This window comes from Microchirus variegatus, assembly GCF_963457635.1.
Source record: "Microchirus variegatus genome assembly, chromosome: 14".
Taxonomy (NCBI): Eukaryota; Metazoa; Chordata; class Actinopteri; order Pleuronectiformes; family Soleidae; genus Microchirus; species Microchirus variegatus.
The window spans coordinates 6,782,131-6,910,031 of NC_139815.1; the positions used below are offsets into that span (position 1 = coordinate 6,782,131).

The 127,901-nt window shown below is 40.5% G+C and overlaps 1 protein-coding gene across 3 annotated transcripts; it reads left to right on the forward strand.

Annotated features, from left to right (window-relative positions):
* The first annotated feature begins 44,554 nt into the window (after positions 1-44,554).
* mpped2a (metallophosphoesterase domain containing 2a) lies at positions 44,555-121,639 on the forward strand. Of its 3 annotated transcripts, XM_083901132.1 has the most exons (9): positions 44,555-44,906; positions 45,226-45,261; positions 46,257-46,366; positions 47,242-47,514; positions 67,531-67,712; positions 78,459-78,684; positions 110,588-110,703; positions 111,904-112,017; positions 120,193-121,639. In XM_083901132.1, the coding sequence occupies exons 4-9, from the start codon at positions 47,402-47,404 to the stop codon at positions 120,309-120,311; spliced, it is 870 nt and encodes a 289-aa protein (XP_083757258.1). In that variant the 5' UTR covers positions 44,555-44,906; positions 45,226-45,261; positions 46,257-46,366; positions 47,242-47,401; the 3' UTR covers positions 120,312-121,639. The 3 variants fall into 3 exon arrangements, with proteins under 3 accessions (XP_083757258.1, XP_083757259.1, XP_083757260.1); XM_083901133.1 differs by lacking the exon at positions 45,226-45,261; XM_083901134.1 differs by lacking the exons at positions 44,555-44,906; positions 45,226-45,261; positions 46,257-46,366 and having other exon boundaries at positions 47,217-47,514.
* The last annotated feature ends 6,262 nt before the right edge of the window (positions 121,640-127,901 follow it).

The window sequence follows — 127,901 nt, forward strand, 5'->3', positions numbered from 1 at the left end:
GTCGCCGATTTTTCTATTTTATTTCGCATCCACGCCGCTGAGAGCGGCTGGAATGATTAGGCTCTTCGAGCTATGTTCATTAAGAACCTTAGGGGGGAGATTTGGGACGAACTAGCTACTCGTAACGACTCTTATGATCTCGACTCGCTTATCACCTTATCCATACAGCTTGATAACCGTATCCGGGAGAGACGTCGGGAGAGAGCGTCGAATGTTCGTCGTGTAGCTAGTCCGTCACAGTCAAACCCAAATAGGTCTCTTACCTCGGCACACGCTCCTCTTCACTTTCCTCTTCCTCCTCCTATCTCTGGGTCTCCTGAACCCATGCAGCTGGGTCGGACTCGGCTCACCTCCGCTGAACGCACGGTGAGGCTTAGGAGCGGAGCATGTATCTACTGTGGGGAACTGGACCATCGTCGTAACACCTGTCCAGTTCGCCCAAAAGACTGAGCCCGCCAACACACGCAGGAGTGTTGGCGGGTGGTGCTGTTTCCTGCGCAGCCCACAAACGGGTTGTTCTCCCTGGTCAGCTTCGGTGGGCACAGCAGTCGGTCGCCCTTTCCTGTCTGGTCGATTCCGGGTCCGACGACTGTTTCATTGACTTAGACTGCCAACCAAGCCGGGATCCCCACGGTTCCCCTCGAGGAACCAAAGGAGATCCTCGACCTAGACTGCAGAATCCTTGCTTCTGTCACCCACCGAACTCAACCCATCACTCTGGTCCTCTCCAGCAACCACAACGAACTGCTGCAGGTTTTCCTGTACGTTAACCAGTCGTTGGCCGCCGGACTCATTCGTCCCTCTTTCTCCCCAGTCGGTGCAGGGTTCTTCTTCGTGCAGAAGAAGGACGGAACTCTTAGGCCCTGCATAGACTACCGCGGACTCAACGACATCACCGTCCACAACAAGTACGCTCTCCCCCTGATGGACGCTGCTTTCAGCCCTCTCTGCAAGGCCAAGATTTTCTCCAAGCTTGACCTTCGCAACGCCTACCACCTGGTGCGTATTCGGGAGGGTGATGAGTGGAAGACTGCTTTCAACACTCCGGTTGGTCACTTCGAGTACTTGGTGATGCCCTTCGGCCTGACCAACGCTCCAGCAGTGTTTCAGCACCTGGTTAACGACGTCCTACGCGATATGTTGGACAAGTTCCTGTTCGTTTACCTGGATGACATTCTCATCTTCTCCATGACCGAAGAGGAACACATCCAACATGTCCGTATGGTGCTGCAAAGACTGCTGGAGAACAAGCTGTACGCCAAGGCCGAGAAGTGCACCTTTCACGCTTCATCTGTTCCTTTTTTGGGGTTCATCGTGGACCAGGGGAAGCTGTCGCCGGATCCAGCGAAGATCAGCGCGGTGAAGGACTGGCCCACTCCCACCACACAGAAGCAGTTGCAACGTTTCCTGGGTTTCGCCAATTTCTACAGGCGATTCATCAGGGACTATAGCAAAGTGGCTGGACCCCTCACTCGACTGACGTCCCCACAACAACCCTTCTCCTGGTCCGACTACGCTGACTCCGCCTTCAAACACCTAAAGGTACTATTCACCTCTGCACCCATTCTCTCCCACCCTGATCCCTCCCTACAGTTCATCGTGGAGGTCGACGCCTCCGACACTGGGGTTGGTGCGGTGCTGTCTCAACGCTCATCTGCTGACCAGAAGCTGCATCCCTGCGCCTTTTTTAGTCGCCGCCTATCTCCTGCCGAGGCCAACTATGACGTGGGGAACAGAGAGCTGCTGGCGGTCATCTTGGCACTACAAGAGTGGAGACACTGGCTCGAAGGTGCGTCAATTCCGTTTATTGTATGGACTGATCACAAAAACCTCTCTTACCTACGAGATGCCAAAAGACTCAATTCCAGGCAAGCACGTTGGGCCCTCTTCCTGGGTCGCTTCGCCTTCACCCTCACCTTCAGACCTGGCTCTCGTAATGTTAAACCCGATGCCTTATCTAGACAGTTCTCACCTGATCCACCTTCCTCATCTCCCGAACCGATCGTGGCTCCTTCCTGCATCGTGGGGGCTGCTTCCTGGCCGGTGGAGGAGACAGTTTGGCGGGCCCAGCTGGAGGAACCGGATCCAGGGAACGGTCCACCCAACCGGCTCTTCGTGCCCGTCGTGCACGTTCAGAGGTTCTTCAGTGGGCTCACGGTTTCAAGCTCACCTGTCATCCTGGCAACAACCGTACCTTCCGCTTCCTTCGCAAACGGTTCTGGTGGCCTTCCATTACAGAGGACACGTCAGCTTTCATCCGGGCCTGTCCCATCTGCGCCTCCTCTCTGTGGTCTCCTGAAGCCTCTCTCCATCCCTCACTGCCCTTGGTCCCACATAGCGGTGGACTTCGTCACCGGTCTTCCGCCGTCGCGCCTGAACACCACGGTCCTGCTACCCAAACTACCTACTGCCACTGAGACTGGGGATCTATTGGTCGATCACGTGTTCCAGCTCCATGGGTTCCCCCAGGACATCGTCTCTGACAGGGGTCCTCAATTCACGTCACTAGTATGGAAGGCATTCTGCTCTGCCTTGGGCGCTTCCGTCAGCTTTACCTCCGGCCAGACCGAGAGAGCCAACCAGAGCATGGAGAGCGCCCTCCGCTGCGTGGCAGCACGTCATCCTGCTTCCTGGAGCTCCATGCTCTCCTGGGTGGAATACGTCCATAATTCCCTCATCTCCTCTTCAACTGGCATGTCACCCTTCATGGCTTCTCTGGGTTACCAACCTCCCCTATTCGACTTCCAGGAGGAGGAGATCGCCGTTCCGTCTGTCCAGGCCAACCTACGCCGGTGCCATACGGTTTGGAGACAGGTGCGGTCCTCCCTTGAACGATCTTCCCTACAGAGCCAGAAGCAAGCAAACCGTCATCGCACCCCAGCTCCAGACTACCAACCCGGCCAGAAGGTATGGCTGTCTTCCAAGGACCTTCCCCTGCGGGTCGAATCCCAAAAGTTGGCTCCCAACATTGGTCCCTTCGTCGTCGACCGGAGGATCAACCGGTCCGCCGTCCGCCTGAAGCTCCCCAGGTCGCTTAAAATTTATCCCACCTTCCACGTATCCCTGCTGAAACCTGTGGTGGAATGGGACCTGGTCCCTCCCTCCAACCCTCCTCCTCCACCCAGGTTCATCGACGGGGGGGAGGCCTACACTGCCAGGAAGATCCTGGACAGTCTACGCAGGGGTCACCAGTACCTGGTCGACTGGGAGGGGTACGGTCCTGAGGAGAGGTCGTGGGTTCCGCGCCACTTCATCCTGGACAAGACCTTGCTGAGGGACTTCCACCGGGACCACCCAGACAAGCCCGGCCGAGCGACAGGAGGCGCTCCTTGAGGGGGAGGTACTGTCACGATCTCACCTGCACCTTCCTCACTATTTTTATTATTATTGTTATTGTGTATTGCTGCTGCTGCCGCTTCCTTCCTCTGACTCTGCAGGGGGCGTGGCTGACCTACTTCTCCCAGACGCCGGTGATTCTCTACACCTGCGCGGCTCCGCCTCACCTGCTCCTAATGAGCAATCAGCAGGACTTATAAGCGGAGCCTTTCCTCTTCACCGGCGTCAGATCGTTTTACATGCTACACGGTACAGACATGCTTGTCTACTCGCTGAACTTACCTGCTCTGGATACTCACCCGCTTTTCCTCGCTCCAGGTTGCCACGTCTCCTGCTCCATTCGTGAACTCACTGGTCTTTTCCCGTTTCCCTACGCTCCTGGGATTCTCGTCTCCAAGACTGTGAGTTGGTTCCAAGCTGGAACACTTCCACCCTGCCGAGCCGTCCCTGTGGTAGCTGCAAAGACACTTTTCCTTCTTTCAATCTCTAACCTGTCTACTATCACTTCCCTAGTTTTTGGAAGTCGTTTTATGTTTACATTTTGTAAATAAATACTTTTGTTTTGTAACATCACCACCGTCTCCGTCTGCTTCCGGGTCCAACCTTAAACAAACCCTGACATATTCCTTATATTTGGGACTCTGGAGGTCCTATCAGTTGGCAATGTGTGAAGAAGGATGACTCACTCGTGTTTTTGTGGTCCTCTTCAGTCTAAGTACAGGAGATGAAACATGCGATGTTGACTTTCGCACTCATTGAGACGTCACAATGAGACACTCCTTGAATTATTGTCTCGCGAAGCTCCACTTTGTCCCTAAAAAACGCAAGAGTGCAGGTGAGGGCAATAGTATCCGGAAGAGCGGAAGTCAAAAAATTAAAATTACGTGCCAATCTATTTCTCTGAATATAATCAAACACTACTCCCAAATAAACGATGAGATTATTAATTATTACTCTTACTTAAAGTCATACAAGTTTGAATACTCAACAGTTGTCTGACTGTAGAGTTTTGTTATGTGTATACAGTGTATACCATAAATAACATACTTGATATGTAATGGCAAATGTAATTACTAAGTCTCAGAGCTACAGCTGCCCAACAGCCCTTTCCTAATAAGATACCAGGGGCCTCATTTACAAACACTTGCATGGATTTCCTACTAAATCTTGGCGTACTCCAAAACCCAGAAACTGTCGTACGCACAAATAAATTCAGATGTATCAAAGTGTGCGTACGCATTAGTGTTGTGTCGGTCAGGAGTGATTCGTTCAAACGTACGAATCATTTGAGTGAACGAACTGACTCGGATCACTTCATGAACTGATTCGTTCCTTTCTTAGTTCAGTTGAGCTCAGCAGTGAGCGTGGTGGCCGGGAGAGGAACTGCCGCGTGCTGTGAATCACTCGTCAATCTTCGGCAAAAGACGCCAGCCAACGTGCGCCGAGTGAGGAGGGAGTGACTCGTAAGAAGAACTGTGTCTGCCGTGCTGCTGTGATTCGTTCACACTGTCAGTTCACTGCCTCACTCATGATTCGCGCGTACAAACGAACTTAGACAGAGAGACAGAGAGCTGTCACGGAGGAGGAGGACATGAATCACGTTCAGCTTGCGCTGTCACAGAACACAGAACACAGAACTGTCACGGATTCAGTCCACGGCGAAACAGTAGCGGTGGGGCGCTGTATTATAGAAGACTTTTACAGACAATTTAGCGTCCTTTTCTCCAAGCTAACGGCTAATGTTGAGTCAAACTACACCACTTGAAAACAAGCACACACACACAGACACACACACGCACACACAGGAGGTGAACTGACGCTGAGAGACGAACTGACACACATGGAGGAGGTAAACTGACGCTGAGAGACGAACTGACACACATGGAGGAGGTGAACTGACGCTGAGAGACGAACTGACACACATGGAGGAGGTGAACTGACGCTGAGAGACGAACTGACACACAGAGGAGGTGAACTGACGCTGAGAGACGAACTGACACACATTGAGGAGGTGAACTGACGCTGAGAGACGAACTGACACACAGAGAGGAGTTGAGTCACGTAGCGGGGCACTGGGCTCCTGCTTAGAACTGAACGAATCTTTTGAACAAATCATTTTAATGAACTGATTCAAGTGATTCAGTACACTCAATTGAACTGCCGATCCCATCACTAGTACGCATGGATCCAAGCACGTTCCCTTTGTACATCCCAAATCAACATGGAATTGAGCGCACATGCAGAGGTGCCAAACTCCTCCGTCCACGCTCCATTTACATATGCAAATCAATTTAAATAGGCCCTGAGATTCACCTCTTTGATCAAGTAACGCACTGAACAAAGGAAAGTAAAGGAATTTCACACAGTCTGAGCAAGAGATTCTAGTGAATGAATGAAAATGCGCAGGGAGATGTTGTTTGGTACTCTGTCAACAGGGATAAATATGACAAAAAGATGTGAGTGGGAGCGTGTGTGTGAGTCTGTAAATGTCGTGGGATCCGAGCAGCGCACACACACTCAAGGTGTAGGTGAAGCGGAGGGTTTCTGCTCACCGCCGAAGCAAAGTGACCGCAACAGATCATACAATGCTCACACATCGCTCGTGCGTAAAGATGGCAGGATATTTAACACTTTGACTCCATCCATTATCTACCGCTTTATCCTCCACCAGAGGGTCGCAGGGGGTGCTGTGCCTATCTCGGCAGACATTGGGCGATAGGCGGGGTACACCCTGGACAGTTCGCCAGTCCATCACAGGGCCACATATAGAGACAAACAACCATTCACTCACACACTCACACCTATGGTTAATTTAGAGTGACCAATTCACTTAATTCCCATATTGCATGTTTTTGGACTGTGGGAGGAAGCCGGAGAACCCGGAGGAAACCCACGCACAAACTCCTTGCAGAAAGGCCCTTGTTCCGAAGATGTTCCAAACGGGGCTCGAACCCAGGAACCCGGGTCTTCTTGCTGCAAAGGCAAGAGTGCTAACCACTACACCAACCGTGGGCCCACACTTTGACTCATGTTTCATTTTTTTTATTTATTTCTCACAATTATGAATGCAGAAGTGCGCCGCGGCCGACATTTCTAACTTTATGCCCGCTTTTACTGACATGAATACTGAACACAGGGAGACATTCAGGGGCTTGTTAGAAAGCTCTGTAGCTGTAATTTCACCAGCAGAAAATAAAGAAATCCAAAAACATGATATTTGAATGTGCACATGCCCAAATGTGCATTGCGCTGGTTTACATGCGGGACAATTAAAATAAACTATCATAAACTATTTACTAACTATTTACGCGCACTGTGCCAGCCTCCTGCCTATTCCCACCATGCTGTTAGTCACAATGAATGAGTCATGCGTTGAACCAGACAACCTTACATGATGTTAGCTGCATTTGCGCATCACATCACGGACGTGTATTATGATTTGAACATTGATGGAATGAAAATGTTTCCTATTAACGTAAACACATTCTGTGACGGCACTTTTATAGCAATTTGTGTGCAGTCATTAGCTCCGATTACATGAGGGAAACCGGCTCTCGCTGAAAAATGCGCTTTAATGTTGGCCTGTTTAACAGCATTGTATGGGAGTTTGATGTAATAATAATCTGCTTATGAGCCGATTATTATTATAAAAGGACATACGCCACGTTTTTGTGCGTACGCAACTTTTGTATATGAGGCCCCAGGTCCTTTTGTGTATTCAAATTAGAATGTCTAGACTCAACTTGCACCTAACTACAACCTCTGTGGGGGGCAGCCTACTTGCCGTAGACAAAGGGGTGGGAAAGCACGACCTGGAGGGGCAGACCCCTTCCCAGACAAAGAGATCTGAAAGGTATAAATGTTTAGGTCTGACTATGCTCTGGGTCTTTCTTCAGCTACGACCACTCGTGTGTGGATTGACCTTTTCTTGGCAAAGAAAATAAAACCTTGTCGGCCACCAGAACACAACGTGTCTTTAGCGATTTCACACAGATCGATGAAAAAAGTGTAGACTCGTAAAATAAACATGAGAAAACAAAACCTACTTTTACATCCTCTGTGAGTCTGTGTATGTGTGTGTGTGGCTGACTCTACGCCTGCAGTAAATACAGTTCGATGAATGTCACTTGTGCGGCAGAATTTTACATGTCCTTCTCGGAAAGTATTTGGGTTTTTGACAGAAATTCACTAGATTTGTGGCAAATTTCTGTGTTTATAGCTGCAATTTGTACAATGTATTTGGTGTAGCATTACAGCAACAGTCCTGGCATATCAAATACAGCGTTTTAAATCATTTTGTGATGTTTCTGTGTGGATTTTGCCTCCTCTAATCTGATAATATGTAACATGTTTTGTTTTTTCATTGAGAGGCTGTTGGGTGAGTTACAAATAGGATTATGATCAGGGGCCCTCTGACCCCTCAGACCCTCTGGGCAAAGGGTTTGGTATCCATCAATATAGGAGCACAAAATATTTATTTTCTAGCCCATTTTTCTGTTAAAGGTACAATATGTAGTATTTATGGGTTTATATAACCCAAAATCCACTTTTTTTATACATATTATGTGCTCCTGCATTGTCTAGTCGCTGTATAATAGTTTTTGTTTCATTTTCGTAGTGTTTCAAAAAGTCATGTTAAATAACATGACCGCGGACCGCGGTTGCATAGCCACTGTTAGCAGCGAGACGCCATGTTTCTACCGGAGCCTGTAAGGACAAACGCGAGAGAACATAACAACAGGACTTCCGCTCTTTACTTGTAGCGGAAGTCCCGCCTCCTCTCTCTCCGCTTCGTCTGCTACGGCCGCGGTAGCTCGCCCTCTCCCTCGCCTCACGAACCTCATCTGCTGACACGGAGAAAGACAACGAGGACGACATTTGACCAGCTGCTATACCGTAGCGCTCAGGGAAGGGAGGGGGTGAGCAGAGCAGCAGGTCTTTGTTGTAAATTTCAGCCTTTCCTCTAGATGGCACTATAAACTACTTATTTCCCCTTTAAATTAAGGTTAACTATAACAAATACAAATCCATCAAAAAGTATCTTGAACCTAAAACTCCTTTCCTGGCAATTCCTGGCATATTGGAAAACAAAGACTAAACGACGATCTTCCACAAAATAAAGCTTTGTCTTGTCGCCTTGTTAGGCCTCTTTTCCGTCCCAAGATGGATCACTGCTTATTCCTCTGTCCCATCAGTGATGACCTTCAGCAAGTCTTTGATATAGTGGGACAGCAGTGGACGGGCCACCACTAAGGCAAGGACACACCCGCTGTGGATCTATCACCCAAACAAACGTCCACTTATTTGTGGCTGCATGCAGGGATACATCAAAGTGACACAACAGCAGGTCACTGCTGCAGTTGTTCTGTCCACTTCTTTCCTGAAACAAGAACTCTGGTTCTGTAAAACCTTTTGAAATGTCTTGCTTTATCCAACAGGTAATTATTTGTAATTAATTGCATGTGATGGGGCAGGGGCCCGCAGTTGGTTTAGTTGTTAACGCTCTGGCCTTTGCAGCTTTGCTGTTGGAACAAGGGCCTTTCTGCAAGGAGTTTGCATGTTCTCCCCATGTGTGTGTGGGTTTTCTCCTGATTCTTCAACTTCCTCCCACAGTCCAAAAAACATGCAATATGGGGATTAGGTGAATTGGTCACTCTAAATTGACCGTAGGTGAGAGTATGAGTGAGTGGTTGTTTGTCTCTATATGTGTCCCTCTGTTGGACTGGCAAACTGTCCAGGGGGAACCCTGCCTATTGCCCTATGTCAACTGAGATTGGCACAGCACCCCTGTGACCCTCCTGTGGATGATTAAGTGGTAATGGATAGATGGATGGTATAAAAACGCAAAATCTTGAATCTTCGATTATCTTACTAGGGAAGTGACTCCTAAACCGGTAAGCATTAAATACCCAAGTATGTACTTGGGTATTGAGAAAGGGCCACACACTAATCTCACGTTCAGTCAGAAATGGCTATAAGAGAGGCTGTGTATCACTCTGCAGTGCTGTGAATAAAGTGCCGTTTTTCAAGGCAGATGAAGTCCAGTGGTGTAATGTGTTGTTGCCGTAACGAGCTAATCCGAGCCAAAGAAGCTGGCAGTCTTCGGAGTTCTCCTTACTACGGTCATGGGGGTCTGTCAGCTTGGTTGGTAACACAGTGCTCTCCATCACCATGAACAGCAGCTAATATATTATTAACGCCATCGAGAGGCACCTGCAGGCCACCAGTGTCCCATGTATGGCCCAATGGACAGAACGTATAACAACCACATGATAATAAGTAAAAAAAAATAATAATTGTATATTAAAAATAATAAGGAATGGAATTCAAATGGAATTATAGAGGAACATTGACAGCCCTAATGACAAGCCAGGAAGATGAAATGCATTGTGTGTTGAATGTGGCAGACACAGAGCAGAGTAGACAGGCAAATAAAAGTTCACACTCAACCAAAGATGACTAACAAACAATGAATTAGTCAAAATAGCCTATACCATCTGACTGGATTTAGCTTGTTCTGCCCTTGTGTGTGTGGGTCTTCACTGGGAACTCCACGTTCCTCCCACAGTCCAAAACATACAGATTGTGTACTGGTTTAACTTGACACTCTAAATTGATTCAGGGGTGAGTTTTAAAGTGAATGGTTGTTCATCTCTCCCGGTTTGCCCTGTGATGTCCTGTAATGGATTGGCCACCTGTCCAGGGTGAACTCCGCCTTTCTCCCTTTGTCAGCTGGGTTGACCCTCAAGTGGAGGATAAAGCATTTGAAAATGGATGGATGGACCTGCATTTAAGATAAGATAAGATAGTCCTTTTTCAAGAAATAGTCGTGTCTGCCCATATGATGGACAAAATCTCACTCAACTTTTTTTCCTCTCAGCTTTGTGTTTTTTCTTGCCCTTGTAATATAAACCTCCGTATTGTACTGCTGATTGAACAGCTCATTAAAAAATCAAGAGACTTTAGCATGCACACTATATTTTTAAGAGCACCTCATTTTGAAAATGTGTGCATCCACTAATATGCTAATATGCTCACACACACACAGTCATAAACAGCATGGGATGCCTGACATTATACAGTCGTTCTGTTCTCTCAGAGAGCCTCGCGGCCTCAGCCACTGTTTATTATTATTATTAATAATAATAATAATAATAATAATAATAATAATAATAATAATAATAATAATAAACTTCCCTCGACGCCTTGTATGATTAATGATGTTTAACAGAATTGAGGTTAAGAAAGACATGGCTGAGGAAGAGGTGGTGGTCAAAGGGGAGAGAGACGGCAGTGCTGGGTTGAAGGTAGCAAGTGCGGTAAATAACTTCTTTAGAGGAAATATACAGCGGCCCCTCCTCTGCGCCCTCTCTGCCATGCCAAGTAATTACTCGCCCCGGCCTCCTGTAATAATTCCTATTACAAGCAGAACGGAAGAGTCGGTAACTCAGCGAGCAGGACAAGGTGAAGGCAAGGCCACGGAGCAATGGATCAATATTTCATTTACTCACCCTGCTTCGCCATCCCAGGCCTGGATCAAATTCACCAGCAGAGGTGGATGGAGGGAGGGACAGGGTAAGAAAAGAGGAGAAAGAGGGATGCAGGAAGAAGAAGAAAAGAAGCAAGGTCCATGGAAAACAACGACACAAGGCCTCTAATTTCCTCTGGGTTTTAGGTGGAGGAGGGAGCGATTGGGGAGGTCAGTTGTGTGTGTTTGTCCGTGTGTGTGTGTGTGTGTGTGTGTGTGTGTGTGTGTGTGTGTGTGTGTGTGTGTGTGTGTGTGTGTGTGTGTGTGTGTGTGTGTGTGTGTGTGTGTGAGTGTGTGTGCGCGTGTGCTTGTGTAAAAATGTAAAAATGTATAGAGATGTTTCCACAAGGTCGTCGATCACACAATCATCAGAGAAAAGACTCAGTTCTGAGAGAGCCACTCGGCAATGGTTTTTATCCTTGTGACTGAATTCCTGTCGTTTTACTTAATAAACATTTAAAATGAAAAATGTTAGACAGCTCTTTTACATGAGAGAATCTAAAGTATTTCAAATCTGAAAAGTTCTGAACAAAGTTTCCACATCTAATGTTATACCGTTTAAAACATATTGTGTTTGAACTTTACAACCAATTCAGCATGCTGTGTTGGTGAGATTTAGCTCTCGCCAATTTAGAAAATGAGAAGAAACAGTGAAATGAAGAAGCAAGCAAACAACAATGATGCACACAGTGCTTCTCAATTTCATGTATATCTGTCTCACATGTCACAGACTCTATATATCCTGTTCCTGTTTCAAATTAAAAAATACTCCAGTCTTTCAGTTCCCTTAATCCATTTTTTTTTGTTAACAAAGTTGAATTATTTGAAATATTTGCAGGATCAGTGGAACTCAGTTAAAAACAGAGCAGAAGATTAACAGCAGCTTTGAGGCAGTTTAGCAGGGACACACACGGTTGAGATGTCTGTTCATAATAAACCTGGTTTGCATAATTCATAAAGTACAACATTCAGAGCAAGTCACATTAATTTAGTGTCAGTGAGTTCAGCTTGATGCATTTTTCAATGAGATATAGTGACTTAAAGTGTGGTCGACCAAATGGTTGAGTATTACTTTAAAGGGTTAAAGCGCTCATAGACCGGAAGTCTATTGACATTGCTTTTTTGGTGTGTATCTGCACCATTACCTCGTTTATGAAGACCAAAAGTTTGGAAACAAACAGTTCAGCCACTGCTGAGAACACTGGGTTTTATTGTATTCTCGGGCTCTGCAAGAGCTCTGACTCTGGGTCAATGGTCGTAAAAGAGACTGTGGCGGGAAGTCGTGACAAACTAATTTTAAACATTGTTAAAACAATGTTTTTATTAATGAGTAGCAGTGCATCCACTGTTCCAGAGGGGGATCTGCACCTATGAGAGCTGGTGTGTTAATTATGTCACTTCTGGGTATTGGCCAATCACAAGACAGTTGGGAAGACTCTACGCTGGCTGGCCAATCACAACACACTCTGTCTTCTGGGGGTGAGATTTCAGTCTGAAACAGCGCGGCTGACGAGAGCTTCAGTAAGGAGAGATTTCTATCGGCTCGTTTACAGCAATTAGGAGGTTTTTGACCATAAAAACAAGTTAATGTATGTAAGTAGACCACTCTATGTGAGCTTTAAAGGTGAGGTTAGATTTTAATAATAAAGCAACGTGTAGTAATAACATGCAAAACTAAAGGGAAGGTTTTACCTTTTAAAGAGAAGAGACTCTAAATTGAAAAATACTACTTGCCTAGCACCACATGGCCGACAGGCAAAGTTAGTAACCAGCAAGTGAACAAAATGGTACATGTAGACACCAGATATCTGTCTCTGTTTGTTGGTGAACTGAAGTCAGAGTGAATATTGGACTTATATTTTACCATGTGGGCACACATTTACCAAGTTCAATTGGTTGTGCTGATGGTCAAAAAACAGTTTAAAGCGCCATATGTAAGAATGTGGCCAAAAACGGTTACTACATTCAAATTCAAAATACCGAGGTCTTCTAGGTTTCGTTTTGTGACATAACTGGCAACCCGTGGTTGCTTGGCAGCTGAGACTCTACTGACTGCAATGATTGATAGACGGCGGTAGGTGGCGCCACATGCCAAAACATGATTTCAAAACATAAACATGATTTGCAGTCTGCAAAAGATTATTTTTAATGTGAATATTTTGTCTGTACTGTTGTTGTTGGTGAGTTCAGTTTGTTATATGAACATTATTCATGAGTCTCTGTGACATATTAGGAGGATTTTATGGCCAGTTGCTTTAGATTTATTACATAATGCACCTTTAAGGCTGGTTAACTTGAGAAACTTATCATGTATAATCAAATATACTGTATATTTTCTCTATATATTTTTTGCAAACAAATACTTAATAATTAATTATGATGTGTAAATGGAGATGTAATCATTTCCTTACAAACACAAGACCTGTTGTATTTTGAAATATGGAAACATTCATTACATTCTATTTATATTCTTTTGAACAATTTCATTGAACTTTGCTGAAGATAAAATATTATATCTAAATCTACGCCTCACCTGAGCATACAAATCACATTTGTATCCAGCGAGACCACAGAGGTGTAAAAATATTCCAGACATGTTCCAGACTCTCCAAAACCAAAGCTGCTCCTCTTCTGCCGCAACGCTGACCGAGGCTCGGATCAATAAGCGAGAACACTCCTGACTTCCCCAGGTCTCCACTCACAATCGCTTCAGTCCTGTCCAAACCACAAAGGTCAGATTACCTGGAGAGAGAGAGAGATAGAGGGAGAGAACTCATGCATTAAAGACTGCAGCGAGTTATGGGGTTTACAGACGAAGGAGGTGGAGGAGTGAATTTAATAAATAACAAATTCTTCTCAGCTCCACAGAGCCATGCTTTGTGTTTAATTGCACCGTATTGATTTTTCCCTCTCTTATTCTTTTCATTCTTGGGCCAAGCGTTGCTCTCATTTTGGAACAATCAGGTGGCCAAGGTGGACCTCGTAGTTGAATGTCATTTATTCTTCTCCTGTTCCCACTCCTATCTACTTCTTCTCCTCCTTTCTTCTCTCGTCCTCTCACTGTCTTCATGACGCCTTTTGTGTTTTTCACTTTTAAACTGTGATTCTGTTTCTGTCAAGGTTGTCTTGAATTGCTTACAAATACTTTGTTTGTTTGTGCATTACTGATTTCTGTTCCCATTTTTTTGTGTGTTTCAAAAGACCACACATATAAAGGTTTTTGTTCCACCCACCAGTGTATTGTATTCTTTATATTTGTCATGAATGAGAAAATAAAAGAAATAAGACACAGAGCACAGGATTATAAGGTCCAAGTCAAGTGTTTACTCTGTGCTGTATGCAGTAGAAAGTGAATGCCCTATATGCTCTTTAACAAACTATGCAATCACATTAAACTGCAGCAGCTTGAACCTTATTCAGAACAGTCTTTAATTACACCTTACAGAATAACTTAGCTCAAGTTCTCCAAGTGTTTATTACCATAATTTCTTTGTCCTTTCAGTCTTCAGCAGCATTCGTGATATTATTCAGTGTCAAAAAGTTTGGACTTCAAAGGTGACGAAAAGCTCAAAATAACATGGCAATCCATCATGAAAAATAATGAAACTGTGTTGATTTAACTGGCTGGGTCAGCAGCCCTCACCTTTAAATAAGAGCGTATGGTAAATTACGTGTTTTGAGCCGACAGGGGTTCAAGTTAAATGCCATGAATAAAGCTACAGTAGCTCAACCTCTGGTCTGGGGAATCAGGGAGAAGATTGTGCGTTTCAACAACGCCGTCACACTGCTCCCAGCCTCGCATGCGAACGCAGGTGTATATTTTCATCTAAAAGGAAAGCAATTTGCAAAGGATCCTCCCCTTTAAAAGCTGACTTGACATTTCCTGCCATTATGAGCACAATGTGCTCTATTTTCGAATGAATGGCAATTAAGTATATGGGAAAATGTCAGGTGAATTACAACTCAACGAGGTGAACCTTTTGACAACGCAGCCGCCATGACCTACTTTGATCCTCCCTTACCAAACCACATCATCCCCTCATCTAGATCTGAAATAAAAACATTTTTAAAGTTAAGTTTTTGAAGCGTGACAATCAGATAGGCTCACTGACTTCAACTTATTAGAAGATTCTAGGTGCATTGTGCAAGAACACAATTTTGCAAAGTAACTTATAAGAGTAAAGTTATTTTAATGACCAAATGTAACTGTCTACTAACTTTCTTGGGAGGACCGGGCCGGACAGGAGGGTGGGGGTGAGGGTGGGTAGACAGACAAGGGAGGTGTGAGAGAGATGGGGGGAAAGAGAGAGAGAGACACTAGATAGAAGTTAGTAGCATAACACACTAAGGCAATAATGATAACATTACAACATTAACAACACTGATATGCATTTGTATAAGTACAGTACCATTAGAATTGGTTAACAACCACATATAGAAAAGGGGATCTTGTTTATAACGGCTGTATCTGATTATATTGGTTCTATCATGAACCAGAGTTTGTCTGTGTGTGTATCTGTATGTCTATGTATTCGCGCATCCATGTATATGTATGTGCGGAGGTTGTCACTTGGTGTGGTCGGGAATCCGTGGTGAAAACCGCGTCTCCGCCCCCCAGCCCCCGGGAGAAGACCGGCAGTAACCCAGGCACATGGTGCGTCCACCGCCCCCCCCCGGGCCAGGAGAGACCTGCAGCCGCCCGACCCAGGGCCAGCTGCAAGTCCCCCCCCCCCGCCCAGAGCCCGCCCCAAGGAGCGACAGCACCACGGGCACAGACCAGTCCACCACACGCCGAGGCAGGCCCTGAGGCCCCAGGTCCCCGCACCCGGGGCCCACCCAGGCCCCCAGGGCAGCCCAGTCCACCACCACTGGCTACTAACTTTCAAAGAATAAGCATATCTATCTGTAAAGCAAGTTGTGTGACTGTGACAGGCATATCTCGCTGACCGCTAGTCAGATCGCCCTAAGATTTTGGGTGGGTTGAGCATGCCCCGATGGTGTGCATCCTTGATTTTCAAATTTTTTTGAGGAATTTTAATTTTCGTTAATTTATCACGCTACACCAGGGAGGCAGCGGCTCATCAGCAGCAGCTGCGCTGTCTGGAACGGGGAGGTGGGAGAGAAGAGGCTGTGCTCACAGTGGGTGAGACATTTTCACACGGTTCACCTCATAACATGGTGTTATACTGAAACGAAGAAGTCGGTGTCAATTCACCAATACGCGAGCGCATATTTATCTAGCATTAGCATGCTTCTACTTTGCGGCTAACTTGGCAAACCTGTTTCCAAAGGTAAGCTAGCGAGGCTACAATTAGCATTAGTGTAGGGCTAACATAATCCAAACACTGTGCAACCGCGAGCCAATGGCGGCCCGCAGAAACATTTCTGGTGGCCCAAAATGAATTACAGTTGATAGTTTTAATCCAGGAGCTACTAAGCTTGTTAAATGTTTATTGGACATTACTGGATACAGACAAATAAGTGTAAACTGTAGAACTGCAATGTGGTCATTAAAATAATAAAAAATGGGATTTCTCTCTGTTTTTTTCCCTTTTTTTTCATTTGGCGGCCCTCCAATGTTGGGTTCCTAAATTGGCCCTCATGTGTCAAAACTTTGAGAACCCCTGCACTATAGGAGTACATACTCCCTACGGTCACTGCACTCGTTTCCCAAAATTTCAAATAATCCTTAAATCCCATTGTGTAGGATTTGGAGCCATCTAGGGAATAAGTTGAGAATTGCAACAAACAGAATAGCTTAATATAAACAATCATGGCTGTACAACAAAGACGATTCCATAAGAGAACATGCTGTATCATATATAATGGTTCTATCCATATATGTATATATATATATATATATATATATATATATATATATATATATATATAAAATACATAATAATATAATGTTTTTATTCTTAGCTAGTGTGTGAAATGTGGTTCTTATTTATCAAGTTAAATTATTTAAAAACTGAATTTGTATTCTGTTGATCAACTTCCCTAAACTTTACACACTGGACCTTAGCACACACTCCTGCCTTTATTTGTCACATCTTATTAGTTAATGTTGTGAATTCCCCATTTGTTTCAGTCTGCATCATTAATTCTTACACAGTGGATCTTCAATTGAATTTGAAGTCTTGAAAAGACTTGCAATGTACTTTGGGCTGTACTTTTATATTAAACGGCCACAAATACAGTTTGAAAAACACCTCGGATGGCTAATTAGCAAGCAAAACATATGTATGAATGTTGGTGAGCTTGAGTAACTTCAACTAACCCGCAAATGTATGTCCCGAGCTCATTCCTCATTTGGGCTCTGAAATCTATTTAGAATTTTGGTTTATCACTGACGGTCTTTGGCAGTCTCAAAGAAACGCCACATGTCACTTCTCTTCCATTCTCTTCTCCTCCAGCATCTTCCCTCAGGCTGGCTCTCTTGCTGCTGATGTAGCGCTGGATAAAGTTTTTCAGCCTTAGCAACAGTTACCAAGTGGACGGGAGGAGAATGGAATGCCAATTCATTCTGCTGGAGAGACTTGCTGCTGGTTATCTGTTAGGATTTGATCTCGACTCTGTGTTTGCTGCAGTGTCCTTTGTTCAGAAATTATACAGAGTCACTCTTGTCTGTGTGAAACAAAAACAGCCTCCAGAAAGTTAAAAAAAATCTAATTTAATACATGTAATTGTTACATTACAGGCGTCATATGTAAGAGTGTGGCCAAAAACGGTTACTACATTCAAATTCAAAATACTGAGGTCTTTTAAGTTTTGTTTACTGACGTAACTGGCAACCCGTTGTTGCTCGGCAGCAGAGACTTTACTGACTGCTATGATTGGTAGATGGCGGTAGGTGGCGCCACATGCCAAAACATGATTTCAAAACATAGAGACAAAAATTCCCAGGGGGCCCTTCCAACAGTGTTCATCATTATTATGTTATATATAATCTGACACCGACAAAAAATGTATGAAGTCAAAAGGTTTTTTGTTTTTTTTTTAATTCCAAATGACTGAAATAACAAGGAAAAACCCTGTAATTTTGAAAATAAATAAGGTATGTGAAAATATATATGTAAAGATAAAATACTATAAATAACCCACATTATAATACAATATAAATATATAGAACAATAAAATACTGTAAATAACTGTAAATATTTTTTTGTATATAAACTTAGTAAAAAAAATACTGTAAATAACTTGCAGAACGATAACTTCACACAGGTTAACGTGAGGTGGGATCATGGGCTTGACGTGGAGCCCCTTTAGGGAGGTTTCCTACTGAGATGTCATTGCAAATCAACCACTGTTGTTTAAGGGGGACTGTACATTTTTGATAAATTTCAGTAAAAACAGCCCTCTGGCTCCGAGTGTTGGGGGCCCCCCCTTATCGGCTTGGGGCCCCAAGCAGTTGCCCGCCTTGCCTGTTCACAAGCTGCACATCTGCCACTAACACAGTACATCAATACACTGTGAGTGTGTGCACCGCATGTGTGTGTGGGCTCTTGGGAGCGGCCGCTTTCTAATTAATTAAATAAAATCATGAAACAAGGATAATAGAGCAAATACAAAGGTTTCAGATGCACATGGGTCCTACTCTGTTTATAAATCATTTGTTGGAGGCTAAGGCCAACTGAAACAAGATAGTATGAATAAATTAAAATACACACACACGCACACACACACACACATGAAGACATCGCATGAAAATAGCGATGCCTTCATCCGTGCCCATTTACCTCATGCTCTAAGCCACTAATCATCAACAGCAGATTTTCAATGCAATCCGCCGGAGGTCATGCCTCTTTAATTATCCAAACAGGTCAGAGGTCAGACACACTTATCATGTGGTAAAGGGTCAAAGGGCAGCCAGAGGGGCCACAGAGGTGACAGCAGTAGCAGTCACACAGAGAATCAGAAAGCGCACTCCTGCTCACTAACCAGACGTGATTAGTGTCAGTCATCACAGACTTGATCACAGGACAATTTGAAATGCAGGGTTATTGTATTACTATATCCTAAAGGAAAAAAAAAAAATATATATATATATACACACATGTTTAATTGATGAAAAAACCAGGCAATACATGAGTAAATAGCTTGAAATAAGATAGTAAATTCATAACAGTTAATGAAATTAATGCATACTGTATGATAGTGAGTGTTGATACATAATGAGGAAATGCACACCAACCTGTCTACAAATTTCACAAATTCCACAACTGTTATAACAGTATAACAGCATAGTTATTTCTGATCATGGTCCAGTGCAGCTTGATGTACATTCTTCCCAGAATGTATCAGACCACGCCGTACGTGGCAGTTTGATCCTTTGTTGTTGTCTAGGCACTCTTTCAGGAAATTCATCACCCAACACATTGATAGTTTCTTGGAATTCAACCTCACACCAGATGTGCCACTGACCACGGTGTGGGAGGCCCTCAAGGCCTATCTCAGGGGCCAGATAATATCATATACAGCTTATGAGAGAAAAAATCGCAAACAGCGCTTGAGCGACCTGTCCCGCAGCATAGCAGAGGTGGATCGTAAATATGCGGACTCCCCAACGCCTGAGCTCTACAAAGAAAAGTTATTGTTAAAAACTGAATTTGATAACCTTTCCATTAAACAAACTGAACAGTTATTTTTTAAATCAAAACAAAAATTTTATGAACACGGGGAGAAGGCTGGAAAGCTTTTGGCCCACCAAATTAGACAGTCCGCAGCTGTAAGCACTATTCCTGAGATCCGAACAGAACTAGGAGAGAAAACCATCAATCCTAATGCAATAAATGATGAGTTTAAACAATTCTATATGACTCTCTACAGGTCAGAGCCACCAGACGACCCGTCGGCTATTATTAAATTCTTGGAGGGGCTGAGCATTCCATCACCCCAGAGGATAGTTTGCAGATAGATGGAGGGATTACTACCAGCGAAGTAATACAGGCAATTAAGTCCATGCAAAGTGGCAAGGCTGGGGGTCCCGATGGGTTTTCGATTGAGATATATAAAGAATTTGCTGATAAACTAGCGCCGATACTTAGCCAGCTATACCAGGACATTTTTGAACAACGGAGATTGCCGCAGACCATGACTCAGGCCATAATATCAGTACTTCTCAAAAGTACTGCTTAATAAAGACCCTTTATGATGTGGCTCATACCGCCCAATTAGCCTTTTAAACTGTGACTACAAAATTCTCACAAAAATATTACTATTACTCGTATAGACCGTGTGATACCAAAATTTATCAATTCTGACCAAACGGGCTTCATTCCAGGCAGACAGTCTTTCTACAACATGCGCAGATTGTTTAATGTCCTGTACGCCCCGCGTTCGGCACAGATGTGGTGATCTCCTTGGATGCCGAAAAAGCGTTTGACCGTGTCGAGTGGCAATATCTGTTTGCCGTCTTGGAAAAATTTGGCTTTGGATCATCATTTTTGACATGGATTAAAATTATATATAACGCACCCATTGCGGCTGTGCGGACCAACAACAATATCTCTGACTATTTCTCCCTTCACAGGTCCTGCAGGCAGGGCTGCGGCCTCTCCCCCTATTTGTTCGATCTGGCGGTCGAGCCCCTTGCTATAGCCCTTAGGGCAGAAGAAGGTATTACCGGTATCTCCCATGGTGGTAAAATCCATAAAGTGGCGCTATACGCGGATGACCTGCTTTTATATATATCCAACCCGACTGTGTCGGTACCAAAGCTATTGTTGATACTAGAAAACTTTAGATACCTTTCAGGCTATAAATTAAACTATTCAAAGAGCCTGCTGTTGCCAATTAACCGCACAGACGAGGATTACTCCGAATTTCCATTCAAAATAGAACGTGATATGTTCACATACCTAGGAATTAAAGTTACCCACAAGATGGAGAACTTGGAGAAACACAACTTTAAGTAATTATTAGAACAAACAAAACAAGATCTGAGGAAATGGTCAACATTACCGATTTCGTTAGCAGGCCGCATTAATACAGTTAAAATGACAGTTCTTCCTAAATTTCTTTGTGTTGTTTCAGATGGTCCCAATATTTATCCCTCTGAAAACATTTAAACCCTCTGAAAACATTTAAACAGCTAGATAGACTAGTCTCTTCATTTGTATGGAACAATTCTAATCCTCGGATGAAAAAAATGTACCTGGAGGCTCCTAAGGAGGCTGGTGGGTTGGGGTTACCCAACTTTCTTTGGTATTATTGGGCGGCTAACATAGTAAAATGTATTCATTGGATTTCCACATGAAAACATGCAGGGTCCAGACTGGGTCCACATGGAACTACTGTCCAACCCTATACCAACACTCACATCAGCGTTACCACACAACTATATACAGTTCACAAACCCGGTTGTTAAAGCCTCAATTAACATATGGCTACAGTTTAGGAGACATTTTGATTTAAAGCAGTATAGTAGGTATTTCCCAGTAGCAAATAACCACTTTTTTCTTCCATCTGGGTTTGACAATGCATTTCAATATTGGCATAGAAATGGGTTGATGTTTTTTCTGTGATTTGTACTCAGATAACACATTTATATCATTTGAAACACTTGAAAATGACCACAATATACCCAGGTCACACTATTTTAGGTTTTTCCAGATACATAGTTTCACCAGAGAAAAGTTCCCCTCATTTCCTTTCATACCACCTAGGAATAATTTAGATCCGATTCTAGAATTGGATCCTTATGAGAGGAAACGGGTATCTGTGATTTACAACATGATAAGGGTCTTGAAGCCAATATCATGGGATAAAACTAAAATTGCATGGGAAAAAGATCTTGGAGTTGAACTTTCTGAAGATATGTGGCAACATAGCCTAGAACGTATTCATACCTCATCACTGTGTATACGCCATGGTTTAATTCAATTTAAAGTACTCCATCGCTTGCACTATTCAAGGGATAAACTGTTCAAACTCTTTCCCACCACAGACCCTGGTTGTCCAAGGTGCAGCTATGTACCCGCCACAACAGGACATATGTTCTGGTCATGCACCTCCCTCAACGACTATTGGAGACAAATATTTGATGTATTTTCTAAAATCTGTGGTCGGACTATAGCACCTGACTATCACACTGCCATCTTTGGCGTACCACCCCCAGGCTGCAAAGTCTCAAATTTACCTACTACACACAGACTTATACTTTTTAATTGGAAATCAAATTCAGCCCCGTCACTCCTACAGTGGTTGAGGGATGTACTATCTTTTTTACCTCTAGAGAAACTGAGATACAAGATATATAAGGCCCGCCAAAACTTCACCCTGACCTGGAGTCCCTTTATAGAATTTGTAGAAGACTTTCCCTTTCAATCTTAACACTAGCGGTTATGGATAGACACAACTGCTTATAACATGCTCAAAACATCAATTCACCTATTATATGATGAGATGCCTCTGTCTGACTATTTTTGTACTTGTCCCTGTATTTTTCTGTATATTGTTTGTTGTGTTTTTGTTTTGTTTTTTCTTATTATTCTTGTTTAAGAGCCTTGAGGGGGGTGGGGGGTGGGAGGGTATATTTCTTTTTGTGTGAGCTTTATGCTTGTTAATGAAAAATTGCAAAATAAAGTTCAAAAAAAAAAAAAAAGAAAGAAATTGTTGTTTTGGTGCACGCACGAATGCTAAAAAAAAAGTAAAAGAAGGGGATATATGATGTTGTCTGTTGATCCACCTCCAAATATTCAAACATACACGCATTTTTAATTGACTTTGCTGAAATTGAATCAGCTTCTGCAACAAATTCACACCACCCTCCCCCCAACTTAACCTCATTATGTTCCCCACTTAAACACACACACACACACACACACACACACACACACACACACACACACACACACACACACACACACACACACACACACACATCCTCTTTTGTCTGTCTCCCATCAGAGTGTGTGTGATATGACTGACAACTCTGACACCATCAATCAGCTGCTGCTCGCCAAGGTCATGGTGACTCTGTTACTTGGCTCTGATTGGCTGTTGCTCTTTTACCCATCATCCCTGTCGCTTTGTTTGTGTGTGTGCATTTGTGGTCGCGGGTAATGTACAAATTTGATAAAAATCCAGTAAAGAACCTGCTGGGACCAGTCAGATGTCAAGAATATTAATGCCACATTAACTAGTGATCTAGTCCTGTACACACATGGACCTTAAAGTATAATTAAAGATAATAATAATAATAATAATAACGCATTATATTTGAAGGCACCTTTCAAGACACTCAAGGTCGCATCTATAATTATTTACAGGATTGATAAGACTTTAGGGTAGTGCTTTCAATTATTTGTGATTACGGTCACGCTATGGATTTAAAGACTATGTTATGACTGTGTTTGTAGCTTTGCATGTGCGTGCTGGAGAAAGAGGTTCTAGAAATGTTCAAATGAAATAGGTGATATGCAAAAGATGCTATCTGTCACTTTACATTACATGTCACTTAGCAGATGCTTTTATCCAAAGCGACTTACAAGGGAATTAAGCAAGTTATTATGGGTGCTAGTGTTACACAGAGGCCTTTGCCAGTTTCAGCTGGTCTATACTGAGTTGTTAGGTTTGTGTTTAGGACTGTAAGTTGCTAATTTAAAGAAGGCCAAATAATATATTATTTTTTCTCTTTTCTCTCAGAAATCAACTTCAGTTTTTAATTACATTTCCAATATTCCCTTACCGTAATATTCCTAAGATGTCAGGGATAAGGAAAAATGAGAACCCAAAATGCAGCAAAATCAAAACAAGAGTATTTTAATTAGACAACTAAACTAAAAGTGCCTAGACTAGAAAACCCAGGGGTATCAACATATTTTGCCTTTGTTTCTGTGTCAGAGACATTCATTTTTGTTTCATTGTGAGCTGTAAACAGAGCCAAGTCAACCAAAATATAAGCAGACAATTATGAATGTGTATTTCTTTATCCTGTCTGTCATCAGAGAGATTATGGGACTAATCGATTTAATGAGCTAAGATCTAAAGATGGGATCCAAATTCCCTATAGTACAAAGGCCACAGCTTACACATAGTTGTTATGTAAAACAGCCCCGCTGCTCAAATACCATTTTCTCCAACAGCAAACACCACAGGTCCAATTGTTTGTTTGTATTGCATGTGTGTGAGGTGTGATCCTTAGAGGTAAAATCCACTGTTAACATGTTCACACCCACAAACACCACCAAGGTGGAAATGATGGAAATGACTGCTTCATATGTGATGTGCAGCTGCTCTGACAGAGCTGTCAGGAGCACAGCAGCTAAGTGCTCAGCAGTACATTCACATTGTTTTCACTGCAGTTTGCTTTACACTGGACCTTTACTTACTTTAATGGTGTGACAGGCCTGTGACGTTTTTGACTTCATGGCTGAGAGATGATGGTTCATGCAGCAAAAACTGAGTCTCATGGGTGAAAAAAAAAATAGACTTGCCAGATTAAGGTTATATGAAAGACAGGTGGCTTCTCTTGAACTGTTTCTTTACTTGTGGGTTTTGAGAAAACAGAAAATAATTTTAAAGTTCGGAAAGTTGAGAATAACACTAGTCCAAACCTGCAGCTGCACAATGCATTCTGTTGCTAGGCAGTTTCTTTCAGTCTTTATTTATTTGAACAGTAACTTAAATGGACATTCCATGAGCTCTGCACCTGATGCTGGAAAGACTGTTTTTAACTGATACACACCTTGGTGTTCCAGAAAACAGCTCCTTCAAAACGTGTTCGTGTCTGAAATGTAGTTGTGTTTTCTGAAATATTGTGTTTCTGTAATGTGGTTGTGTTTTCTGAAATGTTGTGTTTTCTGAAATGTTGTGTTTTCTGAAATATTGTGTTTCTGTAATGTGGTTGTGTTTTCTGAAATGTTGTTTTTTCTGAAATGTTGTGTTTTCTGAAATGTTGTATATTCTGAAATGTTGTGTTTTCTGAAATGTTGTGTTTTCTGATATATTGTGTTTCTGTAATGTGGTTGTGTTTTCTGAAATGTTGTGTTTTCTGAAATATTGTGTTTCTGTAATGTTGTGTTTTCTGAAATGTAGTTGTGTTTTCTGAAATGTTGTGTTTTCTGAAATATTGTGTTTCTGTAATGTTGTGTTTTCTGTAATGGTGTTGTGTTTTTTGTAATGTTGTTTTGTTTTCTGAAATGTTGTATTTCTGTAATGTTGTTGTGTTTTCTGAAATGTCATGTTTCTGTAATGTTGTTGTGTGTTCTGTAATGTTGTTGTGTTTTCTGAAATATTGTTGTGTTTTCTGAAATGTCATGTTTCTGTAATGTGGTTGTGTTTTCTGAAATGTTGTTTTTTCTGAAATGTTGTGTTTTCTGAAATGTTGTATTTTCTGAAATGTTGTGTTTTCTGAAATGTTGTGTTTTCTGACATATTGTGTTTCTTTAATGTGGTTGTGTTTTCTGAAATGTTGTGTTTTCTGAAATATTGTGTTTCTGTAATGTTGTGTTTTCTGTAATGGTGTTGTGTTTTCTGTAATGTTGTTTTGTTTTCTGAAATGTTGTATTTCTGTAATGTTGTCATGTTTTCTGAAATGTGTTTTCTGAAATGTGGTTGTGTTTTCTGAAATATTGTTGTGTTTTCTGAAATGTTGTTGTGTTTTCTGAAATGTCATGTTTCTGTAATGCTGTTGTATTTTCTGAAATGTTGTTGTGTTTTCTGAAATATTGTTGTTTTTTCTGAAATGTTGTGTTTTCTGAAATGTCATGTTTCTGTAATGTTGTTGTGTGTTCTGTAATGTTGTTGTGTTTTCTGAAATGTTGTTGTGTTTTCTGAAATGTCATGTTTCTGTAATGTTGTTGCGTGTTCTGTAATGTTGTTGTGTTTTCTGAAATATTGTTGTGTTTTCTGAAATGTCATGTTTCTGTAATGTGGTTGTGTTTTCTGAAATGTTTTTTCTGAAATGTTGTGTTTTCTGAAATATTGTGTTTCTGTAATGTTGTGTTTTCTGAAATGCAGTTGTGTTTTTTGAAATGTTGTGTTTTCTGAAATATTCTGTTTCTGTAATGTTGTGTTTTCTGTAATGGTGTTGTGTTTTCTGAAATATTGTTGTGTTTTCTGAAATGTCATGTTTCTGTAATGTGGTTGTGTTTTCTGAAATGTTGTTTTTTCTGAAATGTGTTTTCTGAAATGTTGTATTTTCTGAAATGTGTTTTCTGAAATGTGGTTGTGTTTTCTGAAATGTTGTTGTGTTTTCTGAAATGTTGTTGTGTTTTCTGAAATGTTGTGTTTCTGTAATGTTGTTGTGTTTTCTGAAATGTTGTGTTTTCTGAAATGTTGTTGTGTTTTCTGAAAAGTTGTGTTTCTGTAATGTTGTTATGTGTTCTGAAATGTTGTGTTTCTGTAATGTTATGTTTTCTGAAATGTTGTGTTTCTGTAATGTTGTTATGTTTTCTGAAATGTAGTTGTGTTTTCTGTTGTGTTTTCTGAAATGTTGTGTTTCTGTAATGTTGTTGTGTTTTCTGAAATGTTGTGTTTCTGTAATATTGTTGTGTTTTCTGAAATGTGTTCTGTGAAATGTCTGTGTTTTCTGTAATGTTGCTGTGTTTTGACCCTCAGGGCCACCGTTTTTGTTTTGGACCAAAAACAAACAAACATCACACACAACACCACGACACATACAGGACATCATGCAAGTGCTGCAGCAAAGACAGAGGCTAAAAACAACAGTGAAGCATTCATGATCTACACTAGCTAATCACCTGTTTCACTATGGGTCAAAGGTCAAAGGGACTGTGGCAGAGCGCACTTCAATAGATGGCCCTTTTACAATTCACTGATGTGTTCCAATGATGTCATCTGACCCTTTGACCTACTCAGTGTTTTAGAGCTCTAATTAGCTGTTGACCTCGTCTCCTCCCACATCAGCTCTTACACCCGGCATGACCTGGGTGACCTTAGTGATGATGTCACATGCCTGTTGACATCAGCAATAATCATTCCTTGTCTGCTATATTTGCAGGTTTTAGCAGTGAAAAGAAATGTTTCATGGGATTTTAGAGGTCCATTTAAAAAGGTATCACTGTTATGTGTCATTTTTTTAAATGTATGAATGTGTGAAGAAATTCGGACATTTTGGGACCTTGTTAGAGGTTTTCTCAACCATAGTGACATCTTGGTCTTCTCCTGTACATAGCTGATGACAGAATTTGAGGGGGTTCCTCACAAAATTACCATTGCAGTGGTCTTACACCATTGACCATACTTTGGGGCCCTCAGTTTGATATGCTTGCTTTGCCTAACATGTGGCAAAACTTGTCATCGGCTCAGGTTAGTGCCACTAAGCAGTGCTGGGCAGATATCAATGCCCCCAGTGTGCTAACCCCATTGTCCAGGAGATCTTGGTTTTCTGGGACTGGAGGCAGCACCCAAATCAGGAAGAGTGGAAATGGCTCTGGATCAAAATGTAAGGAGCTACGACGAGGGACAGCGATGAAGCTACTAACTGCTACGTTGTAACTAACTGCTAGCGCCATTTTTATCATTGAACGGAGAGGGCCATTTCTGTGACATGCCTCCAGTTTGGCCAATCACAAGAGAGTAGGAATACTCTCAGTAGCTGACCAATCACAAGACAGAAACCGTTCGGCTGAGCAGAGACGGACTGAGCTTCAGAGAATCAGTCAAACCCAATGATGGCTAAAAAAAACAGTGTTTAGAAGTTTAGTCATAATGAATTTACAGATATGGATTTGTATTGAACAGAGAATTGTATGAAATATTATATCTATCTAGAAAGTTGCGTCTGTGTCTGATAGTCAGATTGCCCTAAGACTTTGGTTATGGGTTGAGAATGGCCCAATGGTGTGCATCCTTGATTTTAAAATTTTTTGAGGAATTTTAAGAATAATTTTCATGAATTTTTGAAATTCAGTGCATCAGGGCAAAAACATAGTTTGTCTCACGGGACTTCACAGGGTTGGTAACATCCTCTGTCCTTAGACCTTCCACCAGGGTAAGGAAAAACTACCAGGGAAAAAACCCTTATAACAGGGAAAAGGGTAGAAACCTTAGGGAGAACCACAGGGTGAGGGATCCACTCCCTGGACAGACGTGCAATAGATGTTACCCTAAAACATACAATACATAATGACAAGAATAAAAAGTGAAAAAAAAAGTGAAAAAAGGCACATTTGCGTTGTGCCTAATGAGGTTGTGTTTGTATTATGTTAGCCTTTAAGTTCCTTATCATGCATTATCATAACTGAGAAATCTTCTTTAGCTCCCACTGTAGGAAGTCACTCTAAACAAGGGAACTTGTTCTTTTTCTGGAAAGTTGTTCATGATGCTCGAAAACTTCAAGATCTTGCAAACTCAGCACATGAAAAAAAGTAAGTTCAATGTAAAATTGCATTTTTTTTTTAAAGATTTTAAAATGAGTCTCCACTTTCAGGTTTGACTGATGACTGAGAGAGAATACATATCAGCATTTCTGAAATAAAAAATAAATAAAAATGCAGTAAAAATCTGCAGTTTCTAGGTGCTCAGTAATAATGCTCAATAGCAATAAACAAGACAGGCATACTGTTCCACCAAAGATGCCCCCTGTGACCAGAGGGCCTGACAGAGCAGCACAGTTTGAGCCCTTGTGAACACCCCTCACAATCAGCCACCTTGAGGTAACAATGACTCCTTTGTTGGTCCAGACAAAGGTGTCTGAAGGACAGGGTTAAAGAGGCGGAGGGGAAAGGAGGGTTCACAGAGCAGCGGGGACGGTGTGGAGCTCAGCACCTGGCGGCAGTGTATGGATGGGAACTGGAAATGTGTGTGGGGGGCTTGGACACAGTCCATCGGTCATCAATGGCCAGTATCAGAGATGGAGGCGAACATGGAGTACTGATGTTGGGCAGGACCACTGACCTGAGGCAGACCGCCCCCAATCTGAGGTCTGGGCACCAGTGGGGGTTGTTGGGAGGGCATTGTTTGAACCACAGTAGGATGGTAAATTGGGAATCCTTCAATCTTTCAGTGCCTCCATATGATTTTCCCAGTCCATGGTCAAGTTGAAGTTTGAGAGTCTTGAGCAGGCAAGAGACAGACAGGGACTGAGCGTTTCTACTGCATGTTCCTTGTCCTGAGAAAAACATTTTTGAAACTGGCATATTATTTCCACTTTTGTGTGTGTGCACAAACATGTGCACACAATCTTTTTCCAGTTATGTTTGACAAGTGCAGCATATCATTGCAAATAACAACACCCACACAAACTCACTCATCAGTCACTCGGTCACCTTCTACCGCTTTATCTTCCGCATGAGGGTCACAAGGAGCTGAAGTCAATCCCAGGATCAACACACAGAGACTCTCACATTCACACCTATGGACCGGGGCATGAACCCAGGTCATTTTGCTGCAAGGCACCAGGAGACAGAGATAGAGACGCAAATTTGGATCCAGAAAATACCATTTGTTCTACAAAGTCCCAACCAGTGTAATCAGTGCAAACAGATAAATTGTGACCAAGGTACCTAACACCTTCATGACAGGGAAACAAACGTATCAGGCTACATCCGGTTTGCGTCAGATTCAAACAAGTGAAAAAAATTTAAGGTTTCAGGTTCAGTTACTATTCCCTTACACTCAGATCAAGTTGGGACAGAGATATGTGTCCAGAGTTACACTGACAATCAAGAGCAAGTCCATAGCTCAAATATGCTGTTTAATTGGACTTAACCAGGAAACAAGCACTATTAAAGAATCAATTCATTATCTCCACTACACTAGGTGGCAACATGCCTTCTTTTAGCATGTTAGTATTAAGTGCTGTCTGGTAGCTGGTGGCTAGGTGGTGCCATGTATCCAGAATATCATCCATTAACTTTCCATTAACCATTAAGGCCAGTTTTAGTCCAGTTAAACATATACATGCAGTAGTTATTGGACTGATTGCCAGTCGCAGTTTTAGGGTGTGTTAGTTTGATATATTTGATTAATGGAGATTTTATGTGGACTAAGATGGTTACATGTCAGGTTTTAGTTGGACCAACACAATATTTACATTTTTCAGTTTTCTTATGCCATGTAAATGTACTGACTGAGTTCTCTCTTCATTGTCTTAATGGTGCATTCATTACATAACATCATAACATGTAGGCCTTTCCTTTAAAGTTTAAAATGTATTTTAAATTTAACTATCAGAGTTTACCTAGAAACTATATATTGTGCTTAAATGTGTTGAACACACACACATCTATGTACTGTGTTTTCTCAGAATAATGTTTGGATTATGACCACATGAAATCATGTTACAATATAATAATGTGCAATACAATCCTCTGTTGATGGAATGATATTTACTATAAAAGCTGGACCATGCAAAAATGTTGTATATTTTACTCACACACCACATATACAGTACACTGAGGGCCCAAAAACAAATAAATCCCATTATTGCAAGGAAATAATGGGCCCATTTTTCTCCCACACAGTGGTCTTTATGAATAGTGTATAAACTCTGCCACGCGTTGGGTCCTCATTGGTGGCATGGGGGGGTGGGGGGGGACACAGGAGGTGGGAAGAGCTTGAACACATTTCTGCCTTTTAATCTCCTTGATAAAGAACTCCCACTTACGCAAACATAAAGTACAGCACACAGACACACGACAAATATGCACACACATGCGCGCTGTGCGCAAGACATGAGAGTGCTTAAAAGCTCTGCCTCGACACAGACCCAAGGCCAACAGTGAGTGCTGTGCTGAATAGAGCTTCACCATCACTGCACTCTGCCGCCTTGATGGTAGAGGAATTGGCCACAATGGCTGTTCTGTGTGCATAGAAAAATGTGTGTCATCAAGCAGTTCCTTGCATTTTTATTTCAGTCAATAGTTCTATCATCAGAAAAAGCACGTTCCATCATGTTTTATTGTGTCTCGTCTGTTGGCGGCGCCTCAGTAAGATGAATGCCACGGTAAACGTGAGGACGACTGCAGTACGATGTTTCTGATGTCTCTCTCTCTCTCTCTCTCTCTCTCTCTCTCTCTCTCTCTCTCTCTCTCTCTCTCTCTCTCTCTCTCACTGTCTTGTCTGTGGTGTTGTAAAAATGGGCCTTTGTTGTGCTCTGCAGTATAAATCATTTATGGGCTTTGCATTAATTTATGTAATCTCCTTCATGGGGACTGGGCAGCCTTTACAATTCACTAGAAAACAGGGAAGAACTCATGGTGACGACGTGGAATTAGTGGAATACTGTTCCATTCGGCACCAGATCAGGGAGTCATCATCTGATACAACAGAGACCCAGAAGATCAGTTTGTGGATATTGGCCGTCCAGTAATAATACGAAAATTGAGACAGCCCACCATCACCTTTTGTCTTTCCAAATATTCCTTACATGTTTGGGATACATAGATATGAGTTTCTTGAAAGGAGACATATTATGCAAAATCAACTTTTTACTAATTTTAATAATTATATTAGGACTATGGAAGCCCTATGAGTAGGCAAAGTGTGAAAAGAGATGACTCAGTCATGTTGTTGTGGTCCTCCTCAGTCAAATAATACAGGAGATAAAACACACAATGGGCCTGATTTACTAAAGCTTTGCGCGTGCAAAAACGTGTGCAAACTGGATTGCACACGCAGATTAGCGTTGATGCTGATCTACTAACAGGGCGCAACGAGGAGCGCATCCCTCAGACGGGCAAAATAGCACCCGCAACCCATTTAGCGTTCTTGCCTTAATGCATATGCAATATGGGGCGTTTACACGTCATTTTGCGTGTGATAGGAGGAGAAAATGTAAGTATGTTATTTTAACACGCGCAAGGTGATTTATCAAACCTGAAACTGATTGCGGTGTTTATTTTTGCGTCTATATTTAGCACGTTTGAAAGGCAGGTCTTAACTGGCACAGCGGTGCTCGGCGCGCACATGGCTGCGGTTATTTATAGATATATATATTTGTAAATCAGGAAATTACGCTTTTCCAGAGCATGTTCAACTACGCGTTCACAGATGACGCACATTCATTTCTTATGTAGTATATCTGAATAAATTAAACATAGATATCCAGAGGAGAAATGCGTGTTTGTACTGGTATGGGCTTACCTTGGTCTGCAGTTTGCGGTTCAAGGAGGGGTCGTACCTATGTTCCCCGGTTAAGACCGGAGGAACGGGGAACCCCGCTTTACCTTAACGGGTCCAGCTCTAACCTGGTCTACATGGCGAAGCGCAGGTGGCACAGTGCGCACACGTCACCAAAACCTCACAGGCAGGTAACCCTAACCCTAACCCTTCCAGTTCCAGGCACATTTAAATGCAATAAATAATCACAACAATCACTATTTAATGTAACTATCTGAATCAGCTATAGATATATCATCTATATCGATTGTCCCGTCGCCTCTGACGTCAGATCAAAGGCTGTTGGCACGCGTAATGGAAACTCAGCCTGATTGAATTAACACAGATGAAACCAGGGACAGACTGGGACTAAAAAGCCGTTGTGATGATCCGCTTTATTTATTTATTTACTTATTGACAAGAAAGTCACTCATCCATTAGATCAATAGAAACAGCAGAACTCGCTCCCTGGCAGCTGTCAGTGAGCTGCAGGTGAGTCAGGAGGAGAGCGCAGCACCTTCTTTTTTTTTTTTTACGGCAACATCCATAGTCCATATAGTTTTCTTTGTTTGATACGTCAGGTAATGATGGAGCTGTCCAAAATACCGACGCAGGATTATAATAATAATAATAATAACAATATAAAAAGGTCCTATCGACCCGGGGAACAATATGTCATATATGCCTCGATCCCAGTTATCTGCTCATCGCAGAACGTCACTTTCTGTTCAGTGGCTTCAAATTTAATTCAGCGCTTCCGTTGAGTCTGCTCTTTCTCCATGTGGACAACTCTTGACTCGCGCAAAATCCTCATTTAAATAGGGCGGTCTTAACCACTTCTGCGCCTGTAGTCAATTGCGGCCGCAATCTTAGTAGTTCACCCGCAAAACGTAATCCAGTAGCGGGCGCAGTCTTTCTGCTCGCGCAAGCAATTTAGCGCTCGATATTTGGAATCTTAGTAAATCAGGCCCAATGTGTTCTATTCTTGGCTGCACAGTGCAGCACAGAGTTCTACACAAACTTCCAGCCTCAGAGGATTTCCGTTTCCAGTGGATACATTTTATATATGACGGCAATGTGCCGCCTAGAGCCGGTAAATGATGGCTTTTCCAAATGCTAACTGCTGTTAGCTGCCGGAGCTTTATAATTGTGTGGTTCTGTATAATAGAAATGAGGTGAGAACACTCTTTTAGGGTGGATTTCTCCTTGCAGCTTGAAATTAAATCAAAACCTGCCACTGTATTGAGACTGGTGCGAGACATTGAATGTTTTATACAAGCCGATTGAATTAACTTTTGGGGACATAATTAGTTTTTTTCTGAACAGACACATTGTACATCATTCCATTTCCATATATCTCACGCCATCAGTTTCTGTTGGTGCAGTGATACACTCTATCTTTTACACACATTCACACACTCCCCGTGTGCAGTGACGAGGCTGCTGTACGACAGTAAATCATTGTCAGGCGGCGCGCAGCACTGAAAGCTCGGTGACAGAAGATAAAACATACAGCGGCAGGCAGACGCTCCGCTCTCCACCAGAATCCTCAGACAGCACGTCGTCAAAAGAAAACAACATCTATTCTATCAAGACACAGAGAATGAGGTAATTTCGTCATAATCACCTCACACAAACATCGTATAAATAGAGGCATTTGCACAGAAGAATGCAGCTTTATGAAGGGAATAAAAAGATTCTGAGGAGATCCACTTACTGAATACGATCCAACCCACATTCACAGCAGTGACATCAAATACTGTTACTAATCACATTAATGACTAACAAATGCTTCCATAATGTGATTAGCAACACCTGTGTTCATGTACGATTTCGCCTCAAAATGACTGTGGTGAAAAAGGTTGATCAACCATGGTTTTAATTGCGTAATTAGTGTGAATTTAGTCTTATTCTCTGATTTATTTATTTTTTCAGGTCAGTTTGGATACAGAAATCCAATCTGTAAATCTGATCTGTGTCACATCATATGTGGTCCTGGATCAGATTCGATATGTGGACACGCAGCATGAATGTGTCTGTTGTTAAAAAACATATTTATGCAGCCGCATGCTGTTTGAGGGAGAAGTCACATACTGTACTTGCAGTGATGAATGTCAAACCTGATCTGTAACAAATCTGATTTGAATCTGATTTGACCAAAGCAGCCTATGTAGTAATCTGAACACAACCGATGTCACAAATTTATCCAAACAAATTTGGATAAATACACTCCAAAAAGTGCAAAAAGTAATGTGCTGTTGGTGAAGGATTTATACACTCTTAGAAATAAAAGTGCTAAGTAGAACCATATAAGGTTCTTCAGCTTGTCCTCATAGGAGAACCCTTTTTGGTTCCAGGTAGAACCTTTTATGAATTTTCCACCTGGAACCCTTAATGTTACCAAGAACCCTTTTAAAACCCTTTATTCAGGAAAGGGGTTTTAAAAGGTTCTCTGGATCAAAATAGTTCTTACTGGAACCATTAGTGTTACCAAGAACCGTCAGAAGGTAATCAGCCCTTGTAGAAGAACCCTTTTGGAACCCTTATTTCTAAGTATTTAGTGACATATTTGCCAGTATGGTCTTTTAAATGAATGCACAAAACATTTGCAATCCTGTGGCTCCTCCCCATCAGGCCTCCAGCACACTTGTGACTAAATGGTTGCTCAACTCACCATCTTCGTCAACAATTAAAATCCTCCTTAACGCCCTTCTTCCTCATTGGCCAACCCACCGTCTTTGTTCTAGTTTATCTTTAAGGCTTGCCTTTTTTTCCTGCTCAGCACTAACTCTATGCTTGCTCTGCCTCAGACTGTCACTTAAAAAATTTCCTGCCGTGTGCCACACTCGGCTTCATTTGAATCCTGAATTACTTCTGCCTCTTCAGAGACCTGCTATAATTCACTCCTTCACTCCTGACTCAGTCATCCATGCTTCTTCCCAATAAGAATTCATCTTCTTTCTGCATGGAATCATCTTGTTTTTTTGATCTTGTTAAAACACAACTGAACAAAATCTAAACTTTAGCCACAAAATTTGACATTTTTGAAACACATCAACAATACAACTCAACCATCTTTTTACAGCTTGTTTCCTGCTGTAATTATTTCATGGACTGCAGTCGGTTATAATATTTCATTATCACTCACATTTTTGGTCATTACTAATGAGTAGTCAAGGATGGTGAATACTGTGTCCATGTGTTTTATTCATTATTGTGTTTTTATTCCCCAGAATATTGTATTGTTATTCTAAACATTTTTCAAGGAGTTGAAGATCTCTTTTATTCATTCGTATATGTGTATAAGTCACAGTGTGTCCCAGTCTCTCAGGCTGACTCGTGACAGGACCATGAGCGATGTTTGACCAGAGGGAGTAGAGTTTAGAAAATTGGCAGACATCGAATTGAGTCACACAGCAGCAATCAAATGGATTTCCGAGCAGTTTGTGCGATAAAATGAGAGCCTCAGTGTGAGACCACACCGGCTGGTTTTTTCAATCAGATTCACATCCTATCTCACCTGGTCACAGATAATTGTGACACACACACACATAATGTACGATTACACAGTAAAGTCTGTATCTCGCCCTCTTTCTTGCACACACACACACATACATACACAAATAACTTGGCAGGATCATTTCACACATCCTCGGTGGGAAACCCCATCAACTCTCTCAGCAGGGAGCGAAGCAATGAAACGCATTCCAGACTGCTGCTGCTGCTCTCTCTCACTCTCTCTCTCTCTCTCTCTCATTGATCCAAAGAAGTAGTGACTTAAAAAAAATAAAAAGCCCAACATGGTGGCCACGTCTATGCATGCCTCATAAAGATGTAGCATGCTGAAGGAAGTAAAGCGCTGCATGCTTCTAAGGTCTAAATCCAGGAATAGCACATGACTCCTGCAGGAATACACATTCATATTGTCTTTGTTAGAAGCTGCTGAATGGAAAGTGTGCAGCAAAATAAATATAAACGCCTTGGTATCCTGTTGGTTATAGTGATACCAATTTGTGCCACTGGATGCGAGATTTGCATTGGAGGAATTCGAGTAAACACAACCAGCAACTTCTCACCTGGGGCTATTGCTCGAGCTAATCGATAGCCAACCACCAATAACAGTGTGAATCAAGTATTTTCAGAAGTTAGACACAAAGCATAGACATAAAGAGTCTGGCTCTGCAGAATATTTTACTTGGATGAAAAATGTGTTTTCTGTTATATGTTGCCTGAAATTGGACTGGAATAATGATCCATTTCATGAATAATGAAAGGGAACAAAATTGAAAACTCAATTGATTAAGGGCCGAAATCAAATCAGCACATTGGAGTTTATATCTGTCCATTTCCAGGAGCCTATCTTTTTATTGCAAAAAAATTTAATACCATCCCCAAAATATATCTTAGTGGACAGTTCTTCCACTGTGCGGCAGTTCCCAGTGCAGAAGACGTGGACTGATTCCATTACCTTTTCATTTACGCAACCCACATTTGTAAATATAGTGCACAGGTTGAAAAATACCATAATTCCTCTTTAAATCAAAATAACTATCTTTATAACGTCAGTCATATGCTGCAAGTGCCTAAACATAAGCATGTCAAAGATATACCAGTATTGCAACTAACTATAAGTGGATATTGTACCACAAGTCTGGCAGAAAAAACTAATTCAATGTAATGTCAGTGAATTCATCTTCATTATATCAATATAGACGAAGATGTAAACAGATGCTTCACAAGAAAATAACGTGCTTTCAGGAAAACTGTGGAATACAACATTTTCTTTTTAACATATCCTTTGAGTTTCTTAGTTGTGACTTTTATACTTTTATAAATGAGTATAAATGTCACAACTACATTTAAGTACAATATATTTATTTTTAATAAACAAGTTAATTAACAGCTTTACTGTAATTGCTTATTTACAGATGCAGCAGAGAAGGAGCCAATGCTCACATTATGAGCATAATATTAAAGGACGCATATTATAGTCTCAAAAATGAAAAGTATCTCAGAATTACCTGAAATTTACCATCATAGTCAACATTGCCCTGAACAAGGATCCATTGAAAATATTTGCAAACCTCATAAGGAATAATTTTAATGAATTTTTGAAATTCAGGAAATGATCCATTTGCCCTGATGCACTTTGACAGTGAGCTGACTTTAGTCTCAAAAACAAAAAGTATCTTGTTGTGCCTCGTTGTGCCTAATGAGGTTACACAGTATTTGTATAATGTCAGCCTTTATGTTCCTTATCATGCATTACCATAACTTCTTTAAAAAAATCTTCTTTAACTCCCACTATAGGAATACATACTTCCTACAGACACTGCACAAGTAAATATAAAAACCTTATTCTGGGGATAAGTAAAACAGACATTTACATTTGTACAGTAAGAAATTAAGAATGATGATTTTATCTTCAATTTCTGCCAAACAAAAAATAAATTCACCTAAACTACACGCATTAAACCATTATTAGTTCTTAAAATATTGTTTTTGAAGCCAGTATATAAGAAAGCAGACACATGCGCCAATTACTATCAACCAAACTGTATGATGTAATTGTAAAGCTAGGTTTATGGTACGCCCCTGGACGATCAACACATTGAGCATAAACGCCTCTGTGTTCAGGTCATCACCTAAAAATGAGCAGGGGCCACTTTAACAAAAGAACTCAAGGCAGAGTGCAATCCAGTGTTGTCCTCTTTTGAACTTCAAGTAATCAATTAAAGTGATTTAATGCACTGGCACTGGGCATGGAGGCCAGCATGGCTCTGTGTTCTAATTTAATACCGTTTGGATTGTTTTACATACATGCATGGAGAGAGAGGGAGGGAGAGGGTGAGAGGGAGAAGCAGAATTCAGAAATTGTAAAGCTCAATCTTAGGGGAAAATGAAGGGATTGTTAAATTTTTACGCTGTGGTTTAATGTTGGCAGTTTAAATGTCTGAAAAAAAGGGGGCAGATAAATCATGACTGACTCAGAGATACCTCTCCTGTGAGCCTCTGTCTAGCCTTTGGCATAAAAAGTGAGCCTGCATATTACTCAGTCTATCACAACACAGTGGGAAAATGGGAGGGAAATGAATACACTTTGGTGCCAGTGTGGTCTCCCTTTGCCTTCCTTCTCTCCTACGCTCCTGCTCTCCTTTGCTTTCAAGCTCCACTGGACAAAAGCACTTTATGTGGTAATAAAATTAACTATTATATTGCTTTGATTTTTTTTTCCCAGGCAGATGACATCCAGGCGAAGGAAAAATAATAATAATAATAATAATAATAATAATAATTAAGAAAAAGACTGTGGGGAGGGGGGGGGGGGTATTTAATTCTTTCTATTGTATTTAGTTTTCTGTTGCAGCTCAGGGGCAAACGTTTTTTTGTCCGTGCGCATTTCAATGACATCAACAGCATCAAGCCTGCCTCACCCTCATAAATCTGAATGACATTAACATTTACACCTACACCCAACCCAACACCCAACTCTTGCCTGTCTGTGGTCGAGCTTTTCAGACAGACAGACAGGTCTCCATTTTATTTATCAACACTGTGAGCAGGGAAGACAGGCGATGCTACAGACAGGCATAAATCTGTGCAGGTTAGAGCCTCAGCCAGCGGGTTTAAGTGAATATCAACCTCTGCCTCCTGGTAGAGCTCACGCTCCTATTTCACACTTCTATTAAATATGTGTTCCATTTCAGCTTTATTTTGAGGCAAGTCATTTTACTCCTTTATAGAAGGTCATAAAATATATAGTTTTTTTATACTCTGCATAACATTTACATTTTCTATTGTATAAATATGATCACGACGACACAGGGCTGAATAAAAAATTCATGGCAAAAGCCATTCTTCTGTGACATTTGCTCCCCTATCTATCATCAGTTTTCTATATGCAGCCAGTAGAACAAACACTGGTCAACTGTTTAAATGTGGCCTCTCCACATAAAATTTAAACCCCGCTTTCACATTAACACCCGCCGGCTAGATGGAAAAGCTTTTTTTTCTTTTGTGCAGATAAGAGAAAAGTCAAAGGAAATGACTCACAGGGCTGTTGTGGCAGTGGGGAGTGCGTCGATGGCCCTGGGAAATTGAAGCATGTCAGTAAAATTAGAAAAAGCCAGTGCTGCCTCCACTAGACAGACATGTAAATGTGGCCGAGCCCCATAGATTAGTCCATTATGGACCATCCTGTGCAGCCTTTTCTCATCAAAAATCCCATCAGTGTATTAAAAGGTATAGCCTTGGTACTGACAAATTAATTATTTCATTTTTTTTTTTCTCTAAACTGATGTGAATCACTATTGAAGGGTAGGGCAGTAATTCAACTTCATCATTCATCTTCACTCGTCAAGAAAAGCTTGAAAATGATTTATTATGAATGGTACTGTCTACATAAATGACACGATGTACCTATTGCAAAGTATACATGTCACACAAATCAAGAATGGAATAAAAACAACAACTTTATATAGTATCATGCAGGGTGATTCTGATGAACACAATCATTTTTCACACATGTATTTCTATTGTGCATGTCTTTATTGCCCCATATTCACTCATATATGTAAGACATTATCCCGTCTTACACTCTTAGAAATGAGGGTTCAAAAGGGTCCTTCTAAAAGGGCTGAGGTTCTACCTGGAACCATTTGCTTCTGAAAAACCCTTTCTTCAGGAAAGGGTTTTTCAAGGGTTCTTGGTAACACTAATGGTTCCAGTAAGAACCATTTTGATCCAGAGAACCCTTTAAAACCACTTTCCTGAATAAAGGGTTTTAAAAGGGTTTACCTTTATAAAAAGGTTCCACCTGGAGCCAAGAAGGGTTCTGCTATGAGGACAACCTTATATGGTTCTACTTAGCACTTTTATTTCTAAGAGTGTAGTCAAGGCCATAAAACACCCCAAAACAATTTTTAGTCAGAGGTTTTACAGCATTTAAAAGATGATGGCAGTGTTTAGAAAAACAATCACTATGTATGATCTTTAATAAACAGAGTCAATTTTTATTTTATTTTTTTCATAATTCCTGATCAAGGGTGAGGGTCCCAATGTACAGTACTGTGCAGAACTCTTAGGACACCATTAGATTTGTTGTTTTTGCAATGCTATAACGACAATAGAGGATACTTATTTCTCTTTCACTTAACTGGAACACATACAGAAAATATTTATGCCGTTTGTTTATGTTTTTTTGTTGTTGTTGTTGTTGTTTTTTTAATAAAAACATCCTCTACAGGTGTGAATTATTAAGCGTGATCTACCCTTACACTTGAACAATAACACAGCTCCGTTAATACTGGAGTGGAACCTTAATTCATGTCACTGAAAAACTCTATTACGCCAGGTTTATTCAAGACATTACTTACACATGCTGCATGAGGTAAACTCATTGACAGGTCGCTAATATAAGAGCAGCTTTAATTCGCATGCATCACTTAATTCCAAATTCCACTGATCACAGAATGTGACAGACAGAAAAAACAACAGAGCTGGTGGTGCCCTGAAACTTTTACACAATACTGTATGAAAAGAAATTGAGAGGAAAAGTACAATTTCTTGACACCAGAACAGCATTAGTATTTTACTCAAATCAATAATTAACCAGCATGTCATTATTAAAAAGTTTACTTTATATTATATGACTTTAAATTCTAATGTTTACTGAACTTTGAAAGGTTTGAATCATTCTGGTGAAGCCAATAACTCACTGAATAACTGAATACTCACATTATATTATACCAGTGAAAATATGAGACTATAACCAACCACAGTGATAACAGGCACAATTCTCATTCTTAAAATGTTAAATGCTTGTGTTGTTTGTCAGTAATAATGTGCATGTCGTGATGTATACAGTATATCCCCATGTTAAACTTGAAAAAGCTTATTGAATCATTAAAATAAAATACTTATTTGTAGATCTTGACTTCTGTGATTTAATCAGAGTGAGTCCTAATCAGACACAAGGGACACTTTAAGGAGTATATATTAATGAGGCAGTGATTCATTTACTGGACAATGCCTAACCTGATGTTCTTGGTTGAGTGAGAGGCTCAAATGTGAGCACTCACATGCACAAGCTCGAAGTGTGCAAAGTGAAGCATGGGAAATGTGTGCAGCAACGGTATGTTAGTTCAGATAAAGCAAAATGAAAGAAAAATAAAATAAAAACATGTTTGTACAGCATGGTATTTTAAAAAATATATATATGAGGGATGAGATCAAATGTGTTATTAGAAAATATGGCAAATTCCAGTGCCTGTGAGACAAAATCAAAGCTTTCTCCCAGACTTCATGTATAATTTAGTGAATTGATAATCAGCATGTTAAAATTCAAGCTCAGGATGCTGTGGGTTTTTTTCCACATTCCATTCGTACGATTTGCTGGATTTTCCCAGTTTGGAATCTGTGTTGCCCCACTTCAGGTTGTGTGAAGGAATCCCACAGGTACTCATTAGTATTGTTTACTTGCGAACCCAAAGGAGCCATGCTGTCTTCTAATCATAGATTTTACAACACCTTCTACTCTCTGGCACCATTTTCCCACACCTGTGATCTCATGAAGAAGTCATTCCTAGTCAACAGTTTGCATCGAATGGTGTTTCCAAATGGGAACGTGCATGTTACCTGATGCTCAAATAAACAAAAACAACAGATATTAAATGTTTAAAGTACAAACACAATTCTATTTATTTTCCAGTTATTGCCTTTGGTCATCAAGAGCCATTAGTTTCAGTGCTCACTGGTTGACAAAGAAAGACACAGTGTGCACTAAGTTCAGTATCGAATAATGCAGAAGATTCCACAGTATGAAATCAATAACCTTGTTATTATGCCATGACATGAAGCCTCGCAGCCTGAAGTAAACCTATCATAATAACACTCCTTCACCAGGGCTGACAGAGGACACACAAAGATGGAAGACACGGGGGAAAAATAGTCAATTAAAATGCCTGTGCGGATATTTCTGCTCTCATTGTTTCCAGGAAGATAATAGTAACCAGGGTGATGAAAGCTGCTGTCCTTTCTTGGCTCTTATTTTTCTGATCTGAGAACTCAGATCATGGATGCATGAAAAATAAGAAGTGTGAGTTAAGCAACTTAAAGGTTTGTCGGAATCAACTTGTTACGACTTTATCATAAGGCAAGGTTTTATAAGTAGTAACCACTGCCTCTATTATTAACACGCTAATGCTTTGTCTGTCGGAGTCTTCTTGGCCGTACGGGGCGGCATTAGCTCAGGAGGTAGAGCGGGTTGGCTGGTAACCGCAAGGTTGCATGTTCGATCCCTGGCTCTTCCTAACTGAGTGTCGTGGTGTCCCTGACTGAGCAAGACGCCTCACCCTAATTGCTCCTGACGAGCTGGTTGTCGCCCTGCGTGGTTGACTCCGCCGTCGGTGTTTGAATGTGTACGTGAATGTCAGTCAACACTGTAAAGCGCTTTGGATAAAAGCGCTATATAAATGAGGACCATTTTACTAATCAAAGCTGTAGAGCAGGGTGTCCAACTCATTTTAATCCAGGGGCAACAAACGGCACAATTTGATCTCAACTGGGCCAGATCAGTAAAATAATAGCGTAATAACTTTAATGAAGTATCTTTTTACAAAACAAATGGTGAACAAATATATATATAAGTGGTTGACTCCTTGAAAGTACAAGTTTGTTTACAGAAAATTCCTTTGGTAGAAGTTGAAGCCACTTTTTTATTATATTAGTGAAGTAAAAGTCTGAAAGTATATGACATTTACAAGTACTAGTATCAAAGGCCATTTTCTGATATACAATGTAGGAAGTAAGGTGTGAGTCAGTGGTAGGGCAATGACTCACACCAACTGGAAGGTTGTGGGTTCAATTCCTGGCTATATCTGTCCTTGAGCAAAACATGTTGAAGCACTATATAAATACAGACCATAATACCAACTCTTTTTCTGATTTTATTTGGTAATAATGAGTAACAAAGACATTAGAGGAAACGTAGTGGAGTAAAAGTAAAAAGTTACTGAGTACAAATACGTGAATTTTTTACTTAAATAACAGTGACAAATGATTTGTACCATTACAACATAACAAAATTACATGTACATTACAACGTAGAGATCATAATGGATCAACAACAGGCACAAACTATTAAATCACAGGTATCTCACACTTAAAATATAGCATTTTTTGAGAAAAAAAAAAAAAGACTCATCTTTATTTTACAATATAAAATAAACAAACAAGTTCACACCCCTTGAATAAAGCTGTATGCATCTAAAGAAAAATGTGACTATAGAGGTGTACTGTGACAGGCCGAAAGGGAAGCATGAAAGCAAAGAGAGAGAAATTCAGATATTTCTATATTTTTGTGAGTACTTTAATTAAAGGTCAGAGTCCGCCATCGCACTGTCATGTTTCTGCAGCAGCCCAAAAAGACAAATCTCACAAAGAGGAATGGCTTCACCCACATAAACCAACAAAGAAGGAAACAGGGGAGTGAGCGAGAGAAAAGTATTATGCAAAAAACACCATAGTTATCTCTGATACTTTTGATAAAGGGAGAAGGGAAAGGTCATCTGTTAATTGCAGCATTATACATATTAAGTATTAAAAACAGCAAAAAAAAAAAAAAAAAAAGAAGTGACAATTGGTCATATACAGTAAAGTCCGGAAGAGGATTAGGGCCACGGAGGAAAAAAATATTTGAGTTCTGACTTTGAACTTAGAATTCTGAATTTAAAGTCAGAATTCTGACTTTAATCTCAGAAATGATGACTTTATTCTCAGAAATTATGACTTTATTCTCAGAATTCTGACTTTAATCTCAGAAATTATGACTTTATTCTCAGAATTCTGAGAATTTAAAGTCAGAAATTCTGACTTTAATCTCAGAAATTATGACTTTATTCTCAGAATTCTGACTTTAATCTCAGAAATTCTGACTTAAAGTTAGAACGCAAATATTTTTTTTCTTCGTCGCCCTTATCCCCTTCCGTAGTAAAGGTATTGCATTGATGCAGTACATGTTATGCAGTTAAATGTTGAGTTGATTAATTACATTAATTTGATGAGAAAAGTTGTTGATTCATCTTTTAAAAACATTGATGCAGTACATTATACAGTTAAATGTTCAGAATTCTGACTTTATTCTCAGAATTCTGACTTTAATCTCAGAAATTCTGACTTAAAAGTCAGAACACAATTTTTTTTTTCTCCGTGGCCCTAATCCTCTTCCGTAGTAAAGGTATTGCATTGATGCAGTGCATATTTATACATTTAAATGTTGAGTTGAATGATTTAATTCCATGAATTTGATGAGAAAAGTGGTTGATTCATCTTTTAAAGCGCCCTCCCTCGGTCACCTCAGGACAGCAGTGAGGTGCATCTCAACAGAAACGTGTCATGTCCGACAGCCAGTAAATGTGGCACGGAGGTGTCGCGGGACTCCTCCCCCGCGCGCGTGTCCGCCTCTGAAGGCGCGCGCACGGGAGGTGTCGCGGGGTTGTGCTCGCTCCTGCTCTCTCTCTGCTCTCTGACCCCAGTGGCAGCTCCGACTCACTGCACTCCGGCTCCCCCTCCGACAGCCAGACGAGGCTGTGCTCCCTCCCTCTCTCTCCCCTGTTCTTGTCAGTGTCTCTCGCCCTCCTCTCCGGCTCTCGCTCTCTCTCTTGTCAGGTTTATCTCCACAGGAGTCAGCCCGAGGTCCCGCCGGGTCGAAGGTTCTGCCCTGCCCGCTCACACTGCCGCACACACCGCCCCCCGCCCCCCAGGACTAGCCGCGTTGGAACGAAGCTCCACCGCTCTTCTTCTTCTTCTTCTTCTTCTTCTTCTTCTTCTGCCGCCGCTGCTGCCGCATGGACCCGCGTCCCTCCTCCTCCTTCTCCGCCGCCGCCGCCGCGTAGAGGGCGACCCCGACCCGACAATCTTTCACCGGCCAGATTAACAAAACGCACAAAACCCCCCACACACGAAGAAGGTAGAGCAACCTTTCCGCTTCACTTCTGTTACCGACGGGAGAGGGAGGGAAGGGGAGACGGGGAGTAAAAGAGAGATTCCTGACACAAAGCCGTCGGTTAAAAGGTGGCTTGTCATGTACGTGAAGGAGCAGGAGGTTAGCGGCGGTGACTGAGCACCTTTGGCTGCTATACGTTTTTTTTTGTTTTGTTTTTTTAAATGCTATAATAATTTTTATTAATATTGTTGTTATTATTATTATTATTATTATTATTATTGTTCCAGTAGATGAGTTCAGGGTTGATAGACCTTTCTCTTTCTTTTTGTGTACATTTCTGCAGGCGGCAGTGTCAACGGCAAACGGCGCATTGCTCACGGTATCAGAAAGGGTCAATTTATTCGCCTTCACCCCTTCACTCGCCCCGCTGCTCCTCACTGTGCTGATTTCCACTCGTGAACTTATCTTCGTGGTGTGTGTGTGTGTGTGCGTGCGTGCGTGCGTGCACAACGACAGCACTGACAGACAGTGTGCAGCCGCGGACTCAGTGCGAAGCTACAGCGTGCACAATCAAACAGACTGTATCTATTGCCTGCGCAGGTTTAGCAGGCTAAGCTAGAGCGCTAGTTGCTGCTAGCACACACACACACACACACACACACACACACACACACACACACACACGGAGTGCACAAAGCGAAATAACTAAACTGCATGCTGTACACACATCAGATTTCTGGCCTGCATGTGCAAAAAAAGAGCGCCTTTTTCCCCTGAGCAGCTGCAGCACGAGTCGTAGTACTAAATGTTTCTCTGGAAGTGATCGCTAAGATGTAGTGTGCATAGACATCTTTCAGCCTTTCATTATTTTTTGTTAAAAACGTTTTTTTTGAACCAGGAAAAAGTCTCACAAAGACCCTATAAGAACCTGTTATAATATATATAATTATATTATTATTATTATAACAGTTCTTCTTTCTATTGCTGACAGAAGCATCGTTTTACCTCAGCTGAAATATTTAACATTTAGTGTAAATATTATTGTAGTAAGTGCAAGTCTCATCTTAAGCTGTTTTTTTGTGCTTGACCTATGGTTTTTCTAGGTTGGAATAAATCTTTCATAATACAATTCATAGCACATGTCACAGGGAGCAGCAACCAGTTGACCCAGAAAACGTGAATCAATGTTGTTGTTTTTTGAAAATAGGACAGTTTTGAGGCTATTTTACTGTAAAGAAATCACCTGGAGGTCAAAGCAATTTCTTAATTAATTTAATCATTATGTGGACTCAAAGGAGTATTTTTGTTTGTTTGTTTTTTAATTAAGGTTTGACCTTTTTTTTGTGTTTGTGTTTTTCTTTTGTGCTGCATCAGGAGCTCAGGTATATAAAGCCTGTCAAAGCCACAGTGGCCACTTTACTGTCAGTAAGGGAGGTCAGACAGGAGGGAAGCTCTGGATGCAAGGGAACTAACAGTCAAGCCCGGTGAGTGAGTGAGTGCTGAGGATGCACACACACACGCACAACACCGCTTTTTCCTCCATAATTTGAGCCGTGCAAGTATGCATGCCATTTTCAAATGTTGCATGAGTGTATGGGATGCGATGTTAGTGGTTTGTTTCAGAAATGGAGCACTAGGCCTGGAATGAGAGAAGCAAATCTTTCTTTCTTTTTCTTTCTACTTTATATGTTTTCTGGGTTATTTGTCAGCAGGGAAGCAGACTTTTTTCCTGCATGGGTTGCAAAGCGTTTTTGTTTTACTGACGTCTGTGCAACTGTGCGATCAAAAGCAGAGGCGTGACCTGCGGCGTATCTTTCTTGACATGTTAAATTTCAACCGGCTGATGCTTTTGAGGCAATGGACTGCAGTAATTTTGTTTTATTTAATAGTTTGCCTAAAAATGAATTGGGTTATGAGTCCAGTGTTTTGCTTTGAAATGGATATTTTAAAACAAAACAGCTATTCTTTTATTCTTGTACTGGAATACCGTGTGTTTTTTTTTTCTGCTAATGATAAAGTCTGGTGTCATTAAATTGAAATGTCTTATTAGGATTTCATGAAAAGGGTTTGAGGTTTTCCAAACAGACAGTGAATCTGCCCGCTGTGCTTATAAATTATTAGAACATGATCACACCCCGTTCATTTGATGTGAGCTCTGTCTGGTTCTTTGCACCGCTTCAACCTCGTTGTTTCTGCTCTTCCAGCCACCTAACTTGTTTTTTTTTTTTGTTGCAATTGTCTTTCGGGGGAGGTTTAACATTTCTCCTTCTGTGAAAGGCCACCCGACCAGTGCATGTCCTGTGTAAAAGCAGCAGATGCATGTGTGAGCGTGTCTCTCTCTCTCTGTGTGCTATTGTAGGAGCAAGACTGCAGCGTGCCGTGATTGAGTGGGTTGGCTGCTGCTGCTGCTGCTGCTGCTGGTAGACTTCCTGTGGCCGCTTGAGCGAAGGATGACCGCTGCATGGCTCGCTATTGAATCCCGGTGAACGAACGGTGTCTCATGTCCAAACGGCGGAAGGATGGCTCATGGCAAAGTGACCATCACAGTGGACGAGTACAGCTCCAACCCCACGCAGGCCTTCACACACTACAACATCAACCAGAGCCGCTTCCAACCTCCTCATGTCCACATGTAAGTGCACAAACACACACACGCAAAGGTGTTCATCAAATGAGAAATACCTGCAAAAATTAATTTAATGAAATTCCACCCCTATTTTAAAATAAATTTCTTTCATTTTGTGTTTTCTTTGTGTATAGTTCAGACACGTTTTGTATGAATATCAGAAGAATGTATTATCCAAACTCAAAATGCAGCAAAGGAAGGGAAAGATAGCCAAACAGGAGCCTCATTAATGCAGAACCTTTGTTTATACTTGCATTTAATTGGCTCAAGATCAGGGAGAGTATGGTGGCCAGTGAGCACCAAAACAATTATTTTCTTTGTATAGTGCGGAATCACAACATACATTATCTCAAGGCACAAATAAGATTAAATTAAATTGTCATTGTCAAAAGACTTTTAAAGGACATAACCACTCGCTGAAATGTTAAGATTTGAGCACAAGCATCTGTCCCTGCCTGCGATCATTTGTACCGTATTGTCATTGCGGTGCTTAGGTTAGGTGTTTGGGTGCCTTTGTTATTTAATTATAAGAGCGGTTGCTTAGTGTTGCACTTGTCTGATGTGGTTATGTTCTTTCTCTCATTAGTGGGTCAGAGCGCTGTGACCCGTCAGCCCTCGACATGAAAACACTCATCAGAGCCCTGTGTGTTTTATCTGTGGGCAGATTTTTGAACACGGGGCTGCAGCTTGCTCGCTGTCCTCTCCCGGTTACTGTAGATTTGAGCTGATTGTTTGTTAGTTAGTTGTTTTGGAAATATTTTCACTGTTGCTTTGAGTGTTTGTGTGTGAAACCGGCAGAAGAGTGACATGGTGCTGGATGTCTTCTGTTTTTGTTGTAAAGTTGTTTTTGTATGGAGGATGCACATTATTGGACTTTTCCCCAATATCCAATCTACCGATATAAGGATGTATATATATATATATACACACTTTTCCGTACGCCCAACTGCTGGGGCAGTATAATGAAATTAACATATTGTACATACTAATGTCACAGCAGATGAAGATAAAAAAATAATAATAATTATAGAGGGCACAAGCATAGATGTGAAGGACGTAGCAGTCTACTGTTATCAGTCAATAGTCGCGTTTGCCGATATTCGATAATACATTTTAAAGCCGATACCTATCCCTAAATAATATTATTTTTGTTTAAGTCATGTACAATAAATTATTTAGCCAAAAAAAGGCAATAAGATGCATGATAAAGTTGATTGTTTTTTATTATAATAACAGTGCAAAAAAAATGATGCCCATGCCCCTATTGCATTGTAGCCTTTGACATAGATGCATTAGTAAGGTACAATCCTGATGTATATTTATATTGTAAACCAGTTAAGCTCAACGCTTTATTTGTGTTGAAAAAAATAATTCAGTCTGAGCGGTGTGTTTTATTTTTTTACGATTGGCCGTTGAACCTTTCTTCTAAAAAGATCCTGAAACACATTTCCCGAGAGCAGCAGGACTTAATAAAACACATCATTATATGACATAAATATAACATTTTGTGGCCACACAATAAAGGTAAGATTTACATTCTTAAATGGAGCAATTGTGTGAAATCAACATTTTTTGGGGGGCATCTGATAAAAGCTGCTGTACGGTCACTTTGGGTGCTCCGCTGTCGTAGGTTGGCCTAAGATTGTTCTTAGAACTTGAACGTGCTGCCTGGTGTGAAACCGACCAATATGACGAATGCAAAAGAAGCCAGGTTAATCTGAGGTAGAGGAAGATTTTAGCGTTTTAGCTGTGAGCTCTGCAAGGATGTGTGGAGCTTTACAGCACAACATCTGGCAAGATCCACACATACCACACACACATATGTGTATATAATATATATGTATATGTGTATATGTATATATAAAATATATATACAGTACAGACCAAAAGTTTGGACACACCTTTTCATTTACTTGAATGAGGAAGTGTGTCCAAACTTTTGGTCTGTACTGAATATATGTGTGCGTGTATATATATATATATATATATATATATATATATATATATATATATATATATATATATATACGTATATACGTATATACACACACATATACACAGGGAAAATATGTATGTGTGTGTATATATATATATATATATATATATATATATATACATATATATATATATACATATATATATATAAGGAACACACACACATATATATATATACACACATACACAGGAAAAATATGTATGGGTGTGTATATATATATATGTGTGTGTGTATATATATATATATATATATATATATATACATGTATACATATACATGTATACACACGTATATATATATATACGTGTGTATATATATATATATATATATATATATATATATATATATACACATATATATATATATATATATATATATATATGCTGTTAAGTGTGCATTAATGTAAACAGAATAACTTTAAGATGATGGACCAGTGCAAACAGCTAAATTGGACACTTGCTGCCCTCCTGGTGTTGGTGGTGTTAATGCTGTGCCACTGTGTTGTTTTGGGATTCCTGAGCTTTGAACGGTGCTGCCAGCGTCGGTGCTGTCAGTGTGTGGCAAGAGAGAGAGAGACAAGGTCACCGAGCACTTTGTTACGTCATTCCATTTTAATGGCTGACAAAGGACGTGGTAGTCTGAGCTCATCTGAATATATTCCTCTTTGACATTTGAAGAGGCTCCCTGATTTTTTTTTTCACAATAAAAAAAAAAATCAGGGAAAATAGTACAATATATTTTTTGGCTTTATAACAGGACAGACTGACCTCTGCAAGGTTCCATTTTTGTTAAATCTGACAGCATCTTCTGCTCTGACTGAATTTTACGTTTCATTTAGAGTTTTGGTAAGCAAATTCCACTCTGAGCAGATTAACAAAACACAAAAAAAGATGACATAAAACCTCTTTTTAGTTTTTTTTTTAGTCCTGAATCAGGAATAAAAACAGTCGGAGGAAAAACCCTGAAAATGAAAGTATCTGTGAGTGGATCCTCATTTGTCATCTGGCGATTGTTTAATTTCCAGATGACGAAAAACAAGAACAGATTGTGATGATGTTTGCATTTAAGTTGTAAAAGGAGCTGTTTATTAGGTTTATTTAGTGAAAATTTTTAGTTTGAGAGTCAGACAGCAGGGGTGAGAACAGGATGCACTTGCTTCTGCTGTTTTGAGAAACACAGCAGTAAAAATGAGACATGAGTCTGTGTCTTTAAGATGCAGATTATATTTTCTGATATTTGAAAGAAATAATCTCAATATATCATCCATACAAAAAAAAATGTTGTTGCCTATATTGTGCAGTCCTGTTGCATTTTCCATTTCCACTGTGGTAGTTTTTGGAGGTAAAGCCCACATAGGAAGGGGATGTGTTGAATCTATGGGGCCTCTCAGATATGTGTTTGGATAAATACATTAGGCTGTTTCCTGGCTTCCACAGAGCCTGCAGTGTTTTACTTTGTCATTTTTAAACTCAGACTGGGAACTCTGGGATTACACACACACACACACACACACACACACACACACACACACACACACACGCACACACACGCACGCTTGCACACACACTCCTGTAAGCCCATCCCCCACGATGTTTAAGAGCTTATAGAATACAAGCTCTGTTCTGGGAGAGTAAAGGCTTGTTTAGATTTCAGAGATAATGATCCGAGGTCTAAGTTCCTCTCAGTGCCTCTCTCGCTGCATCTGCAGAATTTGGACATAAATAAAGTTGTTACTTCTCTGAAGAAAAATTCAAGTGAGGCGGTTGCCCGCCTTTTTGTAATCCAATCCATGCTCAAATGGCCCTCTCGTCCTTGCATAGAATATTTAGATTTGTGTGATGGAGTACAGCAGCACCTTTTGTGCTGTATTGAAAGGTATCGATGTGCGAACCTCGTATGAAAACATTCTTGCCGAGCACGTATGCTCAGACTGACAAACACACACAGACATGCGCGCTGTGGCAGTTATAGGCTAATGCTCAGGAACGTGACCCTGAAGTCAAAGTGGCCTTTCTTCAGAGCATGGGACGTCTCTCTGTCTGACAGTGAGCTACACACTCATTCCTGCCCCTGTTTATGTCTGGTTAAATTTCTGAGCCGTCTGTTTTATTTGTTTGGTTTTTTTTTTCTTCCTTTTTTCCTTCCTTTCTTTTTTCTTTCCCCTTCAGCCCCCTTGTCGTCATCACATGAAATGAAATGCTCAGCAACTTGGAACATATGCTTCGAGTTGGGACACTAATGGCTTTGAATCCAATTTGAGCAGGACTGAGGCCAGACTGCAAAGGCCCACCACACAGATGCAGATAGATAAACCGAGAGAGTTAAAACTAATAAGACTATAGACTGGAGAGCTTGGCTGTTTTTGAAATGTTTGCAGGTCCATTAAATATATTGAAGACGGCCTGAAGTTAAGGACTAAAGACGTTTAAAAATGGATTTTTACCGTGCTTTTGGTGCACACCAAATGCTGTGGTTCGGTTCGTTTGGGTAGGTGTGAATGTAATCTCTGTCCTTTGGTGAGCACCAAATCAAGGGCTTTATCCGCCCTTCTTTGGTACGGTTCCTCTGGTGTGAAAGCAACCAAACCAAATGGGACGAAGCAGTCTAGTTTAATGCATTATGGATATGAGATACGGGATAACCCCGGATTTCCACCGGAAACCTCAGCGGCGTGGTTTTGCTCCGTTCTCAGCCCAGCTTCAATCCCTGCGTTTGCGAAGCCGCGGCGTGCCCGGTGAAAATGCTATATTGATTAGAGTGGCAGCGATCAGTGGAAATAGGGGGTTAGTCCGATTCCGGTGCCGATGGACTTCGCGGTCTATTTTGGTTCGTTTAGAACCATGCATATGTGAAAGCAAACCGTACCCACGTCTGTTTCAGACCAAAGCAATCAAATTATAGGTGTGAAAGCACCCTTAGAAAACCACTTATTGTAGAAAGCTAAAATTTCATTTTTAGGCTAATTGAGTCCTTCTAATCCCAAATGGCAAGGAATAAAAATTTAAGCAAAGATAGACCCATTGTCCTCATATACGGACATTGGTTTGGACATATATCTAGAGCACGTAGAAAACTAAAATTTAATTTCAACTGAAATTAGGTCCTACTAATCCCAAATAGTAAAGAGACATAAAACATGCAAATCAAACAAACGCCTGGGTCTCAGGAGCTTAAATATTATTGGTCACTTGGATGTGCTGTTGTTGGAAGTAGTGTCCTAAACTATAGGAAAATGGTACCATAGTAGATGGTAAATGAGAGGATTATTACCTATCATTATCAATAAAAAGCACGAAAAGACATCAAGCAACAGCCATTTACTGTGGCGAACCACTATGGTAAGATACTGCCATCATCATTATCATCCCTTAAGAGCACATAGTGAATTTTTTTATTTCCTGGGGCACAAAAACTTGAGTGACTAAAATAGCATTTCTAATATTCTACTCTAATATTAAATATTATTGGTCACTTAGATGTGCTGTTGTAGTTTCCTAAACCATAGGAAAATGGTACCATATTAGATGGTAGATAGAGCAGTGGCGCTCGCAGCTGCGTTGCCGTTTCTCACTCGGTGAAACTATGCGACGTGAGAATGACTGCGCGGCTGTGACGAGACAACGTAACCACTGTATCGCAATAAATACCACAACCCTGTTCCCACAGTCAGAATAGTCATCAGACTCTCAACAATCACAGGGGGACAGTCATTTCAAGGCCGTATGCTATTTTCTTTCTTTTAAAATAAAAGGCTCAATTGCCCCCCCTCAGCCAAGACCACAACAGTGATTGATGAGGCACAAAAAAAGCTGTCTTTAAAAATGAGAGGATTATTACGTACAATTATCAATAAAAAGCACTAAAAGACGTCAAGCAACAGCCATTTACTGTGGCGAACCTCTATGGTAAGAGACTACCATCATCATCATCATCATCATCAACCCTTAAGAGCACATAGTGAATGTGATGCTGCGGTGGGCGTGACAAGACAAAATAACTGTTGTATTGAAGCTGCGACACCCCCGACACTGTGTCCCCATAGTCAGAAATTGCCACCAGACTCTAGACTGACACACGATGAGTAGTATATTATTATGTTTTAAGGAAAGCACAGTGTGCGTGTACATCTTTACACAGAAACATCATTTAAAAATGGTGTTAAATGTTCTTTTTGTACATTTATTTACATTAAAAAAAACTTAACTTACTCAAGACGCCTGAGCCAAACGCATTCATTTTCTGATGAAAATTCTTTAACACACGAAAAAAAGAATCCGCGTTTAACAAACTCCTTCTCCTCCAGATGTCTAGTTAATTATTCCTGCCTTCTGAATAATTGAGGAGCTCATAAATATGAATCATTGAATGACTTCACCGCCTGCATCCATACACATACGTGGTGGATATTCTGACACAAGCTGGTGAGGAAATGGCAGCAGAAGAACACGGCCTTCACACGTTCATCTTTACACCAACCTGGATTTTATTAATGAACTCCTTGAGGACTTTATTTTGGCTTCTCGGTGCCGAAGAGCAGCACTGGGAATGCTGCTGAGGAAAATGTACATGAATCATTCTTTTTCAAATTATTATTATTAATTAATATTGAGTCAGATGTTAAGGTGCTTAGGTGATGATGATGGTCATTATAAAGGACATCTCACACATCTCTGTTTGGAAAAGTAGATTTTTTAACTCTCGCTCTTTGTCTGATAAAGGGATCTTTTGTGTTTGCTTATCTTTCATTAGGTAAGGTCACTTTAAAGATGCTTACGTAATTGTTAATTTATCGAAATTAGGGTGAAGTGTGAGAACATTTACAGTGTGTAGTATACTTGGTTGGATGTTCTGCAGTTTTAGCTGGTTGATTTTGCTCTTGTGTTTCCACTCCTCCTACTTACAGTACTTTTGAACTATTAATAACACTTATTCCTCTTGATTTTAAGGAATTATTCCATTGAATTTAACGATTAATTATTAATCAATTAATTTTGTCATCTATTAATTGTTCCAGCTTTACTTTTCTTCATTATTCAAACAGACTAAATGGTTGGGGGAAAACAAGCAAATCAGTCCCGTGATTTATTCCAACTACTCTCGCTTAAACAAACAACTTTTTGTGCTTAAAGCTGACTATGGTCAATTGTCAAAATCGACACCACACAAAAAAGTAAATGAGATGACTATGTAGGTCGTCAAATTGAAATGACACAAATATTTTAAAAATGGACATGTTTTCTAAATGCAAATAATGAATATTAAGAAAACCTAGCAATCACCAGGATTGTAAATGATGTAGGGAAGGAGATACAAGCCAAAAACAAAACCTTCCATCTCATTTCTTAAATGGCAACATGAGCACGGTACAGACTGAATTTTCAGACTGAAAATACCAATTCAGTCAGATTTTCAGGCTCTATATATGTCACACAGATTTTTGGGGAATTGAAAATGCCCCCACTATCCTGGAAACCTGTGATTATTTACCTCATGCCTCGACATCCCTCATTTAATTTCCCTCCCAATCGGTTTATTGAGGAGCAGCAGTCGGGCTTTAGTTCTCCTGACGACAAAGAGCAGGTCCCGTTCTGTGGCCTTTTCTTTTTGTTGGCCTGCTGCTGCTCATAGGCAGGAGTGGAAGGGGCTTTTGTAACAAGAGAACCCTTGATTAAGTTCCCTCTCCACCCCTGACCTGCTGCTGGAGCTTTTGCGAGATGGTGGTTGTGGTGGTGGTGGGGAGGTTTTGAGGGGGGGGGGGTTAAGTGACAGTTGACATTGGACAGGTCTGCTGTTTTTTGAGATTGAAGCCCTTTTGATGTTTTTTTGGGGGGGAATTTGGCATCTGAGCCCCTGGAGCCTGGCATTGCAGGGCATGGTGACTGTCTTGATGATGTGATTTCCGATTTGGCTCACACATCCACACCTATCTGTGCAGCGTTGTGTCAGAGTGAATGTTGGCGGGTGGCTTGTTTTGGCAAGAAACTCAATACAAGAAATGACTCTGGAAAGAGGCGTGCAAACAAAGTAAATGGTACCATACAAAGCATGTCCATCAAAAGAGGGAAAAGTCATCATCTTAACCTGCAAAGTGCTGATGGTGTGCGTCCCCCCCCCCCCTGCACTTTGTTTATAGACGTGTTGTCGTGCAGGTGAACATTAGTCTGCCAGTTTATTTTTTCCCCTGGTGCCACTTCGTGCCCATCTCCTCAGTCTTCCTCGCATCAGCCCCGGCAGCCAGGCAGCAGCACAATTAAGGACTGTGCTTTAATGAAAGGGGCATTAGCAGAAGCAATTTATTTCCCAGCGCAGTGCCGGAAGGTTTCTCTGGCGCTGATATTCCAGCGCAGGCTTTGTGTTCTCGTACTCGACCGTTATAAAAGAAGTAACAGGACGAGGAAGCACTCTGCCTGAACAAATGGGGTGGGGTGTGGGATTAAGACAAAAGACCATTATATATTCTTTAAAATCAATTCGCATTTGAGTGTTTTCCCAGCAATTTTCTATGTCATATATTTTCTCCTCTGGTGAATTTCCATCGTTCTGCATCTATATCTTTGCCCCCTCCTGTTGGATTTTCTTGTTTCTTCGTTCTTGTCCCCACCTTTGCCTTATTCTTTTCTCCCGTCTCACCTTTTTCCCCACCACCGCCATCGCTGCCTCCCCCAACCCCCGTTATTCCTGTGTTCATTTTGTTCCTCAGAAGTTTATTGAATTAGCGCAGACAGCTGAAACGCAGGAGATAAGAGAGGTGCTCGCTCTATGCTCCTCTCAGAGAAATGGTATTGCACTGTGGATGAGCGAGCTGTGTGTGTGTGTGTGTGTGTGTGTGTGTGTGTGTGTGTGTGTGTGTGTGTGTGTGTGTGTGTGTGTGTGTGTGTGTGTGTGTGTGTGTGTGTGTGTGTGTGTGTGTGTGTGTGTGTGTGTGTGTGTGTGTGTGTGTGTGTGTGTGTGTGTGTGTGTGTGTGTGTGTGTGTGTGTGTGTGTGTGTGTGTGTGTGTGTGTGTGTGTGTACAGAAGGGGGAGGGGAACTTAGGCAGGGGTTATAGACGGAGGAAATGTGGAGCTTATGTTTTGATGCTTGTCCTGAAAGAGTGATAAAAAGAATGTGAGCTTTTGTTTTCAGTTCAGCGGTGATGAGCTTTGACATTTGTCACTCTTGTTGGTGTGATGGACACACAGACAGACATTTTTTTCCCCCAATAGTCTTTGGTCATTTCTCAATACCCGAGTATGCAAGGATGTACCAGCATACTTTGGGAAGTACGACTGGAGTAAATACTTTGCAATTGGAACTGCTGTTACTTCCTTGTACTCCTGTTTGAATGGCGGGTGGCGCCAAGCGCCTAAGCCTCATTACATATATATTTATATGTATGTATGTATATATGTGTATTTATATGTATGTATAGATATACATATGTATATATATATATATATATGTATGTTTATATATTATATACAGTATATATATATATGTCTGTCCGCAGTCATTTATTAGCTCCTGTATGAAATTGTATAAAATGCTATTTCTTTGTCAGCTCACCCTTCTCAATGCGAATGTCTGTCCGCAGTCATTTATTAGCTCCTGTATGAAATTGTATAAAATGCTATTTCTTTGTCAGCTCACCCTTCTCAATTCAACAAGAATGATTTAAGCTGCAGTGAAACTTTTGTAATGTTTATAGATTGAAAACCATGTGGCTTAAATAAATAGTACGTCCCATATACAGTACTTATAGATGTTGTGAAGTTGTGATTTTGAAGAATTGATGAATTATTACAATTGTTATTTGTTTGACGAATGAATTCTTTAAATTATGAGTTTTGAGAGTGGACAGGTCAGCTGTAGTTGAGCTGTTATTTCAACATCCTCCCTGGAGGTTTTCATGTGGCCTTGTCCCTGCTGATGTCGTCCTTTATGAAGAATCATTAGCAGGGCAACTCCATTAACAATGAAGGAGCAGGGAAGAAAGAAGGCTGAGCTGGTGGCTAATCCTTCAGCAGCAGGTGGCAGCAGGTATAAAATGGATGATCTCTTCTGAGACAAGTGAACAGCTCAGAGGTCGTTGAACCTATTAACCTTGACAAGACTTGGGGAGTATTCATCCTGATATATTATCATGGCCTGTTCTTATGGTTTTTTGGACACCAACATCCACACTATTGGCAACTTTTGCCTAAGGTGAATCTTAAGTCTTGTTTCAACATGATTATTCACAAATCAGCCTTATCAATATTTTGTCCAGTTTGTTTTGGAAGAACTTCACTGACTTGCACAGAGTCTGACCTCAGTCAAACACCTCTGGAATGAGGTCAGTGGCTGAGTTCACCAATGCTTCTGTGGCAGGATGGCTTCAACATCTCTTCCCAGAGTTCAGCAGATTAATGCCCATGGTTTTTGAATGACTCGTGGGCGTGATGTTTACGTTTGCACAGTCTTTCCTTGATTTTCTGACCAACAACCTGTTGAATGAAATATTTCCTGATGGGGCTGCACGTTTATCGTTTGAGCATCGGCATCACCATGTGTGCCTGTGCGATTGTCTCATTTTGTTCAACTTTTGTTTTTGCTTCAGAAAAGCATCTCTGAACCGGCTCTTTGCACATTTCTGTACATTTCGTGCCGTTTCCGTGTGCATATTTATTTTTATTTACTTTACAGACCCTGGTGACTTTTTCACTTTTTTTTTTCTTTTTTTTAAAGAGGAATAGCGACAGATCTACCAACTTTCTGTCATAAACCTTAATGCGAGAAGGTAGAAGCGCACAAAGTCACAGAGCTGTATGAAAGGTTTGTTTTCTCCTCTCTGTTACGATTCAACTAGATGATTTCTGATTGTTTTAGCTTCTTAAATGTGAATATTTTATTTGTTTCTTTGCTCGACATAACGAAATCATTAAAAACTGAATCATTTTGGTTTGTGGACAGAACAAGACATTCGAGAACATCGTCATTTTCATTTTATGGACCAAACGATTCATGTAGAAAATAATCGACAGATTAATCGATTTTTAAAATATTCGTTAGTTGCAGCTCTATATTCAACCCTTTTTTTTTTTTTAATATATCGTCCAAAAAAAACATTTCCAATTTTTCCCCCAATAGTGTCCCGTATTCATCTTTAGAGAGGAAAGGCATGTGTTACATACATTTTTGATAACTTGTGCCATCTCACCTCTCTAATGCCTCTTTCCTTTCCTAATGAATCCTTATTTCTTTTATAAAATCATTAATTTCAGTGAAATCCTTGATTACAGTTAGCAGATTAAAGTCCTGCAGTGTTTGTTTTTGCGTGTATTTAGTTATGCACTTGTAATGATGTATGGCTGTTTGGATACTCAATCTGTGTTCAGAAGTGTTTCGTTGAGTCTTATTTTTGCTGGACAGCCAACATCTGCAGTGAGGTGAGGTTTTCAGAGGACATTTGGCAATCAATCACAGTGATTTTGTGGCGTCCTAACAGAGCTTGAGGAGTCTGGGAGTGACAGACGGCAACCTTATCTGTTGCAAGTCGAGTGTCATGTTTGAAGAAGCGAGCTCGGGCTGAACTTTAACCCCATTTGCTTGTGTGTTTTTCCAAAAGGCCATGGAGCCAAGTGTGCTCCGTCAAAGGAAATATCTTCCTGCAGACATCACAGAGCACTCCTCTTTACCTCCTGTCTCTCCCACACTGAATTCTACTTCATTACACGTGTGTGTGTGTGTGTGTGTGTGTGTGTGTGTGTGTGTGTGTGTGTGTGTGTGTGTGTGTGTGTGTGTGTGTGTGTGTGTGTGTGTGTGTGTGTGTGTGTGTGTGTGTGTGTGTGTGTGTGTGTGTGTGTGTGTGTGTGTGTGTGTGTGTGTGTGTGTGTGTGTGTGTGTGTGTGTGTGTGTGTGTGTGTGTGTGTGTGTGTGTGTGTGTGTGTGTGAGTGAAATACAGCGCTGCATGACTTCACCTTTATCCTTTGTACATTTCACGTCAGCAAGTATTTTTTTGAGCTGACTTGAGCTTGTCGGTCCAGTTTAACGATATTGTAAATGTGTTGCATAAATTGTGTTGGGGCAATGCTCTTTCTTTTTTATAATGTTAATGCTGTTCTTTAGTTTTAGTTATCACATTGGTCAGTTATTATTTTTCAATCAAAAAAATTGTTACAAATGATGCATTCAATATGCAAACAACAGTTTACAAAGTGCTTTTACTTACAATACATACACACATAAACAGTATAAATACAACAAATATTAATTGATTTTCAGTGCTTACAAGGAAAGGGCAATGTGATAAAAGGATAAACAATAAAATGATAAAAAGACAGCATCACATTAAGGCCAGTCTACAAAAATAAGTGATTTAAAAGAAAGTGATTCAGTAAGCCTTATCTCTCTAATTGCCATCCTGTTTCATGTATTTAATATTGTGTTTATTCATTACGTCATCAATTATCAGCCATCAGCAGCCCTGTGTATTTTAAAAGTTGGCATTAGCCATAAAAACATATGTAGGATTTTTTTTTTCAATTTTTTTTCAAAATTAAAAAAAACTAAAAACAAGCAGGTAAAATGTATATGGAAAACATTAAGTAGAAGATTAAAAAATAAAAATGGATACAAAAAAAAAAGATAAAATCAAGATAAAAGCCACACAAAGTTAATGTTGAATATGACTTGTGAATTTTGGTTTTAATAGAATACATATATTTTTTGACTGGTGTCAGTTTATGAACTACTGCACTTCATGTACACTACCGTTCAAAAGTTTGGGGTCACTTAGAAATGTCCTTATTTTAGAAGGATAAGCTCTTTTTTCAATGAATATAACTCTATCATAAATACACTATCACATTTTTAATGTGGTAAACGTCTGGTTTTTAACTGAATATGTACATAGGTGTATAGAGGCCCATTTCCAGTGTTCTAATGGTGCTCTTTAAGGCTATTGGATGATTAGAAAACCCTTGTGCAATGATGTTAGCACAGCTGAAAACAGTTTTACGGGTTCTTTGACAAAAGGGCAAAATCATTATTTCTAATCTTGTCAATGTCTTGACTATATTTTCTATTCATTTTGCAACTCTTTTGATGAATAAAAGTCTGACTTTTAATGGAAAACGTAAAAAAATTGTATAGGTGAACGCAAACTTTTGAACGGTAGTGTAAATGAATGTCACAATTTTGATCATGTAATGTTTGTGCAAAACTGTCTGTCGGTTTTTGCTGGGAAAGTTGAAGCCATCGGTGAAGACGTGAAAGCGTGTTGATGTTTATCCACCGAATGATCGCAGACATTTCTTCATGGAGCAGATATTTTTTTGCAGCCACAGGCCTCGGTTTTGTGTCAACTCCAGTGTTATAGCAGCTTTGAGGGTGTGCTGCCGCCTTTTTAAGTGCATTAGCATTTCTGCTCTCCCCCACTCTGTTCCCTCTGCAGTCTTCCCTCTAATGTCACGCCGAAGCTCAGACATGTTAACACAAACCTTCATGCTAACACAGATCAGTCTGTCGCTGGAGACCGTTCTTTTATCTGCTGCTGGAGCACAGGGAGGCTTTTTTTTTTCATTTTCACTGTCTCTGTTTACAATGGATCACAGGATTGTGCTGCACTGCTGAACTCCTGAACTCCTGTATACATTACTAATGAACCTCTAGATTGTTATACAGTCGTATGTTAACAGGAAAGACAGGGGCCCTCTGTTTTTGAATCCGGGAGTGTGCGAGTGAGTCAGAGAGAGAAATGCAGCACTATCATGACGATTTCTTGGCCCAGGCCAGCTCTAAATGATAGGGGCTGCTGGTATTTACTTGCATTCTCTTGGTGTATTAAATCTCAAAGGAAAGAGATGGAGATCGAGTTTTGTCATCCCTTGTGGTTCTGCTTTTGTCCTTCGTTCATGACAAAAACTGCTGAATCCCGTAAAGCTGCACCATAGAGCACCAAATCTAATCAGCACACTGCAATTCAGCTACACTGAATTGTATGTGCTGTTCTTCTGGCTTAGGTTAATAATATCATATTTCTGACTGTGTATAGGCGCACTGAGACTTATTTACTGCACACAGTCAATTGTAAGTATTGTTAACCCCTGAGCTAGTTTTTCATTCTGTCCAATGTGTTTAATATAGAGTAGGACTGCAACCATTACTTCAGTCATTCGAGTAACAAAAATTCCTAAAGTATTTGTTTAGTTCCTATCTTGCCTGTTCAGCGTGGGGATCATTGTTCCACATGGACGGTTTTACCAGACGCACACCGCACATCCGGATTTCAGCTGGCGCGATAGCGGAGATGGAGAGTGAAACGGGCCTTAAAAGGCAGAAAATGTCCAAAGTGTGCGACCATTTCACACAAGGTACAGTGTAAGCACTGCAAACGACAACTGGCGTTACCACAACAGCTGCTAACTACAACGCTACCGGCACACGCTAACGTTAACATTGATGTTAGCTGATTTAATGCGTCTTACCAGAGCGTACTGGGCTGCAGCTAATGAATATTTTTGTAATTGAGTATTCTCCTAATTATTCCTTGATTATCAAGTAATCGGATAAAAATAATCATAACAATTTTGCGTATTTCGTCCTCGATTAATCGAAGAATAATTGTTGGAATACTGCTTTGGCAACTGAGAAGTTTTTTGTAATGATCTGAAGAGCAGAGGCTACAGGCACAGCGATAAACTGCTGATTACATACAACAATTTACAGACAGAGGTTATGGAGGACACTGATGGATATAGTATTGATAACAATATTGTCTACTAGCCATCCAGCATCCAGAGTTTCCACTAGCATAGTACCTGGTACACGGTACTTTTTTTATTGGTCAGAGTGCCGTCACAGGAAGAGACGTCCCACAACGATCAAGCCGAACAATGCTGAACTGTAGATTAGTTAAAAAGACTTCAAAACTTGGGTTAATCTCCAACAATTACCTGACAAATGTCTGTACAGAGGAGTCTGTATTTCAGTCCTGTGTCAGTACTTCCTCCATGAGCGGAGGAACAAATAGTTTTGATTAACTGATTCTAATGATTTAGTTACACTTAAAACAACCACTTTACAAGTCACTAGTCGCTCGTTTGTGTGTTGCCTGTAGAACAAAGTCTTCGCAGTTTCTTGCAGTTTCTTGCAGCCGTGCAGCGATGACTCTGCCCACGTTGAGCAGGTACTATTTTTCTAGTGGAAATGCAACCTAAACCCTGCTGTGAGGAACGTGAGCTGGGACCATCGTGGAAATGGGCCAATTGTGTCAGTTGAGTTTTTGAGCAGCTTCTTGCTCACAGATTCAGATTCATCCCGTTTTGCAGGGGCCGGTACAACCGACCCCTGGGGGAAATGCAGCATTAGTGCAGCTGTTTTACAGGCTGCAGACAGTGGCCACTGATCACAGATGGTGGTTAGACTTCAGTGGCAACAGACGAGTTGTGGAACATCACGGTGATATGACACTTATCTGTCAATATATTCTATGGGGTTTCTGCTGACTTGCATAATGTAACCCCTTAATTTATCTGGCTGCTCAATTCGTGTGTTCAGGATTGTACACTTGGGGCCTGATTTACTAAAGCTTTGCGCGTGCAAAAACGTGTGCAAACTGGATTGCACACGCTGATTTGCGTTGATGCTGATCTACTAACAGGGCGCAACGAGGAGTGCATCCCTCAGATGGGCAAAATAGCACTTGCAACCCATTTAGCATTAGCCTTAATGCATATGCAATATGGGGCGTTTACACGCTATTTTGCGTGTGATGGGAGGAGAAAATGTAAATATGTTATTTTAGCACGCGCAAAGTGATTTATCAAACCTGAAACTGATTGCGGTGTTTATTTTTGGGTCTATATTTAGCACGTTTGAAAGGCAGGTCTTAACTGGCACAGTGGTGCGCACACATGGCTGCGGTTATTTATAGTTATATTATATTTGTAAATCAGGAAATTACGCTTTTCCAGAGCATGTTCAACTACGCGTTCACAGATGACGCACATTAATTTCTTATTTGGTATATCTGAATAAATTAAATATAGATATCCATAGGAGAAATGTATGTTTCTACTGGTATCGGCTTACTTTGTGGTTCAAGGAGGGGTCGTACCTATGTTCCCTGGTTAAGACAGGAGGAACGGGGAACCCCGCTTTACCTTAACGGGTCCAGCTCTAACCTGCTCTGCTCTCGGTGCACGGCGAATTGCAGGTGGCACAGTGCGTAAACGTCACCAAAACCTCACAGGCAGGTTACCCTAACCCTAACCCTTCCAGTTCCAGGCACATTTAAATGCAATAATAATCACAACAATCACTATTTAATGTAACTATCTGAATCAGCTATAGATATATCATCTATATCGATTGTCCCGTCGCCTCTGACGTCAGATCAAAGGCTGTTGGCACGCGTAATGGAAACTCAGCCTGACTGAATGAACACAGATGAAACCAGGGACGGACCGGGACTAAAAAGCCGTTGTGATTATCCGCTTTATTTATTTATTTACTTATTGACAAGAAAGTCACACATCCATTAGATCCATAGAAACAGCAGAACTCGCTCCCTGGCAGCTGTCAGTGAGCTGCAGGTGAGTCAGCAGGAGAGCACAGCACCTTCTTTTTTTTTTTTTACGGCAACATCCATAGTCCATAGTTTTCTTTGTTTGATTCGCCAGGTAATGACGGAGCTGTCCAAAATGCCGACGCAGGATTATAATAATAATAATAATAATATAAAAAGGTCCTATGGACCCGGGGAACAATATGTCATATAAGCCTCGATCCCAGTTATCAGCTCATTGCAGAACGTCACTTTCTGTTCAGTGGCTTCAAATTTAATTCAGCGCTTCCGTTGAGTCTGCTCTTTCTCCATGTGGACAACTCTTGACTCGCGCAAAATCCTCATTTAAATAGGGCGGTCTTAACCACTTCTGCGCCTGTAGTCAATTGCGGCCGCAATCTTAGTAGTTCACCCGCAAAACGTAATCCAGTAGCGGGCGCTGTCTTTCTGCTCGTGCAAGCAATTTAGCTCTCGCTATTTGGAATCTTAGTAAATCAGGTCCTTAGTGTAGCAACATTTCATTGACCCGATTTTTGCAATGTAAATTTGTTGAATAAATTGGACAAATTAAAAACAGACTAATGTCGGGTTATTTTGCCTAGAATTGATTCTCCAGTTTGTTAGAAAGTTAAACATGAAACATTAGGATTAAACACATTAAAGTGAAAATGCTGTTTGTCTAACATACAGCTGTCTTAGACCCAGACCGAGGTAGATTCAGACAGAAAACTCTCTATAGGTCACAGGAGGTTACTGAATGGTTTTTGGAGTGCTCCCCCACCACTAACATCAAAACCACACATGAGGGACTATCTTCAGATGAAGGGTGCTCCTCCTTCGTGTTGCGTTCAGAAAACTGGAGAAGCACTGAGGCTGTGATGGAGTCGTCTTATACCGTATCCCAACTGGTCAAGAAAAACATTAAATCCAGGGTTTAAGCTTGGTTTTCATCAGACGGAATGTCTTTAATTGGCATTCACTCCCTGGTCAAATGACTGCAGTGCACATGGGTTTTTATCAGCTTTGACTCCAATCGGCATCAGTGGGTATGCAGGATCAGGGGGAAAACATTTGACCAAAGATGTATTGTACTATAGTACTGTGACACGCATTCATCGTCCAGTTGTTAGCATAGACGTTGACATGTACGATGCAATTTTTGATTAAAAAAAAATTGTGACCGCACTCGATCCCATTATTTTTTCTGAGAGCCACAGAGGAGGTATCCCTGTAGACAATTTAGACAATTACAGAAGCTGACAGAGAGAGGCAAATCAACTGGTATTAATATACCTATTAATGAAGAGGTATGTATGGATGTGAGTGGTTCACAGTCGTAGATTTTGATCACATCTGAGCAATGTGGCAACCCCCACAACATTGCCAAACAACCAAGTCCAGAATTTAGACGATTGCGGAATATTAACTAAGCATAAAGGCGATGCATGAGAACAAAAAAAACCACCAGAGGATAGAACAACCACTGGCGTGTGAGTACCCTCTTTTTAGCTGCTCCAACTGGATTTAAAATGCTTTGAATATTGCATTTTTATTGCCTGTATTTTATTTATTTTTATTGTATTGCTCTGCTCTTTTAATCGGGTACTGTAATGTGGTTGTAGTATTATTGTTATTATTAGAAATAATATAGAAATCCAGAGTATTCCTGCTAATTTTAGCGTGAAAGCGCCAAAGAGCCTTTATTACTATTATTATTATTTAACTCTACACTTGGTGTAGAGGTTTTTTACAATTGTGCAATTTAAGTCGATCTTCCGTTCAATATTTATTCTGTAAAAAAAAAAAGCCTTACCACAGGATTTACCATAAAAATATTAACTAATTAACTATTAACTACACTTCTGCAAGAATGAGAACTAAAATATGATCGTTGACAGTGACTGCACTTACAGCCTGCACTGATTTGAGATGGTCACTAAAGGCATTGGTCATTTTGTCCATCACTGTCTCTCTCTTGACATGACCTCACAGATGTTACCCCAACAAAGAAGAAACAGGCTCTTTGTAAAGGTTTTTCCACATCTGATATTCTATTCAACATGTCACTGAAATGAGGGAAACTGAAAAACTGCTTCCCAAATGACAGCCCTCAAATGCAATGTTGTCTTCCACCCAGTGAGCCTTTCTTTTGTGCTAAGGTGCCCATTTTCTCCATCTCTGTAATTAACATTTTCCTCCGTCTGAATCCTTTTGATTCCATCCGCTCTTCTGGCTGTTTGCGCACACATACACATGCAAGTTAACTGAGTGAATGCCTGTCAGGTCGTAGATTGCAGTGTTGATTATTCGTATGATGTTGTCGACAGAGTGACATCCCTTCTAATGAAATAATGGTCTAGTGGCAGAGTGCTGAAGAATAGAACATTGTAGACTTCAATTATAGACACGATCATTTTCCCCCCTCTTTCCTTTCATTCAGGTTACTGAAGTACAGGTTTTCTTCCCTTTTACATGTTTATATTGAGCCAAAATGCCTAATAATAGCCTTTTTTCCTGCCAGACTTGTGTCTAAGTGTTTTTATTTGGATCGTAGGTTAGAAAGGACAAGACGTGCCTTAATTCACTATCTCTTTAGCCGGTCTGATGCCACAAAACAGCCCCCTCTTTTTGTGCTAGTTGTTTTGTAGCCCAGACTAGACATTCTTCACTGTTCTATGAGATCCATTAATATGCAGACCTTGCAATTTATTGTCAACAATAGCTGATCTTTTTTAAGTTTTCTGCTATTTGAAATGAGCATACTTTTTTTTTTTTAAGTCTCCCATAGAACGGAAGTACAAATTAACGCTGTTTTTTTGGTGTGTATCTGCGCTATCTGTATTACCTCGTTTATGACGCCCTGAAGATCCGAAACAAACAGTTCAGCCACTGCAGAGAACACTGTGTTGTATTGTAATCTCGGGCTCAGCGAGATCTCTGAAAAAACCCGTTCTGGTTACGTAAACAGCATTTCTCCTGAATAGCGGATCCTACTGCTCCGGGCACATCCGGTTGCGTACATTGAACCGCAGAAGAAGAAGAATAACGTCCGTTGTGGAGGTGTTTCACGAGCGAGAATGTCTTCTGACTTTGGGTCCGACTCTATTTTTAAACACCGTTAAAACATTGTTTTGATAATGATGATAATGAGTAGCAGTGCATCCACCGTTCCAGAGGGGGAGCTGCGCTTCTGAGAGCTGGTGTGCTAATTACGTCACTTCCAGGTATTGGCCAATCACAAGACAGTTGGGAAAGGGATAAGTGTACATTCTCTGAATTGCAGTACTTAAAATTAAAGATAAAACCAAGGGCAGACAACGACAACTCATGTGAGAAAAAACTCCCACCCTGCATGACAATTATTAATGATTATTAATGATTAATGATCATGACAATTTTTACTATGCTCTGCAGTGAATTCAAAATCCAGAATCATTACCTGCTCAGAACATAGTTCATATCCACTTCTAACAACTCTCACTCTGTCTCTGTCTTTTCAGGGTGGACCCCATTTCATATGATACTCCCAAGCCAGCGGGACACACCAGGTTCGTGTGCGTTTCGGACACACACTCGCGTACAGATGGCATCCAGATGCCCTACGGCGACGTGCTGCTGCACACGGGCGACTTCACTGAGCTGGGCTTGCCCTCCGAGGTTAAGAAGTTCAACGACTGGCTAGGTACTAAGCTGCTCAATACACACACTCATCTGCACACCGTTGCATGCGTGAGTTTTCACACTCTCATACCCACTACATGATCGAGGGAAGAGGCCAGAGGCAGAAATTAAGGTGCATGTAAACAATAACTGAACCACACGATAAACACCCCCATCCCCCCCCCCCCCCGTTGACCTCACAACTGACAACTGCTGTGCTTAAGTGTCCAGTTTAACCTTTGTGACCTAACACTCTGGTTCAGTTAACCTTTGACCTCTGCTTCTGGCTGTGTGTGTGTGTGTGTGTGTGTGTGTTTGTGTTTGTGTGTGTGTGTGTGTGTGTGTGTGCGTGTGTGTGTGCGTGTGTGTGTGCGTGTGCGTGTGCGTGTGCATGTGCGTGTGCGTGCGTGTGCGTGTGTGTGTGTGTGTGATTTATTTATTTATTTTTTACATGTAATTAATGTCTTTGCCTGTTAAGTTGCCCCTACAAATGAAACAAAACCCCTTAAATTTAGGGAAAGGACTATGATCACTGAAAGAAGGAACACAAGGCATATTTCTTATGTGTGATTGCATATATAGTTAATATTAATATAACTAATTAATTATACTAAATTATTTTGCTTGTATTTTCACATTTAAGGCAAAGATAAGAATAAAAATAAAAATTGGTGTTTTCTGAAGTAATACTTCACATTTTGATTATAATATTATATATTTTACTATAATGCTTGGATGTGAAGGAAGAGACACTACAGGATGTTAAATGTGAGAGTAATTGAAGATTTGAGATTGGTGGCGATGTTAAAAAGTTGTTTTACGGTTTCATCATAAACCTTTTCTTCTTCGAGGATACAATTCATTTCTGGAGAGCATGTTTGTCTTTGAGCAACAATGATAAAGAAGTCATCTTAAACTCTTTTTTTTATTATTATTATTATTTGAAATCATCTCATGTATTTGAAATCCTTCGCTCATCCCCTGTCAGGATGAAAGGTGCCTGTCAGAGTTTTGCCTCTCCAAAGATGACAGCAGCTACAGTCGGCCTGGATTCATGGATGTGTCGGTGGATTCCAACATTGACCTAGTTTTCACAGTCAAAATCATAATCCAGCCATTATAGAAACTTTCTAAACCACTTCTCAACTGTCCATCTGTGTGCTCGGTGTGTGTTTTTAATCATGTTTAGTACAGAATGTAGTCTAAAACATAGGTAACTATGCTCAATCCTATCCAAACTCACTATCTGAAGCTATTGTCTGTCCGGTGTCCACTATGGAATTGTTGCATCTTTTCTTCTTTTATCATAGCGGTAAAATATAGTTGATCAACAGCTTTCTGGAGAATCAGCTGCTCCCTGGGCCACACTTGTTTATAAGCTGCAGGTGTCCACGTTGTAAGATGAGATATTTACACATAAATATTAAAAAAAAAATGTATTACCTAAAGCAGTAAGGTGGCACCAGATTGGCTTTCAGTTGGATCTGCATGGTGGAAACACCTTGGCCGTGTGTTCACCCAGTCGTCAAGAAAGTCCGGGCCATCTGCTTTTATTACCACTGAAAGCTTTTGTCGCTTACGTGCAGCAGCTCCATTTCCTTCTTCGACAGTCAGATAGATTGCCTTTAACTTAAAAGCTGCATCATATGCATTTCTTGTTGTGTTTTCCATGACGAGGGTGTGTGCATGATGCGCAAAACGACGGTTCAAAACACAACAAACAAGTCTTCCTCGGCCATTTGACCGTCTCGGCGCTCTCGGACAGAAGAGTCATACAAATGCGTGTACAAGCGGACCTGCTCGGCCACCATTCCATTGAAACTAGAAGCACTCGGAGAGAACAGAACCTCTGCCAAGGCAGCTCAGCCCCCCCCCCTCCAAATAGTGATAGTGTCTACGGATCACATCCATTCCTGGTCCTATTGTGGACATTTCCTGAAAAATTCATCCAAATCCGTCCACGACTTTTCGAGTTATGTTGCTAACAGACAAACAGACAAACAAACAAATTTCGGCTAAGAGTTGGCACTCGCCGCAGCCGACAAAGTTAGAAAAATTCAGAGGTGCGCGCCCTAGTGTCACGCCACTTTTTAGAGCAGGACACAGGATATGTTGAATTTTTGGCGCGCGCCCAGTTGGGGTGGGAAAAATAATCGATTCTTCGATGCATCGCGATTCTTTCTAGAACGATTCCGATGCGGATAAGTTAATAATCTGAATTTTAAAAAATTCAATTACTTCGCCTACTGCAACATTCTGTCCGCTTCGCTCGCCGCAGAGCCAGGGTTTCCCCCAGTGTATTATAAGCCTAGCGGGTCGTCAGGCTTTACCTGCCCCCCGCCAGGCTTTGCGTTGCTTGTTTATTTATTTAAAATAGATTTTTTTATACACCACGGCTTTTTCTATACCGGGGAACAAGGGCGCACGTTCCCCCATGTAATCAGCGCAGCGCACGCTTGTCCAGGTGCCGATTGAAACCCAAGTCACACTATCAAGTGCGTCATTATTACAGTTACATCGTTCTTGAGGAGCGACGAACGGCGCAGGAGAGGGAGAAGAGAACAGCGCAGGGGCGGTGCACAGAAATAAAAGGGCCGTTTGTCTGCACCAGATGAGGCAGATGAGGGGGCACTACCACTTTTATATTTATGTTACTTTATCTTACTTTTAAATGAGTAGCAAAGTATTAAAGTAAATAATTGTTGCATCGAGATGCATCGATAATCGGTTTAGAACCTCTGAATCGTAATCGAATCGAATCATGAGGTGCCAAGAGATTCCCACCCCTACGCCCAGCACACTACGCTGACTATAAACCGAGCTTTATCTCTTCCACTCGTCCGTCTCGGTCTTGCGATTCTTGCTACAGTAGGTGTCTCGCTCTTGCACTTCCTGCTAGAGTGCCCCCTTGAGGCCCCCTCATAGTACGGAAATTACGGTAATTTCAAAAATCAACTGAAGGCACAAAGGTGTTTGCTGACTTAGCCCGGCTCTGTTTCAGCCATGTTAGCTTAAAAAGTCAGTTGCACAGCATCACAATTAATTCTGTATTAAATGCTTCTTTTATTCTATTTAATTACATATCTTATCTTATGTTCTCAAGAGGGCCAGTAAAGTCAGCTGAGTCAAACAACCTTCCGTTATACAATCTTTCATTCATGTTCTAACAAAGTAAATCAATTTATTAAAGGTCACATAAAATAATTGTAGACTTGAATGTGAAATATCCTCACTGATCTAATTCTTTGATTTCTTATTCAACAATTTTAAGCCAGTTGTGACGTGTGTTGTCAGCGTCTTTTGTTTCCACCATTTGGAGTACAGACTGAGCTCAAATGTATGCAAATTAAGATTAATTGTATTATTGTTGTGGGCTGTATAGTAATACAGCATGCTTTACATAGAGTTGGCTCAATCACAGAAAATGAAAGCACATGCGAACAGTTTTAGTTTCTCTCCAAGGCTGGTTTTTGTCCTCTTTGATGAAAGCAGAATGACTCTGAGAGAGGGACAGACGAAAACAGCAGCATGATGAAAGTCTAAAGAAGAAAAAAAGATGTATTTTGAAAATATACCAGTTTATCAATTTGGTGAAAGATGAGGGTTGCAGTGCAAGGACTGACTGCTCTGACATACTCAAACACTTTAACACTATGATATGTTACTGTAGGGTCACAGGAAAATCTAAAGAAAAGGCTTTTCCCCAGTCATAGATTTTGTCTGATCGTGTCTACATATACGTATATATCAGTCATCAATTCATTAATTAATCAATTAACCTGAAGTGTATGTTTGGTACATGAAAACACACATGGTAATAATAAAGAATTTAGGGTAACACATATTCACATTAACTAGGTGCTTACTAACATGCATGTAAGTAGCGTATTAGCCCTTTATTAGTAAATATTAAGTGCTTATTAAAGCCTTATTCTACATAACCTTATTTTGCCTCTATTATGACATGAATTAGGATTTTTTACTTTTTATTTATTTTTTATTAGGAATATTTACTAATAAAGGGCTTATATGCTACTTATATGCATGTTAGTAAGCACCTAGTTAATGCTGAATATCATATGTCACCAAATTTAGTTATAAATGTATAAGAAGCAAATGTTTTTTGTTTATGAAGGAGCATTCATTTTAGTGAAGTTGTGACCACCTTTACACTTGCTGTATCTGTGTTTGCAAATGCATCAAACCACAATTCTTCACAGACCACATTAGCGACGCAGCAAAATGAAATGATTTAGGATTAAAAATGTAGAGGAGAACGTAGACGCCATTAGAAATGCAGTCAAATGAAAGGAATCTAAATCCTAACAGATTTGTGACGGTGCTGGTAGATGTGAAGCCTTTTCTAAACTGATGTGTTCGTGCTCCTCTGCTGAGCTTTCTCCCCCACGACCTCCTTCATCTGCTCCTCTCAGACTTTGGAGGAGGCTGCAGTTTGTCCGGGTCATTAACTGCTCTTTGGTTTCCCAGCGAATATCAGTGAAGATCAATGCAGAGGGGATGAGCTTTTCCTCACCCGGTCTTTATGCTCTCCTGATTTAAGCTGCTCCCAGAGGCCCCTTATTGTGTAGGTGTGTGTGTGTTGATTGGTAAATTAGAAAATAATTTCCTTTAATACATTCTCTTAATAATCCAATCTCATCAAACATTCCATATGACAATTGTTAGATTGGTGACGTAACATATAGATAATAGTCCAGATTGGCATTACATTTGGACATGCAATTAGACCCAAACTGCCTTGGGCACAGTTTGAAAACAGTGAGAGGAATACAGAATCCACACCAAATGTTTTCCCTGTCAGCTTAAAGAATTAAATGTTATAAAGTTGGAATTGCTCTCAGGATGCTATCAACTAGCCAACCGGCCTGTTATTGACGCAGTCTAAGAAAAGCAAAAAGTTACAGCTCTAAAACCAAAGCAGAGTTGGAAAGAATGAAATCTAATTCTATTCTAATTTGAATGTGTCCATATTAAAAAATGTTATGTAAAAATAATTATTTATGGATGATTTCTTGACGGTATATTTAAATTCCCCTTCACCTGACCTGTTTTTTTTTTGTTTTTTTTATTTCACCTCCAAAAGTTTCATTGCCTAATTTTACCTCCATAAATCTAAATAATGATTGATGAGTAAGGTTTGTTTTATATAAGACATATATATTTGCTGCCTTTGCACTAATTAGAAAATAGTATTGATTCAGTTCCATTGTGTTTCTATCATTAGGAGATTATGGATTTCAACCATAGTCATGTCATGGAGAGATTTATTTCTCATTATATTCCTCTTTATTCAGGTTGATAAAACATCTTTTTTGGTTTTGAAGTGAGGAAAACATTCTCTCATGTGAAATGTCTTTAATTTATAGACATTTTTGTTTTGTTAAATCTTATGACAAATGCATTATTGGAGCTTTGACATTACTCTGAACACTCAAAGTGGAAAACACAATTTCTCTTTTGATTTCTGTTCTGTTCCACGTTGTTATTGTTGTGCTTTGAAAATATAAATGACAAATCCAGGTGTATAGCACCACTCGCCCTCTGTTACATACAAAACCGTAACATTCCCTGTAGAGTAACGAAGATGAAGTTGTTTAATGGTAATGATGTTTTTGCCACCTTTTCCCAGCCTGGTGGTGGAGAGGATGATTCACTTTGAGAGAGAGTGAAAGAGTGTGTATGTTTGTGCATGCATGTGTGTAAATGGATGCTTGATCCAGTTAGAGTGCTGTGGGACTGAGACGGTGCTCTCATATAAGGTTAGCCTAGAATTTATCATCCCGAGATGTGACTCGAGCTAATTTAGAGCAGTGGGAGTTAAACTTATAGACTGGGTAACCGTGATTCTTTCATTTTCAGCAGAATAGAAAACGCATTCTCTCTTTTTTATACTGTATACCTCTGCATTGTACCAGTTTATTATGACTTGATATTGTATTCTCATGTTTTCCGTTTGGTTTTATTTTTCATACGACGGGCGTTCTCCGCTCGGCACCGTGTTCTTCGACAACAATCCCGACAACGGTTTACAACTGTCCGCTGCTTCTTACAGCTCAATAAACTACCCTCTGGAAAGGGCGACCAGAACAAGTATGGCGGACAACTCGAGTGTCTTTAAGAGGTTTTATTCTAAACACAACTCAATACACTACTTAATAGGTTGTAAACCGGCAAAGCATACAGGTTCTGACGATCAATTACAGATGACGACAAACAAATAAGGGGTTAGTTATATACAAGAAATGCCTTGGATGTTAAAGCTTTGATCGCGACTGCTTTGATGACAATCTCACTCTGATTCCGCGCAGCACGCGCTGAACAACTCCTAGAAAGTTCTACAGCATGCATCACAACCTTGTACTATTCCCGGCCACAGCAGTACAGAGCAGATATATAAATGGACAAATAGAATGAAAACTAGTGGCATCTGCCGCTCATGTTTGAGAGCTCAATACTTCCCTGTCACACTTCATGCTTTGTAAGAAGATCAGTGAAAACACCACAATATTTGTCTACTCTGTATTATACAAACCATTTGTGGTACAGAATACAGACTTCCACCCAAGCCAACACTTTAAAACATAATTTGTTAACAGATGTAATTTCCTATCGAAAATTACTTTATTACACCAAAAATAAGTAATTACAACACTTCTCTTTGTGGAAAATTAAGACATTCTGACATTTACGGACTAAATTATCAATAGAGAAATGTATCAATACATTTAAATATGCTATGCTATCTAAATAATGCTGGACACTTTAATACGTTAACGTGTTTCCATGACGACTGACGTGACTGACTGAAAAGACCCGCATGACGTCATCTTTACGTGACTCCCAATTGTTAAAATGAGTCTCTAAAGTAACGCTAAACTTTAAAAACAGAGGCACGCATACGAAGTACACAGGTATGCTAGTTATTTGTAGCGCTGCTCTTTTCCTTTAATAAACAGACTGCTCCAGTTAGACTGTAGGCGTGCTAACGGCGCTATACGAGCTAATGCAGCTAACAGAGCTAACTGGTTAACCTGCCTGGACTCCGGTTTCGTGGCACGTAGACATGACGTCACACGCGTCTTTTTCAGTCAGTCGTCATGGAAACGCGTCATGCGTTAACGTGCGAGGAAGTACAACACTTCTCTTTGTGGAAAATGAAGACATTCTGACATTTACGGACTAAATTATCAATAGAGAAATGTATCAATACGTTTAAATTAATGTTGGGCGCTTAAGGCGATAACGGCAGTTAACAGCAGTTAACGGCGTCGACGTTAACGCATGACACATTTCCATGACGACTGACCGGAAAAATGTGTGACGTAAACATGACGTCACGCACGTCTTTTTCCAGTCATCATGGAAACATGTTGTCCGTTAACCTAGTGCCCAGCACTAATTGAAATGACATACAGGCCTTTAAATTAATGTAATAATATCAATTATATGGCCTGGTTTTTGGCTGTCTATTTGTCCTCCAGCTGTTACAAACTCATGAACATGAGTTCGTCTAACTACCAACACATTCGGCCCTCAGTCCCTGTAGTTGCAGCTTTTCATCACTACGCATCAGTGGCACTGTGCTATATTTTTGTCATAAGAACAACACATGCACGGACTGCTCCATTGAATAAAAGACGCACGCAAGTTCACTAAAGGTGTTGGAGAATATTGGCGGCTTAAGTTTGAAGGTTTGGAGGTATGACGGCGTTTTAAATTGTCTATATCAAAACGTAATTTCAACTAGTCATGTTTCATTGTGTTGTGTGTTTTTAAGATTTTTGGGCATACATATCATTCTGACTAGGTAAAAGAATACCTTAAATTCTATTTGGACAATTACATTTTCCACTTTTCAACATCTGCAATTACAGTTTGACCATAAAAATATCTTCTTTTTTTTGTTATTATTTCAATGAGTGAGATGTTTTTATTGTAGATTATTATTATTATTGTTATTATTATTATTATTATTATTATTATTATTATTAATAATAAAAATGTGAATTATCCTGTTCATTCAGGACCAGCTTTAATTCCAGTTTCAGATATTTGTGGTTTAATTCTGACTAGTCATCGTTCAAATCCAAGATGTCTAATCCAAGATGATTCTGAGTGAATCATATGAATTACACATGATTATTGAACCTGAGTCATGACATTTAATGGAACCTAGCTAAACCAAAAAAAGCTAAAAAGACTGAAACAGACCTGAACATTTAGGATCCAGGAGAAGAAAGGGGAAATATAGTGAAGGAATGGAAGAGTGATGAAGGCCAGACTCTTTTGTTGAGTGCTCAATTGTCTGGAATAAAGCACTGAGCCAGTTTCTTGATGGCGAAGGGGAAACGAGAAGAGCGAAAAGGGCACAGTAGAAGTTGAAAGATGAGGGGATGGGAATCGTAATAGATGTTCTTCTCTATTTAGTTCAGGTTCATGCTTTTTCCAGCTGCTGAGCATCAGCAGAGATGGACGATGGTCCAATGGGGTCAAGCAGAGCTGTCAGCTGTAGTAGTAACTAGTAACCTCTCTGACTTTCTCACTGGAAGGTATTTTATCCTGAAATTATCAGAGTTCTCTTTGCAGCCCTGATCTATGCTCTGGGTTAGGTATACAGCAGCCTTCTGGGGGACAGGTGTATGCTCCCTGTGCAAGATAGGACAACCTGCTGTTTCTGTAAAAAAGAATATAAGCTGACGGATGGAATTCACTGTGTGATTTGATAAAAGATCCCTTCTGTCTTGATGTAAAGCTGAGCTGTGTGTGTGCTTTCTGAAAGGTTTCAGCAACTGATGAAAAATGAAAACGAAAAAAATTTGTGAAATTCAATTCTTCTTCAAAAACTGATACACTGTGCTAATAGACCAGAGTTAGAGTAGAGTTTGTCTTACTGGTTTTATATGGTTATGCCTTTGTTTTCATTTATTTTAATTATGCATTCATATTTAAGCACATTTAATTTGCTCTAACAGGGTTTGGGTCTTAAAAAGTAAGTCGACAAATCAATTTAGGGAAATTTAAAGGTGTATTATGTAATAAATCTAAAGTAACAGGTCGTAAAATCCTCCTAATATGTCACAGAAAATCAGGAATAATGTTCATATAACAAACTGAACTCACCAACAACAGTACAGACAAAATATTTGCATTAAAAAAAATATTTTGCAGACTGCAAATCATGTTTATGTTTTGAAATCATGTTTTGGCGTCATGTGGCGCCACCTACCGCCGTCTACCTATCATTGCAGTCAGTAGAGTCTCAGCTGCCGAGCAACCACGGGTTGCCAGTTACGTCAGAAAACAAAACCTAAAAGACCTCTGTATTTTGAATTTGAATGTAGTAACTGTTTTTGGCCACATTCTTACATATGGCACCTTTAAGTCCCTTAAAAAGTCTTAATCGCGATTTCATGATGTATTAAATTTTTTTCCATAGAGTTTGACTGCAAAAAATATGCCTTAATGCATTTATTTTCCTCCCCATGTTTGTTAAAAACAACAATGTGCAGGCATGCTCACCCTGGAGTATACTTGAGTACCAAGTGTTTATTAATAATAATAATACACCTTGCCTTTGGTTTAGTTTATTCTTTCCAGCATATGAGTTCCTTTTTATGGTTGTGCTCTATACATTTAATTACAAACTAAAACTGTTTTGTGAGTTAAATATGTGTTGCTGATTACAGCTTGAAGTGGCAATATGGTCTTTCGAGAAGGTCTTGAAAAAGTCTTAAAAAGGTCTTGAAATTAACATCTATGTATTAAATCCCTGTCAGGGGGCAAACCATTGACCATTTTGTTTCCTGACTCTCCTACACAGCGTCTCTTTAATAAAAGCAAAATCAAAACAATTGCACATTGAAAAAAAACAATGGATTTTACAGGATCTGGCAACCATTTATAGATTATTTTACTCATAATGCACAGTCGGCTGGCAAGAGTTAGAAGGCCACTCCAACCCTTGGTTTGGGAATAAGGATCTGGAGCATCCAAATTGGTTAATTCAATTGTTTTTATCTTAACTTTAAATTTTTAATTTCATTGTTTTTTTTTATTTATTTCATTGTTTTATTTAATGCAATATATATATCAATAACTTTTTTTAAAATTAATAAATTTTTAAAAGGTTGTATTTGTTAATATGTAAACCCCCTTGTCTTGTGTACTTGAGGTTTGTATCGAGGTACTTGAGGTTTTTGTATGTCTGTCTGTACTGTATTGTAAAATGTCAAAAAATGTATAAAGAAAGTTTATATATAAAAACAAAGATCAAAACACTTACATATACACGTTTATATGGACAAATTAAATTAAAATTAGGGATACACTGATTATCGATGCCGATATTCAGCATTTGACTCATATCTGCGTCTGCCTTTTTTTTTTTTTGTCCGATAAAAGATCAATTTATTTGTTTAAATTTTCATTTGACTTCAAAAGACATGCAGCTGAGCCTGGGACCTTCTTGCACTTTTTGTTAGAATTTTAAAACAAAGATGAAAAAAAAACTTCAAATCTGAAAAGCTCTTAAATAAACATTATGCTTAAGCATTTAAGAGTTAAATTTAAGTGTTGGTGTTTGTATTATTTAAAGTGTGGACTCCAATATTTTCTTTTAATGATATTTAATAAATATACGCTCCAAATAATTGGTATAGACCCTTAAAAAACATATCTGAAATTAAAATGAAGATGGATTTTCAACTTCCGTTCACTCTCTTGCTCTGGTCTCTCCCATCTCTTCTAGGTGGCCTTCCATATGAATTTAAAGTGGTGATCGCTGGTAACCACGAGCTGACCTTTGATAAGGACTTTATGGCTGAGCTTGTCAAGCAGGATTACTACCGATTCCCCTCAGTCTCCAAACTCAAACCAGAGGACTTTGACAATGTCCAGTCGCTCCTCACAAACTGTGTATACCTGCAGGACTCGGACGTCACCATAAAAGGATTCCGGATATATGGAACACCATGGTAAGAGCACCGACCTTTGTCTCTCTCTCCCTTTAATCCTCCTTGTAAAACTCCTCATCTCACTCCATCTATCACTGCTGCTGAGTTGCATCTCTGTCTCGCTGTGTTACGGATCCCTGAGGTGAAGGTGTGTCGGTGTCTGGCTGTTTTCCAGCTCCCTTCTCTGCAGTAACTCTGTACTCAGCTTCACGCTCTCAGACAGAGGGCCTCTCTTACACGTAGGGTGCTATTCCCAGCTTGCCTATTTCTTTATGAGCTCAGGACCTTTGCCTGCTCCCTGGGCTTACGTTACACCTGTGTTTTGACACGAGGTTAAGCGATACGCGTGGTACCGTGACACTGTCAGACGGCTCTGTGCTGTAGAAAGAATGCTGTAGGGGGAGAGTGTGTTTGGTCAAAGAATGGTGTGAGAAGCATGTATTCAACAGACAGAGGCAGGTTACAAGTTACACTTGCTTGTACAGAGATGTGTCTGTTGGCTCAATTTGATTTTTGTATCATTCATAGATTCATTTTAAAATAAATGCGTGGGGTTGTGCACTGAAACAATAGTGCTATCGCTGTATGTAAGGTAATGTTTTAGAGTTTTTCTTGGTATTTCATTAGTTGCTATTGCATTATTTTTATATTGCTCAGCAATCTCTGAAATTGTAAATATGCACTTGTATCGTCCTATGTCATATGTCCTATCCCAATGCTCAGGAGATACACTACCATTCAAAAGTTTTGGGTCACCTATACAAGATGAATAGAAAATATAGTCAAGACATTGACAAGATTAGAAATAATGATTTTTATTCCAAATAATCATTTTGCCCTTTCATCAAAGAACCAGCAAAGCTGTTTTCAGCTGTGCTAACATCATTGCACAAGGGTTTTCACATTTTTCTAATTATCCAATAGTCTTCTAACGCCATTATCAAACACAATGTACTATTAGAACACTGGAAATGGGCCTCTATACACCTGTATGTGTATATTCCATTAAAAACCAGACGTTTGCAGCTAGAATAGTCGTTTACCACATTAACAATTTATAAAGTGTATTTCTGATTCATTTAATGTTATATTCATTGAAAAAACAGATTTTCCTTCAAAAATAAGGACATTTCTAAGTGACCCCAAACTTTGTGTAGGTTTGAGCTGTTATTGTCTGACAGTATTTGAATGGTCTTCCAGTCTGACCTGGCCACAGCTCTGTTTTTTGGTGTGAGACTGTCATGGCTGGAACTTCCTCTGTCCTGCTTTGACTCCCTCTGCCGTGTTCATTCTCAGTGTATTGGTTCTCACAAGTCTGCTGCAGACTCAAAATAACTATTTAGGTCACATATTCAAACTTAAGCAGCTATAATTAGCAGGTCTGCTGCCTGACCTCTGAAGTGGTGGAGGACAGCGGTGAGGAGGACGAGGAGGGGAGGCAGGGTCAGATCCCAGAATTCCTCAGACAGAAGCAGGAAGGAGAGATTACCCCGTTTTCCTCCATCCTTCCGCGTTTCTGTCCTTCTGTTTGAAAAAGGAAGGATGCTGCCCCCTCTCCCTCGTGGGTGTTTAGTGTGAGGACTGATAAGTGTCATGTTGTGACAGCTCGGGGTCCCATGAGAGGCAGAGTGGACAGCTTGGCGGCCCCCTCCTTCCACCTCTCCTCGGCCTTCTCACCTCCTTCATGCCCATATGCCACCGTGGCCTGAGGTCTGGTCTGCTTGTCCAGTGTGAGGTCTCATTTAGCCTTTCTGTGACCCCACACTTTATCAACAGCTCACCAGCTCGCTGCCTAGGTGGCCGAGCACCTCTGAGCTCACAGTACCCTGCTGCTGCTGCTGCTGCTGCTGCTGCAAGCCGGCACAGGACAGCATCACTCAGGAATCGTGTAACGACCACCTGATAAATTCTGCTGTAACTGCAGTGCTGTGCTCTGCTTGAAAGCAACAAGAAAAACATACTAGAGCTTTGAGCTTGGAGATCTCTGGTATTTGCATTATGTTTGCATTATCCATTGTTGTAAAAGCACTTAAAAATCTTAGTAAAAAAAGTTTTTTTTGTCTCCCATATTAAGTAAATAATTATGAAATAATTGCTCATTATAATTGAGTGGAAAACTATTGCTACTATGCTATTGTTGTTATATTAGTAATCCTTAATCACTGAACTTACAATTTCTCTTCCTTTATTTTTAATTAAGCATGAAATAATTGAAATCTCTGTCTAAATGTCACAACAGTGTCTGGTTGATGTTGTCGTGATTGTGCAATGAATACACATAAGGCTGTGGAGAATTGCATGAACGTTGAGGAACATCAACAGCTAAAGTGAAAACTACCTGCATTATAAAGACTAAAACAATAATAAATAAATAAAATTCATCATAAAACTAACCCTAACCCGAGTTGAAAACTGCTGCTAAATTCAACTGCTGCAATATTAACAAAAGCATCTAAAATAAACTGTATATTTATATGAGGAAAAGAAAATTAGCTTGGTAAGGCTACACATGAAGATTATTTTCATTAATATTATAACTCAAGCTGCTCCTGCTGCTGCTGCTGCTACTCAGTTCTGACCCATTTCATTTCTGCCCAGGATGAGAGCAGCGTTCCATGAATGACACACAACACACACTCTGTTAAATGACAGATGTGTGTCCGTGCGTGTATTTACTTTTGATTCAGTTCATGAAAATCTGAATAAAAAAAAAAAAAAAAAAATATATATATATATATATATATATATATGTATGTGTGTATATATAATTGTGTGTGTGTGTGTATATGTATGTATGTATATATATATATATATATACACATATATAAACATGTATGTATGTATGTATGTATGTATGTATGTATATGTGTATATACTGTATGTATTTGTGTATGCATATACACATTATGTGTATATGCATACACAAATATATATGTATATATATGTATATATATATTATATGTGTGTATATATACGTATATATATTTAAATGTAATATATGTAATATATATATGTATATATATATATATACATACATTTCAGCCCTGAACTCAACCCCTTCCTACACCTTTGAGATGGAGAGCAAACTTAATTATGAGTCACTCGTACACTTGTTTCCTTAGAAATACTACACATCACATAGTGTATGTAAAGTGATGAACATGAAATCATTTGTCTCTGTAATAGATGGCAGGAAAGGCCTGTTAACTCCCTCCAGAAGTGACCTTTTGTTGAATGAGCATCCTGCTGCAGTAAAATAAGGACCACCCATGACCTTCTTATCTTTCATATCGTCATTATGAACAGAAACAGAAAATCCACAATAAACAAAAAAACAATTTTGGTTTCATTATATTCACTTCAAATCTGTTCAGTGGTGGTAAGAAATGTTTGTGTAGACTTTTAACACACAGTGAATGACAGGTGTGTGAAAACCTTAAAATATGTCTGTAGGTTTTCAAATGCCTTAATTTAGTTTCATATTTCTAAACTAAACACAGTGCGTGATCGGCCTGTATGTCATTTCTTTTTCTTGCAGCTTTTTTTATTTTGTTTTGTTTAAAATGTCATCCAGCACTCTGCACACAGTTAAAATGACAATATTTAGAACACCATAATTCCAATATTTTCTTGAACAGTGTTATAGTGTGCTTAAATGCTTATGTAGCTTCGGGCTTATATTTTTTTTATCATAATTGGTTTCAATAAAACTATTACTTGTAGCTCATTTTCTTCTCCCTATTAAAAGCCTATAACCTGCTATTATTTTCAACAGAATGTTGTTAAATTTGACTTTCCAACATATATTCTTCTTATCAAAACCTCATTTGAGCAGCTCTTTGATGTGCGAGTGAAAGGAATTTTTAACTTGACGTGGTTCTCATCTGTCTGCATCGGTGAAACCTGGCACTTGTGTCGGCTGCTTTTAGCTTAATCACCCCCCCTTAATCACCTCTTGGTCGGCGCCAGCCTCTGTCAGTTTATGTTGGCCGTCTGCCCACCACACACACACTCACACAGTGGCGTACACTATATTCTCTGTCAGACTGTGAGCACATGGCAGCTTTAACTCCAACGAAGCAACGGACCTGACAAATGTCCGTCACCATAAAGTCAAGGGCTTGGTGTTTGCTCTGACCTCATTTCCTGTACTCTGCTCAGAGGTCGGCTGGTTTATCATTCTGAATCTGCTAAATGTCACATCATGATCCAAAGTGTGCAGTAATGTAATTCTCACCTTGGAAACCTTTGCATAATTTGATCTAATCCAATGCAATTTTATTTGTATTGCGCCAAATCATAGCATACATTATCTCAAGGCTCTGTTCATAAACAACATCATGGAGAGCAGAGAAACAATTCACAAAATCACTAGGCGTCAGTGGTGAGGAAAAAATACTCCCTTTTAACAGAAGAAGAAATCTCTGACAGAACCAGACTCAAAGATGTGCGGCCATCTGCCTCGACCGATTGGGGTGAAAGGAAAATGTAGAAGGAAGGAGCAGATACATAACCAAGTGGAGTCGTCTTTGAACTCGAAGGTTGTGGGCTCAATTCCTGCTCCCTCGTCTGCAAGCCCATGTGTCCTTGGGCAAGACGCTTAACCCCACGTTGTTCCTGCTGGCAGCATGTGAGTGGGTATGAAAGATGAGCCATAGAAAATGCGCTGTATGGAAGAGCAGTTTTGAATGGTCATCAAAGCGCTATTTAAATACAAACCATTTACCATATCAAGTTATAAGTTTATACAGGACAGTTGGAGTCTATAAACATGCAACCATGTTTATAGAACTACAATTCCATTTATATAAGGAATTGTTGCTAACATTTAAACTGATATTGACCTTTTTATAGCAATTATAGATAATAATACTGGTGATGATATGTATGATAATAATTAGGGATGCACCAATTGCCATTTTTGGGGCTGATTCCGATTACCGATTTTTCAAGAAGTTTGACCTGCCGATACCGATTATAGCCGATTCCGATTTCAATTATTTAAACCACTTTTCAGCATACAGAAAGATATATATTTTTGCATCTTTTCTCCTTAATAGAACATTTTAACATAGAAATACAATCAGTTAACATCCAATATCCAACTAAAAATACAAAAACGAATCACTATGAAATAGAAGTATATATAAAAATACAAAAACAATTGTCATGATACATTTGAACATGCTACCATGGAACATTATAACTTAAAGTGTGACTTTTTGAACAGATTACCACTATAAAATAGAACTAAATAATGCTGTGGAATATTCACACACATCTTAAAAGTGCAGTGTTATGGAACCATGTTGTTGACATCCAATATCCAACTAAAAATACAAAAACGAATCACTACCTGTATGTGTAGTTTATTTAAGTTTAAACATATTTCACAACATAGTACCTACACACAAATAAGTAAATGACCTCTCTCTCTCTCTCTCTCTCTCTCTCTCTTTCTCTCTCTCTCTCTCTCTCTCTCTCTCTCGCCCCGTGCCAACAATGCCTTGCGCTCTCTGCGCACACAGGTTTAAATGACAAACAAACAAATGCTGATCAAAAGTTTTGTGCAAGTGATTTAAGGTCCTGACTTGTCCCAAATATGACAGGCTTCATTCAGTGATTGAAACAAATATATAAACATGAATGAAACGTTTACATGCAGAGCGCTCACTCGCAAAGCAGACGGCAGCGGCGCGGCCGCGCGGATGTTGTGTAATCAAATACACCGGTATGGCGGTATATAAAAAATTCATATCATAACGGGAAAAAAAACGTATTCAGTGTGTACCGGTATACCGCCCAGCCCTACACTCTACTACATGTGCGTGTAGCCGCGTGCACGTGTGTTGCTGATGCTGCGCGATGCGGGTGCATTTTGATCGGCTTATTAAAATCGGAATATTCTGACTGATCGGCCGATCACCGATTTCAGCCGATCACGTGAAAATCGGCCGGTTCCGATCCCTGGCCGATTAATCGGTGCATCCCAAATAATAATAATAATAGCCTAAAACTGGACTGGATACTGCAACCTGCAAGAGATGAGGAGAGAGAATAAAGTCATATTCATGCCCTGACTGTGTGAGAGAGTGAGTGTGAGTGCACCACAGGAATTCGCCCAGCAGTCTCGGTCTATAGCAGCCTAACTAAGAGATGGTCCAGTCCAGGTTTCCCTCAGCCAGCTCTAACAATAAGCTTTATCAAAAAAGGAAAGTTTTAATTCTAACTTTAAATACAGAGAGTGTCCACCTCCAGAACTGTCACTGGAAGCTGGTTCCACAGGAGAGGAGCCTTGTAACTGAAGGTTCTGCCTCCCATTCTGCTCAGTTAGCTAGTTCTTTCAGGTATGAAGGGGCCTGATCATTCAGTGCTTTGTACGTGGGAGTAGGGTTTTAAAATGAATTCTAAACTGTACGGGGAGCCAGTGTAGAGAAGATGACCCTGGAGTGATACGGTCTCTCTTTCTAGTTCCTGTCAGAACTGTTGCTGCAGCATTTTGAATTAACTGAAGGGTTTTAACAGACGTGTTGGAACATCCTGACAATGAGGAGTTTCAGTAATCTAATCTAGATGTAACAAAAGCATGAAGTAGTTTTTTAGCGTCCTTTAAGGACAGAATGTTTCTAATTTTCATCATGTTCCGCAGGTGGAAGAAGGCTGTTCTGGAAATTAGTTTTATGTGTGAATCAAATGACATGTCCTCAAAAATAACTCCAAGGTTCCTCGCGGTGGAACTGGATGCCATGGTAACGTCATCTAAAGTGACAATGTGCTCGGAAAGTTAGTCACTAAGGTGTTTAGGTCCAAGTATAATAACCTCTGTTTTTTTCTGAGTTTAAAAGTAGAAAGTTAGAGGTCATCCAGGACTTGATGTCTCTGAGTCATTCCTGGAGCTGACCAACCTGAATTATTTCATCCAGCCTCATTGATAAATAAAGCTGTGTGTCATCTGCATAACAATGAAAGTGTATGTTGTGCTTTCTAATAATGTTCCCTAAAGGAACCATATATAAGGTATATATAAAAAAGTATAGTCCCAATCACTGTCTAATAAACAGAGGATATCAGTCAGACAGCAATATCATTATTAATTATAGTAGTATTTCAGAATTAATGAGATAATGATTTATTGATGGTAGAATGTGACACCTTTTCTTAATGGAGCATAAAATAGAAATCCCCATCCATCTATCACAACATTTGGACTGTGGTGGACACTCTTCTCATTGCTGTGTGTGTATGAATGCGTTGTTGGTCTTCAGGGTTCAGACTGTAAGGAGCCCCCCCCCCAAGGCTGAGGAGGAGGATGGTGGTTTGCTCCTGTAGGTTATACAGGTCCGCAACTGGAACAAGCTTGTGTGTAAGGAGTTTTCCCTGTCAGAAGGTTCAGTAAGAGGGTTAAGTGATGGATTTGTCACACCTTCACTCTCTGCAGCCTTATGGCTCACAGCATTCCCTGCGACATGACTCTCACACACACACAAAGGTATGTTTTGCAAATGGCTGCGGCACAGCAAAAGAAAATTTATAAAACAATCATAATTCAAAATTGAAACACATTGGAAACTGACAAACAGCGATTTGTTGGTGATTTGTGAGTGTTTCACATGTCCCTGACTCCTCTTAGGGCAGCTCCCAACCCCAGCCCCAAGATGAGCCCCCAATATGTCAGAGGGAGACTGATGGGTCCTCGCCGTCGTTTAATAAAGCTCTCCTCCGTGGCCTTGTGTGCATCAGTCACTGGCCATGCAGGCAGAGTTCTGCCACGCGACAGCTCGCAGCTCCATCAAACACTGCCAGGCCTTGAAAAAGGGGGCTGATGCAGCCGAAATGCTGGACTAGATCCTGCTCTGGATCCAGTCCACAATCCCCACACTTCACTGCAAAAGAGAAAAATTATCCAGATGGAGTTGTTCTTAAAAGGCGGTACAAATCAACTTCAGTTACATTATAGTCATGCAGGTATTTAATTATAGCTTGAATTAAAGCTATATTGAAGTTAGGGATGTCATGGTTAACGGTGTAACGGTAAACCGCGATAACATTTTTGACGATAATAATTACCGTCTTCATTTCAAAAAAAATTATTATCTCGGTGAATAACCGCGCCCGTGGTGTAGGCACCGTGAGCCTTTCCAGCGTCTCCGTCTGCTGAAGTTGCCGCGCAGGCGCACTCTGTAGCCTACAACCTGATGTTCAAACTTTATCGAAGCTGGAATCATGGCCGAAGGAGGAGACGACAGCCCTCAGGACATATACGTATATGAAAACTCACCCATAACAGTATGGTGTCACATCATCATCTCAGACAACTACCGTGTGTGTCCTGCTCTCTTTCAGCCGCTGAATAATCCATCCGTTTGTTGTTTTTGTGACGATGAAGTCTGCTAACACGTTAGCATAAAGATCGCTAGCTTAAAATGCTAACAGTCCACACACCAGCAGTCTCTGAGCTTTCTCTGTCTTTGTGAAGATGTTCAGCCACAGACAATTAGTGTCATGTTCTCCTTGCCTTCATTTGTCAAACAAAGCTTTTGTTGATGACTGCTTTGATGACAGTCACGCTTTAATTTCGCACTGCACACACACACACACACACTGCACACATGAGCACAGGAAAGTTCCAGGCGCTATCTCTCCCCTCCTCGCTCTCTCTGTACTGCATATTAATTAGCCATGTGTATTCTCCGTGATCGTCAGCTGATTGGCTGAAAAAGCAACAAAAGCTCTGGAATGTGAGATCGCCACACCAAAACTAGGAGTGATTCACAGCGATAAAAAAACCTTAATTCAAACACAAAGTTTATGGTTTTAAGACCCACAATACTGTGTCAATAATGTTAACATGATAGTACAGCTGCAGCGCCCACCGCCAGCATATTAAAAATGCATAGCTTTTAGGACTATCAATGCTTTCTGAACATATTCACACACTTTTCAAAAAATAACCGTGAGATTCAATTTTCATACCGTGACACCCCTAATTGAAGTGTTGGCAAACCCAGTAACTGTACAACATTTGCTAGAGCTGAAACAATTAATCAATTACTAAATTAATCATCAACTATTTTTATAATCGATTAATTGGTTTGAAGCTTTTTTTTGTTTCTTTGCTCCACATAACAAAGAAATCATAAAAACTGAACCATTTTGGTTTGTGGAAAAAATGAGACACCAGAGACCGGAACCGGACGATTTTCACGTGATCGGCCCCAATCGTCGACAGGCCGGTCAGTCAGAAATATTCCGATTTTAATAAGTCAAATGCACACGCATCGCTCAGCATCAGCAACACACGTGCACGTGGCTACACGCACATGTAGTAGAGTGAAGGGCTGGGCGGTATACCGGTTCACACCAAATACCGTTTTTTTTCATATGGTATGAATTTTTAATATACCGCCATACCGGTGTATTTGATTACACAACATCCGCGCAGCCACGGCGCTGCTGTCTGTTTGCGAGTGAGCGTTTCATTAATGTTTATATATTTGTTTCAATTACTGAATGAAGCCTGTCATATTTATACAAGATATAAGACATATACAAGAGTCAGGACCTTAAATCACTTGCACAAAACTTTTGATCAGCACTCAGCATTTGTTTGTTTGTCATTTAAACCTGTGTGCGCAGAGAGCGCGAGGCATTGTTGGCAGGGGGCGAGAGAGCGAGAGAGTGAGGTCTGCGCTCTTGGTCATCAGTTAATTTACTTATTTCTGTTTAGGTAACAGAACTAAACTTAAATAAACTACATCTACAGGTAGTTACGTCTCCTTGTATTAGCTTGTCCTGTTATTGTCATCACCTGACAGTCTGGCTGATTGAAAGCCCCCACATGCAGCGGATGCAACGCACACCAGATACAACTATGCAAATACTATGAGGGTTTTAAAAGGGTTCTTGGTGGAACCCTCCAAGATGATTCTGGGGCAATGTGAACCTGTACTAGTTTGGAGTTATTCTACAGTATTCATGACAGTAAAATAGACCATCCTAAGTTAATCTACTGCAGTAATTCTTTTTCTCAACCAGCAGAAAATACCGTCATATACTGTGAAACCGTTCGAATTTTGAAAAATACCATGATATATTTTTGGTCATACCGCCCAGCCCTATCCAAATGTATCATGACAATTGATTTTGTATTTTTATATCATTATTTATATACTTCTATTTTATAGTGATTAATTTTTGTATTTTTAGTTGGATATTGGATGTGAATTGATTGTATTTCTATGTTAAAATGTTCTATTAAAGAAAAGATGCAAAAATATATATCTTTCTGTATGCTGTTAAGAGGTTTAAAAAAAATTATTCGGAATCAGCCCCAAAAATCGGTGCATCCCTACTTTGTTCCACTCCATTTTCAATTACTGCAGATCGAGACGCACTGAGAATGTTTTTTTTTGACATTTTCATGACACTTGTATCCAATGAAAGACGGATAAGTCATTTAGTTTGGTATTGATTTGAAAAAAATTTCCCTAGATAATATCAGGGTTTTGGACTGTCATGATTATTTTACACAGTTTACTCTCAGTTGTGTAATTTTTCTCTTTGTCATCAGAGACTCATTCGACGTCTGTCACACAAAAGAAAAGCTGAAGTAAATGCATCACAGATCAGATAACTGACGCTCTGCTTTCTTGTCTTTTAGCATCATGACAGGATGTTTAATAATATTAAGTCTTTAATCTGTTCATGTTTGAGGTGATGGTTCTCACCTCAACTACAGTATTACCAAAAATAAAAAAGACAGCGATGTGTGAGTAATAATAGGAGATAATGGAGAGGTGCAGGAGTATGGCACTCAGTGGTGTGTTTGTGCTCTCAAGTTGTGTAGCAGACTGTTAAACCTGCTCTCAGGTCAGATCGGTGTTTGTTGCCGGCGGTGTGGACAGACTGTGGTTACAGTAAACACAGTCTCCAGCTGGAAGGTAATTGTTGCTGTCGCTTTGTGCTTGTGAGTGTGTGTTTGTGTGAGAGGGGGGAGAAAGTCTGGCAGTCTTAGATGAGGTCACCAAAGATTGATTTTTAATAGAGATCCACCAAAATTCGGGCCCGAAACATTTTGGCTGAAAATGGACAAAAACCGTGATCGTCCAAATGTGTGCCCAAAAAAAATGTGTTTTGTGTTCTGTAAAGTAATTGGAAAAAATTGAAAAAATTGAGATGCTGGTCTCAAATTGTGGTTGATGATGGTTGATCAAGATTTTGCACTGGAAAAACAAATCCATATTTATAAATGAAAGATAGAATTTTTGATTTTGATTGCCATTATGAAATCAATCAATAGACTTCATTAGCACTTTTCACAAACAAAATAAAAACATTTTCAGAAAAACATTAACATTTATGCTGATTTAAATTAACCAATCAATTAGAACACAATGTGGCCACAAGACCAAACATGTTTTGTCCCTTGGATCGGTTCCTTTCTGTAGGTGCAGGGTTTCCCCCAGTGTATTATAAGCCTGGCGGGCCGCCAGATAATTCAGCTACAAACACAGCTACAACACGGTGGAACAGCACCTGTTAACCGCTGGAAAGTCTCTGCGCAAAAGCGAAACTTGGCTGCGTGCGGCACAGATTATGAACTCCCCGCGACACTGACTTCGCACCAGAGAACATTCTCTCTCTTTGAGCAGTTAACTAAAGAGATCTTTCACAAAGATTAAGACCACAGAGTGAAAACGATGAAAAGTGCGCTCTGTCTGTCACGTTTTACTCAGATCCCCTGCACTTCTTCGCGACCGTAGTCCATCCTCCTCATAAAGATCATTATTTTTATGTGGGGATAAAACACGTAGAGAAATTATCCAGTCTTTTTAGATATGATATGACCGCTTGGAGACGCAGGAGCACAGAGGAGCGACGAACGGCACAGGAGAGGGAGAAGAGAACAGCGCAGGGACAGTGCGCATAAATAAAAGGGTTTGTCTGCACCAGATGAGGCAGATGAGGGGGCACTACCACTTTTATATGTATGTTGCTTTATTTTACTTTTAAATGTAACCATTGCATGGCTTGTTTTAAGATTCACTGGCCGATTATTTAAGTAATATTTAACTTAAGTGAAGTGAAGTGTCTTTTTGTAAGACTCTATAGTTGGTGTTAAAGTATTGTTAATAAATGTCTTACAATAACACATAATAGTCATAATTAAAAATTTCCTGTGAACTTTTAATTTTTTTTTTTTTTTTTACAAAAACGCCTTGGGCCGCCGGTGGGCCCGAGAGATACCACCGGGCTTAGCAGGTTTTCTGGGGGAAACCCTGAGGTGTGAATGTAATCTCGGTACTTTGGTGCGCACCAATTCAACCAGTCCGAGACCTGCCTGAAGTGGTGGTCTCGGACCGATTTATCTGTTCTACTTTGGTATGGTTCCTCTAGTGTGGAAGCGACCAAACGGTCCTGTTTACAAGATACGGGATTACCCCGAATTTCCACCGGACGCGTCAGCGCTGTGGTTTTGTGACGTCCTCTGCCCATGGTCAATCCCCACCAGCAGCGCTGCCATGAACGCTACCTTGTGAGCCAGCTGTATTCAGCGGGCCAGCGATCAGCTCCGGTGACTGCGGTGCTTACGTTCCGCGGCGGTGGCGCACCCGGGGGTTAGTTTGGTCTTCGCGGTATATTTTGGTTCGTTTAGAACTCTGTATATGTGAAAGCAAACTGTACTCATGTCTGTTTGCTACATTGTAACATTTACCTGACTGGTGCGGACCAAAACAATCAAACTATAGATGTGAAAGCGTCCTTACTCCATGTCCAATAAACCATGCAAAAAGGGTTAGGGTTAGGGCTGTACAGTTTGAAACCTAATTCCTACCTCTTGTAAAAAGCTCCATGATCTCTGGGAAGGAGGAAGAGGTGGATGCTAACGTCTAACGATAGCCAGCAGTTCCTTGTGCGCAGAAAAACAAGCAGCACCAAATAAAAAAATGTTGTAGATGAAGTTGCACTGACAACATTGTTGACTTCTCTTCAGGCGGCTGCTTCTGACCTCTGGGGTTGACGTGCTGCTAAAATGTCTGACCAGTAAACACGAGACCACAGAGTCCACACAGTGACTTCTGTTTACACGATCTGGTTCACTTGTACTTGACCGAATACATCAAGGGACTCTTTTATACTGCGGTTGAGACCTTTGTCTCCTTGTTTGTGAGCATGATAAATGACTTTCAACCACCAGCAAAGACCCTTTTTTTTACCCTCCTTCATTTAAGAAAATACACCAAGGTCGTGGTTCGACATTGCTCTAAAAGAACAGACCTACAAAGGTCAACACTTCATTTCTTTGGAGAGATTACAAATACAAGTTTACTTTTCCACTGACAGTTTTTGTTATTCTTCTTAAAGTTTGGCCATTCATCAATTATGGCCTTGTGCTTCAGAGTGGTATACCCACTCCTTCATTAACCTGCAAGTGTGAAGTGTGTTTTCTATGTTCTGCTGCTGCTGTTTGAAAATCTCTCCTCTGCATCCCCATGGTCCTTCCTTCTGTTCTCTTGCATCACGCATCTTTCTCTCCTCTGCATTGAATGGACAAATTGTCTTTTCACTTGAGAGCACAAAACAAGTAGTGAGGAGGAGAGGAAAATCAGGAATCGGATAGAACGGAGAGGCAAAGTCTAGTAAGAGAGGACAGGTTAAGTTGGTTGATGGGGGATACTCTTGTCTTTCCAGCCCGTTTTATATTTGCTGGCTTCTAACTCCTTGTCAATGGGTGTTTGTTGACCTTTCACCCTGGGGCTGGCAGGGCGTCAGTGGCAGCATCAGCTTCAGTTAGAGAGCAACACAACTCCATGCTCAGCAGTGCCTCTGATCCTCCTCTGCTAATGTTTAAGCTCTGACTTGACAGTTAGTCATGACACAGGCACAAATTCAGAGATCACGTAACCCCCAAAAAGAGTTAAATTTCAATTCCACTTATCTATCAACTAAATTTTTTTTATTTTTTTTTTATGCATTTTATTTTGTGTCTACCTTGCCAAAGTCATAACAAAAGTTTTTTTTTTTTTTTTTTTTTTGAGAATTAACAGATGAATTGAGATTCTGAGCTTTAAAGGTACAATATGTAGTATTTATGGGTTTATATAACCCAAAATCAACTTTTTTATACATATTATGTGCTCCTGCATTGTCTAGTCGCTGTATAATAGTTTTTGTTTCATTTTCGTAGTGTTTCAAAAAGTCATGTTAAATAACATGACCGCGGACCGCGGTTGCATAGCCACTGTTAGCAGCGAGACGCCATGTTTCTACCGGAGCCTGTAAGGACAAACGCGAGAGAACAAAACAAGCGTCTCTTTACTTGTAGCGGAAGTCCCGCCTCCACTCTCTCCGCTCCGTCTGCTACGGCCGCGGTAGCTCGCCCTCTCCCTCACCTCACGAACCTCATCTGCTGACACGGAGAAAAACGACGAAGACGACATTTGACCAGCTGCGGATACCGTAGCGCTCAGGGAAGGGAGGGGGTGAGCAGAGCAGCAGGTCTTTGTTGTAAATTTCAGCCTCTCCTCTAGATGGCACTATAAACTACTTATTTCCCCTTTAAAGGACCTATATTATGCATAATCAACTTTTTAATCCTTTTAATACTTATATTTATAGACTCTGGAGGACCTACCAGTCACCAAAGTGTGAAAAAATATGATTCACTCATGTTTTTGTGGTCCTCCTCAGTCTAAGTACAGGAGATAAAACACGCGATGTTGACTTCCGCACTTATTGGGATATATGCACAATTCCTTCCAATGCATGTTATATATGACAGCAATGTGCCTGCTAGAGCCTGCAAATGATCACTTTTCCCAATTGCTAACTGCTGTTAGCTCCCAGTAGCCTCTGTGGCTGATGTCATTTCCTGTCCTTTAAGTTTGATTTTACTTTTTTTTTTTTTTTTTTTTTTTTAAAGAGATACTACTAAACCAAAGCATGACACAGACATGTTCATCAGAACACCAGGGAACTAGTTTAACTTAGAGAAATAGGGTATAATATGGGACCTTTAATGTTCTGTTTCATCTTTGGTTTGTTGACTTGTTGAAATTAGTTTTTTAAATGTCTTTGTCCTGTGTGTCTCAGGGCTGTTCAGAGAGCTGTTGGCTTGAACAGTTAGAATGACCCGCAAAACCTCTTCCTGTTACAATTTACTTCTGCTTTCCTTTGTGGTCCAACTGCTGTAGCTTTCATCTACGGCCAGCCTTCAAAGTGTGCTCCATTTCCAAGAGGATTAATTAGATTAAACATTGTTTGTTTACTAACTCCTTTTAAGTTGTTTGTGTCCTCTCCTGCAGGTTTGTGTTGTTGTTGCGTTTTTTTTCTAAAGAGAATAATCAGTCGCATTAAAAAATAATGAGACTGGTTCAGGGTTTGGAGCCTGTGCAACCATGCTGCCGTTTGTCACTGCAACTCGAATCCATAGAGATGATTTACAGTGTGTGTGCGCACATGTTAAATGTGCCCCCCACCTGGTCCGTCCATTACATCTGCCTCCTGTCAGGACTGCTGTGTTTGGCTGCTGTTGATATTTTTGAGGTATTTGATGGATTTTTTCTTCACCTGAAAGGCAGAGAAGAAAAATGATTTCCTCATGTGTCCTCATAAGCCTCTGTTGTTTTATCATTTTGAAATGTATCTAAAATCCTTTGAACGTGGCATTATATGTTTTCACATCCAATCGTCTGAATAGGGATCACACTTTTCAACCCTTTAGACGGGAACGCGAAGGTGGAGTGTTTTTAAGATTTCCACTCTGGAGGGTGGGTTCATTTTTTTGAGTTTATAAGCCCCCAAAACGCCGTCGCCATCTAAACGAAAAGGCACATCTGATAAAATATTTCACCTGGGAGCGTTGTTGTGTAAAGCCAACCTGCCTGCTAATTGGCTACTGAGTTTTGGAGCAACATCTCAATGGACCGGAAGTCCCTGTCTGTCTGGAACTTGGAGTGAATTCCAATTCCTTGCTTAACCCCCAATCTTAACCCTCAATCTCAAAAATGTGTGCTCCCTCTAGTACTAGTGCTGTCCCGATTCTCAGAAAAATAAAGTTGAGGGGCAAGTTTAAGGGCTGTATCGCCCTCAATATTGAGATTTTCCGAGGGATTAAAATTAACGTCGTCCCGGGGACGTCATTAATTGTCATCGGGACGATCAATATTCTCTCTCGGGACGACCACGGGACGAAAGAGAATTTTGACTGACTAAATTTTTCTGTTTAAGTTTTCAACACTTTCTGTGAACCAGAACAGGTTCGCGGTCGGTGGGAAATACTTATGTGAAAAGGTAAATGTCTGCGCGCTCATGTTTGTTTTGTTCAGTGAGACGCAGAGACTGCTGCTCTCTCACTGTGCGCCGCTCGAGCTGCGGCGCTGCTGTCTGCTTTGCGCACCCGCACTGCATGTAAACATTTCATTAATGTTGACATGTTTGTTTCAATCACTGAATGAAGCCCCGCCAGGCTTAGCGTTGCTTGTTAATTTATTTAAAATAGATTTTTTTATACACCATGGCTTTTTCTATACCGGGGAACAAGAGCGCATGCGCCCCCATGTAATCAGCGCAGGCACGCATGTCCAGGTGCCGATTGAAACAGAAGTCACACTATCAAGTGCGTCATTATTACGGTTACATCGTTCTTGTCAATAAAGATGTTATATTTAGGCATGCACCGATAATTCGGCGGTCGAAACAAAGCGGGTTCACTGTGGAACAACACCTGTTAAACGCTGGAAAGTCTCTAAACCAGTATGCGCAGAGAGAGAGAGACAGAGAGAGATCTGCGCTCTTGGTCATTCGTTAATTTACTTATTTTTGTGTAGGTAATATGTTGTGAAATATGTTTAAACTTAAATAAACTACATCTACAAGTAGTTATGTCTGGTTGTATTAGTTAGTCCTGTTATTGACGTCATGCTGTCATCACCTGACAGTCTGGCTGATTTAAAGCCCCCAGATGCAGCGGATGCAGCGCACACCAGATGTGCGCGTTATTGATATCATGCGCAAATACAGATATTCGAATATTTGTGTTTTTTCAAAAGTCATTTTTGAGTAATTTTGACAGCCCTAAACAGCCTCATGTAAATCTCAATGCATGGCCCTTCTCATGACGACTACAACCCACTAAATGCAGTCACTAAATGGTGGAGTAGTGGCAGAAGGTCCGGTAGGCCACAGTTCTGTGACTTGTTGTCATCTACAACACAACAAATCTAGTCGGGAAATAAATATATTATTTATTATCAACATAATGTATTGTGTTTTTCTTATATTACCAGTAAGTAACAACTCAAAATGTAAAAAAAAGATTTTCGGGACGATTCAGGACGATTCGGGACGGTTCACAATGTTTTTTGGGACGTTTCCGGGACGGTGGTGAAAAAAGTTAGTTTTAATCCCTGGTTGACAGACTGGACGCAGCTTTCGCATTATTCTGCCCCCCGCAGTCTGAAGACGTATCTGCATTTAAGGGGTGTCCCATTTCTAAGTGACAAAATAACCCTCAACACTTGGTTTTGAGGGCCAGTTAAGATAAGGGTTGAGCTTGAGGGTTAAGATAGGAATTGGAATTGGCCCTTATTCCCCAAGTTTTCCTGCTCGACATCTGACAAAATAATTGTAAGTATAGATACCAGTCCATTGAGCTGAAAATCATGAAGCGTAAAGAACAAGTAAGGGAATGCAAACGCTAACAAAAGCAAACAAAATTCCAATCATTGCAAACAAAAAGTGTATTTTCAAACAAATAAAAAACAATTTTCGTATTATGATTTTGTGGTTAATTTTGTTTGCTCAATTCATAAAGTGTTGAACATGACGCATCCTAGTTCCATATTCCTGGTGTGTGGTGGTTGGAAAATACAGGGTGGGGAATCAAAACAAAAAAGACGAGATTCCTGGAAACATTAGTGCAATCCTTTTAATCCTTTTTAATTAAAACAGGAAAAGATTTTTGTAAAGCAAATGTAGTGAAAAGTGAGAGGGGTAGAATGAGCGAGGGATGAAAGAAAGCCAGCGTTAGGAATACAACAGGGGATTAAAGACGGTGAGCGAGTGTTACAGACCCCTGGCCAGTTTGCTGCTGTAATGAACATTAGGGCTGCGGCATAAATTTAATGACCTGTGAAACAAACAGTGTGGCTGAGACCAGTGCCTCTGAATGCTAAGTGGCTCTATTATTAATACCAGCTCAGAGATGCCACTGTGTAAACACACTGTAAGTCTCTTTTCCCTGTGAGCCCAGTTAAACAATCGGAGGCCGAGTGATGGCAATGCACCAGCTCATTCAGTGCTCTGAAATGGGGTCACGTCTTTCTTTGTACCTTTTCAGTTAATGGCATGTTGTCGTGTGAACTGTTTGCCTGTGCTAACGAATGGGTTATGAATCGCATTGCAGCTAATGGCTGTACAGGTTAGTCAACTTGATAAATAGTATAGCTTAGTGATGGGGCAGTGGTCATAAATCGATTAGATAGGTTTGTGATTGCAAATTGAGAGCAGTTTTCATATGTTGGCTTTGGGTGACATGCCAACAATTTGTGCTCAATGTGTGTCTGACTGTGGTTTAGTTTCGCAGGCAGGTTAAAATTTTGAATGTTTGTATTTAATAAGTCTATTATCTTAAATCCAGGCCAGACCTTAAAACCAAAAATGTGTCAAAATAGTAAAGTCTAAATGAAAATGCAGTTGTCATGTGACATTATTCTCAGGGTAATGGCCCTGAGTCTGATTATAAGCAATGCAGGCTAAATCAAATGATCCAGAACAGCAGGGTGCACAGAGGGGACTAGGAGAGCCCAGAGCTAGCCAGATGTCTTCAGCATAGCGGAGGGATACATGACATGAGGAGTCTGCTCCAGGCGCTAAAATGCAATCACAACTCCCTGGAAAGGAGCCCAAGATGGCTCAGCGACCAACAGTGGTGTGAAGGCGGTCTGTCTGTGTGCAGTCCCCTGCTCTTCCCCCCTGAATATGACCACAGGCTGCAGAGAAGATGCTAAACCTCCAGGCTGCTTCCAGTAGACAGGCAGCAGTGGGTTTCTTTTGTTATCAATGTCATGGTTGTGGTTACAAAGGTAGCATGTGTACGTCTGTGATATCTGAATGTGGCCATCTATTTGTTTTCTCCTTGCTGTGTTTGTCCTGGTCTATACAGTATGTGTGTACACTGGCCGATCCAGAGCCAGGCAGGACACTATCTTGTTTTCAGTCCCATGCTGTGTCAAACACTATGATGGGATAAATATTTGAAAAGCAGAGGAAAGCCCCCCTGTCCCCAGCTTCTGTGTGCCAACTCTATAATGGCTGCCCCTTTTACAAGTGACATTTTTTTCAAAGTATACATCATTGTCCTGGACACTATTTTCAGTAGAGGTTTCCATGAAAGATCACCAACCAAAGTGCTGATGCTGAATTCAGCCGATGTCAAAAGCTCAGATAAATAAGTAATATCATCAATTGCATCAAGTGTGGACTCGACGTTGGACATGGTAGGGCTAGGAGGTTTTTGACGGCCTGCTGAGTTATTGTAAAAACAATTATTTTACAACTATTGCTCTACACTATTGACACCTATGGTTGTATGGGTTCCATAATTTTTGGTCTGAGGTTTTCATGGTTTGGTTCACTAAAGGCCACATTATACTTCTCCAACTGCGTAATGCGTTATCCAACTGCGTAACCACGGAGACCCCTCGAGCCTTCATAGTTCTCCGTCGTGGTGCCGGATATGCACTTAAATTTCCAATCAGTAGGGGTCGCTACGCAAGGTTGTTGTGCTTTTGGCTACAGTGAGCAATGGCGTCCGAGAGAGAAAGACTGTTGTTGTTGTTGTGACTGAAGAACATTGAAACACAGTTACTTTTGATACAAAGATGGAGACGTAAAAGACTGATGAGACGTGTCCGGAGGTGGCATGTAGGTTCGCTAAATGTACAGAGACTGATGGCAGGCCAATTTAACAGTCTTATTGGACCAACAAGCAACATGGGTGAAGAAACCCACTTCTGGGTGTCTCGGTAATTCCGAATCTCAGCTGGCAAATTTGATAAACTTCTACTCGGTGTGCTACCTCATATTAATCATCATGGCACCCACCGCATGCCCATTGATGCCGCCCAGAGACCGACTGAGGACCAACCGCAGCACTCCGTTGTCCCTTGACGGAGTGACGGACACTTAAAAAATATTTCATGCACGCAGAGACGACGGAGAAGCTCTCCGAAGGCTCTCTGTAACCGACGTAGAGCACTTTACGCAGGAGTATAAATTGGACTTTAGTTTGTATTTGAGGAATTGTATTCCATATTTGTGTCAACAGTTTGATATTGGATAATTGAAGCAGCCCCAAAATATTTATGTGGTTTTGCAGTATGTACTTCAAAACTAAATATAACTACAGTGTTAAGATATTTGTAAATATTTGTATAGATCATTGTTCTGCCTTAACATCTTGAGTGAAGTGTTCAGTACTATAAATGGGTTTTGAATTATTTAATCAGCTGTCCTCACTTTTAGCTGGTAGCTGAATTTTCTATTATATCTTAAGACATTTAGAATGTCACAGAAGAGCAGACTTCTCCCGAGCTGGAATCGAATCCTTGGCACTCAAACACACTCTTTTCTGCTACTTTGCCTCCCACCGCACCATGTGGCCCATGAGGAAGATGTGGATTGTCTGAAGAGAGCCATCAATCACGGCAGTAACGACAGCTCCATAAACAGAAGGGCAGCCTACCTACTGGTTTCTGCTCTGTAGTGATAGCATTCACATCATGCTGCAGCACTTCCCCTCCTTCCTGCTGACCTCTGCACAGTTTTAGTGGCGAGGACGGGACTGTGCTTATCTGCACTCGCTGCATTTAGACCAATGTTGGTACTGGTAGGAACACCCAAGTGTCAGCAGAGATGTCGCGTCCTAAATGAAACGCTGGTCATGACCAGTGTCACACAAATAAACAACAACTGAGACAAAATCATTTTAGTCAATGTGACCTTGTGGCCGCTTTTGGCCAGGACATTTCCATGGTAATTGTTGGAGATCAGCCCACGTTTTTAGGATTGTTAAGTCTTCTTATCTGATCTACAGTTCGGCATTGTTCGGCTTGAACCACCACCATCTCCGGAGCAGACTCAGTCTGATGCAGTCACATACAGCAGCAGGGTTTATGCAGCTGATGCTGTCCCTAAACACACCAGACTCTTCTGTTAAATATTGCGATTTTAGACATTTCCCTGGTAGTTGTTGGAGATTAACCCACATTTTTTAGGATTGCTAACTAGTTTTAACTGATCTACAGTTCGGCATTGTTCGGTTTAATCCTTGTGTCGGACGTCTCTTCATGTGACGGCCCTCTGGCCAATCGGTAGCCGGTAGTCTGGCAACGTCACGCATAGTACCTACTCGGCGTACTTGGAACCTCACCAGAGCAGGTACTAAAAGAAAGTACCTGGTACCAGGAACTATGCTAGTAGAATTTGTTGGCTCTAGCACAGCTCTACTCTACACAGTTTGGTTTTCTATGACTATCGTACCTACTCGTTGTTTGCCGCATCGGTTCAATAATGAACGGTACCCAACACACATCATATCAAGTATTTATTTTTGTTTTGTATATTATTGGCGTATCTCTTGTTATTCTTTGTGAGGCTCACCCTGTTCAGTCTTGTGTGTTTTGCTTGCTCTGTGTTCCAGCTCTTTGTATACAAAAGCCATGAGACGAACAATGCCAATGTGTGTGCTTTCCTGTGACTATTGTTGGCACAGTGTCTTTGGGTCCACAGCGTCCACTCCTTGAAATGTCGAAACAATAACCACAAACAGAGTGCCACGAATCCGCACTAGCGTGACCCTGTGGCCCTTCCTGTTGCCTTAAACACCCCTTCCCCTGCAGCAGTTACGACTGGTTGGGCCATCATGTTAATACAAAGCAGTATGCACTTCCAGCCTTTTGACAGGCCTCTGCAATAACCTGTTGATTTAAAAACAACACACGTTTTTTCAAGTTGAAGTTTTGAAGAAGCCACTATATGCTTCAAATCACAGTATAAGGGGTCTTAAAACCATAAACTTTGTATTTGAGTTTGGGTGTGGTGATATCACAGTAAATAACATATTTATTCGGTAATAAACATACCGAGATCTGTGCATTGTTCATTCAATGGCTTTTGTTTTGAAAAAACAATGCAGATTTGTGGCACGAAATTTGTGACGTCAGCTTCTCAGTACCATATTCCTAAAGGGTTGAATAACTGCCAGATATCAAAAGTGAAAGGTTATATTGGAGAATTGCAGAAATTTAAAAAAGGGAAAAGCAGCAGTTGTGGAGTCGGAAACTTCTCTTCTGTGAATGAGGCTGGTGGCTTGACAGGCTACGTTAGCTTCTACTACAAATACACCTTCATTTCCACCTCGGCTGTCAGCGTCCACAGATACATTCAGATTACCAACTAACCACATTGTTCAAATCTTACTACAGATCAGATTTGGTCGTTCACATTCTTAACCACAAATTTCAACAACAGAAAACTTTATATTTGTGAGACCAATCAATCTTAAAGTGAGAGATAAATTAAAAAAGATGTACCTTTTACCTTTGCAGTGAATTTGTGCGCGAGATTTATCTCAAGAGGATGATGCTTTCCTCTATTGTTGGATTTTGCCATGCTTCCATGGTGCAGGTCGATGATGTAATTGCACAGCTGGTAATCTGAACGTAGACTCCTTGGCTCCTCAGGTCCATGAGCAAGACACTGAACCCTTGTTTTAAGACTAGGTACCATGTAAATGCACCATGTAGAATTCGGATAAGGTCAACAATAGTGGACGATTTAAAGATTAAATGATTTTAGGAACAATGTAGCTGAGTTAACTTGAAATATCCCGACTTCTAACATCTCCCCTATGGTCTTATTCACATCAAAGCCTCCTCAGTTTGTTTGATTCTTTTTTCATTTCTCTTGGTTCTGTTACTGTTTGAAGAGCAGCAGACCTACATACTCTCAGATTATTTTTTTTCCCTCAATTCATTTGCAAACCTGGAAATGTAGTTGTGTGCTTGTGCACTAGCAGAAGCGGTCCAGAAGATACACATTGCAACGGATTCTTTTTTCAAATCACCTTGTTCCATTTAAAATGCATAGAAAATGGACTGCAGCCTCTGTTCTTGGAGCAGAGCTGGAAAATGAAACCTTGCCTGTCAGTCATTGTCACTAAGGAAAGCTTGCTGTTTCCCAGAGACATTATCCTCCCCCGTACCTCCCTTCACTCCTTTCTTCCCCCTCTTACATTGTTCTCTGGGATCAAGTTCATGGAGGCTGGAGGAGGGTAATGGGACCCTTGTCCCTGTGTATCAGGACAGGTTGAATGGGTCTCGGCCCCTGCCCCCAGCCCCCTGCCCCCAGCCCCCAGCCCCCATACAGGTCCTTTGAATAGCTCCCAGAATCCCCCTCTGTTTATTACTCTAGTCTCCAGTTTCTCCAGACCTACCCAGCTTCCTGACAGATCCATATTTCAAAGTGTTTAGATTCCGTGTTCACATCTGTGTTCCCACAACACCTCGCTGCTTCCACCTGATCCTGAGTGCCACATTCACGGGCGGCGTGCACCTTTCAACTACTCATAGTTGTAGACGTCTATTTATCAGCCCACAGACACAGTTAACAGACACAGATCATTTCAACTGCTGCTTGTGCTTTTAAATAAAACCTCAATTGTTGCTGAGGTTTTGAGGCTGGTAGTGCATTGCATTAATGTGTGAAATTGTGTGGAAAGATGCTGTTTTCGCTGACAGTTGACAGCTGAACAATTTGTGGAAAATGTAAGTGTGATTTTAAACATGCATTATTATTATTTTTAAGGCCATGAAAAAAATAATTAACCAAATCCAAAATGTCAATCAAAATGAGAAAAATCATACTGTTTATTGTTAAATATCTCAGCCTTTACTGCGTCTTAAGACTTTCCTACAACATGTATGAAAGTGAACTGAGTCTGTGTTTAACTGTAAAAAAACAAAACAATTAATGGAACAAAGTTACTATGTGTATTAGGATATTTTTTCACCTGTCACTTCTTAGGCCAACCATCAAGCACCCACAATAATGCCACTTTAAATGTTTATTTAAAACATGCTGGCTGTGAGTGTTTCAAAGAAAGTCCCCCATAGCTGGGAGAATCTTGCCTTTTGAACCAGAACCTTTTGTGTAGGGCCAGCCAGCTCCCAGGGTCCACCTTAAACCTTCACACACATGATACAATAAACTATGCATACCTGCAGTCTGTCACACCCACACACACACCCAGGCTGAGTGTGACGGATACAGGATAAGCACGAGTGTAGGTTAGGGTAGGTTTTTATATTTGAAAAAAAAAAAAAATGTTAAATCAAATGATATAATGAGTTGATTAATTTGCAGTGGAAAATTGCAATTGCTGCATTTGCATGCAGAAAATATTATTTCCTTATGTGTTTGTTTTAGTTCGGATGTGTTTACAAGGTAACCTCGTGAAGCTTTCTTAATTGATCGTCACTGTACTTGCTCACTAATCATTCTTCTTCAGTTGCAGTGTGTTAATAGTTCCCTTGCTCTTAAACTCTGCCTTTACTCATGCATGCATGTATTACTCTCTTTCTCATATGATTTGTCAATGTAGATCTAAATTGAAAAAGTGCCTGTTTAACAGTGTGTGCCAAAACTCATACACACACACACTCACACACAGACCTGTGTTTGGTGAAGAGCTGGGAGCTGCAGGCTCGCTGAGAGCAGCTGTGTTTGCAGCGAAGCATCTGCTGGCTGATGCAGTTGTTGTTTTACATGAACAGCCTGCAGGTCAAACTGCAGCTGGCTGCATCTTATTGCAGGGACAAACCCTAGGGACCTTGTGTTTATGTGTGTGTGTCTGTGTGTGTGCGCGCCAACCCGTCCCCATGGTTGTAGCCTTTCCTAAGCGGGCTAAGTCTTGTGGCTAAACCTTAGCGCCTCAGCATTTGGCAGCATGACTGCAGCGAGATTAATCCATTCCACACTCCATCAGTCACTAGGCACAGGTTATTAGTGCTCAGGCAAAGCAGAGCGTGCACACACACACACACACACACACACACACACACACACACACACAATCTCACACAAAGACGCACATTCACGCCCTCTTCACCCTTGTGACTTTGCCTTCTACTTTGTCCCCAAAGTTTGCAAAGGTGGCCTTGGTGTTGAGAGGCCATTTGTCAAAACCCAGCCAGAGTCTCCACTTGGCGCCTTTTAATAAGGCTACCTGGGCTCTGTGACTTTACACACACACACACACACACACACACAGTGTGTACTCTGCTTTGGCACATACTCATACAGCTTTGAGTGTCAGGTGGTACTTCCCGTGGGGCTTATAAAAGTCCCATTAACATGGCCTTCCTCATTGGTTCTGACAGGTTGATCAATTAGACCCCTCCCCCTCCTGATCCCAGGACCACTCTGACTCAGAGGTCAGACACGATGAATCGCTGGACCTGCACACTCTCTCAACCCCTCCCTCCTCCTCCCTCTCTATCTCCATTTATCTACCTCTTATTCCAGTGCAGCTTGTTTGTCCCACTGTGTGATTTCCTAGGGTGCAGCTCTTGTCCAGCTTTTTAGGTGAAGATTTGTGCTTAACCTGAGACAAAATATGCACATGTACCATCTCAACCTGCATATGCATATTGGTGCATATGCATGTGGTTGTGTCTGTTTTCTCGCTGTTCATTTGCACAGCAAAGAAGCACATGGGCATGAGGGGATTCTTGCAGTGCAGGGACTTTCCAGTTCTCACTTGATTCAGAGGATATACAGGCTTTTTCTGTCACTGCAGTGTGAGGAGAGATTTGTGTGTTGTGTATGTGTTGTTACACCACAACTGCTGTTTCTCATGTGACCAACCAAGCACAACATTGGGAATTACTTTGTGTATATGTGCGCCGTTAATTCAGTTTCTTATGATATTGCATCTACCCCCGTCTCTTTCCACCACCTTGAAGTATGACTAAAAATAGGGAATATATTTTCAGAAACCAGCATCTTAGTCGTTAGAGATGACTGAACTGAACCGTAGTCCAGCTCTAATGTTTCCTCTTTTTGTGTTTATTCAAAACTATGAGTCACGTTTTTTTTCCAGGCATGATATTACGGCTGAATTGAGAAATCTATTTTCTGGAAATCAAGTTAAACAAGATACACAATTTTAGCCACGGCGATACTCGACAGGCTCACACACTGTGGATTGGGGTTGTGACAATACATGCCTGTGCAGCAGTTTACAGGCCTGCTTTGATTCAGGATGTTTGGCTATAGATGGATAATGTGTCTGAGTTGGACATGTGAAGCCATAGACCTTAAGAGAATAGAAGCAAACAGCTTTCTGCAGGTCAACCTGATATCTTCTTAAGCCCAATTTATACTTCTGCGTAAAGTGCTCTGCGTAGGTTACGCAGAGTCCCCTGCGTCCACGCAGAGCCTGTTGAAGAGCCTCTGCGTCGTCTCCGACTGCACAAAATATTTTTTAAGTGTCCGTCACTCCGTCAAGGGACAACGGAGACGGCAAGAGCTGCGATTGGTCCTCAGGACAGGCCGAGCGAAGCTGCTCTGTGCCGGCTCACAGTGCGCACCGAGCGTCCACAGACGCGGAGCTGATCCCTGCCGATAACGCCGCTGTCAAACTATAAATATGTCATATCTTAACACACACAGCACATGTTTAGACTCTAAATGGCCAATTTCTCGCCTCAAATTATCTTAAAACTGCGTTCCGTCACACAGAAAAGTGAGAAACGGCAACTGTTTCAACAACAACAGTCTTTCTCTCTCGACGCCATTACTCACTGTAGCTAGAAGCACAACAACCTTGCGCAGCGACCCCTACTGTTCGGGCGGGAAATTGCAGCGCGTGTCCGTCACCACGACGCAGAAGTATGAAGGCTCGAGGCGTCTCCGTGGTGACGCAGTCGGATAACGCATTACGCAGTCGGAGGAGTATAATGTGGCCTTTATTGTAAGTCAAACGGTACAGAATAAGTAGTGAGCAGAATTTGTATCTGTCCTGATGCTCAAAGTAAGTCTGTACTTCACACTCCTAATGACAGTCCACAAAGTACAAAGTACCTTTTTAACCTTTTTCATAAAAGTATAATGATTCTACTGGAAGTGATGCAGGTTTTATTCATATAAAAAAAGGTTGTCCTGACTTCGTTAAATATAATCAAGGGGGGGTAAAAGCACTAAGAGTGTTGAAAAGAAAATCATTGAAAATATGTGACCTTGAGGCTCCTTGTTTAGCATCATTGCTGTATTATTTACTGAATTAGAAAAAAGCAAAGAGCAGATGACAGTCAAACAGCTTTTTTAAGTTTTAATTACATTTTGTGTTGAATCATTAATGTAAAAAAATATTTCACCATTAACATATGACTTATGTGTTTGTATAAGTGAATGTGTGTGGTCTTGCATCATGTGGTCTGCTGTTGGGTGGTCCCAAGAATTGTTTAACGGACTCATATTATACCCTATTTCTCCAAGTTAACCTAGTTCCCTGGTGTCCTAATGAACATGTCTGTGACATGCTTTGGTCAAAATACCTTAAGGATGAAGCACCACAGCAGTTCAATCACTCTGCCAAAACAGCCCTGTTCAGAACGCTCGCTTTTGAGTGCCTGTCTCTTTAAATGCAAATGAGACACAGGAAACTACGTCGGCGTCACTGAGGCTCCAGCAGCTAACAGCAGTTAGCATTTGGAAAAGCCATCATTTGTTGACTCTAGCTGGCACATTGTCGTCATATATAAAATGTAATCATTCCAGCCTCATCTGAAACACTTTGTGAACTTCCGCTCTTCAGGATACTGTTGCCCTCGCCTACACTCTCGCGGTCTTTAGGGACAAAGCGGAGCTCGGCGAGACAACAATTCCAGGAATTTGCACAATTTGGCGTCGGATTGCGTTCAGAAGTCAACATCGCATGTTTTATCTCCTGTACTTTGACTGAGGCGGACCACAAAAACACACTTTGCGTACTCATAGGGCCTCTAGAGTCCTAAATATAAGTATTAAAATGATGATTTTGCATAATATGTCTCCTTAAAGTCCTCCAGCATGCACTGGTCAAACAGGACATGATTAAATCACTATGATATCAGCCAACGCTCTAATCAGAGTGATATGGTGATCGTTTGAACAGCTGATCATCTGAGGTGTAAAGACGGTCACAATGATTCATTAAGGGAAGGAGTCGGATTAAAAGACATAATGAGGGGAATGAAGTGTGTAGTGGGGAGGGGGGGGGGGGGGGGGTTAAGAACGGTGTCATGTCCAGAGAGAGGTTGAAGCACCATACTAATGATGTCCAGCAGCCTAATTGAATATTGACGTTCTGCACACGAGGGCTGAATGGCTCCTGTCTGCTGCAGTTTTGCTGCTGGACCGGGGGCTGCTCATTTTTAACCCACTTCCACCATTTCCATTTAATTACCAGGGGAATCCGTAAAATCCTCAAATACCCCTGTTACCATGGTTACTGGCTCTTTGTCCTAGTGACACATTGTTTCACTTTGTTTTGTATGTGTAGTTGTTTCATTGTTCATTATAGGGTTTGTTTTTAAGGGGAGTATCCTCTTCAGCAAGATTCGTTATAGGTTGGGAACATCTAATTTTCTGCCGTTGACGGAACACAAGTGTTCCACATGACACATGCTAGGTAGAAGTCTTGTTTTTCCACATTTTTGTTTGCTGTTAATTCAGCGCTCTCTCTCTCTTTCCATCATCCTCTTTTCTATTTCTGTGTCTGTGTTTCTATGTTGTTTTACTTCCCACTGTGCCAGCCTCCAGACGCTTCTCCTTTGTTGCCAGGGCGACGTGCTCCAGATGGCGAGTGTCAGACCCAAAGACTGAGCTCTGTAGTGTAGTTTGATTACAACGCCATTCACATGCACGTCGGTCCAGATATATACACTCTGAGGAACAGACTGAGACACTGGCGCACATTCTGTTCAGCACTTGCAGCCTACTCAGAGGCTGCTACACACACACATGCACACTCAATACTGTATAATAAAACCTGTGCTACAGCCACACAGGAAACAATCTCTCCTTTATGTGACCGGGATGTCGTTAATCTTGGCGGAGGTTAACAAATGCACTTGCATGGAAGGTATATTTCATAGGCAGACAGCCGACAATGGGGCCATTGTGGCTCTGCTGCAGCGTTCAGTCAGGACCTTTTGGTTGGCTCTGGATCCACAGCTCGTGTCAGGGGTTATGTTTCATCTTCTAGATGAATGAATTTATGTGGGAGAAAACATGTGAAACATGGAGCTAAATCAGTTTTGCAGCTGTTTATTTATTTTTGCCCCAAGAAATCGTCTCTCTTTTTTTTTTCTTTTTTTTTTTCTTGAATAGAGAGGGGGAAAATGAATTTGTTTAGCCATTTTTCAAAGTTTGGTCTTCTTGCTATTTGTCAAACGCAGAGCCAGGCCCAGTTTTTGCCATCCAAGAAGTGGCAAGTCGTCCCAGTAATCCATTAGACTTCCATTAGCTCAGATTTGTGTGATTAGTTGTAATTAATCAGTTGAGTCTGTGGCCTTCACTCCCCCCTCTCTGTGCTCCTCACATTTAATTTTTAACCTCATTTCTCAGCTCTCCACCAGGCGAGAGAATCAGGCAACGACTGAGCAAGCAAATCAAAGGGCACCAGCTTCTGGTCTGCCGTCGTTACAGCCTCTGTGTCCGAGACCACTCAATAATGTTCAACCACCAGGCCCAAAGTGCCAGTACTTTGACTCCATCATACTGCTTTTTCTCTCTATGATGAATTAATGAGAACGTTCTTATTTTGGAGCATATATACATAAGCGCTTGGTGGCGTTTTAAAAATGAACCAGGTCGGATTGCGATCTCATGTTTTACACATCTTAAGTTTGACCTGGCTCTGGTTAGCCTCACTCGACCCTCCATGGAGCAGCGAGTATTGATCGCGCAGGAGCGTCCATCCTTCACTGTAACAAAGCTTATTGATGTTTGTGGAGCCCTGATTTCCCCTCGGTCAAATACGATGCCCAGCACCATCGCTAAGTAACTGTGGAAGCTGCTATGAACTCGGTGGCCTGTCTCAGATTAACCTGGGAATAACGGAGAATGAACTAAACTGTGTGGTTTTTTTGCTGCCGGTCTGTCCTGCAAGCCTCCAAAGTAAAATAAAAGATCTTTTCTGGGGGGTGTAGTAGTGGGTCGGCTTATATACCGAGGTATTATGTGATGATAATCTATCTTCCTTTCCTCTGTTGTCAGCCTTCTTATGCCATTAGCAGTATTGTGATAAATGAAGGCTCAATTTATCAACCCCGGCCTCTGCTCAATTTCTTTTTCTCCTCCGCCCCCCCCCCCCCAACACAACATGTAACCTCTGCGCAGTTTGCTTTATTTCTTCATCCGTTTTCAACACCATCCATCCATCCATCCCTCATTCCCACTTAGCCAGATCGAGGCTTTCTTTGTGTGTGAAGGAGTAGGCTGAGCTGCAGCCTGTCACCCAGGAGCTGGAGGATGGAGGTGGCCACGCTGTTGTCAATCACTCTATGACTGGGCAGCACAGAGGGTTTTTGGGCGTTGACGTACAAACTGGTTCCCTGCATTACAACCCTTCCATACAGTTTAGAAATACATTTTAATTACGCCTGCTTTTTTAAATTTTCTATTCATGTTTTTACAAAGCCCTCTAGGTTCATAAACATACGTCATTGTCTGTGCATATTTTGGTTTTATGTGTGGTTATTGTTTAAAGCTGCAACTAACGATTATTTTCATTGTCGATTAGTCCATAAAATGTCAGAAAATGTTTGTCAAACCTGGAAATGACGATGTTCTCCAATGTCTTGTTTTGTCCACAAATCAAAATGATTCACTTTTAACCCTAACCCTAACCCTAACCAAAGAAACGAAGACAATATTCACATTTAAGAAGCTGAAACAATCAGAAATCTTGTTTTTATCATGAAAAAAGCTTCAAAATAGATGATGATTGATTTACTCATCGATAAATAGTTTTAGCTCTACTATTGTTTCAAACATACCTTATAGATCAATTTGATGAAAAAAAAAATATTATAGAAACATCTTAAGTAAATTTACTTAACAGCAGTTCAATCTTTTTGCCAACACAGGTTTTAATTAATGTGCTAGAACTTAACCAATTAATCGATTACTATATTAATCGTCAAGTATATTGGTAATTGATATCGGTTTGAAGGTTTTTCATGATTAAAACAAGATTTCTGATTGTTTTAGCTTCTTAACCCTTTAAGGTACACACCGAGAAAAAAGCAAAAGCGTTTTTTTCTTTTTTTAATGTTTTTATTTACTTATGATAACAATAACATGAAATTAGACCCTACAGTATTTCAGATAAAGACCTCTACCAAACGGTTGAGATGTCTGTTCATAATAAACCTGGTTTGCATAACTCATAAAGTACAACATTCAGAACAATTCACATTAATTTAGTGTTGGTGAGTTCAGCTGGATGCATTTTTCAATGAGATATAGTGACTTAAAGTGTGGTCGACCAAATGGTTGAGTAGGACCTTAGGAATGTAGGAAAATGTGAATATTTTCTTTGTTTCTTTGCTCCACATAACAAAGAAATCATTAAAAAATAATTTTGGTTTGTGGACAAAACAAGACATTTAAGAACATCGTCATTTCCAGGTTTGACAAACACTGATCAACGTGTTTTTACGTCATTTTATGGAGCAAACGATTAAGATTACAAAGATAATCGTTAGTTGCAGCTCTATAATACACATGCACATATTCCTGAAACCAACTCTGGTCTGTGCCATAACTATGCTTGAATGATGCTAACCTTCTCTCGCTCCATTCCTCTCTGCAGGACTCCGTGGTTTAATGGCTGGGGGTTCAACCTGCCTCGGGGTCAGTCTCTACTGGATAAATGGAACCAGGTCCCTGAAGGCATCGACATCCTGATGACCCACGGACCTCCACTCGGTGAGTCCAATTAACCAATCACTGTCGCCCCTCATCACCATATCTAATGCAGTTATGCCTCATTATTCCAAATCTGTAAGAAATGACTGGGAGGGGGGGGGGGGGCATGTGCAGATGTCTGTGCCTGTCCATGCAGCCGGCTCTATTTAAATAAATCTTCCCTCGTATCTGGAGTGGACTCAACATGAACATGCTCCGTGATTCAATATTTGTTTGTCTTCATGAAAAAGAAAATGCAATTTGTTTGGTTTCAGTGTTTTCCAGCACAGGCTGCTTCAGTGTTCCTTCCAGCTGTTTTTTCTTCTTTTTCCCTTTGCCTCTCCGTCTGGCTTTATTGAGTGATTTCCTTCCCTCTCGCCTACAGAGGGTTGCTGCAGTTTCTGCTGCAGTCGCCACTGTGGCCATTTGATTGCACGGAAAACTCGATTTTGCAGCAGAGAGGCAGATGCTGCAAATGATAAGAGAGAGAGAATCAGTTCTTCTCTTAAGCCAATCACAGACGAGACTCAGAGTAGAGTTTTCTTGCCACCGGAGTGAAGGAACGACTGAGCAGAATATGATTCAGTCACTGAAATATAAAGAGAAACCAAGAGAATAATAGTTTTGAATTTTGGACCTCAACTTTACTGACAATAATTAAATAAATACATTTTTTTTTTTTTTTATACATACACTACCGTTCAAAAGTTTGGGGTCACTTAGAAATGTCCTTATTTTTGAAGGAAAATCTAATTTTTGTGATGAATATAACATTAAATGAATCATTAATACTCTCTCTACATTGTTAATGTTGTAAACGACTATTCTAGCTGCAAATGTTTGGTTTTTAATGGAATATGTACATAGGTGTATAGAGGCACATTTCCAGTGTTCTAATGGTACATTGTGTTTGCTAATGGCGTTAGAAGACTATTGGATGATTAGAAAACCCTTGAGAACCCTTGTGCAATGATGTTAGCACAGCTGAAAACAGCTTTGCTGGTTCTTTGACGAAAGGGTAAAATGATTATTTTGAATAAAAATCATTATTTTCTATTCATTTTGAAATTCTTTTGATGAATAAAAGTCTGACTTTTAATGGAAAACACAAGACAATTGTATAGGTGAGCCCAAACTTTTGAACGGTAGTGTATGTAATTTAACATATTTAAGATGGTGTGTTTCAGTTCAACAGCATGACTAACTTTTCTATCTGTGCAGGTTTCAGGGACTGGGTTCCTAAAGAGCTTCAGCGGGTCGGCTGCGTAGAGCTGCTCAACACCGTCCAGAAGAGGGTGCGACCCAAGCTTCACGCATTCGGCGGAATACACGAAGGTACCGACTTTGAGATTTTGAACACAAAGGGGCATTTTTCATGACCTATGAGGGCTGAACAATTAATTAATTCACTAAATACAGTATTTGAGTATATTCATCCATGGTTTTAAAGTGGTGATATGTTTTCATGGGTTACTTATTCATGAAAAGGTTTGCAAAGGGGTGGAAAATTTTTAATTTCTAGAAACTTTCCATGGGAATTTTTCGGTCAAATGAGAATTAACTGGAGCGGTTGGATAATTCAAAATTGCATTCAATTAAAAAGCATGATGTTGATTAATTTGTGTATGTGTGTGTATATGGGTTAATGACATGACGTGCATTTTTTTGTGTCCAAGTCCACTATCTAAAAAAAACAAAATGTAATCTTTTCATGACATCTATCACTTTATTCTATAAAACCTGTTAATTTTCATACATTTTTCGGTAAATTAAAAATATAAATTATATTATTTTTATGTTTTTTTACTTCTCAAACCCCTAAGATACCAGGTGATGCAGTTGTCCGAGCCAGTGAGCAGACTAAGAAAACTATTAAAAATTTTAATAATGATAAACTCAAAATAAAATACTCGGGCATAATTTTATGTTTGAAGTCTTTTGAAAAATGTTTTTTCCCCTTATAGCAATAGTTTTAAAGCTGCTAAAATAACTGCAAAACTTTTGTCCAGAAATTTACATTTCCTAAATGTCAGGGTGGTGCAACCATAAACATTGGACTTTATTTTGAATTCAAGAGACAATAGCTGTAAACTGAATGTTGCATCAGCCAGAGGAACCCCAGAGACCTTTGAGACTAAGCAAAAAGGTTTGTAGATCTCTCTCAAATACTGATAAAAATAACTACTTTCAACTATATTTAGGTTGGTACATTTTCCATGTCAGTGTGGTATAACCAATGTAAACCAATGTAAAACTAGAAAAAAATTATTTTATCATAAAACTCTTTGTTTGTTAAAAAGTGTTCTGTGTGACCTTCATGACAAGGGTAGAAAATAATGCTTGCATCCAAACAGAAGCTGTTTAATTTGAGCTTAGTTGCAATTGTCAGGTGGCACAACTGTTAATCAGGTGGCACAACTGCAATGAATGTCACTATATAATGCTATTCAAAGCTCTAAGGTTATCCATGACACTTCTAGAATGTTTATTAGTTTTGAATGGAAAGATATTGCACACAAATCATTTTGCATGATAATTTGTACATTTTAGATGCCAATATCACTATGAAAATTAGCATGACACAGGTAAAGTATTAACAATGATCCAGCTGACAACTGTGCTTTGATTACTTAGTCATAACATCTAGCACATATAGTTTCACCTGCTGGAAAGTTTTACAACAGTTATTATTATTATTACAGGGTTTCCCCCAGTGTATTATAAGCCTGGTGGGCCGCCAGGGTTTACTTCCACCAGGCTAAGAGGAGTTGTTGTTTATTTTAAATATGAAATATATTTTTTTATACACCACAATTTTTGATAAAACCGGGGATCAAGGCCGCTGCGCCCCCATGTAATCGGCGAGCGCTCCCTTTTCCATGTGCTGACTGAAACTCAAGTCACACCATCAAATATGTAATTATTGCGGTTACGTTGTTCTTTTCAATAAAAATGTTATATTTAGGGATGCACTGATAATTCGATGGCCTAAACACAGCGAGTTCACTGTGGAACAGCACCTATTAAATGCTGGAACGTCTCTTTGCGCTAAAGCGAAACTTGGCTGCATACGGAGCAGATTATGAACTCCCTGCGACATTGACTTCACACCAGAGAACATTCTCTCTCTTTGAGCAGTTAACTAAAGACATCAGCTCATCTGATGCATCTGTTATTCCATTAATTGCAGCGCTAAAGTGTCTTCTACACAAAGATTGAGAACATAGAGTGAAAACCATGAAAAGTGAGCTCTGCTCTTTAAGAGTCTGTCGCCACGTTTTATTAACATCTATCCAGATCCCCTGCACTTCATTGCGACTGTACTTGATCCTCATCATAAAGATGTAATGTTATGTGAATTGTTTTTGATGGGTTAGGGTTAGGTTTAACTGATGTCTAAAACACATGTTACTATTTGAAATGAAAATGCATTTTTTTCAGCATATTTCATGTCATAACTAATGTGATCAGATGGTGCAACCAATATTTGTCAAGTGGTGCAACCAATTTAAACCAGTAAATGATACGTCAAAGTGACCAAATGGTTTATAAATGTAATGTGTTTAGTTATTATACTGAATATATGAATTTGGGTATTTGTGTGATTATTTTCCTGTCTTTAAATGTAAAATTGGATGTTAAGGAAAAAACCTGACCTTCAGAGACCAAAAATCTTAAATTATTGTAAAAAAAAACACAATGATAAAAATAATAATGTTTATCTAGTGTAGACACCTTAAGGTATAGTTGCCAAATAATTAATTTTAAAATAAATATTAGGAATGTATATATTTTTTTATAAATAGTTGGTTGTGCCACCTGACATTTTTTTTGTTGTGAAGTTAAAGATACTGTTAAAAAATTAGTAAAAACAGTTAGAATAGTTAAACCATATATGAGAAATGTTCAAGCACATTGTTCTGGACTCAAAAATATGCATTACATCCATTTTGAAAATACTTTTAAAAAAATAAATTTTTAGAAGCTTTATTTGTCATTGACCCATATACACAGTGGTATGCAAAAGTTTGGGCACCCCTGTACATTTTTCCTTTATAAATCATTGGTCGTTTGGATAAGAAATTTCAGTTAAATATATCATATAGGAGACAAACAGTGGTATTTGAGAAGTGAAATAAAGTTTATATGATTTACAGAAAGTCTGCAAGAATTATTTAAACAAAATTAGGCATGTGCATAAGTTTAGGCACCACAAAAGAAACATTTTGTGCATCCTCCTTTGTAGAAATAACAGTCTCTAAACACTTCCTATAACTTCCAATTAGAGTCTGGATTCTGGCGGAAGATATTTTGGACCATTCTTTTAAACAACACCACAAATGTTCAATAATATTCAGGTCTGGGGACTGAGATGGCCATTCCAGAACGTTGTATTTGTTCCTCTGCATGAATGCCTTAGTAGATTTTGACCAGTGTTTAGGGTCGTTGTCTTGTTGAAAGATCCAGCCCCTGCACAACTTCAGCTTTGTCACTGATTCCTGGACATTGTTCTCCAGAATCTGCTGATATTGAGTGGAATCCATGCGACCCCAACTTTAACAAGATTCCCAGTCCCTGCACTGGCCTCACAGCCCCACAGCATGATGGAACCACCACCAAATTTTTCCACCATGCATAAAGCCCCTTGTTTTGCCCAAATAACTCTATTTTGTGGCGGGTGTAGAGAAAAGGCTTTTTCTGCATTACTCTTCCATACAGCATCTCCTTGTAAAGTGCACTGAATAGTAGAACGATGCACAGTGACACCATCTGCAGCAAGATGATGTTGTAGGTCTTTGGAGCTGGTCTGTGGGTTGACAGTTAGGGATGCACCGATCCACCTTTTTTCACTTCCGATCCGATCCCGATATCTGACTTTAGATAGCTGCCGATACTCCGATACTATTCCGATATGGATGCTCTGTTTGCTCTAATATTATATTATCATATAATATTTTGTCATCATTTTGATTATATGGCTTTAATAAACTCCTTTATACAGGCAAGTATGACATGTACGACTTTTACAACGTTTACAGCGACTTTACAGACCCCTGGCGACACACACACACACACACACACACACACACACACACACACAGTGATCGCATAGCAGCGCACACACACAGTGAGCGCATAGCAGCGCACACACAAACGGAGTCACAGACACACACATAAACGGAGTCACAGACGCGCTGTAAATGTTCAATCTCCAAACACAACGCGATGCCGGCATTTTAAATAAATAAATACCGTCTCCGTGTTAATCATTGATTTCACCTGACATTTTGGCCGGTGATATTTTTTGTGCCAGCCAAATTCACGTGACAACGGCCAAAAACCGGCACATATACCGGCGAACGTGAACCCTGGCTTGAAGGAGTGTGGTTTTCACTGTTTTTATGCCGCTGTCAGAACTGTTCTCCTCAGCGAGCAGGCGTTTTACGTCGGCTGCAGGTTGCTGAGCTAAACTTCCTGGTTAACTCCTGGTCAATCACGCTCGCCTGCTAGCTGGCTGTAAACTGTGGAATGGATTTCCTGAACGGAGTCGTGCATCATTACTTCGTGTCTCGTCGAGACACGCCTCGGTTCAGGAAACCCATTCCACTTTTTACAGCCAGCTAGCAGAGAAGTCAGGGAATCACTTGTGGAGATATTTCAGCAGACACACACACAGACGGATCGGAAATTTCCGATACAACTATAGAGATTTCCGATCCGTCAATTAAGTCTGTATCGGAACCCGATACCGATACTGGATCGGATCGGCCCCATCCCTATTGACAGTGACTGTTCTCACCATACTTCACCTCTGATTATTTGAGATTTTTCTTGGTCTGTCACTTCGGGCCTGAACTAGAACTGTGCCTGTGGTCTTCCAATTCCTCACAATGTTCCTCACAGTTGAAACTGAGAGCTTAAATCTCTGAGATAGCTTTCTGTATCCTTCCCCTAAACCATGATGTTGAACAATCATTGTTTTCAGGTCATTTGAGAGTTGTTTTGAGGCTCCCATGTTGCCACTCTTCAGAGAAGATGCAAAGAGGAGAAACACTTACAATTGGCCTCCTTAAATACCCTTTCTCATGATTCACCTGTATGAAATCAATAAAATGACAAGGGTGCCTTGAAATGTATGCAAATGCCTTATTTTGTTTAAATAATTATTGCACACTTTCTGTGCCAGCTAGCAGAGAAGTCAGGGAATCACTTGTGGAGATATTTCAGCAGACACACACACAGACGGATCGGAAATTTCCGATACAACTATAGAGATTTCCGATCCGTCAATTAAGTCTGTATCGGAACCCGATACCGATACTGGATCGGATCGGCCCCATCCCTATTGACAGTGACTGTTCTCACCATACTTCACCTCTGATTATTTGAGATTTTTCTTGGTCTGTCACTTCGGGCCTGAACTAGAACTGTGCCTGTGGTCTTCCAATTCCTCACAATGTTCCTCACAGTTGAAACTGAGAGCTTAAATCTCTGAGATAGCTTTCTGTATCCTTCCCCTAAACCATGATGTTGAACAATCATTGTTTTCAGGTCATTTGAGAGTTGTTTTGAGGCTCCCATGTTGCCACTCTTCAGAGAAGATGCAAAGAGGAGAAACACTTACAATTGGCCTCCTTAAATACCCTTTCTCATGATTCACCTGTATGAAATCAATAAAATGACAAGGGTGCCTTGAAATGTATGCAAATGCCTTATTTTGTTTAAATAATTATTGCACACTTTCTGTAAATCATATAAACTTTATTTCACTTCTCAAATATCACTGTGTTTGTCTCCTATATGATATATTTAACTGACATTTCTTATCCAAACAACCAATGATTTATAAAGGAAAATCATGAAAAATTACAGGGGTGCCCAAACTTTTGCATACCACTGTATATATGTGTGTATATATATGTGTATATGTGTGTATATGTGTGTGTGTGTGTGTGTGTGTGTGTATATATAATTGTGTGTATATATATAATTGTGTGTATATATATGTGTGTGTGTATATATATATATGTGTGTGTGTGTATATATATATATATATTAGAGCTGTCAGTTAAACGTGTTACTGACGGTGTTAACGCGATCCCATTTTAACCGCGTCAATTTTTTCTCTCTTTTTACGCTCTTTTTGGCTGAACAAACATTTTTTTTCACAAGATGTTGCATCAACTAGTAACGTTAGAACAACTACAACACCACACCGGATGCAGATAGACCGGAAACAAAACATCAGACGCTGCGCGAGCCGGTCAAAGAGTAGTCGGCTCTCGTAAGTAAAGAGTAAACGTTCCGTTTTGAGCAGATGGCGAGCGCTGTGCGAACGTCTCGAACCTCCAACAGCACACACACACATACACAGCTCCTCACACACACACAAAGTAACACAGCAGGTTTAGTCTGTAACAGATTAGTTTGTCTGCCAGAGTGGTTTAAGATGTGTCATAATAATAAAAAAATTTGATTTTGGCTTGAACAAATATTATAAATATTGTGTCTTGAAATTGCAGGAAGCTGTATTGCAATTTCGATAAATTTCGATAAATTGTTCAGCCCTAGACTACAGTATATGCAAAAATATGTAAATAACATTTACACGAAGCAAGCCAATCCACTTTTCTATGTTGATAAGAGTATTAAAATGAGGAAAAATAATGGTACAAAAAGAAATCAAGGAACATTTAGAATAGATAAAAATGTGAGATTAATTGCGATTAATCGCGAGTTAACTATGACATTTAATACGATTAATCGCGATTAAATATTTTAATCGTTTGACAACACTACAGCTGAAACAAAGTGCTGTGTGTGTGTGTGTGTGTGTGTGTGTGTGTGTGTGTGTGTGTGTGTGTGTGTGTGTGTGTGTGTGTGTGTGTGTGTGTGTGTGTGTGTGTGTGTGTGTGTGTGTGTGTGTGTGTGTGTGTGTGTGTGTGTGTGTGTGTGTGTGTGTGTGTGTGTGTGTGTGTGTGTGTGTGTGTGTGTGTGTGTGTGTGTGTGTGTGTATACACATATGTATCGTGGAGAACAATGTAAAGAGGTCCTGGGCATTAAAATTATCTGCATGTCTATGCATGAAATATCCTCAAAGATTTACATCGAAACAAAGCCCTTTCAAGGAATTTTGAGGTAAAACAACTCAGCAATTCATGTCAGAAATGTGAACATGTTTGTGCTGCTATGATCTACGTCTGTTGAGCAGCCAATGAAAATGCAAATGGGACGATGGATTTAAGAAGTGACACCGTCAAATACAGTGGAGTTAAAACGTAAAACACAATGCCAGTATGTGGCATAAAATGTGTGTGTGGAATCCGCAGTCTCTCGTTTCCTCAATTTTCTCCACACACATAAACAGAACAATTTCCAGAGAGCGATCAATCTTCTGCTGCTGTTTACCACTGGCACATGCTAATGATGTCGCCAACTGGCCTCGCAGCTGATGACGTAGCCGATGATTCAGTAGGTGTCGGCACTGTACGTTTTGCACACATCGTTCTTAATGTCTCGGTTAAGTTTATGAGACCCGTGTTGTACAGTGTGACTTACCAGATCTTAGCTTAACAGATTGCTGATATGTCACGTATGTGGGAGGCATTAGGAAATTAATGTGGTTAAATCATGAACGTGAACGTTCAACGTTAATGCACAAAGTGTTTTCCTTGACCGGAAAAAGACGTGTGTGACGCCATGTTTACGTTACTCCCGATTGTTAAAATGAGTAATTTTAACAATATATAACAATTTAACAATAGCATAACAGAAAATAATTGAGAAGCACTGGTCTAAAGTAACGCTGGTTTCGAGTCCAGGCACAGTTTACCAGTTAGCTATTAGCTAGCCATTTTTTGGCTAAACGAATCAAATTGAATTGTTTTGTTTGTTTAAGTAAAAATACATTTTGTTATCTCCTCTCATTATTATTTTTAGCGCTGGGCACGTGCGCGTTGGCTTTGACGCCAATGACGCGCTACCATGACGACTGACCGGGAAAAGACGCGTGTGACATCATGTTTATGTGACGCCCGATTGTTAAAGGCGCCATATGTAATAAAGTGGCCAAAAAAACTGTTACTACACTCAAATTCAAAATACCGAGGTCTTTTAGGTTTTCTCCACCATTGTAGCTCAGACGTAACTGGCAACCCGTGGTTGCTCGGCAGCTGAGACTCTACTGAGTGCAATGATTGGTAGACGGCGGTAGGTGGCGCCACATGCCAAAACATGATTTAAAAACATAAACATGATTTGCAGTCTGCAAAAGATAATTTTTAATTCGAATATTTTGGCTGTACTGTTGTTGTTGGTGAGTTCAGTTTGTTATATGAATTTATATTGCATTGGCCAGGACTCCCTCGAAAAAGAGGTTTTTAATCTCAATGGGACTTTTCCTGGTAAAATATAAATAGATTAAATAAAAATAAAATAAAATGATTCCTGTTTTTTTAAATGTTGATGTCCGGCAGTGCTTATGCTGACTCATGTTTTGCCCGTCCTTAGGCTACGGCATCATGACAGACGGCTACACGACGTTCATCAATGCATCGACCTGCACTGTCAGCTTCCAGCCCACCAACCCCCCCATCGTGTTCGACCTGCCTAACCCGTCCAGCTCCTGAGACCAGAGGACGGGGGCGCGGGCAGGAGATGCTACTTTTTTTTCTATAATATGTGAAGTTTGAAAAAAAATAATAATAATAAAAAATCGATGTGTTCCTTTGCAAAAATGTCGGTCTTCTCTAAGCTGTTGTTGAGAATGAGAAGATTTAAAAATGGTGTGGTTATGTTGGGACTTTGTCGGGGAGGGTCGAAGGAGAATATCGGTGTTTTCATTTTTTTAAAGTTTGTGCCAACAATCAGGATTCCCTCACAGATCTTTTAGTTCTTCATCAGGGAGTCGACGCACTATTTCGCAGTCTGCTTCCAGGAAACAGTTGAAACCTCATCCAGGAAGTAAACCTCAACTCTGTTAGCTGACAGCAGTTGATTCAAATTGCAGTAGCTATAGCATGAGGTGCAAAAATAATTTGGTTAGTCCGTATGACACCAGTATTCACCTTTTTTCGAGGGATTTTGTGGGAAAAACAATCTTGCTCTTGAAAAATATTGGTCCGATCTGTAAGATAAATTATGCTTTGTGAATACGTATAATTTCTTCATGTTTGGATTTCATTGGCCGGACAATGGATGATGCGGTTGTGTTATGTTGTATCATCTGATTTATTTTTATTATTATTATTACCCCTCCCCCCCCCCGTTTATCTTTTCTTAATGGCTGACGGGGACGCTGCCTTAAACTAGCTTTCATTTTCTCAGCTAGAGCCCCACTCTCTGCAAGCTCAGAGAAAAGTCTTTATTTATTACCCATCAACCCCACAAAGCAACACCTGACTAAGACAGGGACGGATGGCAAGCTATGGAGTTACAGCCTGAAAAATTTACTTTGTAACGTCCTTAAGGATTTCTGATCTAATTTGGAAAATGTATGTATAAAATATATATATATTATATATTCATGTTGTAAAACATCTGTACTAAAAGTTGTGTTTGACTTTAAAAAAAAAAAAAAAAAAAATATAGGTGCATTGGGTTTTTTTCAGTATGCGCCTGAATGATTGACATGTTTCTTTACGCTCCCATCAGACGATTCTTTAACGTTTTTCTATCGACTCTCCCAGTAGATGTTTGTCATGGTCACAAAGTCCAACAGGTGCTGGTTGTTCCCAACAACAACACGCCTGCCTAAACAATACGTTGTCCCTTTTAAATTTGTGTAAATTTGACAGTATTTGTGTTTTATTGCTCTTCTTTTTTTTTTCTAATTTTGCACTGTGTGTAAATGCAATCTTGCTAGCACAAAAATCTTCTGCCAATAGTTGTCTCAACTTTGCCGCTGTAAATGCTCTTTTTCATGCTCTGTTCATCTCTCGCTCTTTCTCTGATTGTATCCCTCTTTATGGAAATGTTAGTTCTCTTTCAGTTAATTGTGATATATTTAGCTGCCTTTATATGCAAATAAAATTGCAAGATTTTTACTTACAAATGGTTGTCTTTGTTTTTGTTGTCATTTAAAGTGGACATAATATACCCTATATCTCCAAGTTAAACTAGTTCCCTGGTGTCCTAATGAGCATGTCTGTCACATGCATCAAAATACCTTAAGGATGAAGCACCACAGCAGTTCACCCTGCCAAAACAGCCCTTGTTCAGAACACTCGGTTTACACTGTAAAAAAAAAAAAAAAATTGAGAAAACTCAAAATTTCAAGGCAACTAATATTATGTTAGACAACAAAACTGTAAGTTAGAGTTGTGCCAACTCAACATTCTCTTTTCAAACAGTTTGGTTTGGCGAACTAATCTTGTTCAGATAATGTAAAAAAATTATTAAAAAATAAAATTTTGAACTTTGAGTTGGCACAACTTTAACTTACATGCTTGTCTAACAAAATTATATTAGTTGATGGAACTTTTTTACAGTGTAGTAGTATCTCTTAAAAAAAAAAAAAAAGTAAAAAAGAAACTTAAGGGACAGGAAATGACAACAGCCACAGAGGCTACTGGGAGCTAACAGCAGTTAGCATTTGGAAAAGTGATCATTTGCAGGCTCTAGCAGGCACATTGCTCTCATATATAACATGTATCCACTGGACAGATAAATCCTCTGAGGCTGGAAGTTTGTGTAGAACTCTGTGCTGCACTGTGGAGCCAAGAATAGAACTTTTCGCAGACTTCCAGTTTTCTGATACCGTTGTGCTCGCCAGCACTCTCGCGTGTTTTGCGGATAAAGCAGAGCTCCGCGAGACAACAATTCCAGGAATTTAGCGCATTGTGACGTAGCAATGAGTGCAGAAGTCAACATCGTGTTTTATCTCCTGTACTTAGACTGAGGAGGACCACAAAAACATGAGTGAGTCATCTTTTTTTACACTTTGTTGACTGATAGGGCCTCCAGAGTCCCAAATAAAAGGATTTAAATGATTACAAAGTTGATTTTGCATAATATGGGAGCTTTAAATCTTCTTTCCAGTCCATGATTATTTTATTTTAACTGCACTTTAAAGGACACAAAGAAAACCACTGACTATCTAAAACAGATTGTTGTATAAAAATAGTCATTTTAAAAACAGTGGTAATCACAGCAGGCTCGTGGATTAAGAAACAACAGACCAGCTCAATCAGACGCTTTACCCTGTAAATGGGACAGTCAGTCTGATTTGGTTGTTCTTGACACCTCTAAATTTGCTGATGACCATCACTTTTATTTTAACAGCACAATAAGAAGAGATCAACAATTGAGAGTGTAAAAATAGGGTTGGTGTTTCCTCCACACGTCATCTGAGAATTCACACTGTTTCACCTCCAGTTATGTGTCATTTCCCACTGGTTTCATCAGGTTTAATTCCTTTTCACTCCGTGCCAGCACAGATCCCTTGAAGGCCAACACTAAAATGGGCCTGTTGTACACTGCGTTTTTTTGGGTTTTTTTGCTAGTCGTTCCCACCAACCCCCTTCTCTCATTGCCATGACATCAAAGCAGTCCGACCAATTAACCATCCCCTGAAAGGAGAACAGGAAAACACACGAGAGGAGATCCTGCTGCACATTACCATAATCCAGTCTAATCATATCAGCATAGGCCACCGATGAGCTGGAGGAGACACGGCTGCTCTGGCTCTGCCATGTTCATGTAACCTCGTGGTCTGGGTGTGATTCCAGCAGCACTTTTATTCTGCTGCACTGTTTGAGGGTATGTCTGAGTAATGACCCGTTCATTAACATGGCCTCATACTGTATGTGTTAACATAATAAATGCTCTCCAGCTCACATATGGACTTCTCGTGAACACTGTTAACACAAGCTTGCGTCTGGAATTTTGTTAAGATAATCTCACACGGAGAATTCATGGGCAGTGTTCCAGCTGTCAGTCACCTGAAGTTGAAAAAAAAATCCCATTTGACAGTCACTGAAAGGTGAAGTAAGTAGTTTATAGTGACATAGGAGAGGCTGAAATTTACAACAACAAACTGCTCCTCTGCTCACCCCCTCCCTTCCCTGAGCGATACGGTATCCTCAGCCGGTCAAAATGTCGTCCTCGTCATCTTTCTCCGTGTCAGCAGATGAGGTTCTAGTATTTATTCAGACAACGAGAGGGAGGGGGAGAGGACGAGGACGAGGGACAGCTCTTCGTGGCCGCGGTAGACGAAGCGGAGACAGTGGAGGCGGGACTTCCGCTACAAGTAAAGCGACGCTTGATTTGTTCTCCCAGGTTTGTCTATACAGGCTCCCGTAGAAACATGGCATCTCGCTGCTAACAGTGGCAATGCAACAGCGGCCCGCGACCATGTTATTTTACATGACTTTTTGAAACACTACGAAAATGAAACAAAAACTATTATACAGCGACTAGACAATGCAGGAGCACATAATATGTATAAAAGAGTGGATTTTGGGTCATATAAAGTCATTAAAGTTGACATATTATTCATTATACCAGTTCAGAATGCTCTGTTATGAGTGCCTGTCTCTTTAGCCCTTACACACCAAGAGAAAAGCTAAGGGAAAATGATTTCTTTGCATTTTTTATTATTTTTATTTATAAAAAATACTTCAATATATATACAGTTAGGCCCATAAATATTTGGACATCGGCACAGTTCTCTTTATTTTGGCTCTATACACCACTACAATGGATTTGAAATGAAACGAACAAGATGTGCTCTAACTGCACACTTTCAGCTTTAATTTGAGTGAAATCAAGTGAACGGTGTAGGAATTACAACACTTTCTATATGTGCCTCCCACTTTTTAGGGGACCAAAAGTAATTGGACAAACTAAACAATCATGAATCAAACGTTCATTGTTTAATACTTGGTTACAAATCCTTTGCAGTCAATTCCAGCCTGAAGTCTGGAAGGCATAGACATCACCAGACGCTGTGTTTCATCCCTGGTGATGTTCTGTGAGGCCTCTACTGACACGGTCTTCAGTTCCTGCTTGTTCTTGGGGCATTTTCCCTTCATTTTGGTCTCCAGCAAGTGAAATGCATGCTCAATCAGATTCAGGTCAGGTGATTGACTGATAACATTCCATATTTGCCTTAAAAAACTCTTTGGTTGCTTTTGCAGTATGCTTTGGGTCATTGTCCATCTGCACTATGAAGCGCCGTCCAATGAGTTCTGAAGCATTTGGCTGAATATGAGCAGATAATATTGCTGGAAACACTTCAGAATTCATCCTGCTGCTTTTGTCAGCAGTTACATCATCAATAAATACAAGGGAACCAGTTCCATTGACAGCCATACATGCCTACACCATGACACTACCACCACCAAGCTTCACTGATGAAGTGGTATGTTGTGGATCATGAGAAGTTCCTTTCCTTCTCCACACTCTTCTCTTCCGATCACTGTGGTACAACTTGATCTTGGTCTCATCTGTCCAGAGGATGTTCTTCCATCTTATAACAGCTTTTTTAGGTGGTGTTTGGTAAGTTCTAATCTCGTCTTCCTGTTTTTGAGACTCACCAATGGTTTGCATCTTGTGGTGAACCCTCTGTATTCACTCTGGTGAAGTCTTCTTTTGATTGTTGACTTTGAAACACAAACACCGACCTCCTGGAGAGTGTTTTTGATCTGGCCAACTGTTGTGAAGGGCTTTTTCTTCACCAGGGAAATAATTCTTCTGTCGTCCATCACAGTGGTTTTCTGTTGTCTTCCAGGTCTTTTGGTGTTGCTGAGCTCACTGGTTCTTTCTTTTTAAGAATGTTCCAAACAGTTGACTTTGCCACACCTAATGTTTTTGCTATTTCTCTGGTTTGTTTTGATTTTTCAGCCTAATGATGGCTTCTTCACTGACAGTGACAGCTCCTTGGATCTCATATAGAAAGTTAACAGCAACATATTCAAAATGCAAATGTCACTCCTGGAATCAACTCCAGAACTTTTACCTGTGTCATTGAAGATGAAATAATGAAGGAATAGTCCACAATTGTCCATGAAATAGCTTTTCAGTCAATTGTCCAATTACTTTTGGTCCCCTAAAAAGTGGGAGGCACATATAGAAAGTGTTGTAATTCCTACACCGTTCACTTGATTTGGATGTAAATGCCCTCAAATTAAAGCTGAAAGTGTGCAGTTAAAGCACATCTTGTTCGTTTCATTTCAAATCCATTGTAGTGGTGTATAGAGCCAAAATAAAGAGAACTGTGTCGATGTCCAAATATCCATGGGCCTAACTGTACATATATATATATATATTTTGTAATTAAACCCTCCAGTATTTTCAGGTACAGGCCTCTACCAAACGGTAGAGGCCGACGTCTGTTCATAATAAACCTTGTTTGCATAATTAATACAACATTCAGAACAAGTCACATTAAGTGTTAGTGAGTTCAGCTTGATGCATTTTCCAATGAGATAAAGTGACTTAAAGTGTGGTCGACCAAATGGTTGAGTAGTACCTTAAAGGGTTGAATGCAAATGAGACACAGGAAACTACATCAGCATCATTAAGGCTCCACCCTGCTGAAAAAACCAGCTTAGATTGACCAGGCTGGTCAGGCTGGTCTGCCAGCCTGACCAGCCTAAGCTGGTTTAGAGGGGTTTTGGACACTTTAGCTGGTTAAGCTGGTCACAGTGGTCCAGCAAACCATCCCAGCTTAGGCTGGTCTGCCAGCCTGACCAGCCTAAGCTGGGATGGTTTGCTGGTTTAGAGGGGTTTTGGACACTTTAGCTGGTTAAGCTGGTCACAATGGTCCAACTTAGGCTGGTCAGGCTGGCAGACCAGCCTGACCAGCCTAAGCTGGGATGGTTTGCTGGACCACTGTGATCAGCTTAACCAGCTGGAATCTTGGAAAACATTTATTGAAAATGATCTACAATATAAAATCAAATTCAGCATATTTCAGGTCACTGGAACACAAACAATAAAATAAGTCAACAATCAACACCTGTTGGCCTCAAACACAGCTTTTAAATTAGAAAAGGTAGTTAGCTCTACTTGCACGCAAGTACTCTTGTCTGAAAGAACTTCACCTGTTTGGACTCCCCTCCTGGCATTTTATAGACTGCGCTCTGTAGGAATTCCCACACATGCTTACACTGCTTTGGATATTCAATGTCGAAGATGAAATTGCCTTAAAGCAGACATCAATGGCCTGAATCATGCTCCAAAGCCTCTCCGGCAACAATAGTAATAGCCTGATGGATGGTGATTGTCATTCCCCAGTGTCAGGACATAGGTGTAGGGTCTGGATCTGGCCTCATGAAGATACTCCACCATGTTTGTTCCAGGCTAAAAAAAAAAAGAAACAAAGAAAGAATGCAAGAGAGCAAATGTGAGTGAGTAAGAACCAAATGTCTATCAACTATAGTAGAATTAAAACTAGACATTGTGAGGACCATTTTCCTGGTGCCCACAAGAACAATGAGTCTTTGTTAGGATTACTATTTGGAAAAGATTCAGTGCATTTATAATTCAAAAAGTTGAACTTTAATAGTCTACCTTTCACTGCACATAACAAATATTCCAAACTTTTTTTGTTTAAGTCTTAATGGTTATGGCATATAGCTCACATTACAGAACAATTAAAAAAAGGATTCAGACCTGAACTGACCTAAGAAGCCACAAATTAATTGAGGGTCTATCATTACAATAAACATGTTCTGAAAATGTATGCAGCCCACCTATTGAAAAAAAAAAAAAAAAAAAAAAGGAAATTATATTTAATAAGAATTTATACAAAAAAGGAATACACTCTGTCAGAGTGTTGGTGACAATGCGCGATTGATCTGAAACAAACACAAAAATAAATTGTTTGCTCCATAAAATGACAGAAAACCTGATAAGTGTTTGTCAAACCTGGAAATGACGATGCTCTAAAATTTCTTGTTTTTTTCCACAAGCCTAAACAATTCAGTTTTAATGATTTATTTGTTATGTGGAGCAAAGAAACAAAGCAAATATCCACATTTAAGAAGCTAAAACAATCAGAAATCTTGTTTTAATAATGAAAAAAGCTTCAAACCGATTCATCGATTATCAAAATAGTTGACGATTAATTTAGCAATCGATTGTTTCAGCTCTATATTAACTATTCAGATATCACCATGCAAAAAGCAATGCATTCAAGCAGCAGAATGTAATCCAATGTGAATATAACAAGCTTGTTTGTGGGTGAAAGAAACCAATCCTCCCTCTCGCCCTAT

What these genes read in the sequence shown, in the direction of transcription:
- mpped2a (XM_083901132.1), top strand. Translation starts at nt 47,402, where the DNA reads ATGGCTCATGGCAAAGTGACCATCACAGTGGACGAGTACAGCTCCAAC. An exon ending in GAAGTTCAACGACTGGCTAG is followed by an intron (nt 67,713 to 78,458) that starts GTACTAAGCTGC and finishes CATCTCTTCTAG; the next exon opens with GTGGCCTTCCATATGAATTT. An exon ending in GACCCACGGACCTCCACTCG is followed by an intron (nt 110,704 to 111,903) that starts GTGAGTCCAATT and finishes CTATCTGTGCAG; the next exon opens with GTTTCAGGGACTGGGTTCCT.